General features: G+C 52.2%; 1 protein-coding gene across 1 annotated transcript; it reads right to left on the bottom strand.

Moving 5' to 3' along the window:
- Window positions 1–49,686: 49,686 nt before the first annotated feature.
- TNR (tenascin R) lies at window positions 49,687–112,436 on the bottom strand. The gene is made up of 21 exons (XM_024551740.2): window positions 111,941–112,436; window positions 109,101–109,577; window positions 102,531–102,794; window positions 99,304–99,419; window positions 97,150–97,300; window positions 91,914–92,183; window positions 85,990–86,175; window positions 76,777–76,866; window positions 75,778–76,041; window positions 74,918–75,187; window positions 73,617–73,736; window positions 72,803–72,949; window positions 70,415–70,534; window positions 66,916–67,059; window positions 66,085–66,215; window positions 65,109–65,241; window positions 56,437–56,588; window positions 55,061–55,157; window positions 52,228–52,389; window positions 50,599–50,762; window positions 49,687–49,806 (listed from the first exon to the last, which is right to left on the bottom strand). Exons 1-21 carry the CDS (start codon window positions 112,434–112,436, stop codon window positions 49,687–49,689), a joined length of 4,074 nt encoding a protein of 1,357 aa, XP_024407508.2.
- Window positions 112,437–142,074: the final 29,638 nt, after the last annotated feature.

Raw genomic sequence — 142,074 nt, 5'->3', positions numbered from 1 at the left:
AGTTTTCCAGACCTGCAGACTCCGGAGACTTCCAGGCTGGCCCTTGTTTCTGCGGCCTGCATGCAATTAGCTTCAGCCATGGAAAATCTGGCTTTTGGTGTGACTGTTCCCCAGTTGTCCCGTCCCCACCCCTCCACCCCGATCCCTCCGCCTCCAGAATGCTGCAGCTAAACGGCAAATAATGAGGCTCTCCCAGCTGCAGCCATGCTAAAAATAGCAAGCTTGTTTATTTTTATGTTCACAAAGCCCTTTTCCTGCTGTCCCTGCTGTCTTGAGTAGGTCCCGTGGAGAATTCTGCACTGGTCACCCGCCAAGCGTATTCTCTCCTGCGTTGGGGGCTCACAGCAAAGCCTCTGGAAGGGTCAGAAAATACGGTGATCTGCGTTCTTTTTTGAGCCTCTCCTCCCTGAGCTCACACCTGCTCTCCTAACTCGGGGGTGTGGTCCTCTGGGTTTTCCAATGGTCTGCATGAATGTACTTCCCCTTCACTGGCAGCCTCCCCTTCTGGTTTGGTCTGCTCGGAGGAAAGGCATGGCCAGGGGTGAGACCCTGGGGTAGAAGGTGAGAAATCTGGGTGTTTCTTCTTCCTCTGTGACCTTGAGCAAGTCCCAGTCTCTCTGACCTCAGGCTCCTCATCTGTACAACAGGTTTAGTGCCACCTACACCCAGAACTCAAGCGTAATCATGGATATGAATCAACTTTGGAAAGGTCAAGATAACTACAAAAAGACTGTTTTCTACTTTGGCTAAACAAACCCAGGCCTCTCAAATGTGCCCAAAAGATAGATACTCCTTTGCCTCGAAGGTCTTTTGAGTCCCCTCTCCCGAAGGAGGAGTGGAAGGGGGATGAGAAAATAGGGGAAGGGGCTCATGTTTCCTTTGAGATCTGCAGGAAGCCAACTGCTGGTGGAGACCCTGAGTGGGCACCTGGGCTGCCACACACACTCCCGGACCAGGGTTTGAGAAATAGGGAAGCGGAGCTCTTCAGCCCTCTGCCAGCTTGCTGCGCAGGACTTTGGAGCAGGGGTAACACCGCTGTGCCCCATCTCTTCCTCCTCATGCTGCGCCGTTGATAGCAGTGCCTCATCCCAGCGGGAAGGGGTCTTCGCTGGCCTGGCCATGTAGATCGCTCGGTTTAAACCACGCACAGGGGGCTTCTTGCTCTTTTCCAGACAGCATCCTGGAGTGTCACCATTGACACGTTCTCCTCTAAGATGCTAACAGCCGAGGGCAGAGCTGCGTTGGATATGGTTTGACTCCTCTGGGGCCTCCATGATGTGGCGTTTGCCTGTTTTCTGCGGAGAACTCGGGCGTAGTCCTGGCTGCCCTGGAGCCTGGGCCACAGCGGGTCCCGTGGTCCTGCAGGCGTCTCTGCTTTAATCAACAAAATAACAGCTTTGGCTGATTGAAGCAGAAAAGGAACTTTTTTAAATTAAATTTTAATTAATTAAGTTTTAAAATTAAATTAAAATTAAATTTTAATTAGAATGTAGGGGCTCTGGGATTTGGATGGATCATTTTTTAAAAAATAGTCTCCTGAATTTAACATTTCCGAAAGTTATTAATGTCGGCAACAAACCAGGAGCCTGTGGCTTTATTACTCTTAGAAATCATAGGTGCTTTCAAGTTACATTTCAGTTGTCGCAGACATTCCAAAATATTTGTGTGCTTACTACTACTGGATAACAGCAGTTATTAGATCTGCTAGTGGATTTATTTAATGCACTAATAAAAAAAGCACACATTTTGCTATCATATATTTAAAAAAATAGTTTAACTCTATTTCAGTGTAATTGGCTTCTTATGTATTTTATTTTGTGCATTTAAAAACATTCTTTATATGCTTCAAAGGTTTCACCATCCCTGGCCACATGGCTCAGTTGATTGGAGCATCATCCCATAACCAAAAGATTGCAGGTTCGATTCCCGGTCAGGGCATACACCTAGGTTGTGGGTTCGATCCCTTGTCAGGTTGCCCCTGGAGGCAACCGATCGATGTTTCTCTCACATTGATATTTCTCTCTTTCTCCCTTTCTCCCTTCCTCTCTTTAAAATCAGTAAACACATCCTCAGTTGAGGATTAAAAAATAATAAAAAAGACAACAACAGAGGTCTCACCAGCCTCCAGAGGGTTCCACGGCAGACAAAGGTTAAGAATTCCTTGACCTTAAGTTTGTTGTCACGCTCACAGCAGGATTGGCTGCAAAATGTGCAGGGCCCTGCATAAAATCAAATCGTGAGGCCTCCTGGTCAAAAATATGGAGAACTGGAAGATGGGCAGTAGAGCACAGGACCGAGCACAGGACCACGCTGAGCTGGAGACCTAGCAGACTACAGGTAAAGTGGTCCCGGGCTCCTAGAATTTCCAGAAAGGCCAAAGGGCCTGGCTTGGCCTTCTTCCAGTTGTGCTGCAGAACTGGCCTGGTGACAACCCAGCGCTTCTCCTGATGAGCACAGATCCTGGCTGCATACCATGCTGGCGGTGAAGGCTGGGGACTGCCCCTGAATCTGTCCCCACGGGTGTGTCAGTAAGCTGGATGGAGCGGTCCCCATTGCCAGAGTGGATTCTGTGGGGCTCCTGCTTTTTGTATGACTAGTTTCCAGTTCGAGTCTGGACTGGGTGCCTCTGGTTGGAGCAGCCTAGGTCATGGCCAGCTGTCCAGCTGCAAGGGCAGCTAGTAAGTAAGTGTGTTGTTGCTAGCGCCCCCAGAGGGAGAGCAGCTCTGCCTCACAGGGAGAGGGGCTCCCCAAACATTGGAAAGGGGTTCAGATACTAGGTGGCCAAGAGGCATGAGGAATGTCCTTGTCTGTACCCACAGTCCCTGTGGGGATCCTCACCACCTCTGAAGGAAGCTCATGAGCTGGCAAGAGCATGTGGCCACCCTTAGGTCAACGAGAGAGTATGGCCACCCTATTCTCCCCCATGAGCTGGGAGAGAATACGGAATCAATATTTCCAATTTCTGAGACACGTGGATGGTTTCTTGGACCAACAGGGCAGAATATAAGAAAATCCACAAGCTATGGGGATAGGACGTAAAAACTTGGGACTCCCACCAAATACCCTCTATCTGCAGGACAGGCAGTGCCAGGAAGAACGGGGCGGGCTCTGCACAGTCACACAACAACAAGGTCTAGTTAATTGAAGAGTTTTCTTGAAGCAAAGGACAGTGAGTGAGTGTGGACATACTAAATTGGGCCAAGCCAAGGGGAGCCGAGTTTACTCCAGAGATGAGTCACCATGTGGGGTGGCACAGGGCCACTTTGGGGCACAGCTGGGCCCCCCGCCGCTGCTCATGGCTCAGTCTCTTCCGCTCACTTTTACTGAGGAGTAAATCCGTAAGTAAATGACAGGTTTTTCTGTCTGCCTGTCCCCTCTGAGGGATGGGTGGGCTGTTCTTTAACAAGTGGCACAAGGACTTAGCTGCCACCAGAGGGCTTGGCCAGAGCCCAGCAGAGTGCAAGCCGCACTGTAGAAGTGGGGCTGAGAGACCACAGCTGGCTGTCCGGGTGCTAAGCCATCCAGCAGGTGCACAAGGACCCAAGAGTCCAAGGAGCCGGCTGGTGGAGACGGAGGGGCTGGCTGAGGCGGAGGGGCCATCCCTCCGACCACCTGTCAGTTTCCCCAAGTGGCTGCAGGGGCTGGCGGCCAGGATGCTCTGAGAAGAAGGGAGGGAAATGCCCGCACCCAGCTCCTGACATGCATCTAGTGCTGTCCGTCCACGGTGACCTTGATCCCCTACAGGGCGGCTTGTGGGGGGTGTCATCATCTCCATGTTACCCCGGGAGAGCCCAAGCCTGCAGCGCCTGGTTCCCTTTAGCTCCCCACACGTCACCTCCTTACATCTTACTGGGGGGAGACATGCAGTGCTCTCTGGCAAAGGCTGGAGGGTTTTGTCCTTTTCATGTTCTTTTCACTGGGGAGAGAAAATAATCCTTGCCCTTCCCACCTGGCAATGTTCTTTGGTAAATAAATCTTGATTTATTATTATTTTTTATTTTAAAAACCAGCCCTGGAATAATTTTAGATTTCTAGAAAAGTTACAAAGGTAGATACAGAGAGCCAATCTATTCTCTACTCATTTTTCCCACACGTTAACATCTAGTGTAACTATGGGGCATTTGTCAAAACCAAGAAGCTAGTGTTGGTGTTGTTCTATGAACTGAACTATGGACTCTTTGGGTTTTGCCAGCTCACCCACGAAGGGCCTTTTCTTTATTTTCCTGTGCTGGGGTATAATTTAGGATACCACACTGCTTCTGGGAAACAGTGACTTGTAAGAGAACTTTCAGGTTGCCAATCGAGGGCTTGCCCAGGAAGAAAAACGGTTTTATTTGTATTTTCCCTCATTTTTCTTACCACAGTGCTTCGACTCTTAAATGCTCTTGAGAGTTGTGTGGCCTCAGTGAACTCTCAGTCGCTTCTGTGAGACGCTTATGACAGACAAGCTCAAGTGGTTGGAGAATTTTGGAATAAAGATGCTGCAAAAATGCACAATCTTTGCCTGGAAATATGGGCTATCCAAGTCTGTTTCTTCCCTGCACAGTGTGAGTGCTAAAAAGCAGGACACTCACCCAGCCTAACACCTCCCAGCTTCCCCTGGAGCCAGCTAAGTCCAGGCTCAGTCTCCCCTGTGCCGATTGCAAAAGAGAATCGCGGCAGGGGGTGCGTGGAGCGAACTCGACTGGGCGCCAGGTTTCCCTGGGCGACTCTCTCCGTGTGCCAGTGCCAGGCTCATGCTGGCACTGTTCCGAGGCACAGAGTGTCTCTTGTATTTGTCTGGGCCTCTGCTGATTGAACGGGCACCCTTACTAATGCAGTTTGTTTTCTCTTGAAGCGGAACTGGAAATGGAATTATAGCTAGGCATTCTGGGCTCTATGACAGGTCCCTTTGGGCAGTCTGTTGACTCGGGCTCCTGGTGCTTTTAGAAACCTGCACAGTGTCAGGAGCCAGGCAGCTGGCATGTGCATGTGTGTGTGGGTGTGGGTGGTCCCTGTCGTGGTCATATGGAACTGGGATCCCCCAGAAAATATTGGATGTTAGAGTTATTTATGAGGCTTCATGGGATAGAGAAAAATAAGAAGTGCCAGACTGATGATTTAGCTCCCCATTCCCAAGCTTTACCCACCACGATGCAGCCAGGTAGGTCTGTGACGCAGCCATGCGTGGGGCTGTGTCCACCTGCCCTGGGGGCCTGCCTAACTCTCGGGGCTTCCTTCTATTTATTTACTCATTTTAAAAAGATTTTATTTGTTTATTTTTAGAGAGAAAGGAAGGGAGGGAGAGAGGGAGAGAAACATCAATGTGTGGCTGCCTCTCACGTACCCTCTACTGGGGACCTGGCCTGCAACCTAGGCATGTGCCCTGACTGGGAATCAAACCGGTGACCCTTTGGTTTGCAGTCTGGCACTCAGTCCACTGAGCCACACCAGCCAGGGCTCGGGGCTTACTTTTAGAATAGCCATAATTGCTGATATTTGTGGAGCGTTAGCTTTGTGTTAGGAAATCTGCCATACTTTTGAAATGTTTTTGTTTTGTGTAATTTTTCACAATCCTATGTGTACATCCCCTTATTGTGTTCACATTTCGGCTGAGGAAAATTAATTTCATCCAGGGCCGCAGAGCCAGGACACAGTGAGGCCGGGCCCCGAGACAGAGCTGTCTAGCTCAGTGTTCTCACAACCACCGCGCGCGCTGAGCCAGGAGCTACGAAGCACTTGTTCATTCATGTACACCTTTCCCATGGTTCAGAAGCCAATAATCTACATCATTTTGAATTTTTCCCATGTGTGGAACTCCGTGCTTGGTGCTGTAGGGGATGGAGAGAGAAAAGGAAATGAAGAAGTGCTGGAGGGGAAAGAGCCCAGGAGGCCTGAATTCTTCTCCCAGCATCCCCGATCGGTTTGGCTGCATCATGCAACCTCTTTGGGCACCAGACAATTCATCTGTAAATGAATTCACTGAACAGGTGGGCTTAGATGAACTCAAAGGTCCCTGCCAGCTCTTTGACTCTGGGCCCCCAACCTTGTGCCAGACACGGCCTGGGATAAGTGCCAGGTGTCATCCCTCCGCCCAAGGATCGTGAAACAAAACCTTCACACACACGACACAACCGAGGAACAGTCAAGTGGTAAATCGTGGGCCCCAGGCTGCAAGCCATCGCGGGGCCTGGGCTTACTTGCATCTCTTATGCCCTCCGCTGTGGCAGGGATAAAACACATGTGTCCCAGTACTGCCCTGAATAAGGGTGCAGGTTAGATGGGCCACAGCACAGGAGCACCAGGGACAATGGCGGACACAAGGCACTGGACAATTAGACGCGGGGTCGTCATCGGGTATGGCGTGGCGTGATGATGGTGAAATGAGGGCCCCGACGTTTGCTGGGTTCTTAGGCGAGTGTGCAGGATTTTGGGGGTGTCCACAAGACCCTTCGCCATCAAGATGAGTAATTCTTTAGGGCAGTATTTTTTTAAATGGAGAAATGCAAAAAATTCATGATGAACAACATATCAAGATTTGACATAGAGACAGGCTCCGTACTATGGATGGATTGTTTCTTTGGTCTCGGGTTCAGGTGTGGCTCAGCGCACCACTGTGCGCTGGCTGCTCACCTTATTGCCTCACACCCATCATCTTCTGTAATCCTTGCGACAACCCTTACCATTAGAGTCTACAAGTAGCATCAGTATATGGGGGAGGAAGCTGAGGCCATCAGGGGCGGGGATGGAACTTGAACCCCGGCTCTGGCTTTATCATTCATGCACTCTCATACAGCTTAACTAGTCAGCGCCCACTGCCTCAGCAGAAGGCTGTGTCTCAGTGTTGCTGAGCTGGGGGTGGGCCCTCCCTGGGCACCGCGGTGGTCCTTGTGGGGGTGCTCTTCTTTTCCTACCCACTGGGTCCATCGAGACTGGAAGTCACTGCCCTCGGGCTCCACCTAACATGGAAACTCCAGGCTTCATGCCCTTCACACTCGTTTCATCCAGAAGTAGATCGTCCAAGGTGAAGGGCTCCGTGCTTGACCCTGCACAGAGAAGGGGCCCTGGAGTGTTTCCCAGCATCTCAGAGCAGAGGAAACCATGCTGAACAAGAGCCTTAGAGATGTTTGTCATCTCGGGCCCACCTGCAGCATGCAGCTCGGTTTCCGGGCAGGAAATGAAACCACAGAGGGCAAGGTCAACCCTGATTTTCAAGTTGCCACTTTGGGAGCAGCAGTCACTGTCTTGCTGCTTTACACGCAGCACACATTTGCCCACGGTGGGAGCCGAGACGCTGGCCAGAGCAACCCGGGGCATTTCCGCTGAGCTGCGCTATTCAGACCAGGATCCACCCACGTGCCTTTGGGACTAGGTTTCGATTTCTGCTGCCCGGGAGAATCCCTTGTTAGGACAGATAGAGGCTTGGGATAACCAGACGTGGGGTGCAAAGGGAAGTCAGGGTTATAAACTGTTGGATGGGAACTGGCTTTGGCAGTGATCTCGGCCCAGTCTTTATTTTAGAGAAGAGGGATGAGAAGCCCAGAGAAATGATGTGACCTTGGGGAAGCCTGCATAAGCATTTGGTGGCAGGCATGGATGTGAAATTGGGTAGATGGCATTTTGCAATGGTGACTTTAATGTGACCACAGGGCCCTTTTGATGACCCTAGGAAGCACTACTTGGAACAGTACCGCGATACTTTCTCTGTTTTCTGCCCTCACCTCCCCCCTTGTCTCAGGTTCAGAGGGCAAGCACACTGAAGTCATCGTGTGATGCCTGCAGGGGGCCCGTGGGCAACGTACTGGCTATTTCTGTAGTGGGAATCAGATGCTCTGCTGTGGTATGATACCCCAGCGTGTGGCCTCTCCACAGATGAGTATGTCTTTGTTTTTATGTCTTAGCTGGATGGAAAATTCTCTCCCTTTCTATTGTGGAATACAGAACCATATTTGTGACAGTTAGAAAATATTTATTTCTCCAGGATGTTGGGTATTTTTCAGGTCACTGCAGAGCCCATGCTGGGGCATGCTGTCTCTGTCCCTCAGCCTCCTTCCTCTCCGTCCCACCTCGGGGCCTTTATAGCTGTGGTGGCCTGTGTCACAGAACTTCAAGAACCTATGAGGAGCAAGGCGTTGATGACTGTCGGCCGTGTCATCACCCGTCACCAGTAGAAACTGCAGGTGTTTAATTTAAAAATGTTAGGTGAGCCCGATGAGTTCGTGGAATTGGGATGTGAGTTCATGGGACATGCACCAGTGAGACGGAAGTAATTATTTGCTGTCGATTTCACAAGGAGAGTTATACATGTATACAGTATCCATTAAATTATACGTGCGTATGTATGCCTAATCCACACACATTGAGTGTGGCTGATGAATGTCCCAGTTCTGAGGAACTACCCACAGTTCCCTGACTTCACCCCTTTGTTCGGACTTGGGGCCTTTGTCCCAGGGGTTCTGCTGCCTGTACCCTCGCCCTGGTGTGGCAAGTGCCTTATCTTTTTTTTTTTAAAGATTTTATTTATTTATTTTAGACAGAGGGTAAGGAAGGGTGAAAGAGAGGCAGAGGAATGTCTACGTGTTGTTGCCCCTCACGCGCCCCTTACTGGGGACCTTGCCCACAATCCAGGCACGTGCCCTGACTGGGGATCTAACCGGCGACCTTGTGGTTCTCAGGCCAGCATGCAGTCCACTGAGCCACACTAGCCAGGGCTCAAGTGTCTTATCTTTTAGGGTTCAGCTCAGTTGTTGTACCTCTGAGAAATATTCTCTTAATCCTTCAGGTTAAATAGACCGCGTCTTCCTTTGTGCTCCTGTATGTCCTGTGCAGACCTCAAGGTCAGCTGGTCACTGTGCAAGGATTCACTACAGGTCGACCTCTCCTCCTGAGCACAGAAGTCAGGAGCTGCCCATCTTGGCCTCCCTGAGCCCAGCAGGATACCCAGAACTCACGAAGCTCCCTAAGCACTTGATAGGTGAACATGACCTTGGGGCACTGGCACCCTAAGAAGAGTTCTGGCAAGTGCTTTGGTCCTGGGAGCTGGATCTCCTGTTCGCTGTGTCATGTGGCAAGAAGTGACAGCAATGTCATGAATATATGAAACACCCGTGCTTAACTTTAGCACCTTTACCAGTAAGGGGCAGCACTCTGGGGACTGTGCCTCTAGGTGTTCATGAAAACCTGATATTCTTCTTCCACATGATTTCTAGTTGCCTTTACTGTTGCTTTTAAAAAGTATCCCTGGCTGGTGTGGCTCAGTGGATTGAATGCCGGCCTGCAAACTGAAAGGTCGCTGGTTTGATTCCCAGTCACTGGTTTGATTCCCGGTCGGGGCACATGCCTGGGTTGCAGGCCAGGTCCCCCCTCTTTCTCCCTCCCTTCCCCTCTTTCTAAAAATAAATAAATACATACATACATAAAATAAAGTACTTACTGAAGTACAGTCATTATCCTGTGCTGATTCCACAGCTTTCTAATGCTGTCTTCACGCTGCTATCTCTGCCCATCTCTGTGATTTTTACGCTCTGACAAGGCATTTGTCAGGAAGTGCTGATTGAGAGCCCGCAGGGTATCCAGCCTTTCCAACACGCACGCTTTTCTTAAGTATTCTCCTGCTGTAATAACTTTGGCTTCTAATACAGTTTAAATGAGAAAAATATTTCACTTGAAGGCGTTTCGAAGTTCACAATCCAGAGATTGGTGGCTTTAATGGGGACTGTCATAATTTACTGGCCGGGCATTATGTTCTCCAATTTACATAATTACCTGATTGATGCTCACACCTGTCGCATGTGGAGGTAGTCTCAGGAAATGCATTCAGCGATGCCAAGCTTCTGTAAGTAGCAAAGGGTCAAGCCAGGGCCTGAACTTGGCCCATCTGAAGGTACCTCAAGGCCACTCATTCATTTGTTCAGTCAGTCGGACAATGTGTTTGTCCATCAGTGTTGAGCTCCTTGATGTGTCTGAAGTGTGTCTCAGAAACACACACTGCCCCTCCTGAGGAACCCTCGGGCAAGCATGCACGCAGCTGACAACAAGGCAATGTATTTGCTCCACATTAACCTTATGAACATGGTCAAAGGGACTTTGGGGGAGCAAGAAATGAATGATGTTGGAGGAAGCATGAGGAAAGGGGAGATCGAGGAAGCCAACCAGATGGTGGAGCCCCATGTGACATGGCTATCCTGCCGTCCCATAGACATTTCCTCGCCCACCCGCTGCATGCCAGGCCCTGCCTGAGGCACTGAAAACTCGGACATGGGTGGTACACAGTCCCCATCTTCGAGGCACTCATGTGAGCGAGTAAGTGTTGGGTACCACATAGGTGTGCGTGTGATGGATGGTGAGCTCTCTCCGGCTGGGCACTTCCGGGGAGAAACAGGCACGAACTCCTACAGGGGGTAGGTTTAGCTGAGTCTTGAAAGATAGATGACACCTCAAGGCTGTGAAAGCAATGAAGGTGTTTAGGGGCAGGGTAAGCATACAGAGAGGTGTGAGACAGCGAGGCACGCTGAGGAGTGCCCGGTAGTCAAGAGCTGCAGAGAGGAGCACGGGCAGGTGGGCAGCAGGGAAGGGCGATGGGCAAGGGCTTGGAATGGAAGGGACTTGAGTGCTGAGCTGAGAGTTCATATCCTATAGGCCTTGGAAAGCCAAGGAAAGATGTTTAAACCAGGGAATGGTACTGTCAGGAGGACATGGGAGTATTTTCCATCACTTATTAATGGAACTACTGTATGCATGGTTCTGTACCATTTTGTATATGGGACTTGAGCATCTGTGGATTCTGGTATCTGGGGGCAGGGGTCCTGGAACCAATCCCCTGTGGATACCAAGAGGTGACTCTAACTTTTTGGAGGAATCAAAGGTGAACTTGGATTTTTAACTGCAGAGGGGTTGGTGCCCCAGCCCCTTCCTTGCTCATTCATCAACTGGGAAGTATTAAAAAGTGAACATTTAATGTTACCTTTTATGTAGTTGCTGAAATTTTTTTCTAAAGCATTTATAATTATATATTAAAATTAAAAGAAAATACAAGTTATAAATAATTTCTACTTATATGTTTTATTTTGAGGTAATTGTGGATTCACATGCCGTTATAAGAAATAATACAGAGAGATCCCAGGTACCCTTACTCAGTAAGGGTACTTACTTTGCTTTCCTTTTTTTTTTTTAAAAGATTTTATTTATTGAGTTTTAGAGAGAGGGAAGGGGTGGAGAAAGAGAGGGAGAGAAACATCAATGTGTGGTTGCCTTTCACGCACCCCCACCCCTACACACGGGACCTGGCCCACACCCCAGGCATGTGCCCTGACTGGGAATTGAACCCACAACCCTTTGGCTCACAGGCCCATGCTCAATCCACTGAGCCACCCCAGCTAGGGCAAGTTTTCTTTCATAACACCATTGTACAATCTCACAACCAGAATATTAAAATTGATACAGGTAAGGTTTTTGTCCAGGTTTTTCGTGGTTGTACTTAATGGAAGTAATAGGTATATCTAAGTACACATACTCTATCTTCCCTGAAGAAGTATCGAATGGAAATATTTTAAATAAAACAGAATTTTAATTTGATGTTTTCGTAATTTAAGGATGTTTCCCAAAACAAAACCATTCATGGTTTCAGCATTCAATATTCTTCTGGTTACCATGAAAATATTGGTATCGTGCTCCATCCATACACACAGATTTAAGGCGGATGTGACTGCTTTAATATTGCAGACTTTCTCAGCTGCTACCCGCATCTGTCGCAAATACTGTGATCATTTGGGACTACGCCTGGAACCTTCAATTAGAATACAGAGAGAAGGAAGAAAACAGACACCTGGCGCTAACCAGGGACCAATCATTCCATCATTCGGTATGCAAGACTTATTGCATTTACACCGAGAGGAAGGATTTGACAAGTTAATTTGTCTCTGCTCTGATAGCTAAGTGCTCTGGTGCTCCAGCTCTCCCCGAGGTTCACTGTCTGCAGGACAGCACGCAAGGCATTCAGACACAGCTGCCTCCTGCTTTGTGGATCTGGGCAGGAGACGTGCACTGTTTCCCTGGGGCCTGGAGGGTGCTGGAAACAGGAGTGGATGTTCGGGGTGGTGGGTTGTGCTGAGCCACCACCATCACCGAGCATCCGAGCCCAAGAGGCATTCACATGACCTTCAGCGTGTGTGTTGAGGGAGAGAGGCAGTTCTGGGTGCGCTGTGAGGTGTGGGAACCCCTCTGACTCAGAGGTCCAGGCCTGGGACTCTCTTGCCTGGAACGGCAGGTTAGTTTCATTGTCTTCCCCTGGCCAAGTTCAGGTAAGAGTTGGAAGCTACTTGGCCCCATTCTAAGGGCCTTTTTTCCTATCTGTTTTCTCATAATCTAGTGTAAGGCTATTAACAATGTAAATGAGGCAAACTAAGCATTTCCGCATTCAGCTGAGAATTAATACGAGGTAAACACAGATCAAGAGGTGGCCAGCGTTCCGTCTCCATCATTTACAACGAGGTTTTAATGGCACTGGGCCACGGCGTCTGCGTAGAGAGACTGTGTGGGCAGAAAGGGATATTTCTCTGAATTATGGGGAAAGAGCAGGTTTTTATGGTCAATTTCATTTTTTCCAGCATCAAACGCTTGATGTAATCATTAAAAATACATCAAGTCATCCCAAACGGTAGCAGTTGTGTGTTTGGTTTAGATGGTGGGATAATTGCCAGCCCTAACCTTCAAGCCTCAGGCCTAAATCTCTCTGTGCTGAGTTTTAATTGGCGGTGGGCCTCACCGCCCTCAGCGCGGGCTTCACGTGTCACAATTGTTGCATCGGAGCTACGTTGTTCTTTAATGAAGGCGCTGAATCCTCACATCTGATCCATCTTTGTTTTTGTGGTTAATATTTTAGGGCTGTACCTCCAGACTCTTCAGAATGTGGAACACAGTTGCCCTGTCTCTGTGTCAGAATTACTTCGCGGATGTCTGGGAACAGGCCTTAGTTTACGGAATCCCATCTTTAACAACTCTCCACCAGAAACAAGAATTTGTATTCATGTTTTTCCTGCTCGAACTCCCGTTGATTGTTCACAGCTCCCAGAGCAGCAGGTTCTGGCTTTTTATGATGATTCTTTCTCCTTCCCAAACTGCCAATTAAATAGCGGCCTGGCTGAAGGCGGCTTGAACCCCTCAGGCCGTGTCGCTGACCCGGAGCTGGCCCTGCTCACCAGCTCCCTGACAGTGGTGAAAGCTTGGGGGTGAAATATCTTATTATTAAAGTCAGAAACCCTCTCTTCAGAAAAATGCAGAGTTGTGGAGAGTTTTAAGGGATTTGCGGACGTTCTGCCATGATACCCAGAGTCCTAAGGTTTCCTAGGCCCCAGGGGAAGCCCCTTGGCCTGGACGGCTCAGAGCAGAGGCATTTGTAGCCGCTATGGTGTGATCATGTTAAGATACTATTTACATTATGTACAGGAGCCAGTGGGCAGATGCTGTGGGCTGGGTCTGTGGGGGCAGAGGGTGGGGTCCCAGGTAGGGACGTCCATTTCTTTAGCCATGAAGGCAATACTGGAGGATCGGAGCCGAAAGGACAGTGGGCAGAGAATGCCACAAAGGAAGGGGTGAGCTTATAAAGGGAAACAGAAGACATTTTCTTTGCCCTCTAATGAATTAAATCAAAGTCATCATTTTATTCTGGAGACAAAGGAAAAAAGATCGCCGCTGAAAGCAAGCGTCTAAAGGAGTCAGAAGGTTGGGCTCCATTGCACACCTCAATGGGCTTCAGCTATGCAAGCGGGGGCGGGGGCTCCACGAGGGAGCAGGGGTCAGAATTCCCTGGGGGGCAGAGGTAGCGGGCAGCCCCGGCACTTCCTATTAAGGCACAGCCAGCGAGAAATCCCTAGAGGACGTTCAAGAAATGGGACATCTAGTATCAGATGTTACGTTGTTTGCTGTGTGGTGAGAAAATGTAACCCATCCCTCCTGACCTACAAACCATCCATAAGAATTCTGCTAACGGGCAGCGCTTGTAAAAATGACTGCTTTTAGGTGAGAACAGGGTTGGGTGAAGACAGTGCAGAGTTACGGAGAGCAGAAAATACGAATGCAGTGAGGGCTGGAAATTGGAGCCAGAGGCGAGGGGACAATACAGGTTCCCTTTCAATTTGGAGAAATCTCAAAGCAAGCACTCAATTTTTTCCCCCGGGACATAACCTGGGGTACTGAGCCAAGCAGAGGGGCATTTACAGGAGCTCGGTGGTCCCCTCTGGCCTCTGACTAGCGTTTGTCTAAAGTGTTTCCATTTCTAGATGTCCTTTATATTCCTCCGCAGTGTTTGTTCTCTTCCGATTTGGGGGTGAGGGGCTTGGGGGTTCCTGGGGGGGTGCAGCCTGAGTCTTGTGAGAACTGGCATGGCCTGAGGGAGGGTTCTGAGGGCTGACGGAGGGAAGCTGTAATTAAAACTCAGGGAAAAATTTGAGTGGTGCCTGAGAATTTGAAAAGCAGTCGCAAAGCTTCATTGGGAGGTTTCGAGTTCGGTCATATCTTATTGCCCGGTGGGACAGTGCGGGGGCCCGGAAGTGTCACTCTCCTCTCCTCTGGGTGAGAGGTCTCATAAGAACAGGTGCCCTGAGCTGGCCCTGAGCTGGCCCCGACCTGGTCTGTCACCGGAATGCAGGGCGGGTGGTGGGGGACAGGGGGCTGGGCTGGGGATGGGGTGTGGCAGTGTGGGCGAGGGGAAGGGGCCGAGTGGATGAGTCCACACTGATCCAGGTACTAGGGCATCATAGAGTGTGGTCCCCACACCAGAGGCCCTCAGAAAGTCTGCCTGGTGCTGGGGCAGAAGGGTGGAAGTTCCGCAGCCCCTGCTGATGGGGACGGGGCCAGAAAGTCCCAGTCCCCCGCCACCTGTTTGCTCCGTCCCTTCCCTCCTTATCCCGTGCTCCCTCCAGCAGCCTGGCCACACCAGCCTCTGCTGTCCCTGGAACAAGCCAGGCAGTCCTCCTCCTCCTCAGGGCCTTGCACCGCTGTTTCCTCTGCACGGAGCGTGCTGTTCACTCACCTCTACAGTTCTTCCTCAAATGTCTCCTCGTTCTGAGCAGCGTATTAAAAGTGTGATGGGCTCTCTTCCCAACACTTCTGAGCTCCCGGACCTTGCTCTACGTCTGATCTCTTTCCCCCACAGTAGAGAACCGACTTATTTATTGTGCTGTTAGTCCCAATACTTACTGTCTGTTCCCAACCACTAGAACACAAGCTCCATGAGGACAGGCACCTGCGACGTGGCCTGCTGAAGGAACGGATTGATTGGGGGTGTGTGGAAGGCCCCCTGCCAGTCCCCATTTCTATGCCAGGTCCTGCCTGTCAGGGCTGTACTGGAGCCAAGCTCCCCAGCCGTCTCCTCAGCCTCACCTTTGGCATGACATCAGGGGTGCTTGTCAGGCCCTCTCAGCAAGCTTGGCCGCGGAGGACCCACCTTCTCACGGCCCCTGTGGAAAGAGCCAAGTGGCCAAGCGGGAGATGGGACACGCCGCTGTTCTGGTCCATGTTTTAAAGAACTTAATTATCACGCCTTTGTGATAACCTAACGGAAGTCCTTGGAAGAAGGCTGTATTTTGTGTCAGAGATCCGATTCTAGTCTTCCAAACACCATCTACCTTCCACCCTCCTGTCCGGTTCTACTCCTTCCAGAGGCCTTGCAGCCATCCGGGGTCTTCACCCACCTGTCATGGTCTGCACCCCCAGCCCACGCCTCTCCCGAATCCCGGTCCTTCCCCAGATGTTTCTGAAAAATCACCCAGGAGGGATTTTACTAGCTGTCCCTCAAGCCATCCCGGCTTCCGCCGGCTCCATCTGACTTCAGCTTGCTCCACGGAGCGCCTTGGACTTGTCGTGACCACCTCTCTGGAGTTTCCTGCAGTTTAGTCCCCCAAACGACTCTGTCTGGACTCTATCTCCCTCAAAATCAGTTCGTCAAGGCTATCGGGATTGGATAAATGTTCTGGAGGGCTTGGTTGCAGCGCCCCGCCCAGTGTGAGGGCCCAGCGTCTCCCAAGCCTTGTTCCCTAGGAATTTGCAGTCACAGCACTTGCCTGCATGTTCCAACAGCAGGGCCAAGGCCAAGGTTAAGGCAGCAGAGCCCTCTATGGCCCCCAGGAGGGTCAGTAGGTGAACACTCACAACATCCCTGGCTGTGCCCTCAACACCACCGGCCTGTGAAGGGAAATCCCCAGGCTTGCTAGCTCGGTCCTCTTTTGGAAGAGAGCGACCCCCTTTCTGGCCCTTTTCCTGCTCTGAACACCCTCCTCCTCCCCCGTTTCCGCCTCCTCCCCCCTCCCTAGAGAATGACCCACAAAGAAGGAAACCAGCTGCTCAAGCTGGCAGGCGGGAGGAGACTTTTGTGCAGAGAATTTCCGTGGAGCCAGCAGCCAGAGAGAGGCGGGATGGCTGCCCCTCCTAGAAAGTGGAGGTTCTCTCCACTGAGCGTAGAGGGGCAGGTGTCCAGCCATGCCCCAGCTCCCCACCCTCCGGCCCCGCCCACAGAGAGTGGGGCTCCCCTGGAGTTAGGGTGGCAGGACTAATGTGGGCGTGGGACTGCTCCTGCTGGAATGTGCCCTTCTTCCCCCGGGGAGCGGACGCGGCGCTGGGTGGGAACCGGAAGCCTCCAGCTCTCTGGCAAAGTAGAAAGTACATGATCTGCTTGATGGAAGAAAGTGGAGGAAAAGTATCCCCCAGGTGATTCTTGCTTGTGCCTTTTTCCACATTTGACCCCTCTCACCCGACCTCTTGTTCCTGGGGTAGGAAAGAGGGGGAGAGAGACAGAGAGAGAGAGAGGGAGACCCAGAGGTGGGAAGTGGGGATGAGACTGGAGGGCCCCCTTTAACAAGGGCACCTGCGTAGCTGCCTGAGGGGGACTTTGAGGCCTGGTCGCTATTTGTAACACTGGGTATACTGTGTTCACCCATGAAATTCAGGAGAGCCTGGGCATCTCTGGCAAGTTGATCCGACGATCCAGCCAGGGGCACAGGAGCCTCCTAGAAGATTCCTTGTCCAATGGAAGCAGGAACAGAGCCCCAAAATCTTGGCCTGATGATAACTGTCTGTAGGCTTCTGAGGGGAGGAGTGATGTGTGAGCTCAGATCTGTCATGTGAATCGGCTCAGTCCTGGCCCCCTGCCCCAGGGGGAGAGGGAAGGAGCCAGTAAGAGGAAACGGAAAGAATGCATGTAAATTCCACAAGCGCCTGGCAAGGACATTCCTGCTTCAGAATTCCGGGGAAGCTCTGTAACACCATGGGGGCATGGGACGCTTCTCTTCTGTGCCTCGCCATCCATACCTGAGTGTGTGTGCCGGCCCAGAGGGGCTGTGGGAAGTGCTCTGTGGGAGCCTCCCACCCCTGGAGCTGTCCCATGTTGGCAGGGTGCCTGTAAGACAGCTTCCGAGGACACCCAGGAGTTGGTGGGACTTAGCGGGGGGCAGCTGGGGTTCCACATCCACAGGATTACCACAGCCAGATGCTGCTAACCCCACCTCACGTTTATGTACGGGATGGACTTTATGGGAAATTTCACACACATGTTCTCATTGGATCCCCATAACCTACGGGGGGTGGGGGGCTGGGCTAGCCAGCACAATGTCGCTTCAGCTCTGGCACTCAGGGTCCTCAGGAGGCGTCCACGGGCCCACCCTGGGCTGTTCCTTAGGTAGAGGTGCTTCAGGAGCTGTGGAGTCAAGAGGTATGTGTTGCCTGGGGTGGGGGGGGGGGCTCATCTCTGCCCAGGGCTCTAGACAGAAAACAGCACAGTAAAAATGGAGAAAAACGGATTTCCTTTATGACCGATAAGAGGCTAAGTTGGAAGATGCAGCTTAGAGTGAGAAATATGGGCCCTGCTACCTGAGCTCAGGACTGGGCAGACTTGCCTACCTGGTATCAGGCACAGCTGGACAAGGTTCCAGGTAAGACTTGGAGCTCACAAAGGCAGAGGGAAACAGGAAGAGGAAGGAGCTAGGCAACTCTGTCTGATTTCTCCATTTAACTCACCAACCAGGCGAGGGAGAGGTGGAGACAGTCAGGGGTGTCACACTCATGGATGTCCCTCCATGTGGAAGAAACATCAGGGGTTGGGAAAAAGGGTTCCTGTTCAAATAACTACTGCATTGACATGTAATATCGACTGGGCCAGGCCCTGTATGCCAGCAGGAGCTGCTTAATTTTCTGGACTGTTGAGGGTTGATTGTTTCATTAGTCAGGGTTCTCCAGGGAAACAACAGAATCGATAGATGTGTCTCTTTATCTCTGTCTCTTTGTCTTTTTCTCTATGTGTATTGGTGCATGCATGTCAGAGAGAGAGAGACAGAGAGGGAGAGAGAAGTGGGGAAGGGAGGGAGAAAGACATCAACGTAAGTAGATTCACCCAACAAAATTAAATTATAAAGGTTTATAGTAGGACCACTGAGGATCTGTGAACCACTGCTTGAGTTGTGAGCCTTCTTAAATATACATTTTTTGGGTATTGAAAGCAGGTCAGAATTTCTTGCTTCTTGATCCAGTAACTAGAAAGCAAACAAAGCATCTGCTGCATGCTCTCTCCAGTGTGGGGGCCATGTGGTTCTTGTTTCCCAGGAGCTCAAGGTTAAGTTGAGGAAGTCAAAGCACGATGTGATGAGCACAGGCAAGAAGATCGACGCGAAGTGCTATTGTGGTCCAAGCGAGGATTGATTCTGACTGGAGGTCTGACAAGAGCTCTATGGGACAGACGTTTAAATGGCATCTTGAAGAGTGAACTGAATGTTGACAAGCAGAGATTAAGGAGAAGGATCTTCCAGGCTGTTTTGTATTGCAGGCGTGCTGATAAGCCCAGTCTTGTTGGAGTGTCCTGGGGGTGGTGTGTGGGCACGGGCGCTGGAGGGGACAGGCATGGCTGTAGAGGTTTGCTGGGGGCTGGAGGGCAGGAAGAAGAAGCGAAAGAGAGACCTTGATCTGGGAAGACAATGCATGTTGGGGAAGTACTGAATGCCGTGGGTAGGCATTGAATAGACTGCCTTCAGGAGGTAATGGGGGCTGTTGACTTATTAAGGAGTGGAGAGGGAGGCATGGGTTTGTAAAAACCCTCTGGGGGGGTGCCTGCAGAATGGGTTGCTAGGTGGTCGAGGCCTGTGTGTGAGCCTGGGTGAGAGCTGGAGAGGGTGGGGCCTCTGCAGCGACAGCTGAAGTGGACATGAGCAGACTCATCTGTGAGACCCATTGGAGGTGGATGCAATCCCTCTAGGGGTGGTTTGGCTGGCGTGGGGGGCAAGTCAATCAGAGTATACCTGACCAGCTCTATCGAAACAGTGTGTCTCCTGTCCCCTCTGAACTGGGGCTCACTGAAGGCAGAGAATTGGGGCTCTCATCTTTGTGTCCTCCTCAGCCTTCAGCCCAGAGCTCTGGCCGCGTGGAGGCAACACTATATATAAATCTTTGTGACCACCAAGTGAGCCCGAGACTAGGCAGCAGCATGCAAATCGCAGGAGGGCGGGGCTGTTTGTTCCCTCGCAGGTGCAGGTGCAACGCCTGGCACCTGAAGTGAAACTCTCTGTAGAGTCCACGTGCGGGCCAGAGAACCAGTGTGGGAAGTCCCTGCCTGACACCCCTGAGTGGTCACCTCATGGGGCCCCCTGAACTGTTGGGGGCTCAGAGGACAAGCTGGCCAGGATTCCTGTTGAGCAGATGGCAGGTTCTGGCCACCCACGGCCATCACAGGAGCCACAAAACACCAGGCAATCATCACTGGTTGTAGGGTTCCGGGGTCACGCACAGGGTGGGGGATACGGACTAACTGTTCTCTCCTTTATGTTTGGTTTACTTCCCCCTCCCTCTTTTCAGAAAGAAGAATGCGTGCTCACAGTAGAAATTTGGAACGTAAATACAAATAAAGGTATAGATAAAAGCAGCCATCCTCCTACCGGAAAAGGTAGCTGCATCCGCATGATTTAGGCAGTGTGCCCTCAGCACGTGTGGAAGTTATGTGTTCCATACATGTCCTTGCCAAACACAGGGGTGGGCAAGAGGAGCCTTACAGAGGTGATGCAGTCGAGAATTCAAGAATCAATAAATAGTGCAACTGTAAACGTCCCTCTGCCCACCCCTGCATATGGTGCCCTCTCTTTCCTCGTGGATCCTCGGGGCCTCGTCCGTCCTTATTTGGAGGAAGTCCAGAGTCTTACCTTGAGGCCCTTCCCTCCGTCATTGTCCCACGAACACCATGGGCTCACTCAGTCCAAAGGGAGCCAGAGCTGCCCTCAAACACCCCCAGGAGGTGACGAGGCCAGGTCTGACTGGTCCCACGTCACTTGTTTTCCTTGCGGCCACAGGGCGCCACTGTTGAAAACTGTGCCAGACTGACATCTTCGCAGGTCCAGACTCTGGTCACAACCACTGAGAACCCCATGTTCGGGCCGCAAAGTCTCAGCCCTCTGAGTTCCCATCCCACTGGAAAGCCTTGTTCCCAAAGGACTCCCCCCTCCCCCCTCAGCCCCCCACCCCACCCTGAATGCGGCGGGCAGCACTGGCGAGTCTTGCTGCCTCAGTCACACGCTCTCCCAGAACTGGCTGTGCCCCACAAGTCTCAGGCGCTAGGGATGATCTGAGGTCCCCAGCAGGGTGTCCCTTTGCCCTTCTTGTCTTTGGGACCTTGGGGATCTCTCCTGCCAAGGAAACATAGTCAGGGCTACTTCTGCTTCCCTGGTTTTAGATCTTGGGGAAAAAGATACAGGAGTATAGGTTCCTTCCTTCCCAGGAGATGCTGGGCCCCTTATGCAAATCTCTCTCCCTTTCCCAGAAACCAGTTCTGCGTATCAAGGAATATTAGGCTACACAAAGTTTAATCACATTGTTCTCCAAGGAACGTGTCACAAAACTGAGATCTCCAAGATGGCCACCAGGACAAACTCGGTGGGTAGTTTATGACCGAGGGATGGATTAGTGTGTCTGCCTGCCTGGGCAGAGTGTCAAGGGGCAGCTGTGGTCCGTTGTTACATGGACCTGTCCTTGGGAATCAAACAAGCGCACCGTCTCCTCACCCTACAGCTGTCCCGGTGACCTGGCAGAGCCAAACATCACCTCCCGGGGTGTTGGTGTAGTGCTGGGCTGGCTCTTTCAATCCTTGGTTTGAAGAGTGGAAATGCCTCTAAATCTCAGAGCTGAGGACCTCAGTCCAAGTTACAGGCATGTGTGTGTAACCATCAAAACACATTCTGTGTCATCACTTTTTACCGCCCAGGTTCAGGCCACGGTCATTGCTCTTCCGGACAACTGCGGGGACTCCCGACCGGTTTCTGTGCTTCTGCGTGGTCCCCTCCAGGCTGTTTTCTCGGGTAGCCCGGGGCTGTTTCTTCCTCAGGGCCTTTGCAGATGCTCACCCCTCTTGCTGGAAGTTTCTTCCTCCATTTCTCCACTTATCTCCCTCTCTGGATACATTCAAGTCTATGCTCAAAAGTTCCTTGTTCAGAGAGGCCTTTGGAAGCAGATGCTACTCGCTGCTCCCTACTCCCTGCTCCCTGCCAAACGCCCCCCCCCCCCCCCCCCCCCCCGCCATGCTCTATCCCTGACTCAGTTGTGTTTCCATGCTCCTCTGTGAGGCCTTTCTCTCCCCCTCCGCCAACCTCACTGGGCTTCCTCACAGCCTGGTGGCCTCAGGCTAGGTGAACCTGAGGCAGCAGCAGGCCCAACACTGAGTTCTAACCTTCACTCTATTACTTTTGAACTTGGTGACACTGGGCAGATGGTTTCCATTCTCTAAGCTTGCACGTCCTGGCCTGTGAAATGGGGCTAATCAGCCGTGTCTTAGGATGTGGTTGTGAGGGTTTAACGTGATGTGTGTCTAAGTGACCTCAGTGATGTGTGGGAGGCTGGAGTCCCAGAACTCGGGACCGGGGAGTTTGTGGGAATGGGGGTGGGGCAGGAGAATAATGTTTCTGCTCCCATCCTTCCCACTTACCAGAGCTCCTTAGGGGAGAGCGATCTCTCACCAGACACTGACCTTGGCCACGTGCTAGAAACATGGCCGTTTCTAGGCTTCTGATGATTCTTTGTGCTGTTTGGGGTGGAGCCCAGAGCAGAAACTCACATTAAAGGGCCCTTTGTGTTGATGGGAAGGCCAAGCGCAGGGGGATCAGGGCACCTGGAAGTGACCGTGGATGAAGTAACAGCCAATGTCTGTTTCCAGGCCCTGAACTCGGGGAGGAGGGCTAGAGAAAGCTCACAGTGGGAGGGTGGGATCCCAGACTGTGAACTCCCACTTCAGCCTGCTTCCTGTTCCTAATTGCCTCCATTTTCGCCAAACCCCCGAGGCAAGCTCGGTGTTGGTGCTGGGGGAGGCGGTGGGAGGGGCTGCAGCTACTCTCCATTGGAAGAGGGGAGGGGACAGCAGGTCAGCAGGGAGATGCAGACTGGAGATGAGAAAGGAGCTGATCGGACAGAGGCAGTTTGAGGAACACCGGAGTCTACCTTGGAAATCCCGGAGAAGACCTAAGTCTGTGTGTTAAGTAGGAGCTCAGACTGTTTCTCTGGGGGAAGCTGGCCCCAGGAGGCTGGTGGAGGTGGGGGTATTTGGGTGATGTCCATAAAGAACTTGACCTATAGCTGACTTCCCTTAAATGGTCACTTCTCTTATTCGGAGTAAAAGGAAATTGTGAAGGGAAACATTCAGACCCAGGTTTGTTGTGAGTCTAAAGTCCTGTGTTGTTGACACTCTTCCATATTTCCTTCAAGTATCATGTGTTTGCTCTTCAGTCTTTTTCAGAATATTAGAGCTAAATGAAAAGGCTGGTGGGAGCTTGCTGCCAAGTTAAACTGTGAGTCACCGCTGGCCACCCGATGGAGACGGGGCCTTCTTAGGGCTGGCTGAGGGTCGCCCAACTACGCTTTCTCTTGATCGTTTCTGAGGTCAAGTCCGCAAGGATTAGCAGACTCTCAAGTCCTTCCCCGCTGCAGCTATTTTAAAATCTTGTTTATATGCTAATCGTACCCCACCCTCTGCCGGCCTTCTATCATCTGTCAAGTAAATAGTGACTGTAATGAGAAAAGAAACCAGAAATGCAAATGAAGAAAAACAAAGAGTGTGGGTGAACAGGAACCAGCTTAGCAGAACCCTATAAATTCCTGCTCGGAGACACATCGGCTAATATCTAAACTCATACCTTTATTTTTTATTTGCTCTGGCATAAGAAGGTTTCCTTGCGTTAGTAATGAAACTGTTAATGTTTTATAGGGCTTAGAAGTCACGGTCACATTGAAAGCCTCCCTCGGTAGGTGGAGGGCTCTTGGGCTTATTGAAACGTACACTGAGTCGGAGTCACGCTGTCATCCACCCCAACCGAGGCCCTGAGAATTCTTTGGGGGTGTTGGTGACAATGGGCCCCCTTCGTGGTTCACATACACCCCTCTACATGCTCACAGATGTTTCAGAAGGTCCTCTGCCCCCTGGCTTAACCGGAACCTGGGTCTCCTCCAAGTCCAGACTGCTCTGCTGTCCCCACTGTGGGGGCTGCGCATCCGCCCAGGCAGCATCCCCAGGAAAAAGGCTGCTGTTCTCCCGACTCTCACCTCCACATCCCGACCTTCGACCTTTATACCACCCACCTATACCCTGTTCTTTTCCTCCGGGTCACTGGCACCTGCCTATTTCCTGGTGAGTTTCCTGTCTTCAGACGATTCTGGGATGGCTGTCAGTCATTATTCCCTTTGATGTTAGACACAGTCCTAGGAGATTTTGTCACCTGTTATATAAGCCATTCAACAATCCAGTCTCCAAACTCCTGGACATCATTAACTCAGTGTCCTTCACGTCTCTCCTCTTCAACCAGCCTTGCTTGGGCAACTCTCCTGTGTCCTACTCCCTGGTCGCAATGTCCTTGTCCCCACAATGTCCCTCCCACGACATCTGACCCCATATGCACTTCCTGTCCCTTGATCACATCACTTACTAACAGTTCTCTGCTTTTTCTCTATACAAACTTGACCCCATGGGTCATACAGAAATCTGGACCAGTGTTTCACAAGCACGCCTGATTTCCTTTCACCCTTCATCCTTCTCTCTTGTCCCCCACAGAATCCCTGGGGGACCAACCTGGAGCCAACGCTACTGTTGCTTCCTGCCTCCTTTGCTCGTGCACCAGAGTCGGGGACTATCCAGGAAAAATAGCCACGCAGAGGTTGGCGCGTTGCAAAGTTCATGGTCTCCCAGCTCCGCTTGTCCCTGAGCGCTGCCTCTCCGTCTTTCGTCTTTAATCAACTCTTCCTCTCGTTTCCTTTAATGGCTTTCAACTTGTGCTATTTCTTCAGGCCTCCTATCTCACCCCTGGTCCTTCACTCTCAACAGACAATCAAGAAAATCAAAGAAATGAAGCGTCATTTCTAGCCCTGGCTGGAAATTTTCCCGCATTTGCCCCCAGGGTGACAGACACTCCAGTTGCCTAACCGACAGCTGTGCCCACCCGTTCTTGCTTGAAAACAGGCCCCAGCTTTGGCTGAGGTGGTGGCGGCCATGTCCCCCCGGGAGGCCGGGCTCTGGCCTCGCCCCGGTGGGTGAGTCATAGTGAGTCTAGTCCACTCTCGATTACTTCATTCCTTTGCTCCTTCTGACCGCTTTCTTGCCTGACCTTGAGATCCTTCTGTTGCTAGAAATCCTCACCAGGGTGCCACGCAGTCCCCTCAAACCTAGTATGTTTCTGCTGGATTCCTCCTCTTCCCTCCTGTATTCTCTACATCGATCGGTGGACTCACCCTTTAAGAGTCACTTAAGACACTTGAGGGCCACCCTGAATATTTTCCTTCTTCCTTCTTCTTATTCAGTCTGCCACCAAATATAGTTGCCTTTGCCTCCCACCTAGCTCTCAGTATTATCCTGCCCCCCAGTTCGGGCCTCTGCCACCTCTCTCCTAAGCACAACAACGGCCTCCTGATTGCTTTCCCTACCTTCCTCGTTTACCTCTTCCAACCTGTCCTCCACACAGCCAGAGACCTGCATCTTCATAATTGAGTCTGACTACGATGTGCCCTTGATTGAATTCTGTGCGTGCCTCCCCAGTTTGCATTTACAGGGTTGCAGAGCGTGATTCCTTAACTAGGACGACAAGGCTCTTCATGGGCGACCCCTGCTGGCTGGTTCATCTCCTGGCATTTGCCTTACATTTTATTTACAGGCTTCACATTTTATTCACCAGCAACAAAAAAATTGCTTCTGTTCCCTATGCACACCATGTTATTTCTCAACACACACACACACACACACTATAATTCTCTAAGTTGGATACCATTTCTTAATTCTACCACAAGACTCTGCCCTTTTGCCTCTACAGCTGACCACACTGCTTTGTACTTTTCTGTTTTCTGACTGTCCAGCACAGTTTTATTCATTCCTGGGCTGCCATGACCAGCCCACAGCAGGGATCCCTGGCCCGTAGTACAGATTCCTCAACAGCTGTTGAATGAATGAGTGGATGGGTGAATAAGCTCATCCTCCAGGGGCTTCGGTCTCCTGGCTCTGGGTAGACGGGGCTCCTGCAGCTTCAACTCCGACCTTGAACAGTGGACTAACGACTGACTACGACCGGTCCCTCTGAGACCACTTGTCACTGCTTCCGTATTTCCAATCTTATTGTGATTCTCCAACTGTTTTGTCACCCCTCTGGTGTTCGAATAATAAGAGAATTTCTCCACGGATCCACGTGCAGGAAATAGTAAAAGCAACGTGTGGTTCTGGGATTACTTGCATGAAATTAACATGCACAAAAATAAACCATTATGTTTGTTTTCGGGCTACCAGAGCGGATGTCGCTTGCTGATTTTATGTCTTTTCTGTGCTTCCTATTCTCCCCCTCAGTTGCTGGGTGAGACTTGATTCCTCCTCAAGAGAAGGAAATTCTTGGAGCTGGAAGAGACCCTGAAAATGTGGCTTCTTCCTGGGTTTTAGAGAGCGTAGCATTGAGCTGGGAGTCTTTACCAGTTTAGAAATGTTTGTATCTCTTTGACTGCTACTCCCCCACTGGCATCCCCCTCCCTGTCACCCCTGATACCTGGCTGGGACCCCCTTCTACCTTCCTGGCCCTATGTGAAAATTGCAGAGCAAGGTGAGCCCCGGACAAACTGAATGCATTGTCTCTGGTCCCCTCCAGCCCTGCAACAGAAAGTGCAGGAGGGCCCTCCCATCAGCCAATCATGGCAGAGTTTCAGAGAGAGGAAGGCAGAGCTTTTGTTGATTACTGTCTTCAGACCACCTTATAGAAGCAATTGCCTACTTGGCCTGTTAATCAAGAAAGGGAAACAGTTGTCTTTGAGCCATAAGTTTTAAGATTCTTCACACTTTCTTTATATTATTCCTCAGCATCTTCCAATCACAAGGATTTCTCCGAGCAAACGGTGTGGGTGGTAGTGATAAAATGATAGGTTTTTCTTTGTTGCGCAGGAACTCGCCGATGCCGTTTCTTCCCGAGGGTAAGAGACGATTCTAAACTGAGAAGGACACTACGTGAGGACAAGGCCAGCAGGCACGCTTGCTAATAAGTGGCAGACTCTGTTCTTCCCCTCGTCGTCTGCTGCGGAAGCATGAATCGTGACATCTTTCCAGGTCAGGGCAGGCCTCAGAGTCATCCTCTGCGCTCCCGGGCGTGCTGGCCCGTGCCCTGTCAGATGGCCACATGCTCTTGTCCTTCCTTTAGGGCCCTGAGATGGAAAAATCCCAGGAATGTGCTGTATTGGAGGCTAGGACTCCTAGGTCCAGTTTCCTTATCGGGGGAGTCAAACTCATGTTCACCAGGGGCCCCATCAGCCTCACGGTTGCCTTGAAAGGGCCGAACGTAATTTTAGGACTGTATACATGTAACTGCTCCTTAACTGAGGGCAAGGAGCTCGGCTCTGCTGCCGGGTAGAAACAAGATGCCGGGCCGGATAAAACAAGGTGGAGGGCCGGATTCGGCCCGCGGGCCTTGTGTCTGCCACCTGTGCCTTAGCTGCTTGGTTCAAGGTAAGAGTTGGAAATTGCTATTAGAAGTGTCACAGGTGGAGACAATGGGTAGACTGACAGCATTACAGGGACGTGAGATTACATATTTCAGGAGGGGGGCACTGGGGAGTGGAGTGGGAGGTCTGAGGGATGCTCTCCCCTTCCCCTCCTTCACTCCCTCTCTCCCTCCCTTCCTTCCTTCCTTGCCAAGAGGTGCCAGAAATCTCAGAGGTGCCCACATGGTGGTCTATTTTGTCTAAGAAAACATCATTCTTCTGCGTTTGAGTTTAGGTAGTTATGACCCTTCACCTAGGATGTTCCTGTAAAGTGTTCAAAATACGGACAAGCCACAGAGTGTGGCCTCCCCAACCCTTCATGGAGGAGACCTGTACGTGTTACAATTTATTCCCAAACTCCCTAGTTCGTATTACAAAACAATCAGAATTTTAATCTCAAGGCCTTTGCCAAGCACTGAAGTAAAAAGGAAACTTTAGATCATTTTCATTTTGGATACGGGAACAAGAATTCTAAATAAAATGTTGGTGGACAGTGAGACTAGGTGACAGCCCAGCTGGTGGAGCTCTAAAAGGGCGATGGGACAGGGAGAGGTCAGCAGAAAGACGTTAAAGAGGAGCCGTCCTCACGGCATTAACTGGACCAGAGCAGGCCTGGGGAATCGACCCAATCCGGGGAGGAAAGATGAGGAGGCTGCAGAAAGCTAGGCAGCTGGGTTAACACAATCATAGATAGTAGTGGGTAAGGGAAGGGAACTTGACAGCCCAATACTGGCATACCTGCATGTCGGCACCGGCTGTCCTGCATGGACGTGGAAAGCTGGATGAGATCGCTGAGTATACAAATGAACCGATGGTATTTAAGACATAACGTGGGGAAGTTTTCATCATCGGGAGACCTGAGATCTAGTCCAGGCTCCCTGGCTTCATTCGGAGGACACGTTGTCACTTTGATCCCCAACACCCTCTCCCTCGCCACATAGCTGCTCTGAAACGCAAAGACAGGCCATGGGTTCATATGTGCACGTGACGGGGAATTCTAAAAAGCAGCTTGGACACTGACTGACAGACGCCCTAGGCCTTGGTTTAGGGCCAGGCACCAGGAGGGTTCAGAACATGCATCCCAGGTTCGTCTGAGAAATGGGGAGGAAGAGAAAAGGCGGGGTGGACCCAGCAAGATGAGCATCAACGTGCCTTCCAAACCAGAAATCTTCTCTGTTGTTTTCATTCATTGGAGAATGACTTCAGTTTAGTGGCGATGATGATTTAGTAAGCCATTTATTTGCCTTACAAAAATTTCTGGGAGGCAGATAGAGGCGGGTGCTGTTACCCAGTGTAGCAGACGTGAAAGTCAAGATCAGGCAGGCTAAGACCGTGCAGCCAGTTAGCGCTGGGTTGGAACGCAGGTCTCGTCGCCCCCAGTCAGTGCAGTCTCCTCTACAGTGTTTGTACGTAGCACGGCACATATATGATCATGTTGGACTCATCTCTGACGTGTGGGAGAGAGATGCACCCGGAGTCCGCCTGCGCCATGTGATAAGAACACTGGCCCCTGAGTGGAGGACTTTACAGCCATCTTCCCCACTCCCTCCAACAGGACCACTCTTCAGGCAGCCCGGCCACACCGCAAGGCTGGAGTCGTTTACAGTTCTAGCCACTTTGGAGCCCTTTTTGTTGCAAGAGCAAGGGCCAGAGAAGCCCTGCTTCTGTGTGTATTTGTGTGTATTTGTGTTACAGGCAGCCTCCTGTTTCAGATTGATACTAAGAGTGTTGTGATTCTGCTGAGCTTGTCACCTGGGCCGATGCTCTCAGGGCTGTTTGCTGTTGGAACTCCGGAGCGGAGCCTCGGCGGAGAGGCTTGGGCTGGGACTGGCTGCGGGGGGAGGGGAGACCTGGGACCATTGCTCCGCGCACTCCCAGCCCAATGCCCCTCTTTTATGGAAGGTCAGGAACTGAGGAGCAGGGACTGTGGCCATCTGCTTGGGGTGCTATTTTCAAATTGGACCTTCTCCTCTGAAGGTTCAATTTCCAGTTTAATTTGCTAGCTAATGATGGTAAATTATCATTATTAATTGATGAATGCTACAGTGCTTTGACTACAAAGCACTACATGTAATTTCTAAGGCAGTTAATTTCTGGTCTAACTTTGAAGACTAATCGAGGGGAGAGACAATTATAATAATAATAGTTTGGGGGTTTTGTTTTCTTTTAGTGGTTTGGACTAAGGCCTTCTGGCCTGAACATGCGTTAGAGAAACATCTCATATAGTCTCTGGTTTCTCACTCTATTAAAGAAACAAACTACCTCTCCTTTTGCCAGAGGCATCCCTGGGGAAAGAGGGCCTTGGGAGGGATCTGAGTGTCTTCACTGCCCGGTGGGTGGGCAGAAGAGCGAGTGAGAAGTTACTATCTTGGAACATATGTGCTGTGGTAGGAGGTCCCAGGGAGCTGCAGGATCACGGGGCGGGGGGGTCTGAGACGCTAGCAGGAGGTGAGAACTGCTGGAGGACCAGCAAGAATTCTCCAGGTAGATGTGGGGGCAGTGGGAATAAGAAAGCCAGTCTGGGGGGAGAGAGTAACAAAGTGGGGTGTGTATGTAAGTGAGAGAGAGAGAGAAAGAGAGAACATACATTTGAAGAACCCCAAGTAGAGTGTGCTAGAAGGGTATCAAGAAATATAATTAAGGGGCTGGGGAGCTTTTATTTAAAGAAGATAAATTGAACACATACATTAGGTCTCTCCTGGCCAAAACTCTATTAAAGGGTGATAATGCAATTTTTATAAATAGAGAAGCCATAGGAACAAACAAAACAGGAGACACGGCAGTAACAAAATTTTAGAAAATAGGCAGTACGTGGAAGATTTCGTGCACTGGAGAGAGTGGGATTTTAATCTTAAGTAGCAGTGGGGAGAATGAAACAGGAAGGTCCTGGACCAGAGATTGCCCCCCAAATCGGAGGAAAAGGAGGGTCTAAAGCCAGGAGAGTTGGTTCACATTATTTTAAAGAGAGAGTGGGAGCTGCACACCACACCCTCATCTGTACAGGAAGATGAGCCCCCACCTCCGCACTGGCTGGAGCCTAGAGGGTCGTTCTGTTGAGGGTGTGCAAGCGTATGCTCGGGGAAGCTGCAGGAAGAGTGTGTAAGAACAGAACAGTAAGGGGCTGTCGGCCTTACCCATCAGGAGGAAGTTGTCAGTGACTTTTGGTGGAGCTGTTTTATTTGAGTGAATGGTATGTAGAAGCCAGGTCGCAGCATCCTTGGGGGCCAGGACGCTGTCAGCTGAACCAAGTGATTGCCCAGTGCCCACCCCTCGAAGTCAAGGTCACACCCCATCCACATTCACAGTCGCGCCTCTTGGGAGGGAGCTGTGTCTCCATCCAGGGGACCACTCAGACACACAACGCTGGTTTCTATTACGACTTGGCGAGGGCATTGCTAGGACTCACAGGTCCTGACCCATCCTGTTACTGCGTTCTTTTGTTATTTTTATGTGTTGTTTTTTTTTAAATGTGAAACCTTCGGTGCGATTAAGTGCTAAGACTGTCCAGGAAAGTGAGTGTTGAATTACCTTGCCCTGCAAATCACCTTTTAGCAAGAACGGAGAACTTTCCACCGGGAAACGGTGATGCCTCCCTGTACAATGATTGTGTGGTGTCCACTCATCACTGGACACTCTGATGGTTCACCATTGCTGCTCCAAATTCCTATCATTCCTTCATTCATTCAAATATTCACCGCTGTCATAAGAGTTGCAGAGAAAGAACAAGGAGCAGGTATGGATCCTACTCTCAAGAAACTCACAGGAGGGGCAAAGGGATGGTTTCTGTGCCCCAACGGCACCAGCACAAGGTAGAAGGGCTAGGAACCTTGTTCTGTGCAGGGCCTTCTATCTGAATCCGCCATACGTGGGGGCACTAGAAGGGGGTGCAGTCCTGTAGGAAGTATGTTGATTGTTCTGCCTTGACATTGCCCTTCACATGACCTGAATGTGACCTAAGTCTTTCCAGGGCTGTGTGGGTTGTGAACTTTCAGCCCATGGGGCCACCTGTGCATAGGGAGGGTGAAGAGGACGTTCCGTCTGAAGCTTGTGTTTGCCGTTTATTGCAATACCTGCCTCCCTATAAAGGGATTATGAATTTGGGTATATGAATAAGATGATACTCCTGACCTATTAAGTACTCAAAGGGGTGCATTAAAATTTAAACCAGGGCCCTGGTGGGTAGCTCCATTGGTTAGAGGATCGTCCCATACACCAAAGGGCCGCAGGTTTGATTCCCGGTCAGGGCACATATCTAGGTTACGGGTTTGGTCTCCAGTCAGGATGCGTATGGGAGGTAACCAATCCATGTTTCTCTCTCACATGAATCTCTCTGTCTCTCTCTGTCTCTTTCTTCTCTCTAAAATTAATAAATTAAAAAAAATTTAAACAAGGAACCTCAACCCTTATAATTGGAAGTTCCAGGTCTTTTTTGTGGCACAGCCAGGTCTGTGGCTATGAAATCAAATCAGATCTACAGTAACGCCCCAATGTTAACGCTCGGAGCCCATCCATCCTTGACACGCACAAAGTCTTCTTGCTTCCAGGAGTTTCTCTCCGCCAGCGTTTTTGGGCTCTTCCTCACAGATTGTTTGTGCATCCCAAATGTTCTCTTGGCCTCCCGGAGTCACCCTAGGGAGAGTGCGTGTGGGGCCGGCAGTTTCTCACGGCTGGAACCAGAGCCTTTGCCAGCAGCTCTGGCGTCTCTGTCCTTGGCTGGCCACAGAGGTCAGCCAACCAGGGATGTTCCAATATGTCCGGATGGCCTCCGGGACTCCTCTCTCTGGGTCAGCTGGGAAATGCCGTTCTCTGACCAGCTCGTTCAGAGGTGTCGTGTGCAGCAGAGCTGCTGGATCTCTGTGACACAGCCTGTCCTTGCCTCATAGCCCACTTTCCCAGAATGGACCACGTCCAGGAGGGCTCTGGTCCCCCGGGAGATGCCAGGCTCCACATCCCACTTCTCTGGAACCTTTGCTTCTCCATATCCCAGGCCCATTCTACCACCATGTTCACTCCTGATTTTGTTTTGCTGTCAGGCAGCTATTTCAGAATCCTTGGATATTTCCTGGCGGATCAGAAGTCCCCTGAGTGTGCTCAGGGAATCCCAAGAACTTCCTGGGGAAGGTGTTGCCCAGCTTCACCACACCGACCTAGCCAGCTGTGTCTCTGAGTTTGGGGCAGGGGAGGATAGATTCCAGTGTTGTGGAAAATAATAGAATTTTTTCTAAAAATGCAACTTGGGTTAGGAGATGGTGAAGTGGGCCTACCAAAAAACACAGGAAGGTGGGATTGGAACTTTCAAACCTGAGTCACTGCTGACAGCGGCGGCTCTGTAGGTTGGGGTGAACTTGGCTCATTAAATAACATGCTATTAGAGCTTGTGGAGAGTCTCAGGTATCAGTGGATTAGCTTCCGAAACTTGGAATTTGTGCTGGATTGAGTGGGTGGAATGCACTGGAACCAGGAGCGGGGGGCAGGAGAACAAAGTATAACTGATTATAAAGAGAGCTGGGGGCAGTAAAAACCTCTGGGGGAAGAGGGCATTTGTCATTATTTTTGTCTGCCTAGCCAACTCCACTGCTCCCTTTATCTCTGAGGCATTCTGCATCTGGGCAGAAAGCAGACTCCTCCTCTCTCTGTAGAAGCTAGACACCATTCAGCTTTCCTGACGTCGAGACCACAGTCATATGACCAGTGATTCACAATCAGGTTCACCCAGAGTGGACCTGCACTTGGAAGCTAAGAATCCAAAAGAGCTGGGCTACAAAGACACCCTCATGGTGAGGCTGATGGTGCCCGTGGAAGCTCGATCTGGCTTCTGGAGTCCATGGAGGTTGTGGCCCAGCGGCAGGGACAGCATCCTGTGACAGTGCTGTCTGTAGAACAGGTAGTTGCAACTGTGTCCAGTAGAAGCAATAGTCATCTCTTCATAGAATCAGTTCTGTGATAGAGTTTTGGATGTTTTTCTTGGCTGGGCAGCATTTAAACCAGATTCTGGTCCTCCTGGAGCTTCCCTGGGCAGCCCGGTACCCTTTCAGAGCCCCTCTCTGCCTCCGTCACCCAGCTTGCAGCTAAGAAGCGTGCGCCACAGCAAACAAATGAGCCACTTCATCAAACCAGTTCAACTACAAATTGTTTGGGGAGAGGACAGGCACTCATAATCCTATCGCTTTAACACAAAAACGATGACCCCGTGGCTTCCCCAGTGCTTCCCCAGGGTGTTTCTGCGGACGGACCAAGTCTCTGTCATCGGGTGGTCTGGGGAGTTTGAGCAGTGTCCTATATTATTACGCAGCTCTCTTTATTTCAGTACTAACTTCGCACAATCTTTGGTATGTTCGTTCACTGTGAGAGATCCCAGAAAGGGACAAATACATCGTGTGCAGGTACTTAGCCTCTGCTCATGTGGATGCTGGTAGAAGCAGGTTGTCAGAACAAAATTAGGGCCAAGACCTCTCAATCCTGACGTAAATTTAATTTATTCGGACATTTCCAACTCACTAAAGAGCATGTGCAACTTCCCAGCCCCTCCCCAGGGTGAAGGCCGAGACCGCACACAGTGACAGGACACAGACTGTACAGAGAGAAAGAAAACCTGATTCTCCTCAAAGAAAGAAACTCAAGGACAGCAGATAGGTTTTCCGTGCAAGCAGAGTGTCTTTGGTGTCCCCAGTGCACCCAGTGTGGGAAGAGCAGAGATCAAAGGAGACTTAACTCGGAAGAAAGAAAAATATTGGCTCATCCGCGCGCGGGACATGGGCGTTAAAGGAAAGGGGGAAAAAAGCCCATTTTCACTTTATTATTATGTTTTCACCTGCTGAGTTGGTCCCAGGAAATACGACACTCCGCTGCCCTGCATCCGGCGGTGCCCGTAACTCTCCCGGTTAGAACGCCGTGCGGAGAAAGGCAGCTCCATGAATCTCCGTTAGAATTCATATTCAGTGGGGACAGGTTGATTCACGGCTGTACCCCCAGAATGTAGAGTAGTCGCACCATAAATATTTGGAGAGTTAATAAAATCTGTCTCCTTGGAGAGGAGTTTTGCTTGGCTTCACTGCCAGAGGGTGAACCTCGAATCCCCAGCAGCCTGGAACTTCCCCTTCGGTGTGTATCTGTGCAGAAAGACAATAGCCATCCTATGCCTCTAGGTTTCCTTTGAAAAAGCGGTAAGCCGCAGACCTCTGCATTGTCCTGGTTAGCAGGAATTCAGTCTGAATTATCTCCTCGCTGCAACCGCGCCGGGTCGGGAAACGCTTGGCTCCGTTTCTGCTGATATAATGGCTGGGTACCTGAACCACCTTCTGCTAATAACAGTAAAGACGCAAGTTAATGTGTATTTTACAAAATCTTCTCAAAAGCATTGAAGAATGGGTACAATGGAGCAGCAAGGATGTAGCAGTCCAACATCTAAGGGGGAAAGCAGGAAAGAAGAGAAGTAAGCACAGTTTTTCCCCCGAGGGCTGTTGCTAAATCTGATGAACCTGAGCTTCAATTTTTATAGGTTTTTAGGACAAGGGTCTGTGTGTGTGTGAGTGAGGGAGAGAGAGAGAGAGAAGGAGGGAGGGAGAGAGAGAGCAGAGTCCAGTGCCCATTCCAAATCCTGGAACCACAGTGGGTCACAGATGGTGTGTAAACACGACCCCGAACTAAACCCAACCGCACCATTCCCTTCCGCAGGCAGGACATTTCAAGGCAAGTTGCCTGAGCACCAGACAAAACAGAGTTAGTGAAAAAAAAACAAAAACAACCCAAAACCAAAACCAAGAAACCCAAAACAACTCTTCCTTCTCATTAAACTCTTCGGTTGACCTTTGTGGGGCATGTGAAAGTCCAGTTCCTGGGACCTGGGTGGCCCAAAGAGCCTCAAGTCCCCTGTCTTCTACAAGCAGCCATGAGACAAGAACAGACTGATTTCTGAGGTTGTGAGTAGGGGAAAGTCCAATCTCAGACCCCAAAAGTACCTGGCAGTAAATCTAATAAAAGATGTGCGAAACCTCTCCGAAGAAAATTAGAATCCTTTATGGGGAGACATTACAGAACATGCAATACGTTGAGAGATACTTTGTATTCACTGACTCAGGCCCTCAAGACTGTGAAGAGGCCCATTCTTCGAAATTATTAGGCAATGCCGTGTCAATAAAAATATCGATTTTGGGGGGTAGAACTTGACTAGCTGATTTAAAATTTATTTGGACATGTGAAGAATCAAGAAGAGCCAAACTCTCTCAAGAGAGTTGAAGAAAGAGAACAAAGTTAAAAGGTCTTGCCCTCCAGGTATGGAGTTCTGTTAAAGCCATCCCTGGTCACTGAGATGATGCGGTACTGGGGCTGAGAATGACAGGAAGACCATGACAGGAGGTGGCTTTGCAGATCGGTGAGTAAGGACAGGCTTTTAAATAAATGCTGCTGGGAAGACTTATAATTCATACGGCAAAAGTATGAACGTGTCTCTGTCTCACATCATAGATTGTGTAGAGCCATCTAAAACCGCCGTTTTGTAGCTCAGACACAGCCCAATGTAGGCAGTTCCATCTCATTCTACCCGCTAAAAAAATTCCAGGTAGATTAAAAACCTAAATGTGAAAAACAAAAGCACAGACACAGGAGAACATTTTCAAGTCCAAGGATCAGAAAACAAGACCAGGAAACACTGCCCATCAAGGAAAGATTGGTCAATCTGGTTACATCGAAACCAGAAACTCTATCAGAGACACCGGAAGGAGGGTGGACACAAGTAGCAGAGTGCAACAAAGTATTTTAAATGCCCCAAACTGATAAATGCCTCCTGTCTAGGATAGGTAAAAATAATTCCTGAAATCAATAAGAAAGTGACAGGCAAACTAGTAGAAAAACCCTTCAAGGAGTTATGCAGATTTTCGCCAATTTGATGTAGTTCATCATACAAAAGTGAAAAATTACATTTTTTTAACATCACCACTGATCTCATCAGAAAAGCCCTTGAGCCCTGAGGAAGCTGTCAAGCTTAGCATGGTGGCACAAGCGTTTCAAAATTCTAATTTTCTTTTGAGCGCTCAGATTGTGTCACCAGCTACAAACGCTGTCGATGGTTTTCCTCGAAAGGATAGGCTCACTTGGCTTACTTTCGAGAAAATGCTTGCTGGATACCCACATCTAAAAACACTATCGCGCGTCTGTTGCTTGGTCTTCCGAGTAGAAATGGCGTCTGTCTGTGAACCAAAGCAAGGACTTCAGCTGGAGACTCGCCCCAGCCCTCTTGTCCTCCAGCAATCATTGAACTTGCTGGGAGCGTCCTTCCCATTCATCACACCGGATTCAAAGACATGCACACACTCGTGGTCAAGATATGATAGAATTAATACTTTTTACTTTTTCATCAAGTGAAATTGGCATTTGACTTGATCTGTGCTAAGTGAGCATCTGCAGTTTTACCGCCATCCGCGCAAATGTCTGTGATGACAAAGCTAATATTGTCTTTGTGGTCTTATAAAATAGTTTGGGTTTTGTGGGTCTCAGGGACCCTGAGGGTCTGTGGTCCGCAGTTTGACAGCCGCTGCCCTAGGCGGGGGATTTGTCCAATGTCAACAGCAAGGCAGTCAGAAACATCTGGAAGCCAGGTGTTCAGTTATCTCTCTTTTCCACCATTGGGTCTCTCAGAACCACCTGTCTGAGCTGGTAATCAAGGACGTTTTCATGGGGGTAGAGGATAAAACTCTTTTGACATCCATTAGAGTACATACGGGACATGAATTTGGGGATAGAAGTGGTGAGGTCAAAGATGAAAAGAGACAATTTCAACTTTTCTTAATTTTTTGTTCAGAAATGGAAGTTAATAGTCGGTTATTTTTTAGACTGGGCCAAACATTGCCTGGGGTCTAAATATTATGACCCTACTTATCATATTGTATACGGCAAGTTTCTTTTAGTATCAAGTAACAGAAAACCCCACCCATCTTAGACAAAAAAAGGAGATGGTGTCATAAACCAGGGTCAGACCGGCTCCGGTACCTTCATGCATCAGAACCAGGTCCTTTCAGTGACTCGGTCCAACCCGCCTGGTATCCACTTCATTCCGAGCCCAAGCTTTTCCACAGAGAGAAAAAGGGACGCACGTTCCAAGAGCTTTGCCCGTGTACCACAGAATTCAGAAGCAGTGAGGGTTGCATTCCTTGAGCCACCAAAAAAAAAAAAAAATGTTGACTCTTATCCTCTGGGACAGAATTGGGACGGGTGTTCACCCCGAACCAGTTTGAACGGTGGGTCAGAGCAGGGCTGTGCCCATTTGCTCAGGTCTGAACCACCGTGCCCGGCCCCTCGGAGCACTGATTTTTGGGGGGGATAATTTCTCCCCCAGAGGACATTTTGGTTGTCATAACTGTGTGTGTGTGTGTGTGTGTGTGAGAGAGAGAGAGTGAGCACATAACTGGTATCTGATGGACAGAGGATGGTGCTGGCTCAGTTCTTCAGAGTGGCTTGATCTCGGAAGAGAGATAAATGGTCCTGGAAACTCAGTGAGGAGGTGTAGGCAGACCCCAATGGTAGGGTCACTGCGAGTTGCTTCGGGGGACCTTGATCTAAACTCTGTGGTGAGAGAGATCAGATGAAAGCAGCACGTCTTTGGCAGCAAGAGGTGAACCCCAAATTTCCCTCCCTTGCTGTGGGCTCTCCGGCTTCATCCATGTGCTCGAGAGGTGGAGCCAGACCCGGCCCGGCCCACCAAGAGGAGCAACGTGAGGGCTATTGCTGCTGTCACCCCGGCGAGTCGGTCCTCCCAGGTCCCAGGGGCCCTGCACAACCACCTTAGCGTTCCACAGTACTGTGGTGACAGCACTTTCTAAGCACAGAACTAGGCCACAGGGCCCAACGGGCACGGCTGGGATGGTAGGAAAGAAAAACCAACGCTGTGGCTTCTCTGAAAAAGCTGGAAGCAGACATGGCGTCCCTCCCCGCACCCCCTTCCTGTGAACTGGGAGAGCCTGTTTGGGAGGGTGAGCGGGCAGGTGGGTGTGCAGGAGGCGTGTGCTTCTCTGCCATGTCCTGGGGCTGCCATGGATTTCTTTCAGGGACACCTTCCTGTTTTCCCTTCTGCTTCGTCTCTATTCTTGTGACACAGTTGATGTTTTCCTTGGCCGGGGTCTGCTCCCTCATGTCACGGAGCAAACAGGCGTGTGACGTTGCTGTCCCCATTCTCCTGGGAGCGTGAACAGTCACACTGGCTTCCTTGCTCGGTTGACCAGAATCCGGCCAGAACCCAGGCAGAATTCTGTGACAAAGCCTTCCTTCCTCCTGTCTTTGGTGCCTAACTTACCCTCATTTCTGTTTTTCTTAAGAAACCTCCAGGACAGAAGAGACTGGGAGGTATTTGGGGATCTTAAACAATCAATACCATTTAGTATTGTCCACCAGGGGAGCGCCAGAGCCAACGGTCTAACCTACAAGTGACCCTTGATTTGAAACGTGCTTGATTCCTGGAGAGCCGCGGTGCACTGACTCACAGTGAGTCGAACTCTCTCGCTTTCTGTGAGCACCATCTTATAAATTTCAGTCCCTACCTTGGAATCTAATCTCATGCCCACAGCAATTCTAGCAAAGCGAAACTGAAAACACAGATAGCTCTTTAAACATTTATAAACTACATAAAAAAGAAATTCAATGGAAAAGCGATAACAATGCTCTACTTGGGGGGCCCCTTTTGTCTTTTGGACCGAAATGGACTGGAGGATGCTTCCTAAAATGTTGCCTTAATGAAGTCTCAATTGAAGTCTTCTTCTTCTGAAGATAAATCTCACAATGGCGACTCTTCATGGAGGCTGATTTTGCTGGGAGGGCGGACTGTGTTTGTTAGTGTTTGGGTATTTGGGTTGTTACAGCTTGGCGGCGGGTGGTGGTCCCTCTGGGGTTCGGTGGCTAGAGGCCAGGGGTGCTGCTAAAGATTCTACAACTCACGGGACAGTTTCCTGTGACTAAGAATTACGTGACTGAAGTGTACCCTGTCCTATAGCAAGTGCGGACATTTGAAACTGAGTTAAAGTTCAGAGGTTTTTTGTTTGTTTGTTTTTTGTTTTTAAATAGAAGGGGGGCTGTTGAAAGCTAGGTTTACATGAATGTCTCTGAAAGATTTTAAATGGCCCGTGATGGGGTGGTGGGGGGGGGGAGGGTAGGAGGGCAGGCAGCTCCATGCTGCAGAGGCTGACTTCTTCCTTGTCAGTGACCCTGGCACGACACTGAGTCCGCGGAGGTGTGTTTGCCAGAGATCCAGGGTGTCGTTGGGGACAATTATTTCAGCGTAGCTTTGGCTGTAAATACAAGCTTTGGTTATTACGCTGTGAGTTTTATTTATGGAAGAAAAGTCATAAAAAGTGAGTGTGGCCCACAAATCATGCCAGGTAGGGCCTGTGCACAGACATAATTCACACGTTCCCTCCCCGTTGCCTCTGTGTTTCTGGGATCGCTCAATTTCCCGCACAGCTAGCATATTGAATCTTCATAATTGCTACTGCATTTCTTGTAATTTACGCTCATTTCTCAGAAACCTCTAAAGGGCTTATTGTTTGTGGCGGAGAGCGGGCCCAGAGCTTTCCCACGAGCTGTGAGGGAATGCTTAGCAGTCCTCTCGGTCAGAGCGGTTCTTACTTAAGTCCTTAAAGGGCTACACCACCTGAAAGTACCAGGGCATTTATTTTCTGGTGCCCTCTTCGCCCTCCCCTCCCCCCAAGGAAGATTCTATGGCACTTAATCCTTTGAGACGCTTCTATTAGCTTTTGAGATTCAAGAAGCTCCTTAATTGCCACTTTCCGTAGCATGTGAAGTGTTGGAAACATGTCTGAGTTAAAACAAATTGTCAATATTGAAATGACAACCTTCATCTTAATTAACTGAACTCTTTTTCTGCGTGTCTCTCTCTCTCTGGTTCCTCGTGAACACACAGCGTAAATTGGGAGACTTCACTCTATTTTATCTGAAAACCTTTGACACAGGGAGCTGTACGCCCACGCGTGTGGAATGTTGGGACTGGGGAGTGGGGAGTTCGGTATAAGGGGGCGAAAAGGGAGAGGCAGCAACAAGAGATGAAATGTGTTCACGGGGGGCCAGGCCGTCCGTCTCTGTGCATTAGAGACGGCGGTGGGTCTGGTCCTGGTAGGGGCTGGTGGAGAGCCTGGCGCGATGCGGGAAGAGGAACCAGAGGCACGCCTGTGCGTGGATTGATGGGCCCAGGGCATGCTTTTTTTTTTATCATTCCCTGAAAGCCTGGGCGATGCGGGGTGTATTGCCTGTATCCCACGAGAGGAGAGACACAGACTCCGAGGGTCCTTATTCCGTGGTGACGTCTGACAGCTGGCTGGCAAAGAGGCCACTGCTGAGGCAGGCGTCCCCAGGGACACCGGGAACATGACAGGAGAGAAAGCACTCCTGTGTTTAGGTCGGGTTCCTGCAATTTGCTCTGATTCCTAATGCTGCTAACATTTCTCTTGCTTAATAATCCACTTTTAATTTTACCCGTGGCAGTTCTTGGCTCCCACGACACGGTGGTAATTAAATCTGTGTTCCCATGGTTGTAGTCACACCTGGGGGGCTCCAGCTATGGGTGAGTTATCCTCGTTTAAGTGAGAGTCTAGTGTCAGCAGCGAGCCCCTTCAGGAGTAAACACTAATTACGGAAATTCCTTGCAGTTCCTCTTTCTCCCTTATGTTTCCTTCTCCCAGGTAACGCGCAGGGTGCGGTTCGGGGTGATGATCGTTCCTGCAGTTACGCAATCCCCAGTGACTTATTTAATATAGGCCCAGAAAAGGTGGCTCTTTTAAAAAGGCTGCTCTTGTCTGCTAGTCGGGGGACCTGTGTTGTAGGAAATGAGCCCCAGGGGCAGGGCTAAGAAGGCGCTTTGCCTCGGGTTGCATAGGGCACCTTCCGGCGAGACCCACCATGTCTGGGAGCTGGGATTCTGTGCCTGTGTCCAGGGCTGGGGAGAGGCCTGTTGGTACCTAGAAAGGACTGGGGGGAATGACTCTTATGGAAAAAAACATTATTACCAAGTGTGTGATTCTGTGCTTTTAAAAACGACTCTCTCTGCCTCCCTTTTGACAAGGGGACTTGGAGAAAGGTCTCTCCCTCCTGGCTGTGGGAATTCACAGTGCGCTGTGGGTCCCTGGCTGCCTCTGGGGGAGCTCTGGTTCAAGTCCGGGAGCCACGCAGACACAATCCTCCACCTCTCCTGGCCCCACCCCCGAGGCTAGCCTTGTGCCCTCTGACCCCCACTCATGTGTTCCCCCCTCACCCGTCCCTGCTGGGTCATTCTGCTTGTCAGAAGCACTGCCCTCACAGCCCTCTCTGTACCTGCATCTGTGAGCTCGTGGGGCTGACCTGCAGCCCGGTGTCCCTCATGGCCCTCAGCTCGGGGCTGGAACCTGGCTGGGTCTTACCTAACATTACCTGGAGGTTGCTGTTGGTCTTACAATGTGGGCTGGAGCCATTTTCAAGGGAGAGAAAGGGAAGATGTTTTCCCAGGGGACCAAGTCTGGGGGGCAGGTGGGTGCAGGAACTAGAGACTGAGTGGATAGAAAGCAGGCTCAGCGAGCTGGGCCTGTTGAAGATTCTCCGCCAGGGCCCATAGATGGCACTAGTGCCTTGGAGAGCTAACTGGATGCCATGGGAGCTCCAGGCTTGAGGGAGCTGGACAGTGAGACAGTGTCTGTGGCTGATCAAGGCCTCAACACCATAGACAAGGCCAGTGTGGGCGAGGCTGGGCCTTCCAGCAGAGGCTGCCACCGTCTGTGGCCTTTTCTCTCTTTCTTGTTTTAATTCTTATCCAAGACATGCTCATTGATTTGAAAGAGGACGGGGGGCAGGGGGGCATGGAGATAGAATCGATGTGAGAGAGGAACATCCATCCATTGCCTCCTGTACGTGCCCTGACCAGGCACCGAACCCGCAGCTAGGATCGAACCCACCACCTTTTGGTGTAAGGGGACCACGCTCCAACCTACTGAGCAACCCAGCCAGGGAAGTGACCTTGTTTGATGGTGAACATGAAGGGTGAGATGAAGAATTCAAAGTGGGTGGGAGATAGGCTAGAAAGAAAGAGAGGAAGAGAGGAGGAGGAGGAAGGGCAGGGGTGGGGAGGAGGGGGAGGAGAAGGAGTTTGAGATGATACAATGACAGAACAATCAGGGAAGTCAAGGGGCGCGGATGGAAGACAGAGCACAGCAGGACACTGGGAACGGGAGCAGCCTCCCCAAGAGGGGGACACAGAGAAGATGTTTTGGCGGAGCGGTGGGTGAGTGCGCAGAGCAGGAATGAGCAGAGGAGGAGACAGGTCAGCCATTGAGAAAGGCCTTCCTCCCCAGGGCCCCCCACAGGACCACAGAGGCCATCAGTCTTCCGGATCTTTTATTAACGTATAGAAAATGTGTTTAAAAAAGGAACTATACAGAGGCTAAAAGCAACCCGGACTAAAAATACTAGTTAACAATGGTTAACAAGCGGAGATCCCAGTCTTCGAGCTACAGCGCCGTGAAAGGTGAGGGGACGTTGGTCTGTCCGCTCCTTTCCTGGAAGTTTTCGTTTTGTTTAGTTCATTAACGAGTCCACCGCCTGAGGAGGGTGGACTCCATTTTCTCCTTGTTTTTCTTCTTCCTTCCAGTCTTTAAGTAAGTGCTTTTCCAAGCACATTGTAGCTACAAAGTCAGTAAATTGGTCTTGTTATTTTTACCTGAAAAGGCTGTTAGATGTTAAAATGGCAAACGCAAATTCGGAAGGATTGAAGGATTTGGTGTCGGTGAGTTCTCAGAACCACCAGAAGGTGGGTTTCAGCTGGCCCTGCCCAATGACGCCTCCCTCAAAGCCGCAGTGACTCCCTTAGGGTGCCTGGCATCCCTCTGGGCCCGGACTGCATTTGAGGTTGGAAAAATTGGGGGTGGAGGTTGGGGGGCGGGTGTGATGATAGGAAGCAGCCTTGAGCTTGCAGGACCAGGATGGGAGCCAGGCCTCAGAGGGGACGTGAGTGGGGCGGGGGGTGGGGGTGTCGGTCAGGGAGCACTCTCTTGGGTGACGTGACTGCACAGACAATGGTGCCCGGTGCTTCCAGCACAGGGTGTCCCTGCTGCCCAGGCGGCCCTGTGTGGGCGACGACCATGAAAGCTTGGGGAGAGCTACCTGTTCCTGTGCGTGGAAATGTCATTCATTTCAGAGAAAGGGGTGCACTCCTGGGGTTTTGGCCTGGCAGCTGGAAACACAAGTTACCAAGAACAGATTTCCTTCCCGATGCCCCAAAGGGGCAGAGAGAGCCCACTGTCCTCTAAGTTCGTCGGCCCACTGGGGAGGTGGGGACAGGAAGGGAGAGGGAAGAAGAAACTGGGGAATGAATGAATGGATGTCGCCTGCCTTCTTCTGGCCTCATGCCGCAAACATCTCCACTGCTGTGTTCCTGCAGGGGCCATGAGAAAAGCCATCCTTGCACCCCGAGAGTCTGGGGGGAGGGAGCCCACGTTAGTCTGGAACATGCCGGTTTAAGCCTGAAGAGTCATGAGATTCTTGAATACATGAATAATGTAACCTCTCCCCTCCCCAATTCAGGAGTAAAGCTGACACCCCAGGGGCACTGCCATGTTTGTTCTATGGCTCCCCCTCCCCGTCCTGGCTGTACTGCCTGCCCTGGTTTGGGGAGATTGGCTCCAGAATTCCCACTTTCCTAACGTTTGGTGAGAAAGGCTGCAGGTTCCCAAAGCGGCTGGGTGGGGTGGGGTGGGGCCAGGGGTGGGGGAACGACTGTTGGCGTTCTGGTCTTCACCTTCGCTCCCAGACTGCTGTGGCCCTCTCCCTCACCTCCCATGTCAAATAATAATTAATAATAATAATAATAAAGATCTGCTGTCAGGACGTTTCTTACTCCTGACGGCGAGGTTAAAGATCCGCTGGAGTATGTGGCGAAAACAGTTCAAACTCCCTTTTCTCAAAAGACGGAGAGGAAGTGGCATTAGAAGACCCTTGGGAAGAACATCAGCAGATCCAAGATGATGGCCACTTGGCCAAATAAACACAAGGTGCTGCTGCTCCTGCAGGAGCAGAGCGAGGGCTCTGGAATCAGACCGTGCGCCTGACAGATGGCTCCACTCGTAGCTGAGTGACCTGGGGCGTGCTCCTGGGCCTGTCTGTGCCTCCGCCCTCTCGTCTGTAAAACGGCTGAACTCGAGTCAGGGTTCTGGGGAGGATTGAACCACGTACAGTATGTCAAACTCAGGATCTGGAAAACAGGAGTGCGAGAACGCCAGGTCTCCCAGCCTTCCTCTGGGGCGAGGACAATTAAAAAGCCTATGCCAGATCTGATCTCAGCCCTGTTACCAATCAGCTGTGTGGACTTGAGCAAGTTGCCTAACCTTTCTTGGCCCAGAGTATGAAATGTGAGAGTCAAGTCCCTTCCAGGGCTGGAGGTGTGTTCCCAACGTTTGCCTTTTGGAGGCAGTGTGGGGCACATTAGTGTCAGGATGTTAAAAAGCACCCCAGGGCCTCCCTGGGGCTGCTAAACCATTGGAAAGAAAACAATAGCTCTCATCCACGCATTTGCCTCCTGACCGTGTCTCTGGACCCCAACCCTCCCTGTGGCTTCGGGGTTCCAGGCCTCCTGGAATGTCATACGGCCTCCAAGGAACCCATGGGACTAATGAACCAGTGCCAGCACCTGTGAGAGCCGATCAGGGAGACCGGAAGGGTTAACCAGTTTCTGAACTGGACACTGAGCGTCAGCCTGGCCTCACAGCCGCAGTGACGAGCTGTTTTATTTAGTTAGCAGAGGAGGAAGAGTTTTTCTGAGGAACACGGGTTGTGTTATTTGGATGTTCTGCAGCAGCCTGATTCAGCCTGGGGAAATAGGGAGGAGTTTCAGTTTGGAGAATAGGCAACACTGTCCGAAGACGGAGAGGCTGGCCAAGGACACTGGGACAATAAAGTGCTGCAGGTGCAATGAAGTCATGCTTCAGGCAAGGGGTGACCTTGAGAAATTAATCAGAAACGCTTGGAAAGAAAAAGTGAGGCCCAGGCAGGATGGGCTGAGCAAGCCAGGCAAGTCTTCCGCTTCTCAGTCTCTGGCCAATGACGGGCCCTGGGGACCTCTGCTTCCTCTCGGGTGCAGTGGGCGATCTGCCAGGGGGCTGGTGAGCGGCTGGGGGCCAGAGAGGGGGGAACCAGTGCCGGCGCCTCAGCCAGGGCCCTGCACGCCCGGCCTCTGCATTTTTACTATGGGCCTGTCTGGAAAAGCCTCATGTTGTCTCGAGTGATCCATCGCCTTGGTTTTTTTGCTATTTGGTATTTTATATTTTATTCTTCCTTCCTCCCAGCTGTTTTTCCAGCTTGGGGAACACATTTGGGTCTAAACAAATCCAGTGTGGGACAACTGGGATGAACCAGAGCGATTTTTTAAATTGGACCTGAATCTCCACCAACACGCCCTCTTCAAGTACACTAGGGATTTTTCCCTACTTGCTCTCAGAGGTTTGAATTTATTCTGTGAGTTCTCATTTGGCCTAGTGGCCTTGTTGTTGAGGAAAACCCTATCACACTTGTGTGGGGTTGGATTACGGAAAAAACAAAGGTTTGAGGAAGCAGTCAGTCAAAGATCTTCAGGAATGTGGCCAGAAGGCCCTGAGGCACAGCCAGGGGGAGGCTGCAGACTCAACCCAGAGCCAGGCCTGTGACTCACCTTCTGAAGGGCAGAGAACCTGTCACTGTCACCTGGAGGAAAGCGGACCGTCCAGGGGCAGAGCTATCGCAAGCTGGGGCTTCAGCCAAGAGGTAGACTCCCTAGTTCAAGAGTGATTCACCCCAGACCTCTGGATCCAGGGCCCCTCTCCATCCTGGGCAAGTGAAAACAAATCATCCCTCCTTCTCTGGGATTACAGCGTGGAACTCCCTTCCAGAAATTCCTTTTCAGAGTTTTAAGGGCAGACAGTGAGATGCCAGATGAGGGCCCCCTTGGGAGGGAAAGAAACGGAAGTTAGGAATTAGATTGAGTAGGATAAGAAGGAAGCTGTAGAAAAGCCATATCTGGAGTCAGTGGCTCCACCTTAACTGAAATTCTGGGTGGAGGTTTACAAAAAAAAAAAAAAAAAAAAAAAAAAAAGGAAACTGTTTTGAAGCCCCAAGAGTACTTGTACATCCGGGCCCCAGGGAGCCGATTTCAGCCCCTCAGCTCGGTGCATCCACTCGTCACAGGACGGGACAAAGGGGAACTCAGGAACCCTTTCTCAACCGATGCTTTTCAGAGGGCCCTTTGAAAAGGTTCCGTGACCTCCTTTTGTGCCTTAGTCTCCAGCTCTGTCCTGGCACTGGGTGAAAAGTCCGCCTGTGGGTGGGCTGGTTCAGCTTGGCCCCGGCGCACTGGCAGCCTGGGCCCTCCTGGTCTGTCTTTGAGAGGCCCGAGTGGGTGCACAGGATGCTGGTGGATTCCCAGGTGGGTGGAGCGGATTGAGGTCTCTTACCTCTTTCTGAGGATGGATCTGTGAAGGGTAGCGTGGATTTGTGAGGTTTGCTCTGCATTTCCTTGCTGCCATTGTTGTTGTTGTATTATTATTTTTTACAAATCAATCTCTTGTGCAAACCTGTGGGCTAGTTTTCCTGGGTCTTGGTTTTGTCTGGGTTCTCCCGGAAACCCGGAGGCTCTTGTCCTTAACCCCAGGAGGGTTCACACGGGGGTCACAGCAGGGGTTGGGGCTGTGACCGCCACCTGGTGGTGACACGCAGCAAGTCTCCCTCCTCCAGTTAAATGCGGCCTAAGGGCCCGCAGTTTTCCACAGATCCGCCATTCCCCCATCCCCTCTGCCTTTTAGCTCCGGTGGTTCCTTCACCTCCCAGAAGTGACCCCGGGGAACGTGAGTTTACTCTGCGGACACCACCCTTTTCTGATAGGGGGACGCAAACAGGACAAACTGCCTGCTCTCGGGTGTAGGCAGTGAGTCTGCTGCAGTCACCGGTGGGGTTTTGTTTGTTTCTGTAAGTGCACGTCCTGACGTGACTCCTGGGCAGGGCCGCGTCTGTCCCTTTTGTGTCCCTGGAGGGAAGCTCTGGGGCGCAGGGCGAGTGCTTAGTGAGCGGTGCTCCCCTGGTCCACCCGCGGGAAGAGCTTGGAGAAGCCGGGTTAGCAGGAACCAGTGAGCGAAGGTAGAGAGCTCTGACTCACGTGGACCGTGGGCCTTGGGCAGAGCATGGGCACAGTCTCTTAAAGATGGTAACAACTCGCGAGGAAATGAGTGTACCTAACGAAAGGAATGCGTAAATCCGTCCATAGCAGGCGAGCTAAGCTTTGAAGTCCCCTCCTTGCGTTAATGTCCTTCAGAGTGAATCTGGGCAGTGCTGCGGAGACTATTTATAGAAATGTTCCACGCGGTAAACCGGCTCCAGTGAAAGGCAGATTGGGGTTTCCATGGATGGCGTTGGCTTCCACCCGAACGGCGACGTGGGGGTTCAGCATCTTTTTCTGTTTTAGTTCCCTCGCTGAGGTGGGCTGTTGGGGACCACCCAGGTCCCGGGGCTCTGCTCTCGTGGACAAAATGCGTGCGTCTCATAGTCCTCTCTGCAGCGCGAGCATGTGTTATTTATGACCTCTGAATCAGCCTTCCTCGCTCCCTCCCTCCCTCCCTTTCTTCCCTTCTTCCTTCCTGACTAAAGCAGGGCTTCCCGAGAATTTCCATTACTTGATTGTGCTGTCTCACCAACGCCAGTTCCTACTCAGACTTCTGATCAGAGATGAGCATTGCTGGCTGTCAAAGCTGAGAGGGAAGTTAGAAGCCATAATCTGTCATGTGACAGGTGAGGGACCTGAGGCCCAGAGAGGTGCAGTGACCTCCCTGATGTCACACAGCCAGTGGAGGGCCTACAACTTAGCCTCCGTGCAGTTCCCCGTGCAGCCTGCCTCCCGTGTTCATTGGTGGCCCTCTCTAGCTAAGTCTTACTTAATTCACAGGTTTCTGGGAAGGACTTTTGTTTTTCCCAGGTTTCTCCTAGTTTTTTCGAAGCCCACGGTGAACTGAGAAATAAAAATGTCACCTCTGTCGTTCAGCACCGGGTGCGTCAGTCCCATCCACCCCACAGCCCTGCACAGGCCTTGGGAGCCTGGGGAAGGGACAGTGCCCACAGCACATGGCAGCATGACACATGTCATGACTTCCCATGACACCACAGGTGTGAGGGTCAGCCTGGGGGACGGTCCTCTCCTGGCTCTCAGAGCTTGGTTAGGCTGCAGAGGGCTCCATGAGAAAACTGCCTACTCTCGGGCTCATGGTGACCGGCTGGGGAAGGACCCGGATGCCGCACCCAGACTAAATGTGTGGTCACAGAAAGCGGGCCCCGGGCCCCATGGACGGGGTGAGGGCAGCCGGCAGACTGGACATGGACTCGGCAGACAGTGTAGGGACGGCTGCAGCCACACCGGATTTGGAGCGGTTGCAGGGTCCTGGCTTCTAGAGCTTCCAGCTCTGTTGGGCTTAAAAATCAAATCACACCAGTAAAGACAACACATCTCGTAAAATGGAACGTGGGCCCTCAGCCCTCCCCTGTCCACCTTTGGGTTTCTGGATGCAATTTCCTCTGGTGCTTTTCATTTTTCCTCTCCAAGGCAGAATAATAAAAGGAGACGGAGAAAGGCTCCTCATGACCTCACCTCATTAAGGAGGTTGCTCCTGTTTCCCGTGGGACCCAAAAAGAGAACAAAATAAGAACAAAACCCCCAAATTTCACCTCTTCCCCGGGATTATTAGTCAGGACAATGGCTGGCTGGTCATAGAACTTCTTTGTCTGACTCTTATTAAGCCACCCACACAAAGGAGAGCCTGAATAAACATCGAAGTCAATTTGCAACTCAAAAAAAGAAAAAACTCATGGCACATAGGACCGGAAAGAAAGAAATCAGAGCCAGGGGAGACCTGGGTTCCCCACAGGACCTCGAATCTCATTGGCAGGTGCCCTGAATTCTCCTTCTTTGGTCCTTTCCTCAAGGCTTGGCCCCAAAGTGCTGAAAACCACAACCACCCCCGCCCCACTCCCAAAGAGGGTGGGCGGTGACTTGGGCCCCACCGGGACACGGTGTGCAGCTCTGAGCCAGGCACGGGTGTGAACACAGAACACTGTGGGCGCCGTGGCCCAAAGCAGCAGCTGGGCCTGCGGGCTGAGGGGGGTCTCAGGGTACAATAGGAGCAGGTGCAGGAAGGGACGGGAGATGAGAATCTTTGGCCCGTGAAAGAGATCTTGGGTTGGTGGGGCGGGAGGAGGTCAAACTGCTTCCTGCTCAGGGGAGTCGCTTGCCAAGCTCTCCTGCTGAGGCTTCCCCCTTGGGCTGGCGTGAGGACCTGGCCATCGAAGGCAGTGACCAGAAACACACATGTGGGCGTGAAGGGCGTCTCGGAAGGAAGGCAAGAAGAGAAGGCACGTGCCTGTCCCCATAGCCACCGGACTCCAAGACTTGCCTTTGAATTGGTCTTTGAAGAAAACTCCTCCCTTTCCTCCTGGGTGGGACGAGAGGGGAAGGTCAAGGTTGGCCCGGTAGGAGGGAGGATGGACTGAGGGTCTGCCCGAGGGCAGCAGGAACCACGGGCAGCTAATTCTCAGCTGGTTCCTGCTGCCCCTGCTTCCTCCAGACACTCATAATATGTTGCGAAGCACAGTACTATGACCCCCCACCCCTGGCGTCATATTATAAAATACAAACAAAGGACAGGAAAGGTCAGTTGGCTGGCGGCCACCCACGGCTCAGAAGTGCAAGGACCGCCGTTTCCGCCCCACCACAGGACGGGGGTTGTAGGGGCGTGTCTTCATTTCCACGAAGGGGATGGAGAACTCGTGGCCTTTCCAGTGGTACCAGTTGATGCCCTGGGAAGGAGAAAGAGGCGCATGTCAGACCACCCGAGATGTGGCCGAGATGCTAGTGAGGTCAGGGCTCAGTCCCTTTCCAGCTTTTCTTTTTAAATGGGCCTGTGGCTTGGGTCTCTGCTGGGAATGTATCACAGCTCTAGGTGTTTGGGCTTCAGGATTCACCTGCACCAGTCACTGGAGTTGAATTTCAAAATCCCACCAGCACAGAAGCATTCTGAAGAGAGTAACTGTGTGTGACCACCCACTGTGGGAGAGTCGGGTGGTTTCCACTGACAGCGACCGACCCTCCAGCTTTGCCCGGAACAGTGGGGTGTCCCTGGCTGCCGGACGTCCAGTGCTCCCGCTGGGAAAGTCCCAGGTGGCCCATCGTATGGACGTGTGGTCTCCAATGGGGACAGCCAGTCTGGTTTACACTGGTATCTCCCTTCCTGGGACACTTCGGAAGCTAAAGTGGAGCCTGGGAAGCTGCCCTTGGCATTGAACAGATCTCCATGGAATCTTCTAGACAAGGAAATGAAATGGGACTTGACTGGCTGCAGGGGCTTATCTGGGGGCATTCTGGCTCCCGAGTCCGGCCACCCCTCTTCCTCTGCCTCTACTCTGTCCAGCCTGGACCCCGGGTCTGCGTTACTGTCCTCTCCATGGTCCTCCTTTCTTGAGACTCTGAGTAGTTCATTTTCAAAGGCAGGGTGTGGGGGTGAGACCACATGTACAATTGAAACGTAAAGCTAAGGGCCCGTGGGTTCCATAGCTCTGGGTCCTGCCGGGCAGCGGCCGAGTGTCACCCACCTGGCTGTGCCTGGACTCCCCATATTTCCCATTGAGGTTGGTTCGGTGGCAGTTCTTATACCACCACGCCCCCTTGTACGACAGGGCGCAGTTGGTCACTGCGATGTCATTGTCTCTGTCCTTGGTGGAGAAAGGGCGTCCCTGATGATAGCTGAGTGAGTCCCCTGAGAAAAAGAAACCTTCGTGAGGCTGTTCAACTTGTCCCTCTCCGGCCAGCATGTTCTGGACGAGTGACCCCCCTCCCGATCAACCTGGCCGCCACCACAGGGTTCCCCCCGTTTGGCCCCTGACGCCCACCGACTAGTCAGCCTGGCTGTGCTGAGCCTCCTCCACCTTCCCTGGGTGGGGGCAGCTCCTCCATGCTGCTCCCTCCGACTCATCTTCTTGTCCCCCGACCTCCTGCTCAGACCTCTCCCCTCGGCTCCACCTCACCCTGTCTGTCTGCTCCAGGCCGGCACTGGGGCACAGACATTCTCGACTCCTTTTGTCTCCAGAGGGGACAGTGACGAGCCACGGGAAGGTGGGGCAGCCTGGGTGCAGCCTGGCTATTTTTGAAATGATTGAGTCTGCTACTTAGTTTAGTACATCGTTTGCAATGGCTACTGGATGCCCCAAGTGTGGTCAATTGGACCTTTGGTGGGGCTCCTCGGGCGGGGCTCCTGGCCATTGGGAAAGGTCTGAAATAGGAAGAATAACAAAGGAAAGCATGTCTTCTCTTTGGAGTAGTGTACCTGGCTGAAAAGAGAAATAAGTGGACAGAGGCAGAAATGCAAGGGCAACATCTTGATGGTCTTAGTTCCGAGAGGCATTAACATGTTGCTAAAATTATACACTGGCATTTAGCCCTAAAATTGGAGTTAATGAGAGGACCCATAACTCCATGTACCAAACAATAGAACATTTGGCAAAACAGGTTTTATGACATGTGCTATAATAGAGCCCAGGAAGCAGACTGGCTGAGCCCAGGAAGCAGACTCAGTGTTATGCCTGGATAAAACTATTAATGCCACGGAGCTTCCAGAGACGGTCGTTCTACTTAGTAGAACTGTCATAAAAATCTATACGGAAAGCGGGCCGATGCACGTGGTTCTTGTGGAAGAGGGAAAAGAAATGTGGCCGGTGGGGAACCTTTACGTGCTGTTGTTTGCTCCTTGATGGGGTGTGATGATGACTTCTGATGGGGGCGCATCTTGGAATCTGGGGGGGAACCGGTTTGTTTTCATTGGTTCAGAGATGGTTTTCCTCGCTGTCTTCGCAGGGGAGATGTCTACCTAGACTGTGGTTGGTTCTGCTCTCCCTGGATAAGAGCCCATATCGATTAATCTAGACAAGAAAACGAATCGGTGGCCCTCCCATTGACCTTCGTTTTTTAGACCTTAAAGCACTTTCACTGCACTTAATTGCATTTTCCCGAGTGCTCCGTGAAGCAGGGCAGGGATCATTGTTATGATTTTCCAGACGAGGAAACTCAAGTCCTGGGAAATTGATTTCCTGTCCCAAGTGGTGTGGGACAGCCTGGACCAGAGCCAGAGATCGCCCTGCTCTCTGGCCAGCAGGGAACTCCAGGCGTGGGGGCCCTGGTCCTGCCACACGGCCATGGCCCTGCGGCCGGCTCAGGGGCCAAGGTACCTGCGGTGCCGTTGTAGCTCCCGATGCGGAGTTTGTACAGGCTTCTGCTGTCCTCCACGGAGAACTTGTCGTAGTAGGCGAAGGCAGCCTCTTGGCCGTCCCGCAGGTCCACACGCAGTTCGTAGCGGCCCTGGGACGTGATCCTGTGGATGTTGTCCAGCCCTGCAGAGGTGAGCGGAGAATGTGGGAGCCTGGCCCAGAGGCTTTGGAAATGGGGGTAAGAAAGGGAACTGTGGCTCACAACAAGTGTGGCGAGGAAGAGGGCGGTTTTCGGAAACTCGTGAGCCTCAGCCCTTCCCATGCTGTTGCCCTCCCAGACTCTGAATTTCCTCCTGCAAAAGGCCAGCACAGGCGTGTGGAGGAATTCCCCCCACAGGGAAGCTCAGGGGCCTGGTGTCTCCCCGGGACCCAGGGATGGGCAGGCCCTGAGCCTCAGCGTTTCGGGCCTTGTCCCCGCCACCTCTCACTCCAAACATGGTGCTGGGTAAAAGTGACCAAAGGCATCCCGCGGGTGTGAACCCTTTGGCCCGAGTGACAGGAAGAAAGAGATGGAAAAAGCGGTCAGAGGAGTTCAGGGCAGACCCAGGGCCAGGACACCTGGACACCCTGCCGTCTCTGAGATGCCTGCCTGCGAAGGAAGAGGTCTGTCTACCTTTCTCACACCCCCTCCTCCCGCAGCCTCCACCCAACTCACACTGCCTCCTTCTTGGATTATTGCCCTTGGCCAAACGGCAGTCCCTTCACCCCAGAAGCTACACTCTCCCTCCCCACACTGTGGGGCAGACCGCCACAATGCCTGACGGTGGGGCCAGGAGGAGGGCAACAAGAGCCGGGCCCCTTACCCCAACCCTGGGAGCAGTCTATGCCCAGAGCGTCTCTGGGGATCAGACTGAAGTTAACCTCCAACCAAAGCCTCACTTTTGCAGTCTACCCCCACTTTGTCCTGCCTCCCCCCGCCCCTTCTCCTGAGAGTACCCCCAGATATATCCCTTGAACAGGAATCTCTGTCCCAGGCTCTGCCGCCAGGGGACCCAACTTAGCACAGAAACCAGGGGTCACAGTGTTACCCCAACCTGGGCACCACTGCCCAACGACACACCACTAGGCTGGGCCTGTGGTCTGGACCCTCCCCGGCTCCCTGTTACCCACGGCATCAAGTCCAGACATCTCTTCCCGACTTTGCCGACTGCACGCGCCTTCGTCCAGCCCACGTAGCCTCATCTTCTGCTTCCCCTGGCTGCGCCTTTCCTCTGGTTGGCTGGTTTCTTCCCTGCTCTGGTTGCACACATCGAAAGGAGCACTGTCTCCCCTCTTTTCTGGTTCCTGTCCTCCCCGCATCCTACTCCGCCCTCGATGCCTCTCCAGGAAGCCAGACCTGTGCTTCTCTGAGTAGCTGTGGCTTCCCCGTCAGTGGCTCGTAGGTTGGTACAGCGTTTCCCAGTGTGGGGTGACATCTCTGATGATATGACAAGTATCTGGGGCCTAAGGACTCAGTAACCTTGAACATATGGGAAGAGAGGGGTTTCCAAATTCTGTTTCTTAACAGAGTAAGGAGAAACCTTAACCCTGATTCTAACTGCAATGGGCAATGGGGTTAAGAGAGGAATGTGAGGCGCTCCCAGCCCTGAAGGAGGTTTCCGTGGGATAGTCTATGGTCGTGAGAGAAAGGGAAGGGGACACTAATCAGGGAGGGGCCAATTCTCCCACGGGCAAAGGGCGAGGCCAACGGGTGGGTGGGTTCTCCGGCTCTTTGAATACACAGAGATGGACACCAAAGTGCATAGAGGAAGGGACAAGTGGCCGGGAGAGTGTTCCTTCCAGAGAGACATCAGTGATTCTGAATGTTTGGAGGCTGGGGTTGGGCTGGGGGCATGTGGGAAGGAGAGAGGTACTTGGTGGTGGGGAGAGGCTCCCAGGGAGAATGGGGAGGCCCGATGCCTGAGCTGAGGTGTCTGGCTTTCACTTGGTGGTTGCGAGGCCTTGAGAAGTTTTACAAATGGGGTTCCCACTGCTAAGATCGTTGGGGTGAGTAAGACTGTCCCGGAGGCCACATGAGTGATGAGTAGTCCTGGAGGTGTGCACGGAGGCCAGTTAGGGGGAGAAAGATAACGAGGCCCGGAGAGGCAGCGCCAGGGAGGTGGAGAGGAGGCCGCTGACTCAGGACGCCATTGTTCTCCTTTCCCCGCTGCCCCGTACAAATCACTGAGAATCTAAGCGAGGGAGACACAGGTCATAAAGCATGCACCGCTTCCCGGGAGTGGCACTGAAGCCCGTCTGCCTGGGTCAGACGTGTGTGCCTTCCTTCTCACACACCCGTTCGGTCCTCACTCGACACCTCCTGCTCGTGCCAGACCCCTAGAAAATGGATGGCTACCTCTAACGCCATCCTCACTTTTCTCTGCTCCCTGCCAAGTCAGGGAAATCACATCCTCCAAGGAACTGGAGCAGAGTGACGGCCTCCTTCTCTTGGCCCTGCAGGCTGGCTGGCTGGTGCCTGGCTTGTGAGAGGTGACCAGCCACCCTGGTGCTGCTCATGCCCCCTCGCCCACTGGGCCGGTCCCTGCCTTTGTAGCTGCCTCACGTCAAGACCCATCAGCATAAGAGACTATTCGTGAGGATGGAAAGAGACGGAGCAAAGAGGAAAGCGCCACAGTAAGAGAAACACAGATCAATAGGGCAGCCAAACAGAGCCAGAGGTGCTGAAAGCAATTCACGGGCTGTCAGCTTCTCAACAGACTCAGGGCTGCTGATAACCCCAGATGGACCCAGAAAGGGGAGAGGCAGACCGAGAGCCAGGGCAGCTCTGCAAGGAAAAGCAACACGGAGGCGTTACCCAGCCAAAACTCATCCTCCAGGTTCCCGAAGCCAACTTGGTACTCTGCCCACTTCCGGAAGAAATCAGTTTGGCCATTCTGCCGTCTCTGGAACACCTGCCAAGAGACGGGGAAAATAATGGGACGCAGAGGAAGGAACTCTCGAGAGTAAACTTGCTGTCGCTGAGTTTTCTATCTGCGAGGGCAGAGATGCTCAGATAAGGAACATTGCATGCAGAGCTGGGTATTCGCAGAGCCATGTTCGTAGGAGACCCCCAGCACCTCTCTCGAGGTACGGAGGCCCTGACAAGCAGGCCTGGGTGGGATGTTGACACTCACTTACACCCCTGCACTGTAGAACAGATTCAAGGACACATGGAGCCCCCAAATAGGGAAAATCGGCTTGGCTCTCAGATTCTTTTTGCACCAGAGAGTGCAGCAGAAAGCATTTCTCACCCAAAGAGCAGGACCAACTTCAAATCAGCCAGTCCCTGTCATCATCCCAACGCAGGCAAAGCAACTGCATGTCATTCATTTTCCGAGCTGTTTAGGTGCTAATTTCATCTAACCTCCACTACTTCCGCCTCGGCTTCAATTTCCCAATTATGCTTTACAAAGGAGGCACAAATGCCTCAGAAACAAAAAACGAAATGTCTCCCAAGGCTAGATGTTATGAACACCAGCACCATTTCCCTCCATTCAAAACCTGGTTTCCATCTGCACCCACCCAGCTAGTGCCGGACCAAATTCGGGCCAGGCTGCAGGAACCCTCCTGTCGGGCTGCTTTGATGGGTGGGGACAATTGTGAGGCCACCCTTCTCTGTTCTCTGTCCTGAATGGTCAGACATAGAAGAGGATACTCGCAGGAAGTGGTGTCTCTCTTTTCCTAGCAGTTGGTGCCCCCTGCAGGCTGTGACATTCTGGGGAAGAACCAGAGAGGCCAGAGAAGGACGGGGACAAGGGTGGCCTTTGTAACTAGAGGTGACTACCCACGTTCAGTCCCCCATAGGTAATCGTCCAGTAGGAAGGTCCTAATGATCTCACAGAGCCTCAGCTCCTGTTTATTCATTGGAGCTACAGTCCCCAGCAGGCAAGACCCAGGCCTGCCTGAGCCACTGGTCCCTGTCGCTGCATGAACACCTGCCAGCGCAGAAGGAACCCCCTCCCTGGGCCAGGCCGTGGCAGCCTCGATTTGTTATTCCTCTCTCTGCCCGACCAAAACCTACAATCGGGCTGCTGAGAAGCCCTGAGGGACATGAAGAGCCCTTAGGAGGGACATGCGGGGGTAGGCGAGGGGTAGGGCAGAGGATGGTGAAGCTGGGGTCCCCTGGCGCTGAGCCAGGTGGACCAGAATGCCAGGAAGTCTGCGTGTGCGGAGAGCAGTGCGCTCACTCACAATCCAGCCGCCGCCATCCGTGGCCATGTCGCAGTACACCTGCAGCTTCTGGCCGAGCTCTCCATGGAGGAAGATGGTGTAAACCCCACTCAGCGTGTCGCCATTCATCAAGTGCTGGGCACAGTCCTGAGGGTGTGGGAACACCCGGCCCCCTGCAGAAGAACAGAGGCGATTTCCAGAAAGGGTCCTTTCTCCCACTAGGTGTAGCCCCTTGAACCGGAGAAGGGGCAGGGGTGTGCAACCTTTTGGAGTCTCTGGGCTGCACTGGAAGAAGAAGAGTTGTCTTGGGCCACACAGTAAATACACTGTGACACGTAATAACGAGAAAAACCTCATGTTTTAAGTAAATGTACGCTTTTGTGTTGGTCCGAATTCACAGCCATGCTGGGCTGCATGCGGCCTGTGGGCTGCAGTTTGGACACTCCTGAGGGTCTCGTGGTACCTCACAAGGAGCTGTGAGACATCCACTCTGGACCTCCCACAGAGTGCGGGGACCCTGCCTCCCCCTGCATCCCCCCTCCCAGCCCCCGTGCAGCTGATGTGGATTAATCAGACAATATACAGTCTTCTGGGATCTAAAGACCAAAGAGCTGGGTTCAAGGTCTGCCTCTTCCACTTACCTGGTCAAGCTCAGGCCAATGGTATGGCTTCCCTGGGCATCAATTTTCTCATCAATAAAGTGGCGATAATGAAAATACCCCTCCCCCCAAAGGTGCAGATGTGTCAGTGCAGTTAGTGACTGTCACTCACAGGATGATGATGGGCAGGCCCACAATGCATCACTGTACGGCCACCGTTCCGAAGGATGGGAGGCACGGAAGCACAGATCGCGGCCCTCCTCACAGCGGCCATGCAAGGATGCCCAGATGCGCTCAGCATGAGCAAGAAGACTGGTATCTATTCCTCGTGCAAAGTAATCTCCTGATCGGACTAAACAGTCAAACGTCCGTGCTTTACAGTTCAGTGGGAGTTTAAAGAGAGGGCAGGGGGAATGAATGGCTGCTCCTCTTTCAGCAAGAACAGCCCAATTTGTACAACAGTATCTAATTAGCTGAAAGCGAAGCTTAAATCATGTGTCTTGAAGAGTTTAGCTTCGGGGCACATTTTAATGCTTAGCAGGCAGGCAGAGGAGCAGAGATCCCAGCGGGGGGGCTCTGTGGACTGCAGGCACTGATAGAGCGAGCAAAAGGCGGGGCTTGAGAGTGAGCAACTGTGATTGGGGGGCGCCCGGAAAATAGAATGGTGTGGCTGATGAGCTTCTGCCGCCGTGGCCTGCAGAGCAGAGGCAGGAAGGGGTGAAGTATGGACCTCACCGGCCAGTCACTGCAGTGTCCCGTGTACTGCAGGGTGTGACGGCCAGCCCCCGGCGGGTCAGTGCAAATGACAGCATGATGCCACACAAGGAGGGAGACGGAACAATATCACTGAAGGCCCAGGTCATGTGAACACCTGAGACGGACCAGCAGCGAAGCATCCTGTGTTGGGGAGAGGTCGTTTGGGTTCCATCGACCTTCCACAGGCCCCTTTGGAGATGAGTTAATGCCCCCAAGCCCAGGACTGTCCTTCAGCTCTGCCACGCCAGGGTCAAGGGTGGCTCCCATTGAAGGTGGTTTGGAACAAAGGTGCGGCCTACTTCAGGCATGGCCACACCAGGGAATAACTGTATTTCTACAGAACTTGTGCTTGACAAAATGCATCTTTATCTTCACTTAATCCTTGCAAGAAACTTGAGAGGAAGGCAGATTGTTATGAATTAAAAGCTTATTTTACAGACAGAAAGACTGCACTCAGAAAGATCACATGACGTCCTCTGTCACATGAACTTGAGTTTCCAACTTCGGGTCAAGTGCTCCGTGCACTCTGCTGAGAGAGAGCACGGAACACGGGGCAGTTGGCTGGGTCTACCTCGGTCCACGCGGCAGAGGACGAATTAATGTCTGTGTCTAAACTGTAAGCACATAAAGCCCCAAAGGCCAAACTGACCTAAAAAAAAGTCCTACATTCAAATTAAATATCTTTACCCCCAAACGGGAAGCCGATTTTCTGAATAGCTGCAGAAATGCTCTTGTCCTACAGCTCATTAGTGTTCACCGTCCCCCCCGTGCCTACAGGTCACAATTATATTTCGGGGACAGCTGCCAGGGAGCTCCTTCCTCTCTCCCTGTTGCCTGGGGACACCGTGATTATTTCCCATTTTCCCAGATCATTCTCCACCTTTTCTGTGGGGCAACCAGCCTTCTCTCATAGCCTGTATTTCTCATTTTCAAAATGCAGCCCTGAACGTGCTTGGTCTTCAGCTCACTTCTACCTTATGCACCAACAGCCCCTTCTCCTGGATCAGCTTAGCTTCTTAAAGGAGCCAGAACCCCAGATTTCTTCCCAACACCCAACGCGTGTGTTAAAATGGCAACCTCATACAAACACACACATGAAACTAAACCAAACCTCAGAGTAAGTGAATCCGTGATCTTATACAGGCTCCTTCACATCAGTCATGTAGATTATTTAACAGTTGTAAATACTTTTAAAAAGGTTCAAATGCATCAGTTGCCTTAAAGGCAGATGACCAGAAACGAATATAATAACCTGAGATGACTGGCCCTGGAGAAGACAAGTTCTTAAATATGTGAAGGACTGTCATATAAAAGGAGAATTCCCTTTTTTATTTTTAAAGTCAGAAAATGAGAACACAATCGACTCAGGAGTGAAGTGTGGTCCAAGCTGAGTGGGAGGAAGGTCCTAGGCTGCTCCACGTGAGGGGAAGGGCCCTGCGTGGCGCTGGCTGGGGGAGGCGCTCAGCGGATGTGTGAGGGGCTGGTGTCTCTGCCTAGACCCCTAGGGCTGTGTGGATAAGTAGACCGAGTCTCTCTGTCCGGTTGCTGGGTGCACTCGCCTCACCTGCGACAAATTGCGAGCCCACCTGGTTGCTCAGAGATGCCCTTTACTGTAATTGAGTCAGTGGCCCTGCTGGACAGCCAGCCAGCGAGCATTTTGTTTGTGCAGAATGTCAGGAGCAGTGGCCTGGGGTGTCTGCCTCTTGGGAGCTGGGAGAAGACACATTTGTCACGAAATCCCTTCAATCCAACCCCTCTGGCCTGCAAGGCTGCCAAAGGGGTCACCTCCTTAATCAAGTTATGATTCCTTTTCACCTGATGAGAGGAATCAGAGGCTCGTTAATTGTTCCCAAACTGGGGCCTTTATTCGAATTCAGATTCCTGGCTCTGTGCCAGAGCTGCTGAATGAGAGTGTCAGGGGTGGGCCTCCGGTTCAGGAGCTCACCCAGGCTCCTCAGGTGAGCCTGAAGCCTCCTGGACTTGAATGCCACTCTTCCTCTGGTATAGTTCTCTCTCCTCAGAGAGGCCAAGGAGTGGCATTGGCGAGTGAGACTGTACCCCTGAGGGGCCTGGTAGTCGGTTCTCTCTGCCTAGACCCCTAGGGCTGTGTGGATAAGTAGACCGAGTCTCTCTGTCCCTCTCTCCCTCCTTTCCTTTCCATTTCTTTCCTTCTCTCCTTTCCCTTCCATCTCTCTCTCTCCCATAGGTATGTCTTGAGTGGGCAGCTCCCAAGATTTAGATTGGGGGCTCTGGGAAAGAGGAAACAAGAGCCTCTCAAGCTTTGAGCTGAAGCCTGGGGTGCCTGTTTTTACCCTGAGGTTCTGCCTTGGCGGCCGCTGGACTTTGGCTTAGCTGATAATGAAGACGACCCCGATTCCTGTCCCGCTGTGTTCACCGCGTGCATGCTGTGGGTTCAGACGTTTTTAGGGAGACATCCGGGTGGATTCAGGCACCCCTGGGTCTCTGGATGCCCTGCCATCTGGCGCATCAGAAACTCACGTTTAACCCTAACACAGGTCGTGCCAGGATTTTTCCCAAGGCAGAAATTTCAGGGCCCAGAGCAACACTGGAAGCTTTTCTTCCCGTTGGTGCGATAGCTGTGGCCTGGCCCACGAAGAGACTTTTTTTTTTTCCTTAAGCACAGGCTGTGTTGATTACCAACTTAAGAGGAGAGCATTGCCAAGTGACTGGGACACTGAATGTCTCCTGGTTAAAGTGTTTCTAGGTGTAATTGTGGGATCAATAGGACCGGGGCACTTTCCGGAAGAATTGCTCAGAAATTGGTTTGTGTTGGCGATCTGAAGGCTGAGAGCCGAGGGGAGTGAGTGGAGCTACGTGACTCTGGAATCAGAGGGCTGCCAGCCGCTGGGAGCGAGGGAAGAGACCTTTTCCATCCCTGCCTTGCCCCTGCCTCATGCTGTGTTCCTGGGCACAGTCTTTATAATGGCCCGAGTTAGTGGCTTTGGGGAGTCTGTCCACGGCCCACCCTTACAGCCTCAGCGCTAGGACCAGAGCCGAGATGGTGGCACTTGTCCCTGGGAGCACACTCAGGGCAGCCAGGTGTGCTACTCCGCAGAAGTGCCGGTGGACACCTGTGGCCTCCAAAACTCTGACTTGTTTTCCCAGAAGTGGGTTTGTGGTTGGCAGGTTTGTGGGGAGGGCAAAGTTACCTGTTTGGCTCACGTGGGCCGTCAAACCTACCACTGTAGCCACCTTGACAGCATCTTCTAATTCATTTACCTATTTATTCTTTTATGTATTCATTCAACAAACACATAGGAAGTGTCTGTTGGGTTCTAAATATTGGGCTAAGAAAGAGGTGGGAATGAATATACTCTTTTAGGTTGCTTACACTCTGGTGGGCGGCACAGACAAATATAACCCTAAATTCTCTGCGTTTTTGAAGAGAGAGAAACACAAGGAGCTGTCAAAACATGGAAGCCTGCTAGTGTGAGGAGAGCCTGGGGCTGCTGAGGGCCGGTTGAGTGGGGGGCAGGGAGACCAGGGATGGGGTAGGGATTTGCAGATGCTAATCAGAAAAGGCTTCTTCTTTTAGGAGCTGATGCAGAAGTAAGCCACACAGTGGTGGGGGCGGGTGTTTCAGGTCAATGGAAAAGCACAGCCTTTTTGGGGAAACGGCAGGGCTGGCCAGGAGCCAGTGAGAGATGGGTTGTGTGGATGAGGGAGAGCCGTGGGGAGGTAGGTGGGACGGGATCGTGCCCACTTAAAGAGCTGGACTTTATCCTGAAGGCAACAAGCTGAAGCATCTGAGGGTGGGCTCAAGCTGCAGTTTTTAGAAGGCCTGTCCTCACTGCGGTGTGGAGAATGAGTCAGCCGGGGGTGAGACTGGAGGTGCGACTCATTTAGGAGATGGTAGTCGTGGGAATCCAAGAGGAGAGGTGGCAACAGACTTTGAGGAGGCGATGGGAACAGAGAATCAACTGCGTCATAGACGGCTTGGACGTCGTCGCCAGCGGAGTGGCCGAGGAAGGTCCGCAGGCTTTGCAGACACCCTGCCATTGGCCCACCGCGCTCCCAGGTCAGCCCTTTGAAGGTCAGCTGCAGGCACCCTAACAGCACAGACCCAGTCTGACGTAATCGACCACACTGGCCTTGGCTTCCCTTAGGTCAGGAGACCCAATTCCGCGGCCCGCTAGTTGATCACAGACTGGCAGCTGCCGGCCTGGCCTCTCTCTGGGGCCAGGAGAGGGCTGGGCCATAGTAATGCCACCAACCTGGTCTCTCCCTGCCACTCTGGCCCTCCTTGCTTCCATTCTCCCAGTTTTAAGATCACTCCAGAGTGATCTTTTTAGAACATGACCTGCATCTCTCACCTGCCAATGAGCTTCCAATGGCTTCTCCAAAGCAATGGTTCCAGCTGAAATGGCTTCTTTTAATTAAAATAAAATCCAAAATCCTCACCATGGCCTGTCTACCATGCCCTGGCTCAGCTTTGTACTCCCTTCCCTTTCTTGCGGACTTTCCTCAAAACTTCTGACCGTGCCAAACTTACTCCTCCCTCTGCATGCGGTCATTACGCTTCCCCAGGCCCGAATGCCCTTCTGTGTCTGCTCCTCTCTCATCTTTTACATCCTGGCTCAAGTGTCTCAGCTCAGAGAGGCCTTTCCTCAGCACCCTAGCTGAGGCCAGGGCCTGGGGTTGGGGGAAGCAGGTGGCAAGAGACAGTCAGGAAAACCTTCCTCCTGGAGGAGCCATCCTATTCCATTCCTCTGGCCCTGTTTCATTCATTACCCTGTTTATTTTATGGATTGTTACTGCTTGAAATTACCCCAGTTCCTCCTCCTGTCTGCGCCCCACTGCCTCGTGTTCTCGAGTGCGAGCTTCAGGAGGGCAGTCGCCAGGCCGACCTCGCTCTTCACTCCCGCCCAGCACTGAGCGCAGCGATCGGCCCACGGCCGAGACGCAGCGAGTGTGTGCTGAATGTGTGATGCCACGTGAATTCTGTGATCCCTTCCGTGACAGCGAGGAGGGAAACCAAAACCAGATTTTCTGAAAACGATGGGACGGCACAACCGAAAACGGGCCAGGCCTCATTCCGTGCGCAGTGACATAAAGGCAGATGGCATTGCTGGCTGACACAATTCAGCGCTCGCCCTACAGAGGGCCGCACATCTCTGTCCTACTGAACAGCGCAAACAGCTCTATCTAAGTAAATTCAATGACAGGGACCAATTCCCTGAAAATCATCCCCTACTAAAAGTCACCCAAGATGAAAGGGATAACCTGACCAGTACTATAACTATTAACCGGTAACTATGCGGATTTGCACGAACCATTGTCTGCTGTCCCGGAACCCAGGGGTGGCCAATCCTCATTCATTTTCACAACCCCCAAAACTGAAGCCCGTGTTAGTGCAGACTCTCGGAGTTTCCCGAGAACGCCCCGGAGAGCAGCTCAGCCTGGCTGTGGGAGCGCAGGGACCGGAGCAAAGGCAATAAAGAAAACTTCCCATTACCCGTCGCTGGGAACCTCCGCCAATGATTGTCTTCGCTTAACCTCAAGGTCAAGACAACCTGCTTTACAGTGTTCGCCATCTCTGAGGACAGGCGGTAGCGAGCGCCTTGTTTGCTTCGTGGAGTATTAAAAGAGACAATGAAGTCTGCCTCTCAGAGGACCCCCTCGCCAAGGCTCGGTTGCTCTGCGGGGAGCATTTGTTGTCTCATTTATATTCTTGTCTCCAAAAGACAAGTAGACCTTGGGTGAAATTTCGGGCGGCAGTAAATTATAAATAATGTATCCATGTTTTTTCTCTTCCATACTACTTCTGTTAAATTCTCCTCAGAGTCTTGTGCAAACACCAGAGACCAGAGGACAGGAAGCTATGGGCGGTGATTATAGGAATGAAACGGGCTTACGTTATAAGGCAGAAATGCAACCAGGGAAGGCTTCTTGATCAAAGGAGGCTTTGTGGAAGACTGGCTGTCCTTCCCTTTCCTTTCCTCTTTTCTCTCCTATTTTTAACACCTCAACTCTTTTCCAGCCCATCAAGTAGGCACCTGTTTGACATGAGTCTCTTCTTAGCCCACCCTGGACAAGATGAGGGTTTGCCGATGGACAAAGGCCATTTAGGGACCCAAGTGTCAGCTCTTTTTCCCATAAGACGAGGCATAAAAAGTACTTAGAGTGATCAGCTGAGACCGACCCACTCCCTGAATAGCAGGATGCTAAGTGGAAAGCTCAGGTACTGTCAGTGAAGCCGGAATGGATGCTGGTTATGGGACTGAATTGGCCTCTGAATCCATCAGCCATGGTTTGCCATCACAGAGGCTGCCCTGAGGTGTCAGGCAGACAGGTGTGTAGCGATAAGGGACAGGCTCATAGCTGCCCCACACAGGTGCACAGCCACATTCCAGAATGGGGGGCAGGGGGAGAATTCGAAGTCTGGAGTGGGTGGTCCCACGTTACTGACAGTAGAGAGAGGCCCCGAGGGGAGTGGCAGGACGGAATGCTAACAGCACAGACCCCAGAGCCGGAACAACTGGTAGACTCCCAGCTCTCCTAAGAGCTGTGCACCTTTGGGGAGCCCACCTCACCTCTCTGTAGCCCAGTTTCCTCATCTGCCCACAGGGGTGATGGAGCATACCTCAGAGGCTGTTGTGAGGACGACATTAGATCACACGCTTGATGCGATCGGAACGGTCAGTGCCTGTCACATAGCCCTTGAAAGTTAGATACTAGTTCATTTCCTGTTACACATGGCAGGACACTTTTATCCATTAAGGACACTTGAGTGAGGGAGTCAGGAGGGCCCGCTGGATTTAGAAGGAGAAGACCTTGCTTCAAGCTCGGACTCGGCTACTTACTAGCCATGGGAGCTCCTTGATTTCCGTGCACCTGTTCCCTCACCTGTGAAATGGGGCGAATGGGCCCTGCTCACCCATCGTTGTTGGACCATGCTGAGACCAGGGGAATGCAGAGTGCTTTGTGAATGGAGGAAAGCCACAGGGTTAACGGGGAGGGTTCACTGCCGCTCTTTTAGGAAGTGAATCTCTGATCACAGGCAGCAGAAGGGAGGGGGAAGGATGAAGTCTGCTGGAAAAACTCCTGCCAAAAACTTGAACGGGAACCTGAGGTCTCCACCTGGTGCGTTTAGCTGGGCCAGGTGGGCCTGGGGTTGGTGCAGGGGGCCCCTCTGCTTGCGTGGGTAGTAAGCAGGGATCAGGAGGGGCCGAGGCAGGAGTGCAGGAAATAATTATTTCCCTTTGCAGAAAAGAGGCAATTGAGTTTTTTCATGGCTGCCTCCCTGGCCCCATCTCAGCAGAGGCTGCCGAGGAGACGAATGTCTCTCGGGGTGGGAGGAGGTGGTGAGACTCTCACCTGTGGTGAAGGCGGTGGAGGTGACGCTGCTCCTCTGGGCATCCTGGGCCGCCTGCAGGAGGACTGTGTAGTCAGTGCTCTCAGATAGGCCCTCCAGTCGGATCCACGTGTCCTCCGCGTCCACAATCAGCTCCTGCGGAGTGAGGGGGTGGGCGGAGATGGGAGGGTGGGACCAGCCCCCAACGTGGGGCACAGGGAGGGGGAGTCCCATCCCACAGCCGGCGAGGTCAGTATTGCAGTGGCCACTCTCATCCCTTCCATCCACAATGGGGAGAAAACTGAGCCAATAGGCAGACAGGACAGCTGCTATCGGCCAGGGGCACGCTGGGACGAAGGTGGGCACCTGGGTTATCGGATCCAGTGTTTTTTTGGATGGCACTGGGTCTCCCTAGAGCCCTCGGCCTCCCCACTGCACAGGCAGCAGACTCGCTCCCCTCCAGTCTCGACCTGTGCTGCACATTCAGCTTCTCAGTATGATTTCACTTAAAAACAGCCTTCCACTGCTAACCGAAGTTTGACATCCCATGCTCTGGATGGGCTGTTTCAACTGATGCTATGAAACAGAGATGTGTTGTCTCTTTGCAGTAGGCTGTGGACATGTAGCCTTTCTAATGCTTATCAAGGGGCATAAAAGGCTGCTGAATTTGGCATTCAGCTCACACTTGCTTGGCCCTGCCAGTAAAAACCCTTCTAGTGCCATGTAGTTACAGAAGCTTGGCAGTTTCCATCACGTTGGAAGCACACACCACTGAGTAAGGATGCAGGGGCAGTAGTAACCCACTGTCTCAAGAAGAAGCGAAGGCCCGGAGAGGGTTGGCGTTTGCCTCTGTACAGAGCCAGGGCTGGCACCCGAGTCTCTGATTTGCAGACTGGGGCTCGTGCCTCAACAGCATGCTGTGTATTTGTAGAGGAAAACCTAGTTGGCTCCCTGTGGATTGCTTGATAGAAATGTCTTTCCCCTCCACAGAAGACTCACCTTGCGGCTTCCGTCAGTGGATCTGTAGGTCAAGACGTAGTTCTCAATCTCCGCCCTGGGAGGCTGCCAGGAGATCAGGGCGCTTTGTCTGGTGACTTCACTGGCTGTCAGGTTTGCAGGAGGGTCCAGGACTGCAAAGAGGAGGAAATGCCGGGAGCGCCTGCCCCTCCAGCTCCTCCCTGTTTGATTCCCGGCCTGTGAATCTCTTGGCCCACCTATGTGGCCTCGGGGCTGCTCACCTGCCGGCCCCAGTCCTAGCTTGGACAGATGCAGAGGGCACTCCCAGTCACAAGATAATCCTTTGGGGTCATTAAGCATCCGATCAGCGATTCCCCACTCCCCTCACCTGGGCTGCTGGGCCTAGGGGTGACATCTTCCAATCTGACTCTGTCTGGATTCACCACCTTGCTACACCTGCATGTCTGTGAGTTCGCTCTCGAACTTGTAAGTCTCACAGCTGCACCTTTGTCTACTGCTCTCCTGGCTGTGGCCGTATCCAGCAGCTGACTCTTCCCCGTATCAAGCCCTTTAATGTCCATCAGACTCTCTGGGCCAGAGAGGCATTTCAGGGCTGGCCTCGCTTGGCCTCGCTCTGCTGCTTTCCCCGGACCCAGGACAAGAGCAGAAAACAGACGTGTGTCTGCAGGCCGGGGATGCTGCTGACTTCCACAGGCGTTTGGTCTGCGGTCAACTAAAGTAGAACAGCTCCTGGCTGCCTTGTCCCAAACCCGGAGGCTGTAATCCAGTCCACCGCATGGGAAACAAGCATTGTCAGGGTCTGCACAAGCCTCCAGGGATGCCGGGGGTGGGGCCGACCATGTGTGTACTCACGCGTGGAGAAGTTGGTGCTGACGGTGCCGCTGGTGAGAGGCCCGCTGGTGGCGTACATGCTGACAGTGTAGTGGGTGCTGGGGTGCAGGTCCGTCAGCTGGAATTCCTCACTGACCCCGTCCACCAGGATGGTCTCTCCGGCGACTGAGATCAGATGAGCACAAATGAAGATTGAATAAAGAAAGACTTCCCAAATCCCAAGGCATTTCACAAGGAGTCAATATGGGAAAGTTTTGAGGGGGGGAAATCATGTACAGGTTATTTAGTTTAGCCTTTTCTTCCCTACAAGGATCCCCTCTTGCTTATGCATCTTGAAGATGCAGATGTTGTTTTGCATCTTCATTAAGAAAAATATTCCTTCTTTGGAAGCTGATTTGTGTTTTCTGTAACTTCTACTCAGGTGTCTGGAGTTACAAAGAACAAGCCAAATCCTTCGTCCACATGAGCCTTTCCCCCTCTCCCCCAATCAAGTCCTCTTTTCTGTGGACTGAGAAAATTGAGTCCCCAGCCCTCATGATGTCTATGAGAAAGTTCTAATATGGTCACAGTCCTGGCCTCCTTTCCCCAGACAGGTAACAGTTTATCAGTGTCCCTGCTGAAATGCCAAACTCCGAAGAGAATGGAGAACAATGGTTGAGAGGTACTGACCAATGACACAGGATCAACCTTCACTTTTAATCGTGCCAGTTATGTTAATCCACTCGGTTCTGAGACAGTCATGTGATGTTGTCACAAGCAAAGATTATTACTAATCAAAGACCTTGTTTATAACTACCTCCAACCCAACCTTGTGTAGTGGGTTTTGTGCATTTACTCCTATCGGTTTTGGCCTTGATGTTTGAGATTTGGACCACTGTTTCAGTTAGTGAAAATACACTTGAGTTTGGGTTCTACTGACCAGTTTTGTTTTATATGCGAATTTGGTAAACATGTCTTCTCTGCACCCATTAAAGCTGTTGATAAAACTGTTCATTAGACCAGGGCCAAGCCCTGCCCTGTGCATTCAGAATTCTCCCGAGTTGTTCAGCATTTAACAAAGTACTTCTTCAGACCAGGTAGGTAAGACCCGAGGTGTTCTGTTTCCCATGAGGCAGAGAACAGCATGCAAATAAGTTCAAATCTAAACCAACCCTTTGGAAGAGCCCACATAACGCAACATCCCTCCCCTGGTCAATGCTGCAGCCACACCAACTATGGCAGCTCCATCTCCTCCTGCTCCCTCACATCTCTGCAAATGCACACGGGCTGCTCTTTCCCTTGGGATCCTCCTTTTTTCTCCTGTTCTCTCTGTTTCTCTAAGATCCACTGCGGTTCTGGTCACAGTGGCCCATGGATGTGGCCCAAGGTGTTCCACGTTGGCCTGCGTCGTGACACTGCCCACGCTGAGGGAGAACCCTTGTCTGCGTCATCACTAGGTGTGAGCTCTGCAACTCGGTGTGTTTTGTCTCTGAATCCTGTTAGCCTAGTGGGGTATGTGGCACATGGAACGGCGTCAGGAGGAGTTGTTGAGTGAATGAGAGAACTGCGGTGGTGGAGCTGTGCGCTTGTGCACCTGTGAGCAGGTGCATCTGGCTGCCTCCGGGGAAGAGTGGAAGCTCTGGCAGAGGAGGTGGTGTTGAAGCTGAGACTTGAAGGATGGGTTTATGAGGCAGACAGGTGGGGAGAGAATTTCCTGGTGGGGAAAGCAGCCCGTGCAAATGCGTGGTGGCTTGAGAAGGGATGGCGAGGGGTGAGAAGTGCAGGATCGTGATAGGCAAGGAGGCATGGGAGGAGTGGCGTGGACTGTGCATGTGTACAGAGGGGTTCGGATGCAGCCACAGGAATGGTACTCGTGCTCTGAGGAGGGGCATCCGATCAGCTACAGTCCTACGTGGCTCCAAATATGACCCACCGTGTAGTTTTGCATCTAGGTGGTGAGTGGATTTTTCTAATGCCTTGCTGAACGTGTTAGAAGATTTGCCAAAAAAAACCAAGGATGTAAAGTCCCTGTATTTTGCTGAGTATCGTGCACTCTGATGTATAGTGCACACCCACGTTCTGTGCATGTCACACACGGGATTATTATACCTGTCATTATGCCCACGGTAGGTAATCGTTACACCCATGTAATGTAGAAAGTGCATGCTTACAATCTGGGCAAAAAGTGTGCATTATACTCGGCAAAATGCAGTCGTTTGGGGGGACTTACTCTTAGGGAGCCTGTGCTGGTGTGGAGTCATCACAGTTCCTTTTCCCATTTGTTTAATAGTCTGTTTTGGTTTTTTCTTTCCCAGGTTTTGACAATCAGTCTATCTCTTTGCAGCTCACAGAATTGGCTTGATTTTTTTAAAATTTATTTTATTTATTTTTATTGAATGTATTGGGGTGACATTGGTTTATAAAATTACATAGGTTTCAGGTGTGCAATTCTATAACACATCATCCATATATTGCATCATGCAGACCACCCAAAGTCAAGTCTCCTTCCATTACCATTTATCCCCCTTTCTGTCTTCTAGGTCCCCCCACCGCCTTTCGCCCTGGCAATCATCATACCATTGTCTGTGTCTGTGTTTTTCTTTGGGGGGGGGCTTTCTCTTAATTATGAAAATTAAGACATCTGCCTTGCCTTCTGTCTGCCGATAACTTTGTTCTCTGGGTTCCTGAAGATAACCCACAACAGTTCTGTGATCACGTACATAATTTAGGCAGGGAAATAATTTCTATAGGCCTAGAGACTTGGACTCTTCAACACTGTTTTCCTTTGGACCTCACTATTCAGTTTCAATAGTGTATGGTGAACAAGCGTGGTGAAGAAGACTTTGAGACTAAGGGTTCATGTAGGCTCAACCTTTGGGGCTGGATATGGGTAGGGAAGACTAAAGCAACAGAAGAGCTTATTAGTTCTTGGTCCTTTGTCACCTCTTGTATATTATCTGCTCCAAACAGGGTCCCATAATTTTAGTGTTTTTCTTGTTCTGTAAATGTGTAGAAAAGCCTGCTTTCTTTTTTCTTTTTTTTTTAAAATCCTCACCCAAGGATATGCTTTTATTGATTTGAGAGTGAGAGAGAGAGAGATTGATCGATTACCTTCCATACATGCCCAGACCAGGGGTCAAACCCACAACCCAGGTGTGTGCCCTGACTGGGGATTGAACCCACAACCTTTTGGTGTACGGGACGATGCTCCAACCAACTGAGCCACGCCAGCTAGGGTGAAGAGTCGACTTTCTTGCTTATAGCATTTTGGAGCAAGTCTCAATTCAATTCTGAGTTTATCTTCCTAGTGCGCTTCCTCTGATTTTGTACGTGCCCTTGGCTATGTGCCGTCCTTGCACCTTTTGTCCCAGCTTTCTCAATCCCCATAGCTGATAGAGTCTGGGGACATCTGGAGGACAGGAAAATCTCTAATTTGTCCCTTGGGTTGACCAAACGTTTTGGGGTTTTTTGCCTTCATGCTATATTCACTCCCGTCCCCACCACGCCTACCTGTCTGAACGACAGGCCTGCAGAAACCCACCTGAGAAGCGTGTGAGAACAATGACGTAGCTCTCCACGTCGCCCCCTGGGGCCTTCCACCGCAGCAGGGCTTCCGTCGGAGTGACGTTGGTAGCCACCAGATCCTCAGGGTTGTCCATGGCTGAGATAGGACAGAAGATCAGGAAAAGGAGGTAGCGACTGCAGGCCGGAAGTGCAGTGGCTGGTCCCCTGCAGTTCCACCCACAGCGTCTCCCAGAGTTGCACCCATGATGACACACGTCTGCTGCTGTGCCGTCCAAAACAAGGGGGTGAGTGCAGACCGCTTTCCTTTTTCCCCTCCTGCTTCTGGCAGCCCCTTCCTCTCCTCCCCATCTTCCTTCCTTGCAAGTACCCAGTTCTCCCAGACCTTTCTTTTAAATCATTCAGGTGCTGTCAGGTGCTGTGGGGGCTTCCAAGGCATGCTGTGTGTCTTAGGCATTTCAAGCTAGATGGAAAAACTAAGAACATGTAGAAACTGTTCTGATTCCTTAGTGAATGGGAGAATATGCTTCTTGGGCTATCTGCACTTTCACAGATGCGAGGGGCTTGTCTCGTGACCCCTGTGAGTGTGCTGGCAGCTCCGCGCAGCCCCTAACTCAGAAGGTCCTTGTGCAATGACCGGATGGGGACTCAGGCTGCCTCTGACGTCCCACCTGGCTGCCGCATCCCTGCTTTTCTGCTCACAAGGCTCAGCTCGTACTGAGTCCTGGTATCTCCCTGTGATACAGAGAGGCAAGGGGACTCTTCCAGGCTCAAGGCTACAAATGCTGTCGGGAGAACCGTCTGCTTGTCACAGGACCATGTTCCTATTCAACTGCCTCCTTCCCATGAACTTGGGACCTATTTTGACAGCAGATGTGATTACCGTGGTTTGGGTGCCAGCTCCAACTCAGTGCCACGTGATGGACGTGTGGATGAGGGGTACTGTAGTTCTGGCCCTATTCTGTAATGGAAGGGTTCTACTGCTTGCCTGTGTCCCTATTTCAAAGCCACAGCAAGAAAATATTTTTATAATTTTAACATCTGAATTGCATCTATCATCTCTGCCTTCAGTGAATGATTTAAATTCTCATAGTCTTTTATGAGAATTACTGAAGAAAAGTCTTCTGGAACTGGATCAGCTTCGTATCTCTGAGCTTAAGCAGGAGACCCGGAAGGAGGGCTCGTTTCCGAAACTGTACCGTCACAGACGCACGCTGACACAGCGACAACAAATGCAACAACATTAGATGCTTCTGCAAGCAATCTGGTTGTTGGAAGTTCACCAAAATAGCGCCACCTGAACTTGAAGGAGGGTGGTTAGGGATGATACACTGTTGAGAGATACTTGCTGTTTTTGACCAAGATCCTAAGAAATGCGTTGTTTGAGCCAAGTTCCTGCTCTTTTGCCTTGGGGATAGGAGACTCTTGAAATCCATTTTATTGTCTTCAGTGAGAAATGCCTAATTTCTTTATCATGAATTTCTAAGCCTTTCAGGACGTGTAAGGGGGGCTTCTGTTGACTCACTGGGCATCACTTCGGGTCAGTATTTCTTGATACTTTAATGGCCACAGGTGATTTCATGGAAGGGGTAAAACTGAACCAAAAACACGGCAGGGTTTTCTGTAGTCACGGGCCTGGAAGGAGACTGGGGAAGACTCGAATGGCCTGTGGGTGTCTTTAGAGGAATAATTTTGAGTTTCTGAAGGGATGTGTCTTAGCCGTGACCTTAAAGATGCTGTTTACCCCTGTGCTACCTCTGCATGGTGGGCTGGCTGAGGGGCCAGAGAAGGAGGGGCCATGGAGCCCTGTCCTCAGGCCCAGAAGGGGCTCATTTCCCAGAGGAGGCCGGCACCTTCTTCCTCCATCCCTGGAGCATAAAGCAAGAACAAACGCAGCTCCTTGGCAGCTGTGGCCACATTCGATGAGAAGTTTCATGACTGCAAGGGTTGGTGCTGGAATAACAACCCCTTCCTTCGCTGAGGTGAAACTCCCTTCTCTGAATCATCTAAAAAGTTAGAGGGGGTGATTCAGATGTCTGCTCTGAAATTCACTTCCATCATAGGTCTTTCAAAGGTCACATGTCAGACTGGAAGTTCCATGAAAATCACTGACTTAGACCAACACGACTCCTAGAGGGTCCGGGGAGAGAGCACTGCCTAGGGAGAGAGAAGCTGCAAACTCCTGTGCACAACACGGTGACTCAGGGCAGTGCCCAGGAACGGAGCCCTCGGGCCCAGCGCCAGTGCGCTCTGGGTCAGCCCGAACACCCTCACTCTTCGCCCCTTTCGTTTGTAGCAGGTCCTCAGTCAGGGCTCTGAGTTGGCCATGCCAGGGAGACTCGCCTCCCCGTGTGCACGAGAGTGCAGACATACCTACCCATGTGCACGGGAGTGTGGATGGGCCTACCTGTGTGCACGAGAGTGCAGACACGCTCACTCTCCTCCCTGCCCCGCACGCTGTTAAGGCTGATTTCGTACTCGGTAGCTGGGTGCAGCTTGGTGATGGTGAACTCTGTCACAGTGTTAGGCACCACGGAGCTGTCCAGCCGCCCCACTGAGGAGGAGCAGAAGCCACAGTTAGCGTTCAGGGGAATCACATCAGCACAGCTCACGCTACAGTCTGCAGAGGGGCTCCTGGGAGCACCGGGTCGTGATGTATGGACGGGTGCAAGGCTCAGTGCCTAGTAGGGATTGTGTCCTCCCCCAAGGCCACGTGCACCACGAAGGACTGGCAGGATGCAGGTCTGGCCAATTTCCTCTGACTCATAACTCTGCTGCGGTGGCAGAAATGGGGCCACCATCACTGCGATTCCCTCCGAGCCTCCACCTGGTTCAGCAGGGTCTTCAGGTACCGCCCCCTGCCCAGGGCCCTAGTCCTAGACTCCACTCTTTCAAGAACGTGCACATGACCCTGGCTCTTGGCGGCTACTTTCAGGGCTCTTTGTGCCTCAGGACACTGCCTCAGTGACCGTGACCAGTTCCCCCTGCCAGCGAGGGCATGTTTTCTGGGTGAATGTAGTGAAGCCTTTTACGAGAACCGCTGATGGGTACAGAGCTCCTTGGCTACTGCCCACCCGGCTGCGCTCACTCTGATGGGACGTGCCACAGAGAGGAGAAAACATGCAGGTGGGGTGACGTCCCCTGGGATGTGCTGCTTCCCCCACACAGCTTTCTCCCAGTTCCAAGTCCCATTCATTGGGAAAGTTGAGTGACCCCCTTACCTTGTGTTGGCCGATAGGACACTCGGTAGTAATCAAAAGATGCGACAGGGGGGCTCCAGGAGACCACCACGGAGTCCTTGGTCACATTGCTAATCGTGATGTCTTTGGGGGGATCAATTCCTACAAGGGACCCGGTGGTTGTGGGAAAAGACAGAAAGCACAGTGTGAGAAAGGAATCCCTACCCCTGGTGTCACACAGACCAAGAGCTGATGGTGTCCCAAAGGCAGACAAGACCTTGCTGTGCGCACGGGCACCTTGAACCCCGTGGTCCGGGTGAAGTCCCGCCCATGACCCTGTAGGGAAGGCCCAAGCCAGTCACAGAAGACAGTTTAATGACATGAAGTCACGCTGGCAGCTCTGTGCCTGTGCAGCAACTGTCACCTACCAGCGGCCAGCCGGGCAGGGGCCTTTAAGTCTGTTGTGCATTTTGTTTTGAACTAGGAGTAGCATGGCCATTCCTCTTGGGCAAACCCAGCTCTGTCTCTCTGATTTTTTTAGCTGCCCCTTGTGGTCCATTTGGAAGAGCTGGCTATTGACTGGAGAGGGATTTCAGAGCCTAAGTCCAGGAAAAATCCACTTTCTTAAACTGTATTTCCCATACGCTGTGTACTTTATTCTTTCTGTGACTGCTGGAGTACCACAGGATGGAGACCAAGGGAGGGTTTAACCCACTTGTCCAGCTGTGAGTCCTGGCCAGGCAGAAGCAAGCTACCCAATGCTCAAGTCGTCGCCCGCCTGCGCGCTCGTATTTGGGCGTGTATTTGGGAACGATGGGATGTGGATGGGCCAGTCCGTCTCACGGTGCCTGTGTTTTCCAAACGACACGTGAATCCCAAGAACGAGGTTGAGTTCTCAGAGCACCAGGTCCCACACGGTTGAACACAAGTCCATCGATTCTGGGGAAACATCCTCGGCATCATTGAGCTCACTGAGCGGTCAAGAGCTGGCTCCCCAGAGTGGAAACAGAGCTTGCTTTAGTGGAGAAGGGTTTCCTCGTGGAGACGAGCTCTCTCCTGGGCTTTCGCCCAAGCTGGTGGTGGGAGGACCTCTGGACCGACCCACCTAAGCCCTGTCTCCTCAAGGCATTGGGTGCATCCTACCTTCTAAATGTCAGTTTCCCATCTTGGACATTTTATGCCACTCTGGAGGGAGTGGCTTTTCCACAGCAGCTCACAGACCCTCTTTGGCTGAGTGAGGCAGGCTCCCACTCCGTGGGTGTTTCACTGTGTACGTTTTGTTGACTCATCAAAGGCTATGTGGGGACCCCTCTCCCACCTGCTGTCCAGCCCTCCAGCCTCACCTGTGGTGATGGAGCCCACGATGGGCTCAGAGGTGACGGTGCCGTGGACTGCCACCAGGTTCACGATGTACTCGGTGGCCGGCTGCAGGCCCATCAGGACAGCATGCCTCTTGGTGGCATCCAGGGAGACCTCTGTCATCTCATCCTCCTCATCCCGGGGGCTGTAGTTCAGAATGAGTCTGTCTGCTGGGGGGGATGGGTCACTCCAGGTGATGTTCACGCTGGAGGAGGTCACGTGAGAAAAGTGCAAATGCGAGATGGGGCGGAAGCCTGCAAGGCAGAGGAGAGGGGAGGTTCTGAAGCTCACGCAGGGGTGGGGGCACTGATGAGGACCCCCCCCCCCCCCACACACACACTCCCAGCTGAGCCTGAGGTCCGCCTCCTCATGCTCCAATCCTGTCCATTCTGCTTTCTTCAAGCCACACTGAGAAATGAGCGCCCTGGGAGGGTAACACCAGCATTACCTCTGACTTATTTATAATACCCACCCTGGATTTAAAGCCTATATCCTGTAAGGAGTTTAACACCATCCCATGGATCTTCTGAACGTGGCCCCCCCCTCCCAACTTAGTGTAGGTGGGGACAGATGGGCACAACTAACCACTCTGCTGGGGCGGGAAGGAATCAGGAGCATACTGTCCTGGGGAGGCCTGTGGGGAGCTCTGCTCACCTCTCCCCTTTACTTCCAGCTGGTCCCTCGTGATGATTTATGAGTTTCTCCTCTATCTGTTCTTCCTCTGTCCACACCCCTCCTTTCTCTAAGTGACATGGGGCACGGGGAGAGTGGGCTGCCTGGGTGACCAGCTCCCAGGGAGGTCCAAGGGTCCCTGAATCCAGCTGGGTTGCTGCTGCCTGCGTACCCGTGAAGGCGTCTACAGTGGACTCCAAGCTCTGCTGCCGACCCCTCTCAGCGGCAATCGAGATGATGTACTCTGCCCCGGGTTCCAGGTCGGTCAGTGTGTGCGTGCTCCTGTCCCTGGGCACGGTGACCTCTGAGGCGATCCCCGAGGACGGGGTGAAGGTGATTCGGTAGTGGTCAATGGGACCGCTGGCCTTGGTCCAGATGAGGGAGATGGAGGTCTCCGAGGAGGCCGTCACCACGAGGTCTCGAGGGCTGTCCAGTTCTGCGGATAGACATATGGAGCCCCCTTTACCGTCTGCTGTGGACGTCTAAGCTCTCAGCTGGCCTGCTGACCACGAGGATCAGCCCGTCACTGGCGACACACTTCACTCACATCTCGTTAAGCACCTTCCCTTTGAAAGGCGGCCGGGGGCTGGGCAAACAGTTGTGCAATCTGCAGAAAGGCTACAGATTTTCAAGCTCTCCAAATTCATTGGCTCCCAGTCTTCCTCACTAAGCCTATCAGGGTAGCGCAGGAGCCACAGGTAGGGCTGTGACATCCTGGCAACAGCAGCCATCTCTGTTGCTGAGGTACTACCCAGGACTTGTACCTCAGGCACTAGAGTGACTCTGATATTTACCCGGGACTTGGAAGAGGGACAGCCCATTCTGCCTGCTGTGGGGTGGGTGATCTAGGAGAAATATGACCCACTCTGGTGCCCGCTTGTTTGGGAGTTTTCACCTCTGCTCCAACAGCTCTGGGCACCCCCTCGACCAAGGAGGGCCATGCACAGCTGGACGGGGAAGAGGGCGGGGCTCCATCCTGGATGTCAGATGTCAGGGACTAGACACAGGGACTCAAAGGGCTGCAGGTGGATGCTGTTCCCTGCTGTGAGCTGTCGCCCAGGGACCTGCTTGCTGGGGCACTGCCTTCCGAGCAGCCCTTGCCAGGACAAGCCCCCACGGCTCCTTGGGGCCACAGGGTCTCCTGGTCTTCCGCACCGATTCGCCTACTCACCTGTCCTGGCATTCATGGTGGCTGGTATGCTTTGCTGCGAGTTCATGACAGCAGATATTCCAACGCCGTACTCAGTGCCCGGCACCAGATCTGTCAGTAGGTGCAGAAACAGGCGTTATTCTGAGTGTGTCAAGGTGGGAAGGCCAAGAGAAAGGAAGCGAATGATCTCAGACTCCTGTTCAGCTCTTACGTTTAGTCCTTCCCGAATCCCCCCCGACTATTAGGAAATCCCAAATTCACCACTTAGGCAACCCACACCCAGTCAACAGGACGAACTGGTCAGTGCAGAGCTTCCTTCTTGCTGTTGGTCTCCTTGGGGAGGCGGGGGGCTCCCCTTGTCTGTGACCTTCAGAAGTGTGCCCTCCTGTGGACGGTGTTCCTGTGGTACTTAGAGTCTCAGGTGGCTACAGCCGGTGAAGGGACCCCTGGCTCGCACTGTGAATCGGGGGGGGGGGGGGGGGGGGCGGGGGGGCGTGTAACCTACCGGGACTGTGTGGACACAGGCCTCCAAAGTACCTCCTGGGTGTTGTACATGAGGACCAAGCTGCACCTTTGGCAGACAGTGACTGGGGCCTCACGGGGATGCCCGTGTCTCTTCAAGGGAGTGATAGTGCGTGGTCTCTCTCTGAGCACAGGGCAGTCACGAGGGCCCCACCCTCATAGCCCAGTCACTCCCGAAAGGGTCCGCCCTCTAAATGTAGGAGGGCTCCACAGCACGTGGCCTTCTCCCTGTGTGTCTCTGCTCTTTGCTTCTCCTAAAGACACTGGTCACTCTGGAGTTAGGGCTCACCCCTCCCCGGAGCAGCTGTGACCCCCTCAGCATCGCTGGGGTGTCGGGAATGATTCTGAGAGGAAAAGCACGGACAGGGCAAGGCTTCCTGATCAAATGGCTTGGTTGAATGAGCACCGGGGCAGTGGAGGCTGTGCACCAGCCTGTCCCCTGCCCCCCCCATGTGGACTCAGCGCAGGCTCTGCAGCAAATCCCCCACGCTCGAGCGCGGCAGGCCCTCCCAGGCCTTCCGGACCAGGCTTCCTGGCAGGAAAGCATCAGGATCAGCCTTTTCCCTCTCTCAAACCAGCCCCACCCACTTCCTAGCCCTCAGCTCTTCCTCCGCAGGGCCAGCATTAGTGGAGGTGAACTTTGAAGTCGGACAGAGTTTGAGGTCTGTCAAATTTCCATTAGTATCCAGGCTCTGCCACTTTCCGCCTGTGTCACTGTGACCCCCTACCGTCTGTAGGAGGGGATGAGTAATAGTCTCTATCTCAGAGGGTCCTTGTGAGGACGAAATGAACCATGTGTCAAGTTCAGTGCCTGGCTCATCGTGACAGTAGCCACTATTCTTGTTACCTTGCTCAGCGAACTATTCCAAGACGTTGAGTCCTTTTTCCCCCATGTGTTCCCCAGGCAGGTACAGGTTGGTCCTTGGCACACCTGTTGTTGGTTTTCTGAGGCTTAGCCTGGTGGTTCTGATGAAACCAGTGATTTGGGGAGGCCAGGTGTCAGCGAGCAGCTGGCCCCTGGCAGGGCCGACACCTGTCGCTAGATTGATGGCGTGAGCGTGGTGCCCAGATCTGTTCAAAGCACACATTCATCTCCGCCAGGAGCCCCAGGCACATCCTTGGTTGGAGAAATCAGATTACCTTCGGGACATAAACTACTTTACCCAGGCAGCTGATTGAGACCTTCAATTGCCTATAATGAAGTAGAAATTCTGCGACACAGATGAAGGGTGACGGATCGAGGGAGTAAGACAGAAATTATATGGTGCCAAGCAGATCTAACATGCACTGTTTTCATCCCAGTTTCTTATTTATGAAGCTTAAATGAAATGCTCAATAATTTACAATGGAATCATCTTCTTCCAGAAAACTGTGGAGCAGAATTTCAAGTACCCGCTTCCCAGGCCTTCTGTCTGGGAAGTGGGGAAGTGGGACTTGCTTTATAGGTTTCTGCCTGCTGCTTTCCTTTGATTTTCGGGAGCTTTCTTCCCACGCTACAAGCGATTGGTGCTTTTTGCCGGCAGGTGAAATGCAGTTCCGCCGAGGAAGAAAATGTGTATCTGAGGCGAAGGCAGTTCACTTCTGTATCAGCACGTGGAGGGCTCCGAGGGATTTCTCGCGCCTTCAACATCTCATTGCTCTCTGTCAATGCCCCTTCATCTCTCCTTCCAGCTCCTGCACGTGGGAGCACAGAAATGGCTCTGTTCCCTTTCTCAACAGTAGCTCAGAAAATGCACCCCAGAGGAAAGCACCAGTCTCTTACACCAGCTCCTCCGCTCAGCTTGGAGGCCAGTGCTGTTCTCAACTCTCTCGCTGCCCGCTCTTCTCTGAACTCCTACAGCACATGGGGTGCTCCCTCACCAGAGGTTACTGAGAGGCTCCTTTGTGCCAGCAACAGGCTATGAACTCGGGATACCAAGTTCAGGGACAGCTGAAGGGACAGCACCCTTGTCCTTACTGAGATTTCAAGAGTCTGTACTGAAGAAAACTATTCCTTGAGCACCTATAGGGCTGCATGCCACAGGTGGTTGGGAAAAATAGTGAAGAGCCCTGGCTGGTGTGGCTCAGTGGGTTGGGCATCGTCCCGTAAACCAAAAGGTTGTGGGTTTGGTTCCCGGTCAGGGCACGTGCCTGGGTGACAGGATTGACCCTGTCGGGGCACTTCTGGGAGGCAACTGATTGATGTTTCTCTCTCTGTCTCTATCTAGCTTCCTCTCTTTCTGGAATTAATGGATATATCTTTGGATGAGGATTTAAAAAAAAAAAAAGAAAGATAGTGAAGAAGAAAGGGAGAGATGGAAAGAGGGGTAAGAATCGGAGGAGAAATTTTGGGTGTCTGATGGTCAGGAACACTATTAGCATCTGCAGTTCCTTCGGGAGTCACATGCGTTAGCCCTCTTCACGCCCCCGCGGCTCTGCTGGGAGGGCGCTACTGAGGGGCAAACAGAGGCCCAGGGAGGTCCCTGCCTTGACCAGCGTATGACGCTCATATACAATAAAAAGACGGGGTTGGAACCCACGTCCTTTGTTCTTTCTGGCCCATCATAGCATGGCCCCCCATCCCTAAAACTCCTCCAGGCTAGAAGAGGGGAGTGGAGTAAGCAGACTGGAACTGGGGATCGATTTGGTGCTCCACCAGGGGGCGCTAACCAAGAAATCGTTTCGGGAGTGGGGGTAAGATCAGCGGCGGGAGAAGGGACAAGATGAGGAAAGGAAGAGGGAAGCAGATGTGGAGTTCTCTGGTGGTCAGCACGGGGCGTGGTGAGCAGCAGGAACTAGCCAGTTCTCCGCCACCATGCAGGGACCAAGGGTGACAAGGCAGGACGACTGGCTTCCCCTGCTGGCAGGAAGTAGTGGGACCAGGAGCCGGGAGAAATGGAGACTGCTGTCTCTTGCCAGCAAAAGCAGGAGTGAGACACCTGGAGACTGCAGGCTTGGCTGGGTTCAGGTGGACATGCAGAAATGCGGACTCTTTCCATCTCTAGCCCCCTGGCTCCTCTCCCGAGCTCTGGGATGCTCAAGCCTGCCCAACGGGGGCTGGGGGTCTGGTGGGCCCCAGTGCATTTGCAGGTCACCTGCCTTCAAAGGCAGGATGGATCCTGTCCCTCAAGGACTTCACAGCCATTCTGTTAGTTTTTAGAGACATTACATTATTATATTGCTGTTGTTAGTTTTCATGTTGGTCTCCTCACTAGGGTTAAGGGGTTCGATTTTTTGTATTTTAATTCAGTATGCAGCGTAGTGGAGAGAATGTGCATATACAGTGCAGAGAGACCTGGGTGGCCTGGGGTGGGGGGCGTGTTGGGAAGACTCCCAAGAAAGGGTATTGGACCTGGGTTGAAAGGATCGAGGTACATTTGGTTGGAGAAGAGGGAAAAAAACATGCAAAGGCAGATCTGATAAAGCAATTTGTGACAACCAGGGCCCCTCCTAGGGAAATCTCCAGCAGTGGAATTTGGGTGCCAGAGGCTCTTAGGTGGGGACGTATCTGGAGACAGAAATCTTCTGGGAGCCCCTGAAGTCACGCCAGAGAGGCAACAATCCCCCTTCTCCATGCAGGGCAGGGCGAAGCTCCCAGGCTCCCCTCCTTATCTCCATGGGTGGTGGTGGGCGCTTCTCCTGAGTCCCCCTCATGAGGCAGGTCTCCCATGAGGTGGGACTTCCTCAGAATACGTCCCCTGCCTTCTAAGCACTGGTGACTTTCAAGCACCAAGAGGAGCAGCCAGGGCCACGCTGACATTAAGGAAGGGACTGGCTCCACAAACCTAAACTTAAAAACTGTACTGATACCAAGGAATGCTCTTGAGGCAGCGGCTCTTTACCCCGTTCTACGGGAACACCCTGTCTCCGGCGGTTCCCACCTGGCTCTTCCCCAGTTCCCTTTCCCCAGCCCTTTACCATGAACAAGGGGACAGACACCTTATGTGCCAGCTCTGGCGAGGAAGAGGGCTGTGGACGCCCTTTCCTCCTCTCTCCTACTTGGGTCTCCGCAGCACAGTCCCCACTTGCTGGTCCCTGGAAGGTGGTGCTGTGTTCAGAAGGTGCCTTACCAAAGTGGCCACTTGGGGGCACTGTGACTTTGCCCACAGGAGGCTCAGCAGAGTCTGGCCCGCCTGGGCGCCAGGCCCACTGCCTGACTCCTCCTCCTCCGCAGAAGAGCCTGCAGGGAGGGCGTTGAGGGTCTGGCACCCTGGCTGGTGTTGGTGTTCAGGCCCTGGCACAGGAGGGGGAAGGGACAGCCAGTGCCTTGCTCAGCCCTGATCTGCCAGCTAGGCTCCTCCAGGAGTCTCGGATTTCTCCATGGCAACCCCTCCTACGGACATGCACATCTATACCTTTGCCCCTCGGGGAGCCCACCTTCTGACCACTAGGCCCCCAGGAGAAGATGGGTCCAGTAGAACCCTTTGTTCCAGCAAGCAGAGGGCCGGTGTGGAGGTGGCAATTCCTGCGGCCTGGCTGAGCCAGGGGGGGTGGGCTCTGCCACAAGTCTTGGCTTTCTTGCAGTCCTATGTTGTGCCGTGAGGTCTGGGTTTGTGGTTAGCGCCCTGCTGGTGAGGTTGAGGGGGTCACATGCAGAGAGAGGTAGCTGGCTGGGAAGTGACGTCAGGAGGCACGCAAGTAGGCGCCCCATGGGCTGGGCAAGGGGTGTGATGACTGGTCTTGGGGTGCTGGGTTGGAGCCCATGCTCACTGGCCATCGATCGGGCCAGCCCTCCTGCCTGCCTCCCACCACGCGGTCCTCAAGTGTGGGCTCCCAGTCATGAGGGAGGATCAGGCAAGGGGGTACTGATAGCTGAGGACAGACCCTTTTCCCTTCTTGGCAAAACATGGCGGCCATAGTCCTTTCCGATGGCAGATCAGCAGGCCACCCCAGAGGCCGAGGCCAGAGCAGGGCTCACACTTTGCACCGGCCCCCGGCAGGGCCTTTGACCAAGTTCCAGCCAAGGATGAGAATCTTCTCTCCTCCCTCCCTCCCTCTACCACACGTTTTCTTCATGGTTTACCGTTTTTGCATTGCTATCCAGAAAACAGTGGGCTGAAAGGCTGAGTCTAAAAAAGAGACTTATTATTGAGGACACAGAAGCTACCAGAGTGAAGAAAGAAATATCACTGCAGACACGGAGCCTGTTGTTCAAAACAAACTCGTACTCCAGAGGGAATTCGCTGGGCGCTGCCTGGAGAGAAAAGCGGACAAGATGTGTTCGGCGTGTGACGCCCCATCCTGGCCTCTGTCAGTGCAGGGGGAGGGTGGTAGGGGTGTGTGCTGCGAGTCCTCGGCATGACTCAGAGACCCCAGGAGTCCGGAAGGGTCTCGGGTCCACAGCGAGGGGGTAAGCAGTGGCTGCAGAGATGGGGCTTCTGCCGGGAAGAGAAAACACAGGCGCCAGAGGACTTCCGAGGGCTAGAGTCAGCAACGAGAAGTGAGGGGGTGTGAACTTGTACCAGGGGAAGGCCAGGCTGCCACGTATCTGGGTCTGGGCTGTGTGGGGATTAAAAACCACCCAAGGCCAAGTGGCTACTGAATGTTCACGGGTACCAGTCCCTGTCCTAAGTGCCTGTCTCTGCAGACACAGACGGTTTCACTCCGTCCTCACCACGGCCCTCTGAGGTACACACGGTGGCCTTCAGGCCAGGAGCCTGAAGACATTTGCCCAGGGGGTGCACATCGGTGAACTGGGTCTCAAACCCAAGTGGCTGCTTCCTACCCATGAATGTACACGCGGACCACCCGGGGCTCCTCGACAATGCAGGCCCTGATGGGGTAGAGCTGGGAGGAGAGGGCTCTCCCCTCTCCCTGGAGACGCCCTTGCTGCTGGCCCCCACACCCCATGCTGAGAAGGAAGCAAGGGTCCCTACTCTGCCACATCCAGAACCATCCGTCAGTGCCTAGGCTCTCCTCCCCCGTGGTCCCCACCACCAGCCTTGTGGGGAGTGGTCTGCTGTGTTAGAGCTTCTTAAAGTCATTGAAGACACGAGCTCATGAGAGACTCTCGGGATGCTAGTGGCACCTTCCCCATTTTACAGGTGGTGAAACAGGCTTAGAAAGGTGAAGTCAGTGGCCCCGAATCACACCAGACTTGGGTGAGCCGAGACACAGCATCCTGGGTGCTGGCCCTCACCACGTTCCTCGAGGAAAGCATTCAGTGAAAACTGGGGCGAGACCCTCTGCTGGGAGCCCTGATTCTTACTGACAAAGGGACAGGGAGGGTGGAGGTGGGGACCAGAGGGGTTGCTGCAGGTGAGTGCACGTGCCCTTCTCACCCAGACTGGGTTCTTGTCTTTTAAATGCAAATAAACAACATGTTCCAAACCAGAAAAAAGCAGGAGTGGGGGCCCTCGGAAGCTGATAAACTCTTGTCTTCAGCGTCCAAGGTGGGGAGTTGGCGCAAACCCACAATCGTTTAGAGCTGGGACCAAGCCTCTACCTCACTTTGCCTTCCCTCCATCATGGCCCGCCCTTCTGCGTCCCCAGACGCCACTGCTGGAGAGCCAACAGTCCTTGTAATTTGCATCTCAGCAAGTACAGACATACTTGATTTCCTTCTGTGCCTATAAACTCTTCTTAAGTCACATAAAGCCATTTGCCTTTACAAATCTCCCCAGCAGTGAGCTCCCTGGAATAGTTATGAGTAATATATATTTGCAGGTTAATTTCATCAGCCCAACTCTAATAAAAAAGAAATCGACCTCTCCAAGCCCACTCCTCGGTAACAATCTCCTGTCCTTGTGAGTCCGCAGTGCTGGCGCCTGGGCCTCTTCAGCAGGCTGCAGCCTCGGAACGGGGAGGCTTTTGACCACGACCCGGAGCCGCCTCTGAGTCGCCGCCCCTCGCTAGTTCGTGAGCCTGGCCAAGTCTCCCCAGTGCCCTGAGCCTCAGTTTCTGCATCCGTGAAAGGAAGATGCTACCCTCCCTCGTGAGGCGGTGGAGGTGAAATGAGCTGTAACTCCGCGAAGGTGTCTGGAGGAACACAGGTGATGGATGAAGGTAGAGTCTCTTTCCCCTGGAAGAGGGGAATGCTGGTGAGGATGTGACTGGGTTTTTCTCTACGTCTGTTATGATTTTATGGTGTATCTGCCATCCGACAACTAGCCATCATCCTTGGAAACTGCTAATCGCCAAATCAGCCTGAGGCTCTGGGCAGGGTTGGGCTGCGCTTGGAGTCAGTTCCCTCCTGTATCATTTCAGCTTTTTGGTTTAGCTTAATTTCTGTGAATGTCTCCAGCTCTCTGTAAAGGCCCTTCTGCCAGCTGGTCTGTTCCTGCTACATCTAATTCACCCCCATTAACCTGCTTGGTCAGCATATCTTTTCATCTCCTGGCTGTGTTTTCAGGAGCGCGTCTGCCTGGAGAAAAGCATTTATTATATTTACTTTAACTGGCCTCATTTGGCAAGGCGGTCTGGGATCTCAGCTCAGGAAGAAAACAGCTCTGATTAGTCTGCCCTTGTTTACTGGACGCACTCTTTGCCGTGTGTCCCTTGTCCGCTAAGATGGCAGATGCTTCTGCAGGGAGCCAGGACACAGCTAAACAGTCTCTGTGTGACAGCCGTGGTTTCCACGTCCCACACGCCCCGCACAGCCAGTCCTCTAACCCTCAGGGAAGTCCACCAGGCAGGCCTTGGGTGGGTGTGTCTGAAGCCCCCGGAGGGGCACTGTCTAGGCTCCTATCCCCATGGGGACAGGGAATGCTCCCAGTCAGGCATCGTGGTGACCTTGACCATCGTCTTAATGCACAGCACTGTCTGTCATCTCTCCTGTGGACTCTGGCACAGCCTCGTGACTAATCTCTGCCTCTGGCCCTGACCCCTTGTCCCTTCCCCACTGCAGCTACACAAACCTAGGTGTTGGGTCCCCTTCTTTAAAATCCCTCAATGGCCCCCACTCCCACTCCACATAGGGCACTCACCTTGTCACTGGCCTTTGTCACCTATGCCCCAGTCACAGTGAACATTTACAGTTCCATCCCTCCACCCCTCCGCTGCTTATCTAGAACCCAGTAAGCGCTAGCACTGTGCTGGACACTGGGAGCCAGTGATGAGCAAAAGTAAACATGGTCCACCTCCCACAGAGCTTTAGGTTGAGGGCCGGCAGTGACAATGGAATCATCACACCACAAGTGTGCCATGACAAACGAGGGGTGCTTGGAGAAGGGTGGTAACCAGGGAGGTGAGGCTGCAGGACAGATGACCTCACTTCACCTGGGAACTAGGCAGACTCCCCGAAAAGGGACAAGTGAACTGAGAGCAGAGAGGGAAGCAGACATAACTCACTAAGTGGGTGGTAGGCGAGCCTGAGATGCAGCGAGAACCGCATGGAAGCCCCACTGCAGGAGGGGGAAGGTGTTGGAGGGACAGAGAGAGGTGCGCCTGTGGGCCTGGAGCCCGGCAAGTGCCAGGGTACACAGGAGGGATGAAGGGAGGGAGACGGCAGGAAGACCAGGCAGGGCTGTGCAGGCTCTGTCGTGGCCTGGGGTTTATCCCAAGAGCAGTGGAGTCCCTGAAATGCTCGTGCATGGGATGGCATGATGAGAAATGAAAGACAAGCTGTGACAGTAGCTTCGACCAGCTGGTGGCATGCAATGGAGAGCAGCAGACACGTGGTATGACAGGTACTTGAGAGATTAAATCAGTGGCATTGGCTGTGGTCGGATGTGGGGCATGCGGGCTGGGGAGAGCGCCGTGAGGGTGCGGGCTCGGGAGCCAGGGCTCACTCACCAGTGAGGGTGGCTCTGGTGGTTGGGCCCATGCCCTCGGGGACCAGCAGCTCGTGGTACTGCTCGCCTGCCAGGGTGCTGTATACGACCTTGTACTCCTGGACCTCTGCTTCACTGTTGTCCCACTCGAGGTCAAGGCTGGTTGCTGTGCGGGAGCCAACCCGCAGGTTCTTGGGGGCGTCAATCTCTACAAAGAGTCAGGCATCACCAAGATCACATGGGCTGACGTGTGTTCTTCGCACATCTGGAACCCGAACACGCTCTGCGGTGACAGCCCACACCTCCTGACACTCTGCCTCACGTGTGGGTGGCCCCTGAGCCAGGTCAGCCAGGACAGGTGTGCAGGCAGCGAGGAGCGTTTTACTCAGGAGTTAGATACCCGCCCTTTCCCTCTTCCCCCGTGTCCATTCAGAATTTCCAGTGGTGTTCTAGAGATTTAAATGGAACCCTTTGCCTCATATGCTTGATACTGACTGAACGAGGAGAACCCCGGTAGGAGAAAATCAGAGACAGCGTGCACAGGACTGAGACGGGCTAGAGGAACACCACACCTGACCCCTGAGCACAAGGAAGACTGCCGAGGGCAAGGTTCTGAGGTGGCCTTCCCCTGGCTTACCTGCACAGACGCGACTGAGAGGTTTGCAGGTTAGAAAATGCTATAGACCAGTGCTGGCAAAGGTAGGTGTATAACTGTTCGTATGGAAAAATATATCGTGCAAGAATAAATAACAATATAAGCATAAACTGTTTCATGTGACATGGTGGAAAGATGTGGGCTTTGGAGCCAGCCTCAGTGTGAGCCCCAGCTCTGCCGCTTACTGTAATGGGACCACAGGCGAGTCTTGTCACCTCACTGGGCGTGGACGGCCACATCTGTAAAATGGGCTAATAATACCAACGTTGTAGGTCCTTGTACAGATTAGACAATGCAAATGCAGCACACGCATGGTGTCTGGTGTAAAAATAGGTGCCCAAGCCCTGGACAGACTTTCTGTTGCCTCCAAAGCTCTCTCTGAGTCCCAAGAGCACACTTGCTCTCTGGGGACCAGTATGTCCAGCGCCGCGAGGAGACCACCACCATTGCGGCCTCTCTCACAACCTGGGGGGCTGCATCTTCCTCCCAGGATGGGTCATCTCAGGCTCATTTTGGCAGAAAGAACACAGACAACTTACAGGGTTACCAGGTAATAGGCACTGGCAAAAAAACCAAAACAAAACAAATCACCCAAATACAACACCCTGCCACCTACAAAGTTCTAAATAGGTCTTGTCTTTGAGACTTGGAATCAACCTGGGAGTGGTCCAGCGTTTGTTCTGAGACTGCTTTGATTTGCAAATGCCAGGTGAGTGTCCCCAGCTGTGCTTGGGGAAGACGTGGGTGCGGGACTCGTCTGCCAACAGCTGCTCCGGAGCGAGGAGTGTTCCGTTTAGTGATGTGAATTGGGTGAATCTTTAGGCAGATTTATGTCTGCAGCTGCTTTTCCTGCGAATGGTGCCTTGCTCAGTGTGGCTTCAGCCGTGGAGACGTGGGTGGAGTGAGGGGCTCAGACTGGGAGGCGTGTGGGAGGGCCTCTCGGCCAGTCCTGTTCTGCTGCTCGGTCTCCCATGGGAGGACAGGCTGGGATGAGGGATGGATGGCGCTGGGCTTGGGGTTTGCGGCCTGAACGGGCGGAGGGAGAGTGAGTTAGGGCTATGGTTCCTGCTGAGTCCTAGGGGCAAAAACCCCAGACTTTGCAAATAATGGTTTTTGGTTTTTGGTTGTTTTGTTCGCTTGGTTTTGTTCTGCCTGAAGGCCTATGTCCTATGAATAGGGGGTAGTATTGTCTTGGAAGGGAGCAGACATTTCCAGTGTTGGTGATGCCAGAAGAGGTCAAGCCAGGGGATGAGGGCTTGTTGGGGGGTTGAGGTGGGGGACCTTTGGACTGGGTGGGGTGAAATGGTTAGTGCCCTAGTGAAGTGGTTTGAAGCCTGACCTCTGGGAGGGGCAGCTGCAAGTCACCCCTCTGGGGGAGAGCTGGGCTTGTCCCTCCACCTGCCAGCAAGCCAGGGGCATTGCAAGGACTGATGTGGCTCTGGACTCCTGTAACACCCACATCTAGTCTCTAAAATGCGAAGTAGGTTCAGCAATTTTCCTGTTGAACACTTGCCTCTTGCTTCCTATTAGCAACTCCTAGGCGTGGGCCTGCTGGCTCCGCGTGGTCAGGCCCTGCCTGCTTCTCAGGAGCCACGTTGTAGCGCCGGCCCCTGTGCCCACTGGGCTCCAGCTGCACTGCCTTTGTCCCCACCCCTGAAACACATCAAGCTGACTCCCATCTCAAGGCCTTCGAACGGGCTGCTGCTTTTGCCTGGCACGCTCTTCCTGGATCCTCACGTGGCTTGGATTGCATGGGTGTCGATTACAGCTTCACCTCCTCAGAGGGATGTTTCTGAACTGCTCCCTCGACATCACCCGTTTCACTTCCCCGCATAATATTCATGAGTGATGTGGCCTGCGTGTTTCTTTTCTTCCTCCTCATCCAGGTCCCCCACCGGAAGCTAACTCGTAAGAACTGGGGTCTTGTCTACCGCGTTTATTCTGGAGCCGCAGTGCGTACGTAGGACAGTTGTGGCGTCTGCTAGGTGTTCAGGGAGCACATGCGAAGTGACTGAAAGGATACTGTTGGTTCTCTGTCAAGTCTGTGCCCCGAAAGCCATCAGAGGAGTCTGGCTAAATATCTCGGCTGCGTGGCTCCGAGGGGTGCTTGGGGCGTGGTGCTTCAGGGAAACGAACAGCGTCGCTGAAGGGCAGCCCATCCTGGCTGGGAGGCAGGTGCAATCACTTTTGAGCGTGGAAGACCATCCTAGCGTGCCATCAGTGTGGACAGGGGCAAGGCCCCAACTGTTGGGGCTTGGGCCTTCACATTAGCTTCCTAGGGTTGCCATAACAACCTACTGAAGCCTGGGCGGTTGAAGCAGTGGGAATGTGTTGTCCCGGGACTAGAAATCTGAGATCGGGTGCCCGCAGGGCCGCTTCCTTGTGGGGCCTGTGCGGGAGAATCTGCGCTGAGCCTCTCACTGGTGGCTTGCTGGCACCTTTGGCATTGGCTGGCTTGTTGAGAATCACCCCAGTCCCTGCCTCACCTTCACATGGCACGCCCCCTGGGTGCTGTCCATCTCTGGGTCCAGATTTCCCCTTTCTATAAGGACACAGTTGTACTGGAATAAGGCCCATCCTAATGATTTCATCTTCATTCGATCATCCAGGTAAGGTCACCTACACAGGTACCGAGGGTTAGGACTCTGACATCTTTGTAGGGGACACGATTCAACTCATCAGAGGTCTGGGACATTCGGGTTAAAGCAGTAGCCTCTGGTTGGCCAAATGCCCCAGAGGCTGCATTCAGCCCCTTCAGGGATGCTTGGAGAGAAGGTCTTCCCATGGGGACAGAGGGTCCCGGGAAGTCCCTGCAACTAAAACCAGAGCTGCGGTGGGATGGGGTGGGTCCCACATGGGCTGCTGGGTTTCCTCGGGCCGGCTCTCTCCCACCGCTGGCCTCGGTGAGTTTACACCAGGGCTCTGCCTTTCCAGAGCAGCTCTAAGGCCCAGGCAAACATTCTGCTCACCACGCGGGAAGCCGATATGTTTTAATTGCCTGTGCAATTAGTGCGCGCCTGGCATTGAGGCCATCACCTGGAAAAGCACTTCAGCTAATTTGAATTTAAGTGGAGTTCTGGAATGATGGAGGGCCCCTCCTCCGGGGACCGGGCACTCATATCATGCAGCCGGCACCTGCCAACCCCTGGCCTGGAGGGCTGGTGGGCAAAGCTGCTCGTGTCTCCCCAGCCCCATGCCGCCCTCCACCTGGAGCAGAGCAGGGCAGGTGGGAGGTGCAGCCACCAATCCCCCAGGCACCTCGAACCAGAGAATCTGGCAGCAGTGAACTGAACCTCAGGGGGAGCTTCCGGGAGGCGGAGCTCAATCGTCTCGATTGGGATTTCTCTGGGCCTCCAGCCAATCCTGCCTCCATCTTGTCAATCTGGACATCACGCATTTGCTTTTCATCCCCTTTCATGCCTGGTTGAACTCCTTATCTGGGCAAAGCACAGAGAAACCACTTTTCAAACAGAAGCTGTTTTAAAGTTTAAACAGAATGCAGCACCTGTGGCCCACAGGAGACCCCACAGCCTAAGCAGGCGGAGTTGCAGGGCTGGGACAGGCTGGCCTTGAATTCACCGTGAACAGACACTGTGTGAGGTTGTTCCCCACGCTAGGCCCTGAGCAGGCTGTGTTAAGTGAGAGAGAAGAAGGGAAGGCAGTCAGCAGAATTTAGTTTCCACGTTTGAAAGGTGTGCACCGAATCACCGGGCTGCCAGGGTGTGTTCAGTGATGAATCTGCCCTGGGCCCCGGTGTGGGGTGGAGAGGAACCCCGAGAGGGTCTCTGTCAGAATCAGGTCCTGCTTCACACTTCGTCAATGTCCACACTCACTCATTTTAAGGGGGAAGCTCGTTCCCCCTCCTGATGTTCCCTGCTGTGTGTGTGGTTGGGGGGAGCTCCATGATAAGACTCTGGGCCTCGGTCTATCTCACGCGGGAGAGGATGGACTTAGCTCAGTGGTGAGTTTTTCACTAGGACCTGGGCACGGCCCTTCTGGTCCCCTCTCTTGTGGGGGCCACTGCCCCCAGGAGTCAGGCCTCTGCTTGTTCCTCTGTGCTGTATGTCCAAACCTGAGTAGTCCCCTAACTTCCGCCGCAGGGGGGGACTTGTCCAGGCCCACAGGGTGTCAGTTTGCAAGCCCACCTGGCTCTAATGCTCAGCTAGATGCTCCAACCTAGGGGAGTATATTTTGGCCTCCATCTGCCTTATTCTTTGCCTCAGTAAACACAGGTAGAGGACAGGGGTACTGTTTTTTGAACCTCCCTGCCACTCTGCAGCAGGCTCTTAGCTTCAAGCTCAGGTAGGATGCGTGAATGAGAGATTCCCCTTGAACGGTCCCATCAGAAGATGCTGGTCCTTAGATCTTACAGACGCCAGCAGCTTCCTTGCATCCCTGGGACAGAGGAGAGTTGGCAGAGACATTCCTCAGTATGTGACCGGGACAGAGGGGCTGAGACTGAGAATCTGGGTTTGACAGAGACTCCCAATCTGAGCACAGGTCCCTGCGGACCCAGCCCAAGTGCCAGGAAGCCCGCCTTCAGGCGGTGCCTGTCCTGTTTGCCTACCAGCTGGCCGTCCGTGGGCTCCAAGAGGGTCGGGGATGAGGTCTGACCTTTCCCAACTGTCAGTGAAGCTCTTGAGGAGTCCCGATAGTCTTGGGGGTGGGGGTGGTCGTCATAACCAGACAGGCGACACCAGTGGGGGCTCTACTCAGCCTGCTGGCCGTGGGAGCCAGGCGTCCCATTAGCCTTTGAGACTGTGCTTACAGATGGCCGCGAGAGTCCCAGAACCTCAGGCGGAGCTGGCTGCCGTGGTCCAGGAAGGGCTTCGCACAAATCCAAGGGGTACCATGTGGTAGAGCCATTGGAAGGGATTTACAGAGTCACTGCAACCATTCCTGCAAACAGCAATAGAGACGCCTCTCCCCAGAACTCTCCCCAAGTTGCCATCTGGGCTCATAACGTGGATGTGTAAATGTCTTCAAGACAAAGCTTTTGTTTTACGAATGGGAATGCTGAGACCTGGACAAGACTCGGATCAGGCCACCGGCCTGGCTGGTAACAGGAGTGGGCAGGAACGCGTGCTCCGATGGCCAGTGTGTCCCTCTACTGCGCTGCAGCATCAGCAGGGGCCCCAGGACCTCTCACTTCTTGTGGTGTCTGTGGTGATGTGGCTGCCCGAGCACATGTCACCTTGCTCCTGGACACCCCTCTGGCCCTGATGACACCACCACCAGCTGTCTCCTCCCTGGCCACCCTCCCCCCGCCCCTCTGCGCACCACGGCCTCACCTGTGGTGAACTGGGTGGTTGTGGCCTCACTCTCATTGGTCCCTCGGATGGCACTGACCCACACCTGGTAGCGGGAACCGGGCCGCAGGGCCTGGACTGAGTACTGGCTCAGCGGGGGCTGCAGCCGGAAGGTGGTCTTCCCGCCTTCCCCGCCCACCAAGCCGTACTTCAAGAGGATGAAGTCGACTTTGGCTCGAGGTGGGGTCCACTCCACGAAGGCCACGGTGTCGGAGACATCTCGCACCAGGATCTGCGTGGGCCCATCGATGACTGAATGGGAAGGATCAGACAGAAACGGGAGTTGGAGCAATGAGCATTTGACCTCCACGCTCTCCCTCATCCTTCCATTAGCCCAGCCTGTCAGGGAGCGGATGGGCCTTATTATCCCATTTCACAGATGGGGAAACAGAGGCACAGTAAGAAGAAATCTCTTTCCTGAGGACACAGTTTGGCCACAGGGTGACTGGCCCTGGAGCTCAGGGCTCCTGAACCTTGCTGTGACCAGGCTGTGGTTTTTCAGTCCTGGCACTCCCAGTTTGGGCAGTGGGGCCCGGGGCGGGGAGCACTTCCTGGCTTGAGGGGGTCAGCGCTGCTTCTGTCTGCAGATGAAGGGACAGAGAACTGAGACCCGAGCTTCTGGCCTGGGCTCCACTGCCTAGCTCTGAGGAAAGATCAGAGTTATCAGCCTTCTCTGAACACCGGAGTCTGCCAGCTTGGCCGCCACACAGGGCATCGTGAGAATCCAAAAGGCATCCCTGCTCAACGGTACGAACAACTAAGGCAACCCAGCTGCTGGGGCACTACCAACACCCAACAGACGTTTGCGTCTGTGGCAGGAAACGTGCCTTCCGGGGAAACTCACTCTTCTAAAAGAAAAAAAAGACCTCAGTTTTGGAGCAGTCTCTGTTTTCCCCACCTGTTCTTGCAGATTCCTGAGCCAGAAGGACACTGCAGTCACACCTAGTCCCTCTGAGTTACTCAGCACGTGTCCCTCCCGAGCCTTGGCCTCTGGCACAGAGCAGCTGAGGGAACGCTGCTGTGGAATGGCGTGACGCTAGGAAACCTGGCTGGTTTCCTGGGGGGCCACCATTCATGGTTCCTGCACCCACTTGGGACCCTGTTCCCGTGGAATTAGATGATGCGGGTGGGGCAAGGTGAGGGAATGTAGACGGAAAATAGAAGGAGAAAGGTAGGTGAGGAGAATGGAAACTGGTCTTTTCCGCCCACAGTATGTCGCCTGGCCAACATGCCCTTCTCGGAACGACTCAAGTACTCATTATCTTCTGAAAGTAGGCCCGGTTTCCATGTTTACATTTATTCTGTGACTACAGCTTTCTGACTGGAGCTGATTCACATTAGTGTTCTTCAAGAATGTGGAATAAGAACCAGGGACTCTGGTTCCCTGGTGAGTTGAACTTGGACCATGAGAGTGGCTGTGGCCATTCTCTATGGTATTCACACATTAATGGCAAACCAGAGAGGGGCAAGGGGGAGAAGAGAGGGAAGAGAGAGAGAGAGAGAGAGAGAGGAAGGAAGAGGAGAGAGAGGGAAGGGGGTTGGGAGTTGATTCCAAGGGGTCCCAACCATGTGATCAGGGGGTTGAACTTTCAGCCCCAGCCTTGACTGCTGGCCAGTCGATCAGTCGGGCCTATGTACTGAAGCCTTCATAAAAATCCCAAAGGACTGGGTTTAGGGAGCTCCCGCACGCCCCTGTGCCAACCACGCCCAAACCCCACCAGGACAGAGGCTCCTTTGACTGGCACCTCTTCCTCTGTGTCTCTTCACTGGGCTGTTGGTTTGTGTCCTTTAATAAGAGCCTTTGTAAGGAACCTGTGATCTAGTGAGCAAGCGGGCTTCCCGAGCTCTGTGAGCTGCTCTAGCAAATTAATTGAACCCCGAGAGAGGTTCAATTAATTGAACCCCGAGAGAGGGGCATGGGACCCTCCAACCTAGAGCTGGTCACTCAGAAGCGCAGGTGACAACCTGGACTTGCGACTGCCATCTGATGTGGAGGACAGCCTTGTGGGACTGAGCCCCCAACCCACTGGATCTGATGCTCTCTCTGGGTAGAGTCAGACTCAAGGTGAATGGTGGGATACCCGGCTAATGTCGCAGAGAACTGCTTGGTGTGGGGAGCCCCCGCTCCCTCCCCCACTGGAGCTGGGGACAGACTTTTAGGAGCAAATATACAGAGGGAAGCAGAAACGGGTGATTTGTGGGATTTTTAGGCACAGACAGTAGTGCGATCCCTGATTTTCCATTTTCTGGCTCAAGTCTTCAGGGAGCTCAGATGCACTTCTGGCCCAGGGGCTCCCTGAGAGGCTGTCCTTCCAGTAAATTCTCTCTTTCACTTCCGCTGGTAAAGAAAGATTTCTTCCCTGTTACCAGAGGGTCTTGACTAAGACTGACTTTGTAATCGGTCCACCCTGGTCCGCCTCCTGCTCTGTCTCCAGAGTGGAGTGTCTTTCTGAGTGGTCTCAGCCTGACCTTGAGCCCCTCAGTTTTGCCAGTTGGGCCTTTCCCAGGTCACCCCACCTCCTTTCTGGGGCTAGCCCAGGCCTGTTCTCTATTAAGCAGCTTAGGTTTTGGGGTCTAGCGCCAGCCAGAGTGAAAATGACCAGACCATTTTGGTGCCACCTGGTTTGGAGTTGAGGTTTCGTTTCTCCTATTTGGGGCAATCATGTGGCTGAACAGAACACATCCGGATGTTTGCAGCATGCTGTGTTTAGTGGTTTTAGATAACTTGGGCCTTTTTAAATTTTGTTTAATTTAATCATGAACTGGGGAAATGGTGTCCTAGCTGCTAAGCGTGATGCCTGGAACAAGTAGACACTCAACAAATGGGTGTTAAATGAGTGGAAGGAAGGATGATCCTCTCTATCCAGGAGAATGAACTGAAGTTCTTATGGGGTGGGGAGGAGATGTCACAGAAACCCAGATGACCTTGTGAGGCTTTGGTCCTGCCACTCTTCCCATCCCCCAAACCCCAGTCTTAATGGATTGCCCCTATTAGAAGGTGATTGTGCGCCAGAGTGCTCTCGCTGCAGGAGGCCTTGTCATTTGCATTCCCAAAACGACCTGCTGTGAAGAAGCCAGTTGGAGGGCCTGATGCGGAGGCAGAGCTTCGCAGGAGGGGGCTGGTGTAGGTCAGACCTTAGCAGGAGGAAATAATTAAACAATCCTTTTCTAAAAATAGCAGGCAGGGTTGGGGAGCCGGCGGTATTTTTGTGGCCACTCTTGGATTCTCTTTCCTTGGCCACTTGGTCGAGCTGTCTCATTCCCATCGGGCGGTGTCAGCTCGCTTTCAACTCGGGCCCGATGTCTAAACAAACCCCAGTCCCCCTCACAGAGGGAGCTGGAATAAATTGTCTTCTCCCACTTCTTTTCACGGCTCTGTACACAAAGCCAAAATATCAACTAGGACGTTTTTCCTACCTGGGAAAAAATTCTCCCTCGCTTTACCACAAATTTCTAGATCTGGAACTTTGAATTTCCACCTTAAGAAACTTCCAAACCCCCCAAATTCTGCGAACTTTGTAGGAATGTGGCCCGAGTAGAAGGCTAAGGAGGGCTGGACTGCCTTCTGCGCGGGCTGCCAGTACTCTGGAGGAAGAACAGTCTGCAGCTGTGATGCTCTTCCTCGGCCCCCACCACCCCCGCCTCGAACCACCTCCTCCCTGCAGTCTTCGGTTTTCTACTAATCTTCCTCACTGTCCAGTCACGGGGACAACTGGGGGCCCTGACATGTCCCATGTCAGGAAGGAGAATCTGTGCTCCTTGGGAAAGACCCACTCTTCAGGCTCCAGGTGACCTCGGTGAACTGGCCCGCAGCACCTGGGAGATCCCCATAGAGCACTTCCAGGTTTTGTGGCTATGGAGTCTCTTCTCAGACATATTTGGATTAGAACCCTGGTTTGAAAGCCTCTTTTTGGGGAAGGATAGTACCCTTCCCAAAGCACAAACTCTTAACCGACTGTAGAAAATGTGAAGCAGATAAGAGTGAGGCTGCCTTGGTTGGAGGGGAGGGCGATGAGCGCGGGGTGGGGGCAGTGGGAGTAGTCACTGGTGGGCCTGGCAGCCACTTCATCCTGGCCTCGAGGCACTGCACGGGGGAGGCCCAGAGCTCTAATGGGACCTGGTCTAATCCCACAGTAGTTTCAAACCAGTGTTCTCTAGACGGAGCATGAGCCCCAGCGCCCGATGCTGCTTAGTTTGGATCCAATGAGCAAAGTATGAGCCACTGACGCAGCCTGTCTGGTTTCACAGTGCTGTGGCTGCCTTCTCTGGCCGCCGCAGCCTTTGTCCTGGACCCATGACTGGCTTCCTTCAGTGTCAATTTCTGTTTATAAAAACTAAAGCTATGCCAGTGTGCACCTATCTCGTTTATGAACAGGGAATGCTGCTTAACCTTCGAATCGCAGTTTTCCCATCCACGACGTGAGGACCCCAAATGATACCAGATGCTATCTGTAACTCTTGAAAACTGCTTGGTGAGGGCACACAGATATGTATCGTAATTACTAATTCATAGCATCCAGGCTGAGCAGCCTTTGCTAGCCAAGGAAACAATACGGCAACATGCGGCACAGTTAACGAATCAAAGGTAATGGTCTTGCATGAGATGAACTGTGGGGAGGACAGAATAGACCTAAGGTGTCACCTTTAACAGTGACCCAAGCCGTATTGGCTGGTTTTCAATGACGAGTTTCCTGCACGCTCATTCTAAGTGTGTTCTCTGAGTATACATGTATGTACCGGGCATATACTCACTCTCATCAACGCAGTGCTAGTTACTTTCTGCGCTTTATCTAACGTAACCCTCATGCCAGCTCAATGAAGGAGGCATTGCTGTGCAGCTCTGTAGAGTGAGTTAAGGTTTGGGAAGGGTTGGATGACTTTCTCCAAGTCTCACAGTGCGTCCCAAAGCTCACGATACTTGGGGCTGATGAATGAGACCTTCTGATGAGTAAGACTGGCAGCAACACTCTGGAAATCATAACAGAGAATATTCCCCATGGAATACTCTCCCGGATTTCTAAGCTTGCGAGGAGAAGCAAGCAGGAGATGTTCAGCCTGGCAGCTGGTAGAGCAGCATCTCATCTCCAGGTCCCGAAACTGTTCTCAGCTACGGGAGAAACCCTAGCACCCCCACGTCTCTGCAGCTCCCAGGCAAGTCTGCAGTCCCCCCTCTAGAGCGACCTGGCGGTACAGACAGAGGAGGGCGGGAGGCACTCACCCGTGGAGACGCTGGCCGAGGTCGGAGGGCTCCGGGCCTGTTCTTTCAGAGCCACCACGTTGACGGTGTACTCCTCCCCAGGCTTCAGTCCCGTCTGGTTGAAGGAGGTGACACTGCTGGGGAGCTGGGCGATTACCCCTCCTTCGTTGTTCTGCGGGTGGGGGAGGGGGAAGCAGAGAAAGCGAGAGAAAATCACTGGGAGAGAAAGGCGCCCCCACTGCTTGCGAACTGTGATTTAAAAATTGGAACTACTCCTCTTCCCTCCATGAGGACAGCGAGTGTGTGGGGACAGGGATGACTCCCAGCAGGCTCAGCGAGAAGGCCACCTCTCTCAGGAGGTTTGGCAGGTGGAGAAAATCAATTTTCAAGAACATTTCTTTGGCCTTTCCTGAGTCTACTGAGTTTGCTAATAAAAATTGGTCCTTAGGTGATGTAGGCTGGCTCTTGCCAAAGAAAGAACGTTTGATGGTTAGAGCTGACATCCATTGGACTTGGGGGCGTTTATCCTGAGGTTAGAAGAGTAGTGTGCGTGTGTAAACAGCTCTGTGCACACCCACGCCACTTGCCAAACTAAGACGTTTCCAGGTGGGTTTTTTTTTTAAATGAGCCAGAGCTATTCTTTTACGTCTGGAGTTTCCCATGGTGTTACTCTGGGTGCGAATTCATCAATGTCTTGTTCCCTCTTCACCCTAATGAGTTAGGAGTCCATGCCACAACCAACTGTAGGTGCAGGGAAGGGAAAAAGACAGCACAGAACAGAAGGTAATAGGAGAGAGGAAGGAGACAAACTGGTAGGAGGGAAAGTAAGACCAGAGTGATGATGTTGGGTCCCAGGTTTATTATCTACCTGCCTCCCTATCTGTCTGCTAGCACATATTTTCTCTGTGAGTCCCTGGAAGTGGCAGAGCGAACAGGACTGTTCTGTGACACTGCCTCCTCCCCTATTCTTCGGTCTCTCTTTGTGCTGCCTGGGGTGCCATATACGAACTTCACAGCCATCCCCTTAGAAATCAGTGTGGGAAAGTGCTGCCCAGTGGCCTCAACCCACAGATCACATTCATTCCATGCAGCTGTGTGTTTGACCTTGGCATGCCCTAGCCAGCCCTTATTTTTCACAGGTTGAATGTAAACCAGGCGAAGCTGGCATTGTGTTTTCTGCCTGGGCAGTGGGGTGCCACGATTCTCTCTGCATCATTACAAACCCACTTGCCCGCTACATTTTACCGGCCATTTTAACACAAAAAAGACAGGGAATTCAGTATTTGTATAGTGTGTTGTTTAGATGTATTGAACTTGTAATGGCGTGATTGCACGTGAGAGGGGGGTGCGTCCTGGTACAGGGGACACGGCCTTGGAGTAGGATGTGGACATCCTGGATCAAGCCTGCCACCAACCTGCTGTCTCAGTTCGCATCCACAGAGCCTTGTCTCTATAAATGATACAGACTGGATGTAAAATGAGGGGTCTACTCTGTGAACTTGAAGGTCTTTTATAGCTCCAATGGCCCATGCCTGTAAGAATGGTGAAATCACAGTCTTGTTGGCCAAAAACGTGTCATGTACCATTAAGTCTGATGAATGACTGGAAAAACACTCTTTGATATTGAAAGATGAAGCTGGAGGGGAGAAGTGTGATTCGACATTATGGCCCATGAGTCAAGGAGTTAGGAAGAACATCAGCGGGCTCAGCCAGTCCTAGAAAACCAGAGCGAGTTGGAGACCTCTGGCAACTTGGGAATGTTAGTTTTAGGATTAAGAAAATAAAACACTACTTTAGAGAATAGAAAGGAATCTTGGGATACTTTTAACTCACAGACTAATGTGGCTGGTTCAGATGGACTTTTCCTATGTCCCAAAGACAACCCCCAGCTGTTTGAAGGTTTGGTATTCAGACTCACTAATGACCACATTCTGCAAAACCTCAGAGCCTTCTCAGCAGAGGGCTGGACTGGTGTCTGCTTCCCGGGCTCAGGGTCATTCTTGCTGATTGTCCCTCGCCATGCCTTACAGCCTGGGCACCCACAGAATATCCCATTGTGTCCTCAGTGGTGGAGGGAGATACTGGGTAGCACCTTTCTCCCTGCTCCTAGCCCCATGGAGGGGATGATCATGCCCCAGAAGGCCATCGGTTTAGCGGTCCGATAGGTGGGGTTACCTTTGGAATGAAGCTGATCTCCCACCCGTCGAAGGAGAAGGAGAAGGGCTCCCACTGCACCTCCACGGTGGTCTCTGTGATGGTCTTGAACTGTAGCCCTCGAGGAGTGGAGAGATCTGGAACACAGCAATGGGGGGAGCAGGTCATGGCGATTGTACGGAGAGCGTCACCGACTGGGTGTGCTCCCCCCATGCTGTGAGTGTGGTGGACGGTGCATCTGCTCACACACACGGTGGTTCTCACACGGGGTGGGGTCGGCCTGCTCCCTTGTGGCCTAGTGCCAAGTCATGGATTGCCTGGTGCAATCCATGAGCAAAGGTAACCCCATCTAATCAATACTTGTTTATGTTTTCTATTCTATAACACGTTATTACGAAAGTACAAAAGTCACGCTTTCCTCTCCTTACTAAGGTGGTAAACCTTGGCATTTGACATAATACCTTTTTCTGGGAACCTGAATGCTATCTTTGGAGGCTGTACAGATTCCTGAGAGGCGATTGAACGGCTAACATCAGCGTTCCCATTTCACACCCAGGAAAAGGACGCACAGAGTTGGCTAGAGGAGCGGAACCCGCCCACTTCAGAACGAAGACTGGGATGCTTGCCTTGGCCCTCTGATGGACAGTGAGAGTATTTTGTTCATTCAAACCACCATGTGTAGGACGGCCTGAAATTTCCATTTTACGTCCACAAGCCAAGCACAGCCACACACCAAGGCCGGGGGCAGATTCTGGGGCTTTTGCTCCTTATTTGACTACCTCCTTTTCTCCAGTGGCTCTTTTATCATTTCTCTCTTCTCTCCCTCCCTCACTTTGCCTCCCTCATCTCGTTTCCTTCCTGTCCTACTCCTCTCTCCCCAACACACATGCACCTACACTGCACAGGTACGGGCAGGGTCAGTGAGGTGTGTGCACGGTTGCCCTGAAATATGCCGGTGATGCTTTTCTCAGTCCTGCGGGGAGCGTGCTTCCACTGCAGCTTCGCCTCCGTCGGGAGGTTCCCATGGGGGAACGAACAGACCCTCGTTGTCCTGTGTGGAAGCCCTCTCTTGCTTCTGGGTGGAAAGGCAGGGCTGGTTCTGAGCCCACCAGAAGGCATGCCAGGTGAGTCGACATGATTTTGTCCTTGTCACCTGGGAGTGTGCCTGAGGGGATGCCCTGACTTGGCACAAGAAATGCCACAGGAGATGGAAAACCTCGTCGCCGTGGGGGCACGAGGGTCAGGGACAAGACGCTTGGCAGTCGGGCCAGGAGCTTGCTGTGCTGACTCATCCCGGAGCAAGGTGGGGGCAGCGGCAGATGGTGACCTGCCTCACCATAGCCATCGCAGGTATTTAAAACTATATCTCAGGCACCAGAGGAGTTAAAGGAAAAAAAGGTCAAATATAAACAGAGATAATTACAGGCATATTAACAAAGTCGGCATTCACAGGAAGAGTCCAATATGGTACCAGGATACATTATCACCTGAAAAGCAAGGGGCAAGATGACTTCTTAAGTCCTGTCCCCTCTGCCTCTCTCTGTCCTTGCACCCTTCAAAGCTCAGGTCAAGTCCTTGGGAACTCTGTGAGAGCTCCAGGCCAACTCTTTCGACGGTGACCTCCCCTTGTTCTGAATTCTCATGGTGTTTGTCATCCAAATACCATCTTGTCATTTGAGAATGACATAAATTGGGCTCCAACTAATTATCTCATATTTGGTGGTAAGTCTCATTTTCTGACCCAGGGGCCTCTGGGTCACGATCACTCCTTGTTCTGGGTCTCTGCTACAGCTACCACCTTTGTGGTAACATCATTAAAATACATATTTGGTCTTGGTCGCAGGTTCCTGGCACACTGCTCCTGGAACCCTTGAACTCTCTGAACTGATAAGAGTATCTTTTGTATGATTATAAGATAGCTGGTCTCTAGAAAAATCCAAGCATGATTAGAGGCTTGGCATCTTCATCCCCACCTCCCAACCTCCATGCCTAAACCGATTGTGCCTCCACAGTCAGCTAGCTCTCCATAGGAACCCTGAGCAATGAGGTTCAGAGAGCTCCCAGGCTGGTGGGCACACGGAGGCATGGGGAGGGTGGCACGCCCAGGGAGGGCGGGAAGCTCCACGCCCCTTGCCCTACATGTCTCTTCATCTGGCTTCATCCTGCGTTGTATCCTTTATAATAAGCTGGTCAGTAAAGCACTTTCCTGAGTTCTATGAGCTGTTCTAATGAATTACCAAATCTAAGGAGGGGTTGTGGGAACCCCTTGAGTTTATAGCCAGTGGGTCAGAAGTATGGGTGAGAACCTGGGATGTGTGACGGGCACCTGGGGCGGGGGCAGTCCTCGGAGACTGAGGCCTGAACGCATGGGGCCTGATGCTAAGTCAGAGCTGAACTCAACTGTAGGTTGCCCAGCAGGTATCCGAGAGTAGAAGTGGTGATGGAAAAAATGATTTAAGAATTCAGAGGTGTATAAAGAAAAAAATCACAGTCACTTCCTAGCTCCTTCCTAGTCTACTCCCTAAAATCGTCAATATTAATAGTCAGTATGCAATCTTTTAAAAATTTTCTGTGCTTAAATAAACCTATAAAATATAAATCCATGCCTACAGGAATTTTTCCTTCTTAGAAATAAAAAAGAAAAGTCCATTTTTACTCGCTTTCTACCTCTGTCTCTGTCTTTCTCTTTTTTTTCTCCCTGTTGAATTTTTCTAAACCATGTTCTAGAGCCTCAATTTTATCATCAAAGTGGGCTATCAAGCTATTTTGCTAAACAAATTATGCCACCTCTCTAAGAGAAGTGGCTATTGCCAGCTATGGCTTTAAATAAGATTATTCCCCCGTACAGATGCCGTCTGTAACACGCCATACAGAATGTGCTTATTACACGTCCCAGTTCAGGCTCTGGGTCTTTAACTAGAATCAGTCTGTATAATTCTCATCTTGCCTTGTCTTCCCTCCAGACTCTGCCTTAGAACAAGTCAGAACTCAACAACTAATGGACTTTGAGTCCTTTGGTTCTGTAACTGACGGAGCTGCCTGGGTATGGAAACTCTCTTAATTGGAAGTGACTTTTTGACGACATACCCTTTCCTAAGTGGGTCATAGCAGGAGCCTGTCCCACCCCCCCAGAGCAGTGACGATTGCAGGCGTCCCCGAGGAATTAAGACACTGCACACTCTCACGAATGCTCATGGTCACATGTAGGAGGACAGAAAAATGAAGCAGGATGGGGAGAGGGTACGTACGGGTGGCCACCTTGGCAGTGATGGGGAGGCTGAGGATGTTGCTAATGACAGCGTGGACGCTGATGTTGTAGGTGAGACCTGGCTCCAGCTCGGTGATGGTGACACCACGCCAATCTCCAGGTACCCGCTGCTGGAGCTGGAGGCCCGCCGGGGCCGTCGGCTGGTAAGAGATCACATATTCCGTCACTGCCATCGGCCCGTCCCATGCCAGCTCAATGGACCTGTCGCTGATACCAGCCACTCGCAAGTCCTCTGGAGGGGCAGCTACCGGGAGGCAACACACAGATAGCATGAGCTCAGAGGACTGCCTTCCCCATCCTCAACTCGTCCTTCTGCCTCACAGCTCACCCCATGTGCCCTGTCTGGATGTTCTGCTCGGCTCCATGGCTCAGGTGATTCCTAAGGCCCTTTGGGGCGGCTTCCTGTCTTTCTGTGCTTGGTTCTCCCAGCTCTATGGGACCCCGAGTCAGTAGTGTGCTGGACCCGGCTCCTACTGACCCGAGAAAGCTGACTGTCAAATGCTTGGGAATTCTGCAAGACGGTGGTCAAACACAGCCATTGCGACAGGTTACTGCATTTTGCGGAATACAATGCACGCCCACGTTTCCAGCCTAAGCGTTCAGGAAAAAAATCTTTCATTTAAATTTTTAAATTCAACTATTTATTTATATTTAGATACTTGTATTTTGTATTATAAAGGAATTTTAGCATTGACTTTAAAGATATGGATGTTATGCTTTCTAGAGTTACACTTTTAATCCATATGCAAAAATAAGAAAATTAAAAACATTTATGTAGATAGGGAGTTAGTACTACCCATGTATGAATGCGCATCCTTGTTTCTGCCCCCAAAATTTGGGCAAAAACTATGCATTATACATGGCAAAATACAGGTACAGATAAACCTAGAATTAAGTAAATTATGCTAATAACAAAATTAATAACTACTCAAAACCAATCACTGTCATATTATTTCACTACATTTTACTATTTTCCACGACCTCTAGGTAACCCACATGTGCTGTGTCTCTCTTGTAGAAACGCCGAATGGCTGTGTCCTTCTGCACAGGGCTACTGCCCACCCCACGGGTAGCCACGTCACACTGGTAGTGTGAAACTGGCCACGGAGGAAACGTTTACACCATGGAAATTGGCAAGTGCTACAAAGCAAAGCTTTTTATTTTTTTCTTCAGAGAGCTAGTTATTAGATACTTAATAGCGTATCAGTGGCCAGAATTTTTGGTAGTTTAATAAATTGTCACCAGATTACCCTGGAAGACAATATTTGATTTTGTAAGAGGAAATAAAGGCATATTTCCGGTTATCTTGCAAAATATAAGACACCAAAACAGTAAGTCCTGGATATCATGGACTGCTAAAGTTATTCAATAATGACTTATTGGACCATTTTCTCTGTTAAAAAGAAACTTTAATTTTTGAGAGAAATGTAACTTGTATTAAACTAGTTTTAATTAGCCTTGATCTTGGGGATGATGATGAAGAAATATTCTTGATGGTTTTGCTTTTCTTTCTTGTTCACATGCTATTTAAAGAATCACCAAATTATAAACCTCAGTGAAATGGTCTTTCATGTATGGTCCTCTTGGGAAGGGAAGATTCAACCAGGAGTGTGGTATTAAATCACTGAACCTTTAAGAGCAATTAGGAGGCTAAGTCCCATGCACCTGTAATTGGATCTGCCCACAGATGAAATCAAAGATCGGGCCAATATTTAAATAGTCATAATTAACTAATAAATTTATGTGCAGGGAAGGCTTCGGCTAGTTAAGAGTTGCCATTGGTTTTGAATTTCTCCTCTGAGAATTTTCACTTTTAATTTTTATAAGTGGGAAGGACAGAACCAGCTGCTGGTCACAGGCCCACACTCAGAGAGTGTCTGCCCCTCTGTGGGGCTCACACGTGCACCCTCAGATCCTCAGCAGCGGCAACCAGGAGGGGCCCAAGCTCCGAGGAAGGAAATTAGGACCCCATATCTGCAATATGGGGCATTGGCTTTGATTTCTTTGCCCCAAAGTGTTCACTGTGGAAAGTAGTCTAGATAGCAGAGCTTCCAAAGGTGGTGAATGCTGACCCAAACAAAACATTAAAGATTTATTGTTTACATACATAAAGCTAAGGAAATGTAAACTAAATTTAAATAAACTTTCACATGATAATTTATAAGCATATATCATTTCTAATTCTGACATTATTGATGTTCGAACTGCACTAAGAACATTTGGTGTAGTTCATACAGAATAACTCCGGGACCAAGGGGAACAGAGATGATCTGCAGACCTGTAAGCAGTTCCCACGGTTACAGGAAGCATTTATTAGGCACCAGGCACCATGCTGAACACTCTTGGGCAGATCATCTCATTCCACCCGTCACCAGCACTGTGGGATAGGGACGATTACTGCTCGATTTTATGGGTGAGAACCAAAACTCTTCACAAACACAGAAGCGATTGTTCGAACTGGCAGAACAGGTCTAACAGGGGTGTCCAACCTGCGGCCCAGGGGCTGCATGCGGCTCAGGATGGCTGTGAATGTCGCCCAACACAAAACTGTACATTTACTTAGAACATTATGAGATTTTTTTGTGATGTCGTGTTGCAATGCATTTACTGTGTGGCCCAAGACCACACTTTTCCTCCCAGTGTTGTCCAGAGACGCCAAAAGGTTGGACACCCCTGGAGAACCTCTCAGCCAGTAAACAACACCCTTTACATTTGCATAGCATTTCACAGTCTCTAAAACATGTTCAGACACACATTCTAGCTAAAATTTTTAAAAATCCTTTATAGCAGCGCTGCGAAGCCGACTGGGCAGCTATAAGGGTCCCAACTTTACAGAGTGAGAAACCGAGAGCTGGGTGAAGGGACTTGCCCAAAGTCAGGGAGTTGGGTCCTAGGAGAATCAATTCTCAAGGCCATTGTGTCCACACCCAGTGCTCTTTGCCTTCCGGTTGGTTGAGTGTCGTATGTCGGATGTCGTCACTTGCTTCCTAGCAGCCCGCCAAAGGAAACCAGGTGACAGGACAATCCAGACTGTCCTTCAGGAGGCGAGTCCCAGACCCGCCTGCATCTCAGAGGTTAGAAACGTCTTTTCAGAAAGCTTCTCTAGTGCTTGTCTCCTGTGACTCGGCGCATCGACTCCAGGCGTCATGGTGGCAGAAATGGCTATTCCGAATTTCAAGGCAGCAACAACTCTTGGGGCATTTGGGACAAGTGAGTATTCCCTTTTGGTTCCTTATTCCAGAAAATAAAGCTAATAATGCCAATAGAGAATGATCCAAGAGGAGCATTTTGGGATTTTAAAGTAGAAAAGAGATGCAGATGGATTTTTTTGTCTTTGACAACTTCACCTGGAAAATTTTAATCTTGAGACCTGAGGCTGGTGGTACACACGGCCTTCACTTCCGACGAGAGAGTAGCAACGGTGGCACTCTGGCGAAGAACTCCTGAGAGCGGTGCCCTCACGAAGAGGCCGCCCCCACCTGCCCTGTGGCTCAGCAGCAGCTGTGGACACTGGGTGTCAGTGATTCAGGGGAAATGAAATGATACTGAACTAGAAAGCAAACTGTGAAGGAGCCATGGGCCTTGTGCTCTAAATTTGGGGGGCAGGGTGCAAAGTAGTCTGAGGTTCCCACTTTGAAACTTGGGGGAGAGCTGGCAGTTAGAAAGGAATAACCTGCCTTGAGGAGTGGAGTTGCCAGTGTCTGCAAAGGTGCCACGCTGGCTGCTTTGTGGATTTGCATTGACTTCACACCTAGGTGGGCAAGTGTTAGAATTAGTCTCGGGAAGTGTCTCACTCTGGGGAGTGAGTGACAACCATCAGGTGCTGATGGTTGGGCCGGTGGCAGTGCTGGCAGAGGCTGCTGGTGACGACTCCCCATGGGGCTGACGGCATCCAGGGGCAGGGGACCCTGCTCTGCTGGCTCTTCTATCCCCTGGACTCACTGGGAGTCTGACCAGCACACCAATCAGCTCCCACGGGAACCTGCTTCATGGGGGGCAGGTGTGGATAATCTTTTAACGGGCTTGTCTACCCAGCTCCAACATCTAGCTCTTTCCATCATTTGACACGGTTTGGCTTTCATATCAAAAGACAATTTCTTTGTGTAGGTGGATTTTCAAACATTTAAAAAAATTCCGCTCTACTTGGCATCCCAGAGAGGATTCAAGAATGCTAGAAGGTGGTGGGCAACCAGGGTTCGCTTTCTCGCTCCACCACTAATTAGCTGCCTGGCTCTGGAAAAATCTTTGTCTCTCCAAAAGGCTGCTTTTTACATCTGTGAAATGAGAAGTCCAGAACCGCTGCTAAGGCCTGATTTAAGTGCTCCTATTCATGAATTTATCTTCATGCAGCCAGAGAAAGGGGGCAAAAAGGCCGAGATGCCGCCCCAGGGCCCACCATGAGTGAAGACTGGGGGTGCGAGTCCTCATGAGCACTGAATCGCATTGCACTCCTGCAGCCTGGGGCCACAGGATGAAACCCTCACGGTGGGCAGCTATTGTCCACGTCCTTGCAAAGAGGAAGGAGCTACCCGAGAGGAAGTCCATGCTGTGGCTCCGCATGGTTTCAGCTTCCTCCCTCCCGTGGGCTAGGGCACAGGGACGCTGGAGTGTGTGCACTGGGCACAGGGACATCCAAGAGTGGACACACGGCCCCTCTCCCACAGCCTCTTCACAAAGATCAAGCCGAGGAGACTTTAGATAATGACCTAGGTGGTTGTGGGCAGAGACCTGTGGAGTGAGGTTTAAAAGACATAAGAACAGTGCCTCCCGCAGTGCCTGGTGGCTCCAGGGTTGCCATAGAAACAGATGGAGATGATGTAACTGTCCTTCCTCACATGCTCTGGAGCCTGTAATTTATCCGGGCCTCCAGTTCCTCCAACAGCACGGGGGGAACCTGTTGGAGGCAGCATGTGCTCCTGGTTTGGCCTCAACCCAGGTCAGCCACGGCTGCACTGACGGCTGCTGAGTCTTCCCCGAATGACCAGGAGGGTTTGTCTCCAATTCTGTTGGGACCCTGGGTCAGATTTAAGGTTCCGTCTGCAAAGGGGCCCGCCCCTGCCGAAAAGCAGGGTCAAGAACATGGCAGGTATGTACAGCCCAACCAGGAATATTGCCTTCCAAAGCCCATGGACAATAGAATAGCCACAGTACAGTGGCCCCAGCAGACCCTTTGCCTCCTCGGGTGCCTTGCCTCATGGGTGGGAGTCGGCCCCTCTCCCCCATCAACTACTAGTGACTTCAGATTCAGAAACACGGAGGCTTAACTTCTGCTTGAATTTTCTTTCAGAAGAGTTGGTGTAACATCTAAGTATACTTTTATGAAGATATTTCAATTCAGAAAACAAAACTAGGAGGCTCACTAAGATCACTGGATATTGAAAAAATGAAGGAACATGGAAATATTTTCCTAAGCAGTGCATTACTTGTCTACTTGTGATTTTTCCCCCCAAGGGCTGTTATCGCCATGGATCGTTTGACTTAGAATCTTCATTTTAGGGTACCACCTTGGTAGTGGTGCCCGTGGCGTGGACCACCTTTGGGGTTGGCACCCATCTGCTGCATGTCATCTGAACAAAGTGAGTCACAGCCTTCTGATACTGTGCACTGTCAGGGTGCCAGTGGTTGCTTGCAGACCTTAGTACTTTATTCTGTTTGCCCTTAACTCCTTACCTACACAATACTTTTTCGCATGAGGGAATAAAGTTTCTTCAATTAGCAACACCCGGTAATGTGTACGCACCTGCCTGGCCTGTCTGGTTATCGCCGACCCACCAGACTCCCAGGCAGCCGCTCTCAGAAGGGCTTGTCCCAGGACATGGCGAGAGGCGAGGCAGGTTCCGTACTTTGCCTTGTACAATATGCACTTTTTCACTCGAATTTTTCGCCCAAATTTTTGAGGGAAAAATAAGGATGCACATTATACATGGGTAGTACCTGAGATACCTTGTATCTGTTCTTATGTTGTGTAATTACTTGTTACATAAAATTTCTTGTACTATAATGTGCAAAAATAAATGCTAGAATTCCTTTATAATACAAAAACCAAGTAGCTAAATATAAATAAATAATTGAATTAATTAAAACGAAAGATTCTTTTCCTGAAAGTTTGGGCCAAAAATGTGGGTTTGTGATAAACACGGGAGCACATGATACACAGCAGACTACGGTAGTCTGGAGCAGGGGAGAGGTTTTGTGGACACCCTCCCAGCTAGCAGGGCATGGCCCAAGGTGGTCCCATGCCTGTCTCTCCACTTTCCTCCGCCTCAGGGACAGAGGAATGGGGTCACTGAGACCACTGCCTTCCTTCAGTCTGGGGGGTCAGACCCAACTTTCGGCGAGAACCTGGCCTTTTCTGCCTTCCCCCCTGCCCCCCTTAAGTTTGCCCCATCAGTAGTGATGGGCTGAAGAAACCAGCTCTCTTGGAAAGCAAATGAGCACGACCCAATGGGGAATTGTGTTTGCCTCAAACCCACCTTCCCTTCCATGTCTCTTGCCCTCTCCCATTAGTTTGCTGGGCCACCTGTGCCCAGTGCCCGGGAGCCCCTCCTACCTGCCGAGCAGTCCGGGCCCTGGTAGCCCTCATCGCAGAAGCAGAGCCCCTCCTGGCACTGCCCTCGCCCACTGCAGGCGTTCGGGCACCGCTGCTGGCTGCAGTCCTCCCCGACGTAGCCCTCCTGGCACCAGCAGGTTCCGTTGGCACAGGTCCCCTTCCCCGAACAGTCCCCGGGGCACCTGAGCGTGCTGCAGTCCTCGCCCGTGTAGGGCTCCTCGCAGACGCACTGCCCGTCCACGCAGAGCCCCCGGGAGCTACAGTCTGCTGGGCACCGGAGCTCGGAGCAGTCGTCACCGCTGTACTCGCTGTCGCAGACGCACTGGCCGTCCACGCATGCGCCCCGGCCGGAGCAGCCCAGGGGGCAGTAGGGCTCCGAGCAGTTCTTGCCGAACCAGCCTTCGTTGCAGATGCAGCCACAGGACTCGAGGCTAAAGTTGCCGTGGCCACTGCACTGCGGGATGTAGTCCAGTTGTCCTGGAACGGTCAAGGAGAAGGTCAAAGGGCAGCAATGGCACCCCCTGAAAATGGTGCTTGGGGAGGGGTGGACAGACACCACTTCTCACTCTGTGATCAGACTTAGGTTGCGGAGAGTTAATCGCAGCCTGTTTAATCAATTTCATAACTATTTCCCCCAATATGGGCTGCCTGTGCCGAGCACAGTGCTGGGGGCCCTCACGCCCAGAGCTCACCTTCAGTGTGTCCCAGCTTGGGTTCCCGAGGAGGAGGCCTGAGATTGGCATTCAGGTGAAAGTGACTCATGATAAGTGCTCCCAGGAAAACTGGGAAAGGGGATGTTTGGGGAGGGCAGGAGCCCAAGCTGGGTACGTTGTCAGGCAAGTCCCGGGTGCGGTGACTTGGGTTTGGTCTGGCAGGATGCTCTGGCCATGGTGCAGGCCGCACCGAGGGTAAAGGGCTGTCCCTGGGGGGTGTGCATGCTCAGGCCCTTCCATTCTCTCCCTGGGCAGGTCGAGAGGGGTCCCACAGCCTGAGGACAGCCCGTGACAAAGGTGCCCAGGTGCTGTGGGGATGGAAGGGGACCCGAGGGGATGTAGGCAGGGCACTGAGCCCGCTATGTAGGGCAAGGTTGTATGTGCTATAGACCTGCCCTGTCCCTCTTCTTCCTGCCACCCAACTCCCTCTGCACATTCATCACAACTCAGCTCCAGGGTCACCTCAAAGGCTCCTCACAGCCTCGGTCTCATTTAGTCACTATTTGCTGTGACCTTTTTAGGATTCTGTGCTTATCTCTGTCCTAGCCCTCACCACGCTGTAACTACAGCAGCTAATTTATCTGGCTAACATGAATCAAACAAACTTCTTAAGCAAACACAAACCCAGTACCTGCTCAACATCCTTCTCTGCACTTGGCCTTGGGGATATGAAGTGCAGTAAGTTATATCCTATTTCCTGTCACTTCAATCAGCCCCCACGGCCTGGAAGGATACAACACTGCCACTGCTGAATGTGGCTCTTGCTCGTAGATTTTTCCTTGTCTGCCAGGGAGCCTGGTGGGAGGCTGGGAAAAAGCCACTCACAAAGCCGCCCAGCTCCCTGGGCAGCAAAGCGCCCATGTTCATGGACACATGTGATTTCCCCGCATCCTGGCTCCATGGGAAAACCGGCCTGACGGTTCTCACCAACTGGAGACTGGACAACTGGACCCTCTTCTCTTCTGCAGACTATGTATGTATTGTTTTGGTTGGGAAGAGGAGTAGAGGTCAGAGAACCCATGACGGAGGTCATTACTCAGAGACACCCCCTCATCTGTACCTGTCTCGGGACGAACATGTCTGCTGGCCCTCGGGACACGTGGGCCGTCCAGGCCGCCTCCTGCTCTCACCTTGTGAGAGCCCGGAGACATTAGAAGGCAGAGCTTGAACCCAAGACAGTACGATTCCTCTTCCTAGGGAATGCATGGCCTGACTCTGAGGTACCTTTCGGGTGAGAGAAGCCGTGCACCCAAGGGGGCAGACACGAATCCTGTGCACGGGGGCCAGCAGGTAATGGCTGTGCTTGTATGGGGTCACAGGACACCAGGCTTTCACCTGAGTAGCTGCTTTTATGTTCAGCAACTCCTGGCCATTCCCGTCTCTCACCATTTGTCAGTGGGGAAAGAAAGGCATGGGCCACCATGGAACTTGCTTCAGGATTAAGTCAGTAAGTAGCAGAGTCGGGATTTGAACTCAGGAAGTCTGGCTCTGAAAACGTAATGACCCTTCTCAGAGAGAGACACAGACAGTACTTGTAAGAGTTACTCATCATCAGGGGGGTGGGGACGGTGAGAGGTACCACCTCCAGACATTCCGGGGGCGCAGAATAAGCTCTGTGAAGTGTGTGTGCCTGTGTGTGAGCAGGTGTGTGCACGCGCGTGTGCTGGTGAAGGGGCGGGAGCCAGAACTTCCATCTTGCTGGGAACAATGGGGACGGGTCCTCAGAGACCTGGGTGACTATCATTTACTCCGATGGGAGAAAAGCTGCAACTCAGTGAGCACGGCGCCTGCATCCTCCAGTCCCTCCGGTTAACATGGACACACATCCATTCAACAGCCTGTAAAAACCCAGGATGAGTGCAGACAGACGCCAAATGCCCCACTCGCCACCGAAGCTGCTGTGCTGAACCTTACTCGACCCCCACCATCAGACTAACGTATTTCACACTGGCCAAGGGAGTGGCAAGGAGAAGGCGGGTGCTGAACCCACGGGAAAGACCGCCTTTTGATCTTAGAGGTGGTTTAAGAGAGAGCTGCAGACTGGGGCACCTGTTCCATCTGCGAGAACAGGTGCCGGGTTCCCCTCGCCTCCCCCACCTGAGGCCCCTGCAGGCCCCCTGGCCCTACCTGTGGCGGCACCGTCTTGGCAGCAGCTGCCGCACTGATCCCGGAGCACCGACACCTCCCTCTCCAGCATCTCGATGCGACTGAGCAGCTCCTGCAGCACCTGGGCTGAACCGGCGCACTGGCAGGCCTGTTTGGGAAGTTTGATCTTGTGGGTGAAGGTGACCTGGGTCTCCTGGTCAGAGGTCTGGCCCAGGTACTCGGCCGGTCCCTCGTCTTCCGCACTCACCTCCCTCTCCGCGGAGGCCTCCAGCCCCGAGGAGCAGAGGCTGTCCAGGGGCACGTTGATGTTGTACACGTGGTTGAAGACCACGGGCGGCTCTTTGTCGGAGGTGTTGTAGCTGCCCACACCTCCCTCTTCTTCCACCGCCTGTCCCTGGACCCTTTCTGTGGGCACCTCCAGCTGACACTCTGAGGGCTTGAGCATGGAGCCCAGAAGGATCAGGTTGACGCCAAGGAGCATGTTCTTCAGGACCCCTGTTTCCCCGTCCGCCCCCATCCTCTTTGCAGAGCCCTGGGGTCAACACCAGCCTGCAGCACACAGCATGGAGCTGCCGGAACCTGCAAGAGAAACAGGGCTGAGATGGCCTCTGAGACCCACGCCTGGTGCCACGCCGAGCACCGTCCTGCAAACCACAGAGCAGGCCGCAGAGGACTTTCAAGGGCGAGGTTGGGAAGGGACAGGAGCTGTCAGGTCCTAAAACCCCAGAGCTTTGTCCCCTAGAGGGAGGGATCCCTGACACAGACACGGCTCCTGCCGAAGAACACTTTGATTTCCGAAAGACTCGTCTGGGATGCACATGTCTGCACCCCGTGGTGGCAGGCGGTCCCGGCAGAGGGAACGTGCTTGGGCAGGGACCCCGGGGCACTGTGCAGACGCCATTCCTACCAAGGAAACTCATGCGTCCTTCCGCTGCTGGGTGAGAATTAGGATGAAGTCCTCATGGAGCCTCAGGCGCACCCGCACATCTCCCCAGACGGTCGTGCGGGGCCCCGCCAGCCACTTCGGAATAACTTATTAACTCCTCTGAGCTCATCTCTTCAATACAAATTGACTTTGGAGTAATCAGCCAGGCAGATAATGTAGTTCCAGGTAATTGTGGCTGTTAATAACCCTTGGGTACATTTGTGATGATCTGGGACTGTGTGAGCTGAACTTTCTTTTAATCTTCTCATTAGCGTGGTCCCAGCGCTGTGTGATCACAGGGGTCCTTTCTTCTGAAGTCCTGTTTAAGTTGCTAAAATAATAAATCAGCCCCTCTGCTGGTCACCTCGTCACAGAGAGCCACAGAGAGCAAGACGTTTACTGTAATGCAAATCCACTGTACGGAAATTGCATTTCTTTTCTACCTCCCACGTGAAGGAGAAAAGAGGCTTACAAACTTTGGTTCTGAAGGTGGTGTGAGAGCTACTGAGAAGATGAAGGACTGAGAGAGGATGGCGTGAGAGGAACCATGAGTCCAAGGGCAAGACGACAAGTGGAACGAGCACGCACCGAACGTTCCCTGTGTACAGACCGCACTGCGCTGCTCACGTGTGACCTTAGTTGACCCTCAGAACAACCCAATGATGGAGCGTTATGATCATTTCTGACCTACAATGGAGGAAATTCTGCCTGGAGGGGTCAAGGATTGAGTGCAAGGGTGAAGAGCTGGGCTCTGGAGTCAGGCTGCCTGGGTTCAAATCCCGCTCCTTTGCTTTGCTTTCTAGCTGTGAGGAGACCATTCAGCCTCTCTGGGCCCTCGTGTCTCCATCTATAAGGTGGGGATAATGAGCACCTACCTTATGGGACTGTAGCGGTGACTGAGTTAGTACCTGCGTAACACTTAGTTGGAGCCTGGCACTCGGGAAACACACACACACTGTTTGCCGACAGGTAGAGTAACTGCTCCGGCTCCTGTCCTGTCCAGGTCAGACACAGCCTCGTGACCACTGTCGGGGCTTTGCGGTTCACTGTGGATAAATGTCACTGCTCAGAGACACATCCACACACTGAATGTTTGTTATGACCTAGTCCCTGTCCTTGAGAAACTATCCTCAGTCTCATGGAGGAGATGGAAACACAAGGAAATCTAATGACAATGCCCTGTGATCATTACCGTCACCACCAACAACACGAAACGCCCCGGGAGGGCTGGAGTGACACGGACCACCGTGCCAGGAACAGCAGGGAAACCCACTCAGAGGGGGCGGGTGGCCATCCGTGCCACTGGCCCGGGGTTCCTGGCCTGGCTTCCAGACACGTGGTGGGATTATACTGTCCGGGACATGGTTCCATCCGTGGCAATACCAACAGCCAACTGGCATTTCCCAGGCACCAAGGTGCGTGTTTTCCTTAAATTATTTCACTCGTTCCTGACAACAACCACATAAGAAAGGGAGGAGTGAAGTCTAGGAGTTGAGATATTTAGTAAGTGGTGGGGCTCAGGCAGCAACCAATCAGAAGGGGCATCAACCAATCGGATCAGCTGTAACAACCAGTGGGGCTCCACGGTGATTCCACTAGGACGGGAGGTCCTCTTCTAATTTCCGTTGTGGACATGAGGGCAACAAGGTTCAGGAAAGGCCAAGGAATTGCCCATGACGGACAGCAAATGAGCAGAGGAGCCAAGACCGAGCCCAGTGTAGCCAACCATAGTCTGTACTCTTTAAAAACGTTTTTTAAAAATTGATTTTAGAGAGAGGGAACGGGAGGGAGAGAGGGAGAGAAACATGGATGTGAAGCAGAAAGATCAGTCAGGTGCCTCTTCCATGCACCCCGACTAGGGCCCGAACCCACAATTAGGCAAGTGCCCTGACCGTAATTCGAACCTGCAACCTTTCCGTTTGCGGATGCTCCAATCAACTGACCCACACCAGTCAGGGCAGTCTGTACTCTAACTGTGGTTTCTCCACCACCTTTAATTAGTGGCTGCACACCATTCTCATGCAAAGGCGTGCAAATCAGCCCTCTTACAAATCAACACGCTCCTCTCCCGGGATCAGACCTAGGACTCCCCGACAGCAATGACTTTTAGCGGGATGTTTTCTCTGCCCATCCCATCCTGTCCACTACCCCAGACACTGCTTCAGTCTCTCTGCCTGGAGGTAAGGCTGCTCTCGTGGTGCCTAGCCTACACTGCGTCCCAGGAAGCCAGAGCAATTTTAAACCTGGAAACTGTGACCCTAGAGGGGGCCGGAGACTCCGCCCTCCTCCGAAACTCGCCCTTCCCCGTTCAGCCAGCAGTTTCAGAAAACCTGGGCTGGCGGCAGCACCTTCGGGCCCTATTCACTTCTCTGAGCTCCCCGTGATGAGTCCCTCTCACTGACCACTGTTAACCATGCTGCAGAACCTCCTGCTTCTCTCTTGCATTTGCACATTTGGTTTGGGTTGCTTTCTGCATAGACAGAGAGAAAGTGGGTGTAGAGGGCTTCATTTTTCTCACTTCTTCTGAAGCCTGCTGAAGGTGAATAGAACTAACGTTTATTAACACCTACTTAATAAATGTGCCCTCAGTTCTGCTAAGCTCGTGTCACTTAATAACTATTTCAAAGTGGCCTTTCTTTCTTGTGTCCCTGGAAGCTTCCCTCTCTGTCTCCATCTTCTACCTCCACCTCCTATTCCTCTGTGTCGCTAAGAACGCTGACTGTTCAGCGGGTGTCTTCCAGGGGCACTTTCCAGCAGTGCAGTGGGCAAGTTTTTGCAGCTTCCTCTGAGGAAGGCCTGGTCCAATCCCACGGTGTACCCGTGGTGCTGCCTTTTATGTCTGTCTCCTATGGGGGTGGGGGAGTCCAGACTGCTCTGAGACCCATGACCCGGCTTTAGTGCGAGGGGATGTCTGCATCTCTAAGCTAAATGCATCATCTGTCACCAAAAGCCACTTCGGAGGCTGGAGGGGACCAGCAGAGCCGCCTCCCCTCCCTTCACTGTCTTCCCATCTCTCGGATGCATCACCTGACTAGTGAGACTCCAGGACTAGAAAGCAGAGGGGCCAGTCGGCGCTGAAGTGGCAATGGGAGGAGGGAGAGGAGGGGATACCAGAGGAGATGGAGGGGGACGAACGGCAGGGCGCCAATCTGGCGAGGGGCCCAGATGAGAGTTCCACAGGTGGAGTGAGAAAATATAAACCCGAGGGACAGATAATACCCCCAGGACCCAGTGACACGCTAACAGTGGTGAGCAAGACAGATCACTATTGACCCCGCAAGGGAGAGTGCAAGGGAGCTGCAGTAATTCGATACATCGACACTCAAGGAATCTGCGCGGTGCCATTGATTCATTTCCTGCGCTCTGGCTTCCTTACCAATATAATTATTGTGGCTGTACCGAGGGGTCCTTTGGGAGGTGGTAAGAGGCCGGCAGACGGCAGGGCGGCCCTGCGGGCCGGGGTGGTGCCGTTACTGAAGGTGCCCTCCTCTCCGGGAAGTCACCCCAGCCTGCTGAAGCTCCTGCCCCATCTAAGGTCGCCCGTGAGTGGCCTTTCCTTCCCTTGGCCTGTCCACCTGTCCTCCCCTGGCTTTATTTCCTCACATTGAAGACTTCGCTGCTGTTGTAGAAAAATACCCCGCAGGCCCTCCCCTTTTCACAGGCTGGAGGAGAAGGGAGAGGAGAGCTGGTCTCAAGAAGGTAGGTGGGGGCGGGGAGGGGACGAAGAGCAAGAGGAAGAGGAAAGCCAGCAGTCACTCAGAAGCCAAGCCTCTGTATTTTTTCCTCCTGGAGTCGAGGAGGGGATGGAAGAGAGACGTGGGCAGAGGCACCTGTGGGGGAAGAAGTGGGAGAGAAAACAACGTGTGTGCAGGCTGCCGGGCAGGTTGGGAGAGGCCATCTCTTGGGGGGAGGGGCAGCGTTCGGGATTTCTAGCTGCTGCCCACAAAAATCCCCAGGGGAGGTTTACAGACCAGAACTATATCTGTGAAAAAAAAAAAATGACTGTCTTTTTTTAGTTAGAAATAGTTTAAAAATAGTTCTCCTCCCTGCCGTTGGGATGCTCTGTCACTTGGAGAAAGAGAGTAATTATGAAAGATGAGGTCGTAATGTGATTGCAGCGGCCCCATTGTGTCAATGGAGGCAGCTAGGCTGCTGGGGGGATGGGGCCGCTCTCCCCATCAGTGCTGGGCCTTTGTCGGGCTGTCAGGTTTCTGAACAGAGCCCCAGGGCAGAAAACCCCCTGCAGACAGGACCACGCTGTGGCCGCTCCAGAGCCATCAGGAGGTCCGCCTCGGGGTGGGAGGCCCTCGTCCTAAGCTCCAGAACTGCGCTCGCCTCCACGCGCCACGCTGCCATCTGCAGGACGGGCCTCTGGTGCAGAACCGGGTCGGGCAGCTTCATGTTTCGGCGCTAGTGGTCAGCCCAATGTCTGCGGCATTGTGTCCGTGAGGCTTAAGAGAAACCACGGTGGCCGGGATGCGGGGTGGGCTTCTGGTCTCGTCCTCTGGCTTGGAATTGCATGCTCTGTGACAACACTAACTGACCCACCTCCCGGAACAATTCCTTCTTCATCTGAAAAACTGGGTCTTGAAAAATCGGGTCCTGGACATGGATCAAGGGCATGACACCACGGGAGTGAGATGTCTCGTGACTGGAAGTGAGGATGAGGTCATCACCCGGGTTCGAATTCCCACTTTACAACACAACTGGCAAAGCTGGGCCGCTTTACCGCTGGGGGGCTATTTCCTGTTGGGGACTGAGGCTGGCGGTCTGCCTTCCAGGTTGCCCCAATGATTTTTGGTCAACAGAGATCCCATTTAGGTGAGAATTCATCCACCTTTTATAGACGCTAGAGAATTTGTACCCCCTGTAGAGCGTTTTGAGTACATATAATTAAAAATCGATACTCCCATTTAACCCTGAGAACCATCGATGGGATTATTCCCACTTTACAGATGAAGCTCAAGGCATGGGAATGACCTGCCCAACCACACACAGTGAGCTGGAGGCGAGCTGAGTCCCGAGCCGTGTTTCCAGACTCAGCGCTGCTGCGGATGCCCAGCCTCCCTCCAGCAGTGGCTTTTGTCCTTTGCAAGTAGGCAGGATATAAATAATGAATTCCTAACGAGTCTTCAGCATTTTGGTCAAGAATTCCTCCCAGAGTTTGACTTTTGCTGTCATTAATGCCTGTTTTTCGTCTGTGTTCCTTGAGCTGGAAGCACAGCACGTCTCCATTTGCTGTTCAATTATTCTTCTTGAAGAGCCATCATATAACTCCTCATCTTTCCCTTCCTCACATTTCATCAGACTGCAAGGAAAATTCCCTTGTAAGAAAGACCGCCCGCCGGACTGCGGCCCGGGCCCGTGGTCTCTGTCTCCTGCCCGAGATGCCTGGGAGGGCAGGTGGAGAAGTCTGTGTAGAGCATGAACAGGGGTCTCTGCCCTCACAGGCAGACTGGACCCCTACACACAGAACCAAAGGGGAGAGTGAGGCAGTCCGTTCTATCAGTAAATGGAAGATCATTCGTTGTAGGTTTACAAGGAGCTCCTGGCTGTGAAGAAAGGTACTTGTGGGAGAAGAGACGGGAGAGGGAGTGACCCCATCCAGATGCAGGGGTGGTGAGGGGTGGGTAGAGCTGTGGGGTGCAGCTGGGGAGAGGGGCAAAGGGCAGAGCGTGAACAGAGTTCATTGGAGCCCCAAGACCAAATGCAAGGAAGTTCTGCCTCCGAAGAGACCATCTGCAGTCTTCACAAAGGCTTGAAGTCACTTAAAACTAGTCTATGAAAAGCCTACTTGTGTGCCCGGGGTGTGCCTGTGCATAAGGGCGGTGGCCGTGTATTTTCAGTGCTCATAGGGCTGGATGCCCACAGACCAATGGGATCTAGGAGGACAACGTGGGGCTGTGCCAATTTATTTATTTATTTTTAAGATTTTATTTATTTTTAGAGAGAGGGGAAAGAAGGGAGAAAGAGAGGGAGAGAAACGTCAATGTGTGGTTGCCTCTCACACACCCCGTAATGGGGACCTGACCTGCAACCCAGGCATGTGCCCTGACTGGGAATCGAACCTGCAACCCTTTGGTTTGCAGGCCAGCGCTCAATCCACTGAGCCACACCAGCCAGGGTGGGGCCGTGCCAATTTATAAACATGGGCTCAGCACATCTAACTAATTGTAATTGTCAATGTAGAAATTGTTTCTCTTGATTTCCAGGGGCCTGAAATCTTTTAGAAACAAACACATCTTAGGAATAGTCACCTTTAAAAATTATACTCACCCACACAGAGAACACCAGCTAATTCGTCTGCTCTAAAAATACCTAATGACAGATTCAAATATCAGATTCATGCTGTTTTCAATTATATGACATAACTCTATTGGAGTTGATCCTTCCAGCAGGAACAGAATAATTGCTTTCATATTGGATGCCCATTAATTTCTTCAGAGGGCTTGTATGTTGGAGGTGACAACTGACGAATGTTCAGCTCTAAAGGTCTAAAGGAGTTACTTACTTCATCGTATAAATTACATCTTTTAGAGCTTGAAAACGCACCCCCCCAACCCAAAGACTCTACACAGGTGCAAGAAACATAATTATTCTCTGCCTGAGGTGTGAGGACCCTCTGACAGTACCGCTGTCCACAGCACAACTTGCTTACTTGAATTCAGTGACACAGTCACTGCATGCCAGGCCCTGGGTCAGGTTTCATGGAGATGTCAGGGGTGAGCCAGGGAACTGGCTGGTAGCTCCCGATGTCACCTGGAGGAAGGCGGTCCCATAACGAGAATACATAGCAACTGTGACGAGCGCCAGACCAGGGGTGTGGGCAAACTCTTGGAGCCCGGCAGAAGGAAACTTTCCAACCAGAAGACTCTTGAGAGGCAGCTCCATGCAAGTGGTGGCCTGGGGGTATCTGCGTGTGTGCAGAGATGAAGGGTCCCGAGGCGGCAGAGAGCCCTCACTGGCCTCTTTTCAAATGTGCTCTGGAGTCCCTGGCTCGTTGAGCCACCAGCTTTTCAAGCAGGGTATGGCACCATGATTAGGAAACGCTTTGACATCTGTGGTTGCCATCGGCCCCAGAGATGAATTCTAATCTGAGAAATGTAAAAGTTGGTTTTGCCTGTCATTTATCTTATTTTGCGGTGATGTAGTCGCTACGGCCCAGATTAGTCTTCCTCATGACTTTAGAGAGTGATTTTACCAGGGTACATAATTTGTTACATTCTTTCTCTCTCTCTCTCTCTGTCTTGACAAAATGCATTTTGCTCTCCATTAAGTTATACAACATCATCTTCGTTCATTATTGTTTAGAGGGGGCTCCAGTGAAATTCAAATGTGGCTTTATTAACTTCTAAATCCAGGATATGTATTGTAAAATATTGGACGTTTAGATGTTTTCAATCTGAATAAAGACAAGAATGGACTATTTAGCTACAAGCCGCTGCCTTTCGGAGGAATGAAGCATGCAGTGGGGCCGGTTACGGACGCTTTGGTAGGCTGAGCGCTCTCTGAGGGGCCCCAGAACCCGGTGCGGTTCCTAGAGGGTGCAGAGTAACCCCCAGAAGAATGCAGAATGTCTCGGGTGGGCTGGGCTGTATGCCTGAAATAACCTATGTGTGGTGCCCAGGTCTCTCTGATGGGAACCTCCCCCTGCCCCGCCCCACCCCGTGCAATCTTCTTCCTGCCCCAGCAGCCTTCCCTCTCCACACAGAAACTTCTGGAGTTCTTCCATCAGCCCCCAGACCCTCTCTCCACCCTTCTCCTCCCAATCTCTCTCCCCATGGGCTCTCTTACCCTGGAGCTTCCGACTGAGCCAACACGGGGCTGAAGCTCCAGCCTGCAGGAGAGTGGAGTCCCGGCTTCCTCCTGGGGGCCCCCAGGGCTGGCCGTGTCCCTCAGTGGAAGGGCACTGCTCTCCTCAAGCTGACCTTCTCTGCATGGCCAACTCTGCCAATTTCCCTCACCTTCGGGGCATAGGGATGATGAGAGGTCATGGTCTGGGTCTGGTGTGCTCACTGGTTGACCGTGGCTGTCCAGGGCTCACCCCTGAGGGTACCTTGGGGACCTAGCTTCCTGGGGAGCGCTGTTTGTCCAGGCCTTTCTCCTGCCCCCAACTCTGCTTAGAGCTTGCCTGTCCCCCGTGCCTCCTTCCCTCAGCAGTCAGATGCCAAAGCAACACAAGATACAGTACTGCCAATAAATTAACACCTTCTGAAAAACCTATTTGGAAACACGTAGGCCTCGAGCCATAAATAACAGTGACATTTTCATTTTAACAACAGCCTTCAGCTAACCTAACAGTGGACATGGTTCACTGTGATTTCATGCCGTCGCGGAAAAGAAGATTCATTGCCTGTGAGAGCATTCAACAACCCCCCAGCCCCCCCACATTGCTCTTCCTACCTTTCCCCTTCCGAGAAGCACTAAAAAGAGGCAGAGTGACAGACTCCTGACATTCGCAGACTTCTCGTGGTCTCGGGATGCTCTCCCACATGTAATCTCCGCGGAGCCTTCCGCGGATTTTGTAAGGAATGGAAGGTGGGTGTGGGGTGTGCTGCCCCACTCCACAGATGAGCGAACGGAGGCCCCTTGTGTGAGTAACAAGCTGTGAAGTTTCAGCCTTCTACTTTCGCCACTCTCTGGCCACTTGCAGACGCTTTGATGAGCAGCTGCCTGGGGTGGAGGACGGGCAGCTCACCACCCTTGACTGGGAGCTGCAGGGCTGGAGGTGGGGTGGGGTCTGGGGGCCGAGCTGGGAGGCGAGTGAGTGGAGGAGCCCAAGCTGGCCAGGGCAGACGAAACTTTCTGCTTCCGTCTGCGGATTAGTTCAACAGCTCTCCTACTCCAGGGGTCGCAGGTAGGAGGAAGATACCCTGAGGCTCTCAGGTTTCTCTAACAACAACTCAAAACTGGATCCTTTCTTTGGAGTCTGTAAGAGGAAAACGTATCCCTCTGATCCTAGTTTGTTATCAAACGGTTCCTGCAGGGAGCTCACTGTAAAAGCATCCTTCCGCTGAGAAGACACCGTCTGGCTGACTCGGGGGAACCGCTTCCCAAACTGCCTCGGAGAAGGTGTCACGCCCTCTGCATCAGGGGCTGACTGGAAGATAATTTCGAGGCAGGAGGCGTGTTCTTCTACCGTGCTGGAATATTCTACCTTCATTAGTCTAGACCCAAGAATGCCCAGAATGATTCAAATGTTGGATCTGCGAGAGGAGTCCACAGTATTCAATCAACAATGAATAGGTACCACCTTTCTCCAAAGTGACAGATCTCTGGGCTCCTCCTGGAAGACTGAAGATGTGGGACTGGTGGGGAGATTTGTCCAAGCCAGTGGCACCTAACTAGGAAGGAGCATGCCTGCCACGTCCAGTGAAGCAGGTCAGACAGAGCTGCACTGCCCGGGGCTTGTGTGGTCTGCCCCACAGCAATACGAAGGCAGGGCTGCGCCTGGAAGGGGAGGATGGGCTTTCTGTGATGGATGCACACACACTCCAGGCACCCACCAGGCACCCTGCTACAGGCATTTCACACCTGCTCACGTAATCCTCATGGCAACCATACCAACTCCCATGATCCTCCCATTTTACAGATGAGGAAACTGAGCCATGGTGAGGTCAGCTGACTCGTCTGAAGTCACAAAGCCTTTAAGCAAGGGTGCCAGATTCCAACTTCGGCAGCCTGCCTCCCAAGTCTTTTTTGAATGTCAAGGGATGCATCTACCCAGTGGGCCTGGGACCATCACATGAGGAGGCGTGTGTGACACATGGCTCCCTCTCTGAGCTCCAGCAGAACCTGTTACTACGCTCATCATGGAGGTCACCTACAGAGGAATTCCCTGCTCTCCATCGCCCTCCCGGGGAAGACCCCAGGGGCATGTCTGTGATCCAGTTCCCCTCCAGCACAGAGCACAGATCCTGAAGCCTAATCCATGCTCTCCCTCTAAATACATGTGTGCATGTGTGCATGTCCACATATGTGTGCTATGGTCCCAGCCCGCCTTACCTGCTCAAGTGTCTGTATTGGTCACACAGATTGGTTTTTCCTGCATCCAAAGTTTCTGAAATTTCCCTCTCTGCAGTGTTACCCAGGAGGGATGCTGATGGGGGTGTGTACGGGGACTCTGAGGGGACAGGGGACACGCTGTCCTGCTGGCCGTCGGCAGGGTAGTGAATGTCCTGCTTGCCCCTTCCAGTCCCTCTCATTGAAACTTCGAGATGCTCGGTGTCCCCCACCTCCACTCTTCTGATGATTACCACTGCCATCACATTGTATCTTATTATTGACCTTGGCCCCTGTCAGACCATTCGCACCCCCATTGTCTTCACCTGCCACACGTCCATCCTCATTGATTACTCAGGCCCTGTCATGGATTAACTTGAGTCTCCTCTGAAATGAAGGATGAGCTGTGGCCTCCTTTCCCTTGGACTTGATGGAGGCTGTCGGCTGCGAGCCCCAGGGGCCACCTCAGGGAGACTCTGGCAGGCCGAGCGCCTGCCTCCTGGAGTGTCCTGGCATTTCCCTTTGCCGGCTGTGTGAGCTTGAGCAGGGCAGGTGACTGTCCTGAGTCTCGATGTCCTTACCCGTGACGTGGGAACTATTCCGCGTGAGAGTCCAGTCTCTTCTGAGAAGACAGTGCATGAACTAGGGAGCGGATGGTGCTCGAGGGGAAGGTACCAGGGCTGTTAACGTGGAGAGTTAAGCAGCGTGTGTTCTCCATCTCTGCATGGGTCTGAGGTCCGGCATGAGACGCCTTTGCTTCTTGATCTCCCCTCAGCCCCAGTGCTTGGAGGGGCCTGGCAGGATGGCGAGTCACCACTGGGCACTAAGTAATTACTGAGTTCGGCAGAACTGAGGATGCTCAGGTGGTGGTGGGTGACAGGCCGTGGCAGCATGCGTGGTGCGTCTTCCTGCCCACAGTACAGACGGAGAAGGACCCTCGCTGTGTGCAGGTGGTCAGTAATGCTCAGGGAGCGCTCTGTTTTCCAGAGTGGGCTGATTAGAATGTAGTAACAAAATCACACGGGTTCCCAAATTATATTTTGGTTGTGTTTGTCCCTTAAGACTGGACTCTAAACAACTAGAAGGGCACCAGGGGTCAAAGTTATTCACATATAGCAGCTGGATATGAGGACTTGGACTCCAGCTCCAGGGCCCAAGGCCAAGGTGGGGCTGAGCTGGACCGGAGCACAACGCCGGGCAAGACTGAGGTGGATAATGTGGAGTGTGCAGGCGCAGCCAGGGTCAGCCAGGGTCAGCCGAGTCACAGAGCTGGGTTAGAGCCAGAGGCGTCAGAGCCGAAGGAGAAGAGGCGCACCGACAGAACCGGGGTGCCAGCCCCACACGCCCCTGGGGTGTGGCAGTGCGTGTGCCTCTGGGGTTAACACCTGCATCAACAACCTAAAGCTGAGCCAATATGTCTACATGTTTTAAATGTTTTTTTTTTCTGCTTAGAGAAACAATATTCACTATAAGCTCACAAGAACATACAGAAAAGTTATGTTTTTAACACCCTGGTGGGTTGAGAGTGCACACCATTTGGAATAGACACCTTCAACCCACAATTCTTTGGGACTGAGATCTTTGTGGAAGTACCACCCAGCGGCAGGCCTGGAGGGCAGGTCTAAGGGCGACCGGGCCTGCATCAGCGTCCGGGATGCAGGGTCACACAGGAAAGGCCAATGCCAGGCCTGGCCGGCCCATGGAGGGGAGCAGCACAGATCTCAACGAGGGAGCCGTTCCCCGCCACCCTGGCACCAAGCACACGCCCCGGCCGTTGGGAGCCTGTGTAAGCATGGTCAGGTGACCAGCCACCTCTGCAAGGTCCTCCTCATGCACACGTGTGCAGAACTGTGTCCGAGCATGTCGCTTCCATCCAGTCGGATTCATGAACCAAGTCTGTTAGAGAGAGCCCCATGGGAGGGAAGGGGCCACTCCCCTCCCGACTCCGATTTCGAAACATTACATCCCTGAGGCAGGTAGCCTTGAATCCTGGAGAAGAGAAGGGTCCGCAGGGGTGGGAGCGACAGGCACAGGAGACAGCAGACGCCATGGTCCCCAGTTCCCACATGCCACTCTCTGGAGAACAGAGTCTATCAGAGGGAGTTAGGAACGGCCAGTGGCCAAGTGTAAGTGGGAGACGAGCTGATGGCCGAGATGGAGGCTGTGCTCACAGAGAGCTTCAGGCTCACAGAGAGCTTCTGGCTCAGAGAGTGCTTCAGGCGCTTGGAGACTAGCAGTGAGGAACACTGTCTCAAAGATCCTGGAGGATGACTCTGCCGTAGCTTCTAGGAGTGTTGCTATCTCTAGACTCCCTGTGGGTCGGGCAGATTCTCACCCCCTAGAGAGGGTCTGGAAGAAATTCTTACCCTAAGGACTGTGAGCACCTCGGGGCTCAGGTTTGTGGGGCTGTGGGCTTGTCAAGCCATTCTCTCAGACCCTGAATTGAGACTGCTAGAAGTGGGAGATAGGGAGGTGCCATAGGCATGGCACCTGGGCCTCACACAGGCCTGGAGCCCAGTCCACCTGGCTGTGGGCAAGTGACTGATTTCCTGTGAGCCTCTGTTTCCTCATCTGTAAAATGGAAATACTAATGTGTGGATCCCCCAGGGCTGTTGGAAGACTTACTATATAACATGTATTACACATTTAATGCAGGGTCTAGCACAAGGCCAGCACTCTGTAGAGTGGGTTAGCCTGACTGGTAGTCTCTCCCGAGGTGCTGGGTGGGGCTCTGAGGGGTTTTGATGTAAGTATCCTGAGTAATTCAGGAGCATGGAGTGGAACTGGTTGTTTTCCAAACCTGTGACGTTTGTTCCTAAAGCAGTGCCCTGATTAGCTACAAAAAGGGCCTTCAGCTACCAAACTACAAAGCTTTGCCCAGCAAAAGAAACCACCAACAAAACAAAAAGACAACCAACCGAACGGGAAAAGATATTTGCAAACAACAGCTCTGACAAGGGGTTAACATCCAAAATATATAAAGAACTCATAGAACTCAATACCAAACAAACAAACTGTCCAATTAGAAAATGGGCAGAGGACCTGAACAGACACCTCTCCCAAGAAGACACACAAATGGCCAATAGACATAAGAAAAGATGCTCAACTTCACTAGCTATTGAAGAAATACAAATCAAAGCTACAGTGAGATACCACCTCTCACCCGTTGGAGTGTCTGTTATCAACAAGACAGGTAGTAACGAGTGTTGGGAGAGGTTGTGGAGAAAAAGGAGCCCTCGTTCACTGCTGGTGGGAGTGTGAGGTGGTACGGCCACTGTGGAAAACAGTATGGAGGTTTCTCAGAAAATTAAGAATAGAATTACCATATGACCCAGCAACCCTGCTTCTGGGTATTGACCTGAAAACTCTGAAAACATTATTCACAAAGATACATGCACCCCTGTGTTCACTGCAGCATTACTCATGGTGGCCAAGATGTGGAGACAACCAAAGTGTCCTCGACAGGTGACCGGGTGAAGAAGAGGTGGCACATGCATACAATGGAACACTGCTCAGCCACAAGAAAAGGTGAAATACTGTCGCTTGCAACAACACAGATGGATCTTGAGACTATTATGATGTAAGCAAAGTAAGTCAGACAGGAAAAGTCAAGAACCACATGATTTCACTCGTTCGTGGGGTATGAAACTGAAAGCACCAAATGAATAAACGAGAGAAACCAACAAAAACTCACACAGACACAGACGGCAGTGTGGTGGCGACCGGAGGGAAGGAGGGTGGAGGCAGCAAAGGGTAACGGGGCCAAATACATGGTGACGGGAGAAGGTTCCACTGTGGGTAGTGGGCACCCAACGCAGTGTACTGATGGTGCGTCATAGAATCGGACACTTGAAACCTATATAATTTTATTAACCAATGTTGCCCCAATAAATTTAATTTAAAAAACACCTGAGCAGGTAAATGGCAGCTGGCAGCAACAGGATGAGTTTGCACCCTTTCTCTCTACTCATCTCCCGGTGTCATTCCTCCTGAATTTCCCACTCTTTTTACTCCCCTTCCTTCCATCCCTCCTTCCATTTCCTTCTTTCCCTCCTTGGTCATTCTTCCTTTTCTCTCCTCCTCTCAGTCCTTCCATTCTTGTAGGACTCATTCCTCTCACTGAGTACTTGCTGTTATTTAAGGTCCTGTGGTGTTATATTAGGGCCCCAGGGGTCTCTGCTTCTCATGTGATGACAACTGAAATGTGGCCGGGATGGCTACGCTCCACCCTATCTACATGTATTCTCCTCTTCTCTCTTGGTGGCAAACATTTATTATTTGGGGCCATGTTGCGTCCAAGGGAAAGACTATGTTTTCCAGTGTTTCTTGCTAGGAGTGGCCAGGTAAGCAAGGCTGGGCCAATGAGAGGCAAGCAGAGTGCATTGTGGGACTCTGGGAAGGTCACATGTAGGAAGCTGACCAGCTGAACTGCAGGCTCTCTGCCCTTGCACCTCCCTCCTTCCTGCTATTGGAGCGTGGGTATGGTGGAGGAGCACTGGGAGCCGTCTCAGCCCAGACAGTGAACTGGAGGATGAAACTACATGGTAGGAAGAGTAGAGAAGATGGAAGGTGTCTGGGTTCGTGATAATTACACCAGCGCCGGGCTGGATGTCTCTGGTCTTCATATTTGCGTGAGAGAAATGAATGTCTACGCTGTGTCAGCCATTGTTATTTCTAGTCTCTGTCTCTCAGAGACAACTGAACTCAGCCCTCAGGGATTCACTACCCTCATTGAAAACGGTGTCCCATGCTCCGCTTTTCCTTCCCTGGGTCATGACTCTTCTGTCTTCACTATTGGGTAGGACACGGATGCTCTGAGGGGCCGCCCGGTCACCTCTCACGTTGGGTGGCTCATCATAAGCCCTGGCACATCTTTTTTTTTTTTTTTTTTAATATATTTATTGATTATGCTATTAACGACCACACATAAAACAAAAACGAGAGCAAACTAGGCAAACAACTAGAGCCCTGGCACATCTTGACTCTCTTCTCCATCCAACAAACCCTTCATAGCCACAGGGTGGGACTTGTGGGGAGTTTGGAGCTGTAGCAGCTGAAGTTTTGAGTCCTTTGAACCCATAGCAGAGTCTCCTATGGATGTGTCATATGGGGAAGCAAAGGCAGTCCATTGAGGCTGTCACTGTCCTGGAGCTTGGACAAGGAAACAAAGGATGTGGCGCCTTCCAACACCAAGTGCAAGAGAGCGCTTCATCAAGCGGGGCTTGCTGGCTCTGTTGTATGTATGTTCACAAAGTAATTCACAGTTCCCTTGGAAACATGAAATAGTTTGGGTCTAAATTTAGAGTGCTCATTCTGAGCTGTTGTCATGAGCTCAAAGACCATTCAGGGTGAAGGGACAGAATGAAGAGATGTGGGGCAGTCCGGCGTCAGTCTAAGCGTCACGCCCGTCCTTCGGGCCACCTCGACCAGAGCGGCTCCTGCAGGAGGTCAGCTCCACCCTCGCCCCCCCTGTCCTCCCAGTTGAGGGGCAGAGGGGAGGACACCCCTTCTCTGCTGCTCTCGGAGCTCTGGTCCTAGTGCTTGGTTTTTTGGTTTACTCCTTTGCCTTCTCAGTTGTATGAGGCCCCCTGACATTTGCCATCTGTTTTCTGTTAAATTTTCTTGCAAAGTGTCTCAGTGTGTGGTCCCAGAGAAGTGGCATGTGAAACTTAGGATGCAGCCAGATTGCATTTTCCAGCTTCATCGGCATTCGGGTCTCCCAGGAAGGCTCCGGCAGCCTGGGGTCGGGGGGAGCGCACCCGTTCCAGAGAGCAGGTGTGAGATGGAGCACCAGAACAGGAGGGAAGACTACAGATGAGCTCTACCTGTGACGATGACACCGTATGGCATGTCAACTGTCCCTGGGAACACTGTCCCTTCCCTGGGCCTGAACTGGAATATGAATCCCCCACCAGGTCTGTCTCGGCTTCCTGTGTGTCTCCACACTGCCAGGGAGGTGACCTGGTTCAGACCATTCTCATCCCTCCCTGCATCATAGCTGCTCCCCCTGCTGGACTGTCACACTGTGACCTCAGGGCCATTGGGCCAACAGTCGGCACATGGCGTAGTCTATGAATTCAGAAGAGTTGATTGAGTTTCTGAGTGAATGAAACCATCATACCTCTGCTTACAACGCAGGTGGCAAACACAAGGCCTGCGGGCCGAATCCGGTCCTCCACCTTGTTTAATCCGGCCCGGCACCTTGTTTCTACCTGGCGGCAGCACCGAGCTTCTTGCCCCTAGTTAAGGAGTAGTTACATTTATACAGTCCTCAAATTACATTTGGCCCTTTGAAGGCAACTGCAAGCCTGATGTGGCCCCCGGTGAACATGAGTTTGACACCATTGGCTTACGATCTTGAAATGTCTCCTTGCCATATACACGCAAAGTTCATTATCAACGGTGCAACTGTTGAGGTCTCCAACCTCACTGCTTACCACTCCGGGCCCTGGTTGTGCTTAGGAACAAGTCCTACCTCTGCTGGTTCCCACCATGTTCCAGCGTGCAGCGCGGACTTTCTGAATGCTCCGATTTTGTTCCTGCTGTCCCCCTGCCTGAAAAATGCTCAGGTGATTCTTACCTCTGCCTTACTTCCCTACCTTCCCCTCCCCCCACCCCAGTGCACCTAGGCTAGCTAACTCCTCCTTAATTTTAAAACTGATTGTCACCTCTTCCAGGAAGCTTTCTATCACCCTCCCCAGGTGGGGGTAACAGTCGCATCCCTTATTCACTCCCACAGCTTTCTGTCATCGACCTTTCTACAGTGCCTTGTGAATATATTCTTATGTTTCTGCCTTCTCTGCTAGACTGCGCGCTCCTCAAGTGCAAAGACCGAGCCTTTACCTCTGCTCACGATACATATTTATCGAAAGTCTGGTATGTTTTGAGCACTCGAGGCACTAGAGTGGACAAAGTAGCTCCTAAGGAACTCACACTCCAGTGGTGGAGGAGAGAAAAGAGGCAGGTAAACATATCAAGGAATGACAAGCGTTATTTTAAAAGTTCAAACAGAGTACAAAGGGGTAGAAAAGCAGTGCCGAGAGGTGTAAGGGTGCCTCTGATGAGAAAATATTGAAGCAGTGACTTGAAAGAAAGGAGGGAGGGGGCCATGCGGGTATCTGGAAGGGGAGCGTGCTGGCTGGAGAGACCAGCCAGGGCAAAGGCCCTGAGATGGGTCACGTCTGAGACAGTCCAAGGGTAGCAAGAAGGCAGTGAGTGAGAGGCAGGGAGACGTGGGCTGAAGTCAGAGAGGAGTCTGAGGGCAGTGACGGTTACACAGAGCCATGGGCAGGACTGCGGATTCTTCTCTGAGTAGGATAGGAAGCCACTGCAGGGCGATGAGCAGAGAAGTGACATGATGTGACTTAGGTGACAAGCTGGAAGAGGAACTAATGGGGTTTGCCGATGGACTGAATTGGTAGGTGAGAGAAAGAAAGAAATGAAGGACGGCACCACGAATTGTGGTCTGTGCAAACAGAGTCTCGGCACTGCCATGGCCGAGAACGGGAAAGACCAGAGAGGGTCAAGTGCAGAGCACAGAGAGACCAGAGGTTTGACTGGGGATGTAAAAGTTGGAGATAACTGAGGACTCCACGAGGTCATCCTGAGAAGGAAATTGGACATATGAGTCTGAAACTCAAGGAAGAACTTGAACTAGACGTATAAGTTGGAAACATGTCAGTGAACACTCACAGAAGTGAAGGGAGTGAGTGCAGACCTTGAACAGAGGACAGTCCCGAGGACTGATGCCTGCGGCGCACCAATGCTGAGAGATTCAACTGACAGTCAGGAGCCAGCACAGACAAACGAGAGGGTGCGCCGCCCCCCCCCCCCCCAGGTGGGCGGAGGGCCGAGAGGGGGAGGAGGCATCATTGCCCAGTGGTGACAGGGTTTCAGAGTCGTGAGTCAATCCAACAGAACGAGGACTGAGACGTGAGCACTGCATTTGACCGTGTGGAAGTCACAGGTGATGCAGAGCAGAGAGAACACTTGGTGGCCTGATGTCCTTGAGTAGGCGACAGGGAACGGGATCCAGTGCTCAAGAGGAGAGAGCTGGCATTTCTAAGAGCCTGGTCACTGGCGGGAAGGAGGAGGAAAAGCAAGTGGGTTGGTAGACGGGGCAGCAGGAGCGGACAGACCTTCCCTTCTGACCGCTTCCACATCTCAGAGAAGAAGTCAGGCTGTGAAAGAAGGAGAGGGGCCCTGTCTTACGCATCACTGTGTCCCCAGAAATTAACACGGTGCCTGCCCCGTGGTTGGCGTGAATGCATGGTGGGTGGGTTACAGCTCTACCCAATGGCTCAGCATTTTCTGGTTGTCTGGTTTTGTGCTATGTCCATGTTCGGAACACTTGCAGGACTTGTGCGAGAGAAGGTGGGATACCACAGTAGAAACGAAATGCTATTCGATTAAAGTTTTGTGTGCATATTCACATACTACATCTAAGTACATATGCACACACACATATATGCTACATATGCATAAAAGTATGAAACAATTCAAATAGATGCTAACAATTGCTGTTATTAGCTAAATGCATCTTAGATCACTGTTCTTGGCTGGTACAGGCAACATTCTGCCCTCTGTAGAGATACACAAATGTTCAAATGACTGTGGGAAGCCCGGCCCGTGGGAGGCCAGTGGGGCAGCTGCAGTGGAAGGAGGGGATTCCAGTACCCCCTGAGCTACACAAGGGAAATCTCCACCCTCACACAGCTGGTCCTCTCGCTGGCCTGGGTACCACTGAGCCCTGCTCCCCCTGCTAGCCACTGACTCCAACCAGCTACTTCTCAGTGACGTGGTCCAAATATTCCTAATACTCCATCCTATTGCTCAGAGATCAACATAAAGACAGGCTTTAAAAAGGTAAAAAACTATGGAGGTGGAGGTTAAATAAGCAGAGAACGGGAATATGAATTAATGAAAATGAGAATGTAGGAGTTATGCCTAAGTGTGACACATTTTGCATTTGGAAGTCTGCCCAGCCCGGTCCTTGCTGCAGCAGGAGCAGAGGGCAGAGCCTGAGGTCTGTTGGATGACTGCACTCTGGGTACTGCCACGGCCTCCGCCCACCGAGGGCAGCGTGGCCATCTGAGGCGGGAGCTCCGGAGGACTCCGGGAGGTGAGCAGTGCAGTAAATTTCAGTTTGCCTCACTGACCTACCTTTCCCTCCACCTCATTTTTCTCCTGGATTTCCTCCCACCTTCTCCTTCTTCAACCAGCTCACAGAAGTCACTGCAGGCAGCAGCACAGGTGAACAAGCTGCGTAAGTTAGGACAAGGCGACGCCCATCAGGTTGACTTAGAGCCAAGTGAGTGGTAGGAGATTTAAGCAGCAAGACGATGGAAGTGAATGAAGACAGAGTGGCCCAGGGGGTCACACTTGAGGAGAGGCCACAGCCGGGAGAGGGATGGATTGGCACACTGGTGTTGAATCCTAGGGCTCTGGAGCAATATCGGCTGGATTAGGAGAACTTGGAGGGGGAGAGGGTGGTCTCAGAGCTCACTCGACGGGCAGGGAGCCCTTGCGTTTGCAGTCCCTGGGCTGCCCTGAGGTACATTGTCTACCAGGATAGGCGCATGCAGAATGAGCGGAGGGAAGAGGTGAGAGCGGTGACCTGTCCTCCTAGCCTACCTCGCAGCCTTCAGCCCTCAAAATATAGTAATTATGAAAAGTCCTGTCAATTGCCCCAAACTGCCGTCATTCCAATCGGCCAGAACAGGCTCCTAAAAGTAAACGTCCACATATCAGGAAGATGCGAGGCTTCCGGGAAAAGGAAATCCCGAAACATCTGCCGATGGCCACCCCACGCTGTGACAACTGGCGTATTTGCGGGCCCCGCATTTCACCCCTGCCGAGTGCTTCGTTGTGACATATCTGCGCCTTTCCAACTACTCAGTGCTCGCTGGGTTTCAGAAGGCTGTAACAAGTGCAAAATAAGTTGTAGGTAGTAACACAGTCACCCGTGTATATTTACAACACATTCCTGTAGGCAACGTGTAGCTCAATGGCACATGGACGCTGTAGTATAATTTTTCAACGATATTACAGGCGTTAATAAAGGTAATTTAGAAAAAGCCTCATAAAGTCATTTGACTTTTCTTTTTGCCAATTGCCAGAGTAATAAAATGCCTTTACATTATACTGCAATACAAAAGCTGTGCCCTTTGCTTGATTAAGTCCCTTCGGTGTTTACAACCAGATACGTGCATGTCACTTTATTGCCACCTTATTTCAGTTTCCACAATGGCGTTGCTTTCTCTGGATGGAGCTTTCCCCGTGGTGTTGGAGAAGGGGACTCAACTTTCCCACACCAGGAGGGCGGGGGATACGAGTGTCCTGTCACTACCGGACACTCACGACACCAAGCTACACCCCCCAGGGACAACCAGGTCCTGCAGTAAATGCTTGGCCCGGCTTGCTGATCACCTACTGTGGGCTCGGCACTGCGGTAGAGACTCGGGGGCGTGGAAAGGAGACAACGATCTGGGGTAAGGAACATAAACAAAGCTTTGCCAAGCCGAGCCTGGGGCAGAGCGTGAGGGGCAGCCAGAGCACAGTTTAGCTTCAGGAGACGATCGTTGCGTATTTCTGCCAGAACCAAAGAAAACTGTTTGGGCCCCAAGAAACAGGGGGGGGGGGGAGGAGAGACGGAAACAAGAAGCAGGGAGGACTGGGAGAAAGGGCGCTGCAATGCGGGTGGGCTCATTGGGAAGGACGTGGGAAGGAAGGAACGCAGAGCGGCGGGCTCTGAGATCGGAGGCTCCAGATTTGAGGTGTGAGTTTTGCAGCTTCCCAAACCTTCAGGAAATTTTGTTGTCCCTGCAAATGTTCTGTTTGGGGTTGATTTTGGGGGAGGGGAGGGCTCTTCAGAGGAATCTAGTGGAGAACTGAATTTCTAGCTGACATGCACTGGAGGCCGAGGGCTTCAGGACACCATGAGCCCGCGGCAGAGCTTCCGGCTTCACGCGGCCATGGACTTGGAGGTCCACGTCCATCAAATGTAGACCTCTCAGGAGAAGGAGACACCAGAGTCAGAGACTCTAATCAAAATACTTATAGCCTGACAGAAAGACCAAAATCAGCAAACAGAACCAAGGTCGCTGATAGAACGCATGTAATTACGTGGTGAATTGAGACTCAGGGCTGTGGCTGCTCGGAGGAAGGGGAGGGAATCTTGTAAGAGGAGGATGAGTTTTGAGGCATCTCTTCATTTTCTGACAGTCTAAGACCTTTTCAGAGCAGGAAGCGAGACCTAATGGGGGCCTTAGGAGATCTAAAGGTTTGGACCGGCCAAGGAAAATTTGGATGTGTGCCAAAAGGAAGGCACACGCAGGTGCACTGTGGGAGATGGGAAGCACCGCTGGCCCACCCGGTGCCTTTCCCGTCAGTCGGTCTGTGGGCAGAGCACCCGGGCCCCGGTCCCTGTGCATGTGCCACAGGTCCTGACTCAGTCCTGTCCTTCCTGCACCACTGAACAAGCAGCGGGCAGCATTCCCGTGGCTAGAATGGCCGTGGCGAATAACACAGACGGTCTCTGCCATTCTGCCCCCTGGGAGAGACAGAGCCTAACATGAGAACCCACAATGAAACAACTCGGAATTGTAACCAGTGACATGGAGGAAGCCAACAGGATGCTGGGGTGGAGAATACTGCCAGCCAGGTAGAAGCTACCTAAGAAAAGGCGTTCGGAGCAGACCTTGGCAAGGAGGTGATTATTTAAATTGGGACCTGAAAGAGAGTGAGAGAGAGAGAGAGAGAGAGAGAGAGAGAGAGAGGGAGTCAGGCAGAGCCTGTGGTGGTGGGCGGGAAGGACTCAGGGAGAGGCATAAGCATGTGCAAGGGACCCGGGTTGGAAAAGAACTTGACACTGTTACAGACGAGGTGACTGACGCACAGTAAGGAGGCGAGAGGCGTGACGGGGGGTCGGGACTGAGCTGGACCAGCCCTTGTGAGGCCTGCTAAGCGAAACAAGGTCAGATTGCGTTCCGACTGCAGTGAGAATCCATGCAAAGATTCTGAGCAGAAGTTTCAGACCTGTGCAATGACTTTTTTCATTTCTTGGTCTCTGTCTATAAAAATTTCCAGTAACAAATTCTCAAAACTTCACAGATGTGTCCCTGCCCCAGCCACTACGACACAGAAAATGGTATGACCTGCTCAGGGCTTCCTCATTTCAGGCCCCTGAAGAGCCTGCAGACGGATAATAACATTTAGTCATTGCTGGCTGGTAATTACAGTATATATTTAAAGAAGAAATAACTACATTTCCTGCTCCGAGCTCTCTCTTATGAAATGGAGAAGCAATATCTCCCGCACTGTATACCAGAGATGCAGTCTGCAGCTCCCAGAACCGATAGCGAACTCCTCGGGGTTAATAATTCATGCACGACCCGTGATCGCAGTTGTGCGTTATACCTGTTTTCATTAGATGTTCTCCTTTATTGAGTTTTCACAGGGCACGACGCAGCCTCTGTGTGCCCCTGTCTGAAATAAGCTCCTGCGTTTAAAATGTTCTGGACAATAAAATTTCATCTGCACCGTGATGGGAAGCGCATGCCTCCTGTGGGTCTGGCGTTTTCAATCTTTCCGCTGTGGCTGGAGGCGGAGGCCATGCTGGCCCAGGCCAGCAGGGCTGTGGCTCTCACTGTCCTCCCCATCAGTTCACCCCTGTCGCCCCTCTGATTGTAAGAGGAGGGTTTCTAACTCTGGGCGTTCGCAAGGACGTGTGGCACTCACTTCGAGACTGTCGGCTCTGCTGTGACTTTACAACGCCTCCTTGGAGGCGATCCGTTTTTGGGTTTCTCTGCTGCTGTTGTTTCGGGTGGTGGTGGCGGTTGGTTTTTGGTCTTGATTTTGTATCTACCCCAATCGTGGGCAAGGCGTGGCATCTGAGGCAAGGACGGGCTCAGCCAGGCGTGGGGAGGGAGGTGTGTGGGGCTCAGCAAGGGAAAACGCCTCAGTCAGTGTCATCGAATCTTATTCCAACATGTGTAAGATGAGAACGTGCCGGCTGCTGCTTTGTAAGGGCTCAATAAATGCTACCTGTTGTTATCACTGTTACTATCTGCTACTGATCATTGTGCTTCCCACAGGGAAAGACCCCAGATGCCTGGACTTACCTTCCCCAGGAGTGAACAGAGGCCGTTTGGAGTCACATCAGTGCTCTGGCAACGTGCTCGGGTGCCGCTCTCCCACCGAGGGCCTCCCCACCCCAGGGGGGCTCCTGAGCCCTGACATTGTCACTCAAGTTCTACGACCCACGTCCCCCTCTCAGGAGTGGTCAGGGGCTTTGCTGGCATCTCTGTCTGGTGGGCAATGGCCCACTGGGCTCCCCTTGTCCACCTCTGACCTGGCCAAGCTGGATGGTCCTGTGGGACATGCAGAGACCTAGGTGCCTGGCTGAGCAGAGGCCACCAGAAGGCCCTGGAGGAGGCTGAACAGTCACATGCCTTCCTGGGTGGGAAGCAGATATGATCAGGTTCAAGGTTCCTGATGTGCACTTTGATGCTGGGAGCTGCTCCTGCCCCAAGGGAAGGCAGGGGAGCCTGGGGAGGTGTTTGTCCTGCTTTCCCCCCGGTACCAAGAGTGGCCTGTGTCTGTCCCTGCCCTCCCCCCCCCCCCGCAGAGTTGGGGGACACAGGGAGTGTTGAAGCTGCTAGGGCACACTTTTGCCCTTTCCTTGGGACTGGTCCCAGTCTAAGCGGATTATGTTTCTGCTGGGTCCTGTCATCTGACCCAGTGAGCAGCCTGCTGGTATGGCCATCTGCGGACAAGTTTAAGTGACAGCAGAGCATGGGAGGGTCTGCAAAGACCCTGGGCTGCCTTTTGTCTGCAGTAGTAGAGACCACCTGGAGTCACAGGAAACACTGCGTGGGAGCTGCTGCCTGCCCCAAACACCGCAGTTTGAATGAGATCTCCCCATCGCCACAGAGAGTGCTGGCCAAACCCCCACCCCCAGGGAGTACTGCCAGTCCTTCCCTCTCCCACACAGGGCGAATGCACACACACACACACAGGCACGTGAGCACACGTACAAGAGCACACAAACAGACATCCGTGCCCACGGCAGAGCTCACGGCGCCCGCACCCCGAATTCCTCCACGGTGGGCTGGGCCTGCTGCACACGCTAAGGGCCACTAGCCACGTGTTGCACCCCAAGGACGTAGTGGCCGGGCAGCTCACACCGGGACAGCCTTCGAATGGACACCCAGGCTAGACTATAAGCTCACAAGGGCAGGGACTGGACGATTTTCCCACCTCTGTGCTCTTCGTGCCTAGGAAGTGCCCGGCGCATACTAGGTCTCAATAAATAGTTGCTGAATAAAATAAATGAACAGAGCAGATTGCGTGCAAGAACTGGCACTGCCTCATGTGGGTCTTATCAGGGCCCTTGGGTGACTTGCATGCCCTCCTCTACAATGACAGTTAATACCCGTGAAGCACATCCCAGGTCCCAGCACCGTTCCAAGAGCTCCATACACACTGACTCATTTGCTTTTTTGCCACCAGGCAAAGCTAAAAAAAAAAAAAGTCTGGAAGTGTAGCAACGACTAGACATGGTGCGGGCAGAGCAGGCAGGGGATGAGAGCAGGCGGGTTCCTCTCCCCCCTTCACATCCCTTTCTGCACCTCCCGCTGCCTCAGAGGGTAGGACTGTCAAACTCAAAGTGGTCTTATGGACCATCCGGCCCAATCCCTGCATTCACGCTTCAGGTCACTGAGGTTGAAAGAAGTTAAAAGACTTCTCAATGCTACCTACTTAGTAAAAAAAAGGTGCACCTGAGAGTCAGGCCTCCAATCTGCTCCTGTGTCCACTTGGCACCTTGCTTCTGGCCGTGGAGCCTCTGCTGTGCCTCTCCCCTGGGGGACTTCATCACTTTGGCACCAGGACAGGCCATCCAGCTGTGCCCCCGACCCGAAGGACAAGAGCCTCTAACAGCCCCCAAGAGCAGACATGCAGAACCTGCCACCCAGCACGGGGTGGACCTGCCTGTCTTGGCGGCAGGTAGGCAGTTCCTGGCTTGGCAGGACTGTAGCTCTTACTGATGAAAGAGAAATCAAGCCAAGCCTGAAAAATGACTTAGTGTTTTGAACGTTAGCGGGACACGGACTAATGGGCTCTCTCCTGACATATATTGTGTGGTCCAGTGACTTAGGCGCTCGTCAATAAAGAATTGCTCCGGCTGGACCCAAAGCCTGGAAGCCCGAGGCCTGGCAGTTGGAGGGGACATGTGCCTCGGTTATTACTGGACTGAGTACCTCCCCAGGCTCCTGTGCAGACGGGCCAGAGCAGCAGAGGCGAGTCTGTGACGGGAGCCAACATCGTGGGCCCTGCGTCTCCCTTCTAGCAACTCCTTCTGGGGCCCTGTGACTCCATTATCCAGCCGCACTCCCCCCTGGGCTGTCAAATCAGATATTCGGACTGCTTTCATTCCACAAACTCGGAGTGCCCTGTCGTGCCAGGCACTGTCTGGGCTCCGGGACTGGGTAACGCACAAGACGCCTGCTCCACAGTCCAGTGGGAGACCCGTGACTGGAGAGGCGCCTGGGCCCCTGCCAGCTCAGGGGTGCGGGCAGGCCTCTCGGAGGAGCAGGTCTTTGAGCAGACCCGAATGAAGAGGCGGAGCTGGGCCGGCTCGCGTCCGGAGACAACACAGTGCAGACAGGGGGCGCAGCACTGGCCAAGGCCTTGGTGAGGATGAGCTCCGGTGATTCACTGAGACTTCGTCCCATCCAACACTCAGGCCCAACGCAAGCAGTTTCCAGTGGCTTTTCCATACAAATGGCCTGTGTTGACTCCTGCTTTAGATTCTCCTAAAATCTCTCAAATAAGCAGCATCTGACCTCGGCGTACCTCTCATTTCTCGCTAAGTGGCCCCAGGCCTGGCCTTGGTTTGCAGCTTGGCTTTTCCTGGGAACCGACTAGCCCAGCACAAAAAGCAGCCGTCTGCAGACTGCTTTCTAGCTCATGCTGGGTGGCCCCGGCAGGGCACAGGTGGCAGCTGAACTTGGCCTCATGGGAGGCACCAGAGCCCATGCACCCACCGGACAGCTTCAGACCAGACTGAAGCACCGCTCAACCTTTTCCACAAGGGACACACTCAAGAGGGGGTGGACTAGCAGGCACTAGAGCCTCACTGAAGTCAGCCCTGCTCCATGGGGTCGGCCTCTGCATAGCTGATTCTCCATGGTGGTCATAGCTGATCCTCGCAGACAGTGGGCTTGTGGGTAAATCCCTCCCGATGAGGTGCCAACAGCAAAGAAGGTTCAGCTACAACCCACACAGGGAGTGCACCTGGAGTACCCAGCTCAGGTGACTGGGGAGGCTGTGCCACTGGACCCTAGAGGATACCTACTACAGAAGTCCACTCTACCAGGCCCAGGAGGCAGAACAGCTCTATCTAATACATAGAAACAAGCACAGGGAGGCTGCCAAAATGAGGAGACAAAGAAACATGGCCCAGATTAAAGAACAAACCAAAACATCAGAAAAAGAACTAAGCAAAATGGAGACAAGCAATCTACCAGATGCGGAGCTCAAATCACTGGTTATAAGGATGCTCAGTGAACTTCAGGGAAAGGGAGATAAACTTAGTGAGAACTTCAACAAGAAGATAGGAAACATAAAATCAGAACTAAAAGACATAAAAAAAGAACCAGTCAGAAATGAAGAATACACTATAGCAGATCAACAGTGGAATAGATGAAGCAGAGGATCAAATTAGACATTTGGAAGGTAAGGAAGCAGAAAACACCCAATCAGACCAGCAAAAAGAAAAAAGGATCCAGCCCTGACCAGTGTGGCTCAGCTGGTTGGGCATCGTTTTACAAAGTGAAAGGTCACCAGTTTGATTTCCAGACAGGGCCCATGCCTAGGGTGCAGACTGGGCCCCTTGGCTGGGGTGTGTTTGAGAGGCAACTGATCGATGTTTCTGTCCCTTTCTTCCTCCTTCCCTTCCCTCTCTAATAAATAAATAAATAAAATTTAAAAAAGAATCCAAGAAAAGGAGGATAGTATAAGGAGGCTCTGGGACAACTGCAAATGTACCAACATTTGCATCATTGGGGAGCCAGAAGGAGAAGAGAGAGAGCAAGGAATTGGAAACCTGTGTGAAGAAATAACGACAGAAAACTTCCCTAACCTGGTGCAGGAAATAGACACACAAATCCAGGAAGCACAGAGTCCCAAACAAGACACATCCTAATTAAAGTGCAAACGGTTAAAGACAAAGAGAGAATCTTAAAAGCAGCGAGAGAAAAGCAGTCAGCTCCTACAGGGGAGCTCCCGTAAGACTGCCAGCTGATTTGTCAAGAAACATTCAAAGTGATGAAAAGCAAGGATGTACAACCAAGCTTACTCTACCTAGCAAAAGCTATCATTCAGAATCGAAGAACAGCTAAAGAGCTTCCCAGACAAGCAAAAGCTAAAGAAGTTCATCGCCACCAAACCAGTATTACATAAAATATTAAAGGGTCTTCTTTAAGAAGAAGAAAGGGAAAAAAAGGTAAAAAAATATGAATAATAAAATGGCAATAAATATATATCTATCAACAACTGAATCTAAAAAACAAATGGACAGGCAGAACAGAAACAGACTCAGATACAGAGAACAGAGCGGCGGTTGCCAGATGGGAGGGGGCTGAGGGGGATGGGTGGAAAGGTGAAGGGATTGAGAAGTACAAATTCATTGCTACAGAATTGTCATGGGGAAGCATAGCATAGAAAATACGGTCAGTAATATTGTAGCAACTATGTATGGTGTCAGACTAGTAGATTTAGCAGGATGATCACTTAGTAGGTGATATAATGCCTGATCACTGGGTTGTACACCTAAAACTAATATAATACTGTATGTCAACTATAACTGAGAAATAACAAACATTTTAAAGTAAAAAAATACCATTTATATGCTACAAAAAAAGCTGGTATGGCACCTAAGAACTAAATATAATGGGTAAACATTGTAGTAAATAAGAACACAAAGTGCCAAAGAATCAACCGAGGAGCTACTTAATTTCATGAGGGTTGCTGGCCATGGGGCTGCGCCAGCGAAAACTGCAGGGGAAGGAGACATCTAATCAGGCCCCGAGGGACTGGCAGGGTTGCTTGGGGCTCACCAGCCAGACAAAGTGGGAGACAGACATTCTAGGTAGGGAGAGAGGGAACAGCCGGAGTGTGGGGAAAGCCCCTGGGGTTGTTCCTCCCACCCACCTCCGCCCCATCGGCTCTTCTAAACAGAGCAGCCAGCTGAGACCTGGTTCCAGCCACTCCATTCCAGTCCCTCAGCTTCTATTTCACTCAGCGTAATAGCCAAGCTCCTAAGGGTAGCCCATGAGTAGAGCGACCGTATAATGGTTGGTTTGCATCCTTGGAAGTTTCCTGGGTGAAATTTGAAACAGACCCACCACACACAAAGGGCAGGAGAGACCCAAGAAAGAGGCAGACCACCCCAGATGGGCAGGTGGTAGGTGTGATAACGAGGCCTGTCCCGGCGACCACTAGATGAGCGGCTGGCCACACCTGCCCACCGGAACCTTAGAGTTTATATAGAGGCTTTAACAAGGCTTGGGCATGTACACAGTCCAGACGGCCTAAAAAAACATACTACTCTCTCAAGGCTCTGGCCTTGAAGTGACTCCTCTTACGGGGCCAGTGGGCAAATGCACATTCCAAGAACAGGGAAGGGGCAAGGAGCCTCTAAGGGCCCCGGCTGAGCTTGAGAGTCAACCGGTGGTCACATGCTCTGAATGATCTCCTCCACCAAAAATTCACCATCCAAGCCGGGGCGCTGTGAGAACGAACAGGGCTGCTGTTAGTAATTCTGCCAGGACAACAGATGTTCATTCGACATTGTTTCACGCAGTTGGATTGCCTATAGGCTCCACACCTATAGGCTTCCTGCAGCCTGTGCCCCTCTACCACCTCCCAGGCCCTCGAGCTCACCTCCTCCTTCTCCACCCCGTTGCTCACCCCAGGCTGGCCACGCTACCTTTCCCCGTGCTTCCCAACCTGCATGGGCAAGTTCCTGCCTCTGCCTCGTTGCACCCCATGGTCTCTGTCCAAGATGCTCTTCTCCTGGTTGGTCACCCAGCCCGTTCCCTCACGGACGTCAAGTCCTTGCCTAAATGTCGTTTCTTTATGAGACCCTTCCTGCCTACTCTATTTAAAATGGAACCCCTCCACAGGCTCATCTTCTTTGCTTCTCTGTGTTTCTCTGTGGCACTCA

This window comes from Desmodus rotundus, chromosome 12 (assembly GCF_022682495.2).
Source record: "Desmodus rotundus isolate HL8 chromosome 12, HLdesRot8A.1, whole genome shotgun sequence".
NCBI classification, from domain to species: domain Eukaryota; kingdom Metazoa; phylum Chordata; class Mammalia; order Chiroptera; family Phyllostomidae; genus Desmodus; species Desmodus rotundus.
This window is presented reverse-complemented; position numbering and strand designations above follow the sequence as displayed.

Bases quoted from the DNA above. Each gene is read 5' to 3' on its own strand.
- TNR (XM_024551740.2), bottom strand. From the start codon at position 112,436: ATGGGGGCGGACGGGGAAACAGGGGTCCTGAAGAACATGCTCCTTGGC. The intron at 73,737-74,917 runs GTGAGGCTGGAG...GGTCCCTTGTAG, and splicing joins CGTGGGCTCCATCACCACAG to GAATTGATCCCCCCAAAGAC. The intron at 70,535-72,802 runs GTAGGCCCATCC...GTCCTATCTCAG, and splicing joins CTGCACTCTCGTGCACACAG to CCATGGACAACCCTGAGGAT.